The sequence below is a fragment of the Arvicanthis niloticus genome, chromosome 12 (genome assembly GCF_011762505.2).
Source record: "Arvicanthis niloticus isolate mArvNil1 chromosome 12, mArvNil1.pat.X, whole genome shotgun sequence".
NCBI lineage: Eukaryota > Metazoa > Chordata > Mammalia > Rodentia > Muridae > Arvicanthis > Arvicanthis niloticus.
In genome coordinates, this window is record NC_047669.1 from 59,601,222 (window position 1) to 59,745,400 (window position 144,179).

The 144,179-nt window shown below is 38.0% G+C and overlaps 1 protein-coding gene across 2 annotated transcripts; it reads left to right on the forward strand.

Annotated features, from left to right (window-relative positions):
• Positions 1-4,859: 4,859 nt before the first annotated feature.
• Usp25 (ubiquitin specific peptidase 25) lies at positions 4,860-111,765 on the forward strand. 2 transcript variants are annotated; one of them, XM_034515113.2, is made up of 26 exons: positions 4,860-5,037; positions 29,255-29,332; positions 33,821-33,965; positions 45,479-45,602; positions 47,493-47,655; positions 52,924-53,010; positions 57,274-57,411; positions 60,129-60,205; positions 66,436-66,509; positions 69,067-69,215; positions 72,446-72,573; positions 72,880-72,975; positions 74,008-74,169; positions 74,726-74,952; positions 78,094-78,164; positions 79,654-79,882; positions 81,949-82,149; positions 90,343-90,482; positions 94,271-94,384; positions 96,356-96,451; positions 104,156-104,334; positions 105,489-105,567; positions 107,356-107,435; positions 108,819-108,942; positions 109,883-110,078; positions 110,388-110,685. In XM_034515113.2, exons 1-26 carry the CDS (start codon positions 4,993-4,995, stop codon positions 110,558-110,560), a joined length of 3,375 nt encoding a protein of 1,124 aa, XP_034371004.1. In that variant the 5' UTR covers positions 4,860-4,992; the 3' UTR covers positions 110,561-110,685. The 2 variants fall into 2 exon arrangements, with proteins under 2 accessions (XP_034371004.1, XP_034371003.1); XM_034515112.2 differs by lacking the exons at positions 94,271-94,384; positions 96,356-96,451 and having other exon boundaries at positions 4,861-5,037; positions 110,388-111,765.
• The last annotated feature ends 32,414 nt before the right edge of the window (positions 111,766-144,179 follow it).

Consider the following 144,179-nt stretch of genomic DNA (forward strand, 5'->3'; position numbering starts at 1 on the left):
GAAAACCCAACATAAGGAAGTGAGTCTGATGAGACCACTCAACAAGTACAGTCTAAGGGGTGCCACACTGTGAAGCTGGAGGTGAAGGAAGAGTAGCTGAACCTTTCCATGTCTCCCACACTTCAGTGTGCCATCCACTCTCAAATTAGCCAAGGACATGCTGAAGTCACATGACTTGAGGGCTTGTACATTTTGGTGTATACTGTCCACAAGTTAAGTGAAACAAAGGCCCAAGAATCTGAAAGGAGCCGGAGTAGTATAGATGATTTACAGAGCTGGGCCGAGATGGTAGAGCTAAATGTCTCTATACAAGATTTTTCTTTTTCTCATACACACACACCACACACACACACACACACACACACACACAGACACACACACACACACACAATGTACTCAGAAAGTGGAGAAATAAAACCTTTAAAATGAAATTACTTTCTTATGTAGTTTCTTTTGCTCATATATATCATAGGTTAATTTTAGAAAATTTATGCCTGCCATTTTTTATACATCTGGAAGAAAGGTAATGAGAGAGGGTCTGAGACTGTAACCCATCTTCAGTGTGAGAGAACCATTTGGGTCTTATTCAAGGTGAGATAAAACAAATATGACAGAATCATCTATTTCTATACTGTCAATCAATCAGATGCTTGCTGCCTTTTTTTTCTGTACAGACCACGTGTTCAGAGAATGCTTCAAAACTAATAGTTTATATTGTTATATGAACTAGGAGAAGTTGTGTATTTATTGATGCGTGCAGGTATGTAGGGATGGAGCCAGAAAACAACTTGTATGTGCTTGGTTCTCTTTCTTTGTCCACTTTCTTTATCCTTTGGATCCTGGAGATCGAACTTAAGTCAAATGACTTGTAGACAGGTATCTATATCCACTGAATGATGAAAACAGTCTAAGTTAAATATAAATATAAATAAATATAAATATAAGTATAAATATAAATATATTTTTAGTTAAAAGAACATTTTCTCCAGCAAAACTATTCTAATGGAAATGTCAAGAGTGGTAGAACATGTGTAGTGTTATTACCCTTTTATGTTGCAAAGCAACTTTTACCAATCTATGAGGTTATGGGTTAGACAGACAATATTTGAAGGCACAAGGGTATGGTTTGTAGGGATAAGGAAAGTATATTGCACATGGTTGGGCTAGACTGGAGTAAATATCCAGAAGATTTACACACTGAAATTCTAGATCTTCATACTTCAGGATTGAATTCTATAAAGAAGTTCGAATGTGTGGCTGCTCTTCAGGGATCACCTAATATCGCCAATATTCTTCAGAGAAGATAGAGATATGGTAGGCTTATGTGTACAGAGGGACAAAGAAAGTGGCCATCTGCAAGCTAAGGAGAGAAACAACAAGACAAACCTACACCTAGTCTCATCTCTGCTCTTAGATTTCTATCCCCAGAACAATAAAGGCATCCATTTCTGTTAAGAATCCCAGTCTGTGGTCATTTCTTATGCAAAATCTAGTCTAGTAACCTAGTACCAAGAGAGAGGCTATTAGAGAGCTAGAGATATTAATAGGGACGTGATTTGTCATATAGACCGATATGGCTAGGACCACAGAACTATCCATAAGAAAGCTTCCTAGCGGCTCATCTGATTTAACAAGCAGGTGCACCTGTGTTAGCTGGCCTCTGTGATGGCTCCTCCTCCATGAGAATTCTATTGCCTAACAGTACCATTGTGACATTATAGACTCTCATTTTTGCACAGCTGCTTATTGTTTTCTTTAGGGGGTGATAAAATTATTCTAGATTATCACCTCATGTAAAGGAGAAAAATAATTCTGGTACTTTTAAGGTAGATTTGAGGCTTTCATTTTCAAAATCTCAAATTTACATCATGAACTGAGCTCTTCTTTCTTATAAATGTCTAACAAATATCTTTGGGAATGTACTGGGCTCTCAGTGTCCAGAGATAGATCTCAAGCCTTTTCTAAACGAAGAGAAATGTATAGTTAAGACAGAAGAGGAATTTCTTGGTCCACATGTGTGCATACAAACGATAAAAGTGAATATTAGAAATACTGTTCTTTTCTCAATAGAAAAAGTAAATTTTGTGTTTGTCCTTAGTTTATTTTATGCCCACATAGCAGAGTACCTAAAACTGGTGTTAATTATATACCAAACAAATCTGATTTACAGCCTAATCCCAGTGTGTAAGTAGTCTAGGGTGGAGGGCATCTACCAAGGACCTTAGTAATGCACCATCCCATGACAGAAAGTGTGTGTATGTCTGTCTGTCTGTGTGTGTGTTTCTATGTGTATGTTTCTGTGTGTGTGTGTGCACGCATGCAGGCACACAAGCACCCGTGCGCATGCACCTGCGATGTGAGAAAAAGAGGAGGGATATTGGTTTTTTCATAATACTCTTGTAATAATTCTCTCATTATTAATTAATTCTCAATGGTAGAATCTTTATACCTTCTTCACCGTTCCTGAGGCTCTAGTTCCCAATACTGTCAATGTGGACCTTAAGTCGGTATGCCTTTTCCGAGAGAAACTCAAATTATAGCATGATTAAATGCCATATTTTTATTTCACATGATGTTTACCATATCATTTCCCCAAATATCAACAGTGTAGAGTAATGAAGTAGGGTAGGAATTCTTATATAATATCTAACTCCACACTTCCAGCCAACATGCCTACTAAAGCAGATACGTGAAGAACGAAACTGATAGTTATGCAAAGTTTGAAGATGAGTCAGTTCTCAAAATGGGATTTTGTACTAATTTATGCTAATTCTCAAATTTCTGTTCTCCCATTATTCCAGTTGCAATCTTTCTAAAAGGAAACACATATACGTTAACCTAAAAATAAGCTATCTCAAAATTATATACTTGGACAACTGACAGTGTGCTAAAAATCATTGAATGAGTAAAAAACCTTCAGAAATGAACTGGAAACTAAATCTCGAGGTGGGCCATCAAACTTTTATTTTATCTACTAGGTAGGCACTAGAGACTTTAAAACTAAGACTCAGGAATGGAACTCTGAGGGTCATTATACTACTAAATTCCTGAAATTAAAATGTAATGTCCAGCAATAGATTTTTGTTTAAAAAACCATTGTAATAGTTCTTTAACATTAATTTTAACTTTTTAAGAGTAGTGGTCTGAAGATCTAATATATATTTGTGTGCATCTATGCGTGCTACTACTGAGATGTTTCTCAAATCTCAGGCAACGTTCGTAATTTCGAATGGAAGAAATTGGAGAATCACGAGCTACCTGGTGAATAAGAAGTTACAGACCTGTGGTCTCTATCTCTGGGAAAGCAGCTCTGAAGTCCATTTTCGGACACATGCTGTCTGGGTCTGTGTTCTCATAAAGAATGTGCGTTCTCGAATTCTCGAACTAACCCTAAAATTCCTCGCATCGAATCATGTCCCAACTTTTGTATTCTAGCAAGGATTTAGAACCATTAATGAAGTAAAAAAAAAAAAAAAGTAATTTGTCAAACTAACATGGCAAATACGAGGAGAGAAGGGGGAAAATTTACAAAAGATGGTTGGAGACATCCAAAGGGAAGATTAAACGTGGTTATAAAGTTCAAATGAATTTTTACAAGGCTCTTTTCGAGTAACTACGATTATGCAAACCTTGGTATTTCTTGAATTCTTTACCAAGCTTGCTTTCCTTGCCATGGATTAAATTACACCCTAATTTGTATGTGCATTGTATTATTGTATTTGTAATCCTGTGCTCATTCATCTACCCTTCCCTGGGCTGCTCCCTTACTCTGCCCCTAGTTTAGTTGGTGCAATTGAAGATATTTATTTCCAGATTTCTTTCTCACTGTGAGACTTGCCCTACAATCCCGTTTACAGTACACTATTCCACATGCGGTAGTTAATCGTTTGTTTAATTTGGCAACAGGGATATTAGAATTATGCATCATCTAGTCAGCGATTCTTTCATAATGTTGTTTGCCTTATGTCTATTCATTTATATTCTCTTCAGTAAATAAACCTTAAATCCCCAGTCTAGCAGTGACTGGCACACAATTCCAGTGAATGAAATAAACACAGAATGTCAACCCTGATATCGGAAACGAATAACTGAGAAAAGTACAATCCAGAAGGACTTTTAACAGCGCTCTGCTTCTTTGACGTGTTTTTTTTTTTTTTTGTCTTCCAGCAGGTTCATGGCTTGTGAAATTCCTAGAAAGGCGTCGGTGACATAAGAAGTAGCTGGAGTTCTGGGCCAGCCCAGGTTTTGCGACTTTACAGGTACGGAAAGACGTTGATTGTTTTGGAGACGTTGGACAAGAGGGTGAACTGGTATACCATCCTATGGCTCTAGCCTCAGACTGGGGATCAGAGTTTTAGCCAGAGCCCTAAACCGGCACACTGTAACCTGCAGGATGGGCATGGGCGGTTCCGGTTGTCCAGCCCGCGCGACGGGCGGGGCTCAGACGGCGGGCGGGGCACACCAGGGGGCGGGGCAGCAGCAGAGCCCCTCCCGGAACCCACGCGGGTCACAATGTAGGGTTAGGACGGGTGGGGCGGGGCCGAGCGGGGGCGGGGCCGGAGGGCGGGGCGGGGGCGGTGACGGCAGCGGGGGAGGGGCTGGAGGTGGAGTCGCGGCGGCAGGAGGACAGCGCCATTCCGGGTGGCCGCTCCCTCCATCCGCTTGCCACCGGCCCGCAGTGGTCCCCCCCGGAGCGGTCAGGCGAAGCTGAGTGGCGAACGCGTGACGCGGCCCGGCTTGCTCGTGCTTTCCCTCGCCTGCGCCCATGAGCCGGGCCGCCGCGGACCAGCGGCTCTGAGAAGCGGGGCGCAGAGGATCTGAGGCGGCCGCGGTGGCGCTCTCCGGCAGCGTCTCGCCGCTTGCCCGCGGGGCCCGCGATCGCCCGCCGCCATCGCCTTCGCGCCCGGCTGGCGGGGGCGCCGTCCTCCCGGGCCGTCCGCGTCGCTGCCCCGGGCCCGGTAGAGCGCGACAGGCGGGGCCGCCGCGGGGGCCATGACCGTGGAGCAGAATGTGCTGCAGCAGAGCGCGGCGCAGAAGGTGAGGCACCGGCTGGTCGCCGCTCCTCGACGGGCCGCGTGGCCTCCCGCCTGGCCGGGCCACCCTGGGGCGTCGCGCTCGGTTCCGCGGGGCTGCGTGCAGAGCGGGGTGTGTAGTAAGTGAGAGGCTTTGCGTCCACTCCCTTCCGCAGATTGCTCTCCCAGAACCGACGACGCCGCGTCCCCAGAGTGACCCCAGCATTCCTCCAGTACTCTGCTGGGCTTTGTAATTAAACTTTTTTTTCTCCTTCGCTTCCTTTTCCAATCCCCTTTCTTCTGCAACAATGTCACTTGTCACCCCTTTTGGACAGTTTCTCTTTCGGAGGTCTCATTATAACAGGCCTGCTGTTCTGCAAAAATAAAAAAAATAACCTCCCCAAACGAATTACCTGTCTTCCAGGGCAGGTACATATCATCGACCCAGGGTGGAATCTATACAAGTAGAGGGTTTGCTTGGTTATTCTTTCTTTTCTTTTTCTTTCTCTCTCTTTTTTTCTCTCTTGAATATAGAAACTATCACTCGTGTGTAAGGAGACCTTTATGGCTGTTATTCAAATCTTTTGTCCCCTAAGTTTGACCTTGCTGAGTTTCTTGTTCGTTCATTTTTTTACTCTAGAACCAGTCACACACAGAATTAGAGGGACCATTCCTTTTTGCTTTTAGAACAGCATCTTGCTAATTCTAGGTTTTACTTTAAGAATGTTAAATGCTCCGGCATTGCTTGCTCCACGTCCTGAAGAGTAGATGGCTATTACTTGTTTTCCCGCCCCCCCCCCCCCCCCACGCACCTTATTGGTGTGAAATGCATTTTGAGCACAAGGGAAATGTTGGCTTAGTTGAATTCTCATTGTAGGAGCGATTAGATTTACAATGAACAGCCAGAGCCTTGTTTGGCTTGTCGGTGTGAGTAATGGATGCCACACCCTGCTGTAGTTTTGCCACCCAGTACTTGCAGACTACCTGTGCTTGTCTTTAAAGTGAGGCCTGTTGTACTAAAATAGTCCAATACCTTCAAGCAGCCTTCCCACCCCCCCCCCCCCCATTAGAATAGTTTTAGAATTTTATATTCCTTGAGATAACCAAAGATGTCAGAGGATTTTGGAAAGTAGGGATCGTTATTTTAGGCACTTTTGTTAAAGTTGTTTCTGGAGCCTATTTTAGTCTATGCTTCTTTGAACACTGAGAAGATTATGGCAAACTGTAATGTATTTGTGGCAAAAGAATTCAGGACTGAATTACAATAACGAAGAAAACAGTGGGCTTCCTAATTCTGTATCTAGAACACTATACTCTTTAGATTTTGATGTTTAAGATGTGCTGGAGTTTGGGTTGGAAGGTCATGTGATCTTAAGACTACGCAGCAATTGGCTCAGTAGCATTTTGTTTATATTTATTTTGCATTTAAAAACTTTTATTTTACAGTGGGAAATGTTGCTGGTTTTTTTTTGTTTTTTTTTTTTTGCTTCTCTTAAACTTTAAAATTGCAAGGACTGTATTAAGTTTATGGGTTTTGTCGTTTATTTTGACTAAACCACTTCTTTGCATAGTCAGATAACTACCTTGAAAGCTCAGAACTCTGTACATAAAACTGTAGAATCAAGAATCAAGTTACTGAAAGTGATTTTGTTATCTAGTCCAATATTCCTGTTTAATGAGCCTTGTCTCCCCAAAGAGAATAATCTCTAGTTCAAAATATTAACGTCATTGATGTTGTTTTTAGCATGTGTTAAGTATGTTAGATCATTTCATTGATAATTAGTGAATCCTTTAGAGCAACATCATATATTTTTATACATCCACAATATTTACTTTTAATGATTTTGGGAACTGAATATAGAGCCTCATACATGCTAGCCAGGAAATCTACCAACTGAACTGTAGCTGGCTTCTTAAATGTGTTTCTTTCTCTTGTTAATACACCGTTACTTTGTTACCAGTATCCGAACAGGGTCAAACAGTATTGTTATAAATTCTTTTGCAACAATGTAACTCAAAGTTGAAGTTTTAAAATTATGCTAGAAACTAGGGCTAGTACTACCCCTAAGAAGTAGGAAGTGAACTCCACACAGAAGAAGAAACAAAAGTGAAACTGATTTCACTTAGAGGCTTCAAAGATTGTCAGGAAAAGGAGGGGCTATCTGGAGCTGGCTGCTGTGTAGATAGGATTTTAACTGCTCCCCCCCCCCCCCCTTCTTTAAAGTGTGCAGATCTGTTGACAAATTTCAAGTAAATGTTGTTGGAATGATTTTCTGTTTTCAAGATTTTTCTTCCCTTTTATTGTAAAGAGCTGTAAGATTAGTATCCCTTTAAAGCAACAGTACATAAAACTTCAAGTGCTTCTTTTTTTCTTTTTGTATCTTTTTGTTGTTGTTGTTAATTTGCTACGTAACTTGTAACAATGTAATATGAAGGGGCTGTGTTTTCCATTCCTGTAGCCTCTGCTTAATTGCTAAAGTTTGCCCAAGCCAGGAGTTAGGAAATGTTGGAAAACTGCAGAGAGAGCAGATTTTCAGAGGTTTCAGATGTTACAGGAGAGGATTTGGCAGTACATGGAGTAGAGGTAAACCTGCCATTATTTTGTTCTTGGACAGTTCTCTTCATCCTTTGTGCTTACTATTTACCTAGGTGTAGGATCTTTATATCTTAGAGGAAACTAGATACATAAATTCACATTACAAATATCAATTCATTAGGGATGGATTGGTAACTTCCTCTCAGGAATCAAGGTGACTTATAGTTGAGCCTTCACCAGGAAAGCATCTTGGTGAATGAGTTACCTGATTTGCTGCACAAATAGGACTTAGAATTGTTCTTGCCCCATAGCAGGACTCCGTAAATATTTAATATGAATATTTGTAAGTGAATGGTTTTTAGAAGGAAAGCAAATGGAGTGACTACTTAGGTACCTAAGTAAGAATTGACACTTTGGTTACTGAGAAACAATGAGGGCTGGACAAGCAACCAAGCCAGAAAAGTAAGTGGTAGAAGAGACAGGATGTGGATTAGATCGAAATCCCTGCTCTGTGACCTTGGGCAACTCACAAAATACCTCTAAGTCTTCTTGGAAAGCTTTACACTTTGTAGACAGGAGACACTTCTTCAGATCTGAGTGTTTAAGGGATCTAAGCGGCCATTTATTAGTTTTTAAATGTACTATGAGGATATGTAGAGGCATAAATATCCCCTTCAATTGAAAAGAGTCAAGACAACAGATGATTCAAAAAGTGCTATCATTGTTTGCTCTGTGCATAAATACAAAATCAGTAGTCAGAAAAAAAGTCCTATTAATTTTGCCATAATTATCCAGGTATGCCCACCACTGAGAAGGCTGGGGCAGAAAGGTTCTCATTTCAAGGCCAGCTGGCTACATAGTAGCCAGTTAAACCATAGTGGTCTTGAGGTGGAGAGGGGGGAGGGAGAAACGTGAGGGAAAAAGAAAATAAAAAGATACTTATAAGTTTCTATAATGGTTACCAATCATGTTTCCTAAACACACCAATTCAAAACCAATAAAGCAGTTCCCCCCAAAATACTGTCTTGGGTGCTTGAGAGCTAGGTCAGTTACTGAAATGCTCTTTGCCCAAATATGAGAACCTGTGTTCGGTCTCTAGCACCCATGCAAAGAGCTGACATAGCAGCACCCATTTGTAATCCAGCACTGGGAAGAGAGAAAGATGGATCCCTGTAGCTCACAGGTTGCCATCATACCAGAATCAATGAGCATCAGGTCCAGCGAGAGTCTCTAAGTCTGTGGTAGAAAGTGATTAAGGAACCATCCAGCACTGACCACTGGATTATTACCTGAGCGTGTGTGCACTTGATACACGTGTTTGAATGCAGGCAAACTTGTTCCAGCAAATATCTGAAGATCAGAGGACAACTTTGTAGTCACCTCTCTCCTTTCACCTTTTCAAGGGGTTCTGGAAATTAAAGCCCCTGGCTTGAAAGACAAGTGTTGTTATCTGTTCAACTACCGGGCTGGCTCTTGCTTGTTTGATCAGTTCCAACAGTCCTTAGGGCTTACTGCAGACGAGATATGCATTCAGCAAAAACCGGATTTTGAGTTCTTTTTCCAGGCTAGGATTCTGGTGTGGGGATATGTCTGTCGTTTGATGTGGGACAGCAGCAGTGAACCGTGGCTCACAGTCTGTCACTGAAAAGGAAATGAGGTGGACTTTATCAAGTGCTTTTTGAATACCGATATTAAATTATGTGAGATATTCAGCACTGTATTGTAGAGTAATATTTAGACTGGGTGCTTTCTTTTTTTTCTGATTGATGAACAGATTTAAGTGTTTTGAGCATGGTTAAGCTATAATTTAGGGCTGGTTACTTTTGGCCAATCTTGGTTTTCACCTGGAACCATAGACTTTTTAAATATTTTATTTTTGTTTTGTTTTTGCTATTAAAATGTTTATGACTATCAAACATCTTTCATATTTCAGTTTGTTTCTGAATATCTCCATGGCTGTGGATACATGGAGACATTTGTATATTTCTGGTTCTTCCTAGTTTTTCATTAGGAACTTTTTGTATATATATGTATATATATATAAAACAAAAATACATCTCTCTTAAATATATACATATATTATAAAAATTCATATATATGTGTATATACATGTATATGAATATATATTCATATATTTATATATGTATATATGTATGTATATAATATATTATATATTCATATATTTATATATATATGAATATATATTTATATATATTAGTATATTTATATATATGAATATATTTATATATATTCATATATTTATATCTAATGTATATATAATCAAATTTTGTCAGCAAGTCTTTAAGTAGGCAGGCATATCTGTATTTGTCTTGGACAAATACATAGGAACAGAAATGTTAAAAAAACTCTGAAATTGTTACCCAGACTGTCACCCTTTCTTTCCGAGAAGTCCAGTTAGTTGACAGTTTCCTCGAGACTTGCTCTTGTTACTCTTTTATGCTCTATCCACTTTTATTGGAAACTCATATTAGTTTGTATTTCCTTATGACTAACGGATTTTGAGGTCTTCTTTTGGTGATTATGTTTTGAACAACTTTTAAATATTGCTTTTAATATAGTACTCAGTTTTCCATTGGCACAGTTAGGTAGTAGCAACGGCTTATTTTTCCCAATTGAAATGATAAAATTGTTAAAAATGTTGTTAAAGCTAAATACTAAGTATAAATGTGTTTGTAAAATGAAGTCGTGTAATCCATTTTATTTCTTGAAAGAGTTAGCTGATAAAAATCGGGTCATTGCTGAAGACTAAGAACCATTTTCTTTGTCACACCTCAAGTCAAATATCCAATTTATCTCTTTAATAATTGATTGTAGTACACTCTAGAAATCTTCCTAATGCATATTTTATTACCAGTGTATAAAATATTTTCATAGTGGATGTATTGTCATATGTGTGCAGTCTCAGGACCAGTCTAGGTTACATAGTGAGATCCTTTTTTTTAAACTACCACTGTCAAAAACAATCAAAAAACTACTTTATATATATAGTTTAGTTTTTATATAATATAAAAACTACTTTATATAATTATAATAAATTATATAATATAATTTATTATAATTAATTATAATTTATATAATTTACTTTATATAATTTAGTCTAGGTTACATAGTGAGATCCTTTTTTTTAAACTACCACTGTCAAAAACAATCAAAAAACTACTTTATATAATTTATATAATTTATATATTTAATATAGTAAATATATGTATTTAAATACACACACACATACACACACACACACACACACACACACACATACACACGGCAAAACTGTTTGTTATAGTTTTTGCTTCATCTGAGGACAAGGAAGAAGATGGTTGTCTTGAACTGTAAACCCCAGACTACATCTGTTGGTATTTTATTGTTGCTTTTCAGTGGAAAAGGATTGGATACCTGAAGGGCTTTAGGCATCAGGGAGGAGTTATCTGCAGAATTGAGAGCTGAATTCCCACTGAAGCAGGAAAGATATGTATAGAGGAATGTGTAGAGTGACCAGGAAAGACTCGATGCTCTGCTAACACCAATGGGGGCAGTGATTACACAGCCGTGTATGTAAAACACAGTGCTTAATTTCATGACAGTGTACATGTAGAATCAAATACCTTAGACCCCTAAGGTAGTGCTGTAAAAGTCAGCCTGGGCTGGAGCTCTGAGACTTCTGTATCCTCCTCTGATGCCTCTGAGCTGGGTCTGGAGATTTCAGTTCAAAGTCCTTCAAGTCTGTTCCTGAAGCCTTAAGAGGCAAAGGGGAGGGTCCTGGGGTGGGGAGCTAGTGGAGCAGGGAGGGCTGTGAAGGAGAACAATATTTGAAATGTAAATAAATGAAATAATTAATAAAAAAAATAAAAAGTGGAACAGTGCAGTACTGAGAAAGAGGATGAAAAGTAAGCTAGAAACAGCTTTAATGATTGTCTTTGGAAGGAAGCTGCAGCTCAGCCTAGTTTGCCTGGAGTCAGCAGACATTGTGCACCAAGCAGATTCTCTGAACTAACAGTCCGGTTTCCTACCTAGTGATAGCACTGCAGAACTAGAACTGCCTCTGTGCCTTAGGGGGATGACAACAGTGAACCTGAGCTCCTGGAGAGCTGTTGCTGGGCAGGTAAAATCAGTTTACTTAGTGGCCAACTTCAGCTTGGGACTGGCTGCCTGTGTTGTGAGACAGGGACAGGACTCTGGGGATATCCACCAAGAGGCGTTCTCTGCTCACAGGGTCCTCTCCCATGTGATGTGGCTCTAGGGTAGCTGGTTAGATCTTACCATTAGCTTATGTTGGGCTTCCTTGGTGCTGGCTTGGGCAAACCTCATGATCTTCAGATCTGGAGGATGGAGGAGGTGGTAGGATTTGTAGGTGTTGTGTCTTGTATTTCTTCCTTGACCAGGGAAACAAAGAGGTCTGTAAGCTTGATAGTCAAAGACAGGACTCTTCCACTTCTTTCTCTTCCTTTCCTCTCTACTTCCTAGGTACTTTCTAGTTGCCTATTACTTTTTACATGTATCTTAATTTAATTCTCTCTCTCTCTCTCTCTCTCTCTCTCTCTCTCTCTCTCTCTCTCTCTCTCTCTCTCTCTCTGTGTGTGTGTGTGTGTGTGTGAGTGTGTAGGTAGGTATATATGTCGTGCATGCATGAGGAGGCCAGAGGACAATTTGCAGGAGTGGTCCCCTTTTCTCGTCAGAATTCTGGGGATAGAACTTAGGTTACCAGGCTTAGGGACAAGCATCTGTACCTGCTGAGCCATCTCATCCAGTCTGCCAAATTGTTAACTCAGTTATTTATTTATTTATTTATTTATTTATTTATTTATTTATTTATTTATGGTGTTTTTTTGAGACAGGGTTTCTCGGTGTATCCCTGGATGTCCTGGAACTCACTCTGTAGACCAGGCTAGTCTCGACCTTGAACTCATAAATCTGCCTGCCTCTGCCTCCCAAGTGCTGGGATTTAATTTCTTAATTTTGGGATTTAAGAATCCTTGGCCTGTTTTCTGTATTTTCTTGGATGTCACTGATCTTTTAATATCCTTACCCATTTCTTTGAATTAAAAATATTTAACTGTTGATGTTCTATATTTTATTTCATTTCCTTTGGATTAGTCCTTTTTTTTTTTTTTTTTTTTTTTTTTTTTGAGACAGGGTTTCTCTATGTAGTCCTGGCTGTCCTGGAACCTCTGTAGACCAGGCTGGCCTCGAACTCAGAAATCCACCTGCCTCTGCCTCCCAAGTGCTGGGATTAAAGGCGTGCGCCACCACCGCCCAGCTTGGATTAGTCATTTTAACTGCATTTATTTTTTCCAGTTTTATTTTCCAAATTTTACTTTAGCTCTGATGTTTACCCATAATCCATTTGAAATTGTTTGTGTGCTCTGAGGTATAAGAAGGTTCATGTATGTATTCAAATATATTAAAATTTATATAGCTAATATATGCTACAAACAGATTTTCAAGATTCACTTCATATGCATATGTAAGTGTTCCAGCATCTTTATGTGAAGGGTTAACTGTTGATATTTGAGTTAAGGTGATTTCTTTCTGAAGAAATTACCTAATTGACCATCCACGAGTAGCTTCACTCTTTTCCTTTTCCTTCATTCTATTCTCATCCTATATAATGTCACACGCACTGTGTTTTAAAAAGGCATTTTGAAATAGGTAGGGGAAGTTCTTCACCATTCTTTTTTGTTTAAAGAGTGTTTTGTCTGTTCTTGGTGTTTTTTTTTTTTTTTTTTTCATTTCCATGAGAAATTCTAACATTCTTTGTACAGTTGAGCCAAAATGAAGGTCAGAGTTTTGAATAGGATTGTGTTGATTCTAGAGATCAATTCTGAGTGCTTAGACTCCTTTACTCTAACAATGTTCTACAGTTGCCCATTAATTTAAATTTTTTATTTTCTAATAGCATATCATTTCCAGATCTTGGTGTATCATTTATTAGTGTTGACATTTTGATACTATTCTAAAGGGAATTTTTTTTCTTGTTATTTAGGTTTATGTTTTAATTGTTTTTTGGCAGATAGATGATAATTGATTTTTTTGCATAACCTGTGTCCAGTGACATAGCTAAATGATTGTGCCAGTTCTAATAGTTTGTACTTTATAACCTTCCTGTATCTCCTGCCCCCACATCTGTGTGTATGTCTTCTGATTTTTCTTTTCTTTCTTGCTGTTGTTTTATAGTACTCTCTGGACTCTCCTGAAAACATTGACTTGGAATTCTTGCATTGCTCCTCATTATATCCCAGGAATGCTTTGTCTAAAAGTATAATCTTTGCCACAGTTCTTTTGAAAGATATATTTCATAAGGTTGAAAATGTTTCCTTCAGTTCTGAGGTTGTGAATATTTTGGTGAAACTGTGGTCATCCTTTTGTGTTTCTGGACGTACCGAAGCTTAGTGATCTATTTGTTTAACTTTCCCAGTGCTTGTTGAGTTTCTGATTCTTGCTTGTGAAATTTCTGATTTTTGTTTCTGTTTCTTCTTTCTCCTTCTCCTCCTCCTCTTCCTCCTCCTCATCTTCTTCCTCCTCTTCTTCCTCTTCTTCCTCCTCTTCTTCCTCTTCTTCCTCCTCTTCCTCGTCTTCCTCCTCTCCTCCTCTTCTTCTGCTCCTCCTCTTCTTCCTCTTCTTCCTCCTCTTCCTCCTCTTCCTCCTCTCCTCCTCTTCTTCTGCTCCTCCTCTTCCTCCTCTTCTTCCTCCTCCTCCTCTTCTTCCTCTTCTTCCTCCTCTCCTCCTCCTCCTCTCCTCCTCTTCCTCCTCTCCTCCTCCTCTTCTTCTTCTCCTCCTCTTCTTCTCCTCTTTCTTTTCCTCCTCCTCTTCCTCTTCTCCTCCTTCCTCTTCTTCCTCTTCCTCCTCCTTCTCCTTCCTCTTCTTCCTCTTCCTCCTCTTTCTCCCCGCTCTCTCTCCTATTTTTCTCCTTGTAGTCCAGCTTTCACTTGTGCTTATTTTCGCTTGTTTTCTTTTGCTATAACAAAATAATACCAAGCAAATGAAAAGAAGGACAGGTTTGTCTTGCCCCTATATGTAGTTCATGGTTGGTTGGCCCTATTGCTTTTGGGCTTGTGCACATCATGGTGGAGTGCCTGTCCAAGGCAGCTACTCAGATTATGGTGGCGAGAAAAGAAGAGACAGTGGAAGAAGTTAGCTCCTTTTCCAGGGCTTCGCTTCGCTTCCCTTCCCTTCCCTTCCCTTCCCTTCCCTTCCCTTCCCTTCCCTTCCCTCCCCTCCCCTCCCCTCCCCTCCCCTCCCCTCCCCTCCCCTCCCCTCCCCTCCCCTCCCCTCCCCTCCCCTCCCCTCCCCTCCCCTCCCCTCCCCTCCCCTCCCCTCCCCTCCCTTCTCCTCCCCTCCCCTCCCCTCCCCTCCCCTCCCCCTCCCCTCCCCTCCCCCTCCCCTCCTCTCTCCCTCTTTATCTTTCTTTCTCGTTTTTCTTTGTATCTTTCCTTCCTTCCTTCTTTCTTTTCCTTCCTTCCTTCCTTCCTTCCTTCCTTCCTTCCTTCCTTCCTTCCTTCCTTCCTTCCATATTCTGAGACAAGATCTTTCTACATAGTGATAGCTGTCCTGGAATTCACTATGTAGACCATGTTGGCTGGCTAGGAACCCTCAAAGATCTGCCTGCTTCTGCCTCCTGAGTGCTGGGATTATAGATGTGCTACCACGCCATGGCACTGCCCCTTTTCGTTAGCATCCTGAGCCTTTTTGTTCTCTTTATAGTGAAAGTTCAGGAATTAAAATTTCTAGGTGATTGCTGTTTTCCTCAATATGAATTAGTGAGGGAGCAAGCAGGAAAAAAAAAAGGGTTCTTAGCTCTTGGATAGGAATTTAGTGACCCTATAAAGTGTGTGTGTGTGTGTGTGTGTGTGTGTATGCTTGTGCATGTATTTCTTTCTGTTTATTACATCCCTAAAACTTAATCTTTCTGCTTCCTACTTTGCGGTTTCCATCTTAGAGACATTTTGTATTTCACAGTTTCGACCCAGTGCTTCCAAGTTTGTATATTCAAAATGAACTTAATGCTGTATCCTCACCTCAGCTCTGGATTCCAGCTGGTTGCCTGCTTTGTGCATTCATATACAATCACCAGTCAGTATGCTGACTGTCTTTTCATTTCTTCCTCCTCTGTTTTACACAGATCGAGAAGAAACACACAACACGCTTGTAGTCTGTGGTGGTCTGAGTCGAAGTGAGAAGCTAGGTGCTAAGGGTAGGGGGGAGACAACATACAGGGGTTGGAGCTCTGTTACAAATACACAGAGAGACTTCAGTTATTAAAGAGAAGATTTTTCATTTTAAAAGAGCAAGGGCAAAGAAACCTGAAATGATGCCATGTTATCTGTTAAGTACAAATAGCCTGACTAGACTTGTGGCAGAATAACTAACAAACAAACGTTTGCTCTTTTTCCTTGCTTTCTGGAACAGAGTCTGAAAACTCTTGAAATTGACTTTTTCTTTCTAACCTTAGGAAGATGACTCAGGGTGCTTGATTGAGAGTCTGGATCGCTTCAGGATGGGAACTGCCTCACAGAAAAACTAACCGGTGTCACTAGAGGGTTGGGACACTTGATATATCACCGCAACCTCCAGGGAAGGGACAGGAGGATGCAGTTTGAGTTCAGTCACTAGTGGCAATGATTCCATTACCTGTTCCTTAATAAAACTCAATTTTAATGAAATGCCTAGTAATACTGTAGGAGACTATTTAACCTACATGGCTAAATTTCACCTTCTTAGATTGTTTATCCTAGGAATTTATTCTCTTAAGGTTAAATCTTCCATTCCTAATTCTTTTGAGATTTACTTTCTTTAAAAATATAACAATATGTTGGTATAATAATAATAATAAAGAAAAGAACATTTTTCTAGTTAAGGTCCAGCCAAGACAAAAAGGGAACACAAAAAATAAGAATGATTTCATATAATTCACCAAGAATAGATGTTGGATCAAGAGTTAGTAAAGGAGTGGGTAGGGCGCATGGGATGGACCCTATAAGAGCAGCTAGGCAGGAGATGAGGCCAGGAGCAGGACACCTGTCTGGCTACAGATTCCTTTGAAGATCAGCATGGGCAACTTAGAGAGACCCTCTCACACACTGAAAAAGAGATGCTACAGCGAAGACACACTGATTAAGAGTACTGAGTGCTCTCCAGAGGACCTGATGGCTTCAGTTAAGAGCACCTCTATGGCAGTTTATAATTTCAGTCCCAGGGGATCCAGGACTCTCTTCTCTAGGCTGCAAAATGTTAATGCAAATTTATGTGTTGCAGCTCTTCTCTTAACCCGGCTAGCTTCCAAATAATAAACAGGACTCTTAGATTCATGTATCAGGTTTAAGGGCACAACAACTGATCAATTTATTACAATCTATTTTAACCCTCCAAACTAATCTGGGTACCTCCCAGGCCAAATCCTCGAGATACTCAAGATACTCACATTTTAGTACTGATCTGGCTCTCCCTGCTCTAGGTGAATTCTCATGGTGTCCCCTGGTCCTTCTCCTCTCGGAGAATCCCCACTTCTTCTCTCTCCCTCCCCCTTCTCTGGCTGGAAAAAAAGTCAAGCCATATTCTTTTCTCTGCTCAGACATTAGCTGACCAGCTTCTCTATTGACCAATCAGGAAATAATTAGGAGCAATGTTTACACAACATAGAGACAAGAGATTCTCAGAATAAGGATTGCGTCTAGATGGGGCAGGGGTCATGGAAATCAGCATTCGGCTAATACAAGGATAATCTTTACACAGTGCACAGTAACATTATGCCTATACGTAAGTTAGCCATTATGTAATTAGTAGGGAAAAATTGGATTTGCTTTAAAGAATTGTTTTGCGACATTAAACTGTAAGGAATCATGAGACACTTTAATTTAAAAGTTCTACTTTGAAAGTTGTTTTGGTTAGTTTTGATTTCAACTTGACATAATCTGTAATCACCTGTAATGAGGGTCTCACTTCAGGTTGACCTGTTGGGCATGTCTTTACTTCTTTGAGATGAGAAAGACCCACACATTATGAGTCACAGCATTCTCTGTGTTTGGGCCTTGGACTGTGTACAAGAGGAGAAAGTGAGCCAGGTGCGATGCAATATATATATATATATATGCATGCATTCATTTTCTCGCTCACTCCTTCTGACTGTGGATCTGACAACCTACATGCTTCAAATACCTACTGTCTTGACTTGTCCACTATGATGGAATATAATAACCTGGAGTTGTGAGCTAAGATAAGCCCCTTTCCCCTTAAGTTGCTTTTGACAGGATGTTTTCTCTTAGCAACAGGAAACAAAACTAGGACAAGGATGTTTGATTAACACATTCATTCTTCACTTTGTGTGTCCATGTGTGTGAGAGCTAGAAGATTATTGTTGAGCTCTCTTCCTCTGTTTCTACTTAATTTTCGGGGTCAGTCTCCTATTTGAACCTGGAGTTCACTGATTACTTTTTGCTGGCTCGATGGCCACCCCGGGGATTCTCCTGGCTCCTCCTCCTCCTAAGTGCTAGTTCCCGGTCACTACATCAGTCTTTTTGGGTGGGTTCGTGACCACCAAGCTTGGGTCTTCATGCTTGGGTGGCAAGTTTTAGGCTTTGAGCCATCTCCCAGTGCTCAAAATGTGTTTATTTCACTAATATAGGAGACTTTATTTTTGCACTGAAAATTATTTATGAAAATATAATACAGAAATTAGAGATGCAAGCCTGGAAGTGGCGGTACATAGCTTTAACCCCAGCCCTGAAGAGGCAGAGGTAGGCAGATCTCTGAGTTCAGGTCATCTTGGTCTATTGAACAAGTTCTAGTACAGCCAGGGCTACAGAGAGAAACCTGCCTCAAAAAGCCCACAAAACAAACAAACAAACAAATACCCAACAAGCAACCAAACACAGAAAGAAATTAGAAGTATATACATAACCGGAGAACTATATTTGCATCAAAAACAAGCTGAATGCTTATTTTATTTAAGAAGGTAAAATATACGACTTGATTCTCCAAATTTTGTTTACCTACATGTTTTCTAGAATGTAAGTACTCTAATTTAAAATCAGAATGTGTACTAAAAGTCTTTGCCAGTTTAGTTTTGGGAACTGAATATGTATGATGTTCCCATAGAAACCATGTTTGTTCCTGTAAGGTTCTCATTTGGCCTTAAAATGTACTTACATTTTGGTAGGAGTTTTGGTTCTAGTGCTGTGTAATAACATTCACTGGGAGACTTGTACTGACAGTTCCTACTTCTGATTGTTGTATCTGCTGTTTAGTAGGGGTGGAGAATTCATGAAATGCTGTGGGATGTTGCAGATAGGACTGAAGAACTGGGTGACAGGTGCGGATAAGAAGTCTCGGGTGAGAAGGATGGAAACATACATTTATCTAGGACTAGCTGTGTTCCTTACTTGTTGCTGGTAATTTCCCATAGATCAACTCATCTATTTTCTTAGTTATTTTTTTCCCTAGTTCCACAACTACTTTCTTAACATTATGTCCTCTCCCCACTATCATTAATTTTTTTTTTTAAGCAAGAGACTTAGAGTTAAACCTAGAACAGCTGGCATTTCTAAGACCAAGTAGAGATGGTTAAGAACAACACAGCATACTGTCAGATTTCTGTGCGGAGGCATGGCTGAAGTGCTACAAACCCGCAAACAGAGAAAAGCTTCACTTGAAGGCTTCGGGAAATACAGCATTGCCTGAAGAACTCTGAGGATCATTGTGGGGATTATTATTTTTTTTTTTTAGTAAATAAAAATGGCCAGAGAACCACAGTCAAAACCAGTTTAGGTCAGAAATTACCCAAGCATTGCTTGGTTTGCAAGACTTTGGGGGAAAAAAAACTTTCCTTGCAATTGGCCATATTAATGAAAACCTGATTTTAAGCTCTCTCAGAAGCAGCTGATAAACTTATATTACTAGGGGCTTTCACCACAGGAGAGAACAAATATGTAAGGCTGACCCCACATTTCCTTGTTTTACCTCAGTGGTCTCCATCACCTCTGCTTTTGAATGGGGTAATTTATGAATTGTTTTGCTTAGTATTTCATTAGTCCCTCTTTCCTTGGACTTGAATTCTTCTTTGCAAACCTGCTATGTTAATCTTAGTTGATATTCTTATTTAATTTAAATAAATATTATAAATTAAAATAAATTTAATCAATATTAATGTGTGTTAATATTAGCTGTGCTGTATTTACATTAATTAACATTGAGCCTCTGTGTGCTAAGCACTGTACTACGTACCAGGTGTACAGGGATAATCAAAATAATCCTTCTCTTTCATGAACTCATTGTCTGGTGACTAACCTTTCTATATTATATTAGAGTTTATGTAAATCTGAAGAAAAATTGTAACTTTCCTAGGTGACAAATGTACAAAAATCTTTGCATTAGAAAAGAGAATGGTGTTCTGTAGATTCCCAGTGACAGTAGTGGGAAGGGAGAACAGAAAGTCTAGGATACGGTCAGAGATACAGGCAGAGGCCTCAGAATTTCATCTTTATGAACAATGAATAGTTTAAAGAGAGCTGAACATTGTGGAAAGGACTTATACACAAGTCCCGTGTAGAAGTCATAAAACAGTCTATTGGAATGAACCCTTCAAATAAGGGAAATCAAGGTTAGAATGATACATAATTATAAAGTCTCAGGAAATGAAGATTTTTCTTTTCCTCTGTGTTTCCTGTGTCCAGTGAGAGGAATGTTTGGACAGGAAGGTTTGGCATTCAGAAAGTAGCATGCCAGTGGCTGCGTTCTGATAGAGTCCAGGCCCCTCTGACTTAGCCTTCCTTTGGGTTTTAGCAAATTCACCTGAGTCCACACTGCTCTTAGCTTTTAGACTTCTGCCCTTCTCTTACTTCCTCCCCCTGCCTCTCTTCCTTCCCTACTTTCTTTTTCTTCTCCTCTTCTTCCCCTCCCTCCTCCTCTTCCTCCTCCCCCTCTTCATCCTCCTCTTCCAGTTCTTCCTCCTCCTTCTCTTTCTCTTCCTCCTCTTCCTCCTCCTCATTTTTCAGGGACTAAACAGAAGTCTTTATAGGCCAGGGATAATTGAGGTGAGTGAGCAGGAGAATTGGGTGGCAGCCATTGCAGGCTGGTGTTGCGTGGCTTTTAGGTGAGGAACAATTCGCCCAGGGAGTAGTGGCCTGTCATCTCTGACTTCTTTTTCACCTGGCTGTAGGTCTTGCCATTGTACACACCCACCATGTTCCCTACCACATCTGGCAGGCTGATAATGTCCTTCAGTGGACTCTTCACCACCTGAGGGTTTAGATGGGCGGCCTCTCCTCCTTGGCCTTTCTCAGGCTCATAAGTGAGTGCTGCTTCGGTTGAATGCCACGTTTCAGATGCTGCCTCTGGCTGTGGCTGTACATCTGCATCAGCTGCTCACAGGACAGGTCCAGCAGCTGGTCCAAGTCCATGCTGTAGTAGTCGGATTTGTGAGTGGTCCATTTCTTCTGCTTCAGTCATGGCCTGCTGCTGGGAAAAGAAAGCACAGGTTCTCCATAATCTTGATGTAGCCCCTGCTGGCCCTTGAAATCCTACATTGGGCTTTCTAGTGCCAGGACCACGGACCTGTGCCACCATGCCTAACCATCTTCAGACCCTTAGTGAATCTTCCTTAAGCAGAGAAGACTGAAGTCTGAAATCTGTACACACACCCGGGAAGACTTTTTTTTTTGTCTTTTGATACCTTTTTTTAGTCTCTCACAGAAACGTTTACATTCCATTGTTTTCTTGAAGCCACCTTTGACAGTATTAAATAATCACTGGAGGGTTCTGGAGAAATCTCCCTTGCCCTCACAGAGACCATGTTATGCATTTGAAATTCTTTCAGTGAATTATTAGTTATTGTCAGAATTTCATTACAGAAGTTTGCTGTGATCAGTAGATGCAGAATGCATTTGAAGAGGCAATACACCCATGCTCCTTACCCTAAAGTAGTAGAGTTGAGGGGTCCTTATAGTAGAAGCTAGAGGCCTGCCTCTCAGTGCCTGGCCCATAAGTCTGAGGTCTGAGTGTTTATTCTTAGAAAATCTGAAGACTTCATTTTAAAATTTGCTGGCCGCAGCTACCTTTGAGGGGAGAGACCTTTGAGTTCCTTGAATTGAACTTGAATTTTATTTATTTTTGAAACTGAGTCAAAGGACCCAGTGGCCAATTTTTTTCCTGTTTTGTTGTCTGTATTGCTTTTAAAAAATTTTTATAATCACTGAGTATTTCATGTAGACTGGAGTTTAAACACAGAGTTTTCTTTTTTCACATCATTGCAAAGGCCTGAGTTGAGAAAATCTGGAAAAGACAGTAGCTATCAGATTTCAAAGACCTGTTTTTATTCCTGTCTCAGCATGTGCTAATCTCTTGAAGAGACTTCAGGGAGCTTCATTGGGAATAACTTCTTGGGGAAGAGAGCACACGCTAAGATTATGAACTGGAGGCATTTAGAAACCTGTATTTTGTTATTCAAGGGCGCAATGAACAATTTACCCCCCCCCCCTGCTGCTAGCCATTCCCTCTTTCGAGTTCTCGGCAGTTATTCTGAGGTTAACTAAGGTGTCTTTAAGTTACTAGGGAGCTGACTGGAGTTATCCTGCTCTGTCTGTCTAGATGTGAGCAGTGAAGAGACTTCTCTAATGTTAATTGTCCGTAGCCCTTGAGTACCCAAGACCTGGCATATATATATATATAGTCTATACCGGGAGGCTATTAACCCTGAGAGCTATGGCTTATGGAACTAGGCTTTAAAACTAGTGGCTTTTTTTTTTTTTTTTTTAATTTTAAATATGGGGGTTGGAGGCTTGCAGTTCTGGTTTAACCAGGAGTGGCTCCAACATTTGACAGCTGCTGTAATCCTTCGATTTCAGCTGCAGTGAGTGGAAAGAGCAGACACCAAAAGGCAGTGCCTGTTAGTGTGATAACTCCTGGGTGGGCTGTGTGTGGTGGGCCCTCAGGGCCTGAGGAGGCTAGTGTTACAGCACGCAGACTTGGGACCTTTGGATCTTGGCTGCAGGTAGTATTACAGCCCTCGGGCTTCGGGTGTTGGGATTCTTGGCTCCTAAGGCTTCCATCTCCTTGGAATCTCTCCAGTGAGCAGAGCCTGCACTGCGGTTTGTCTTGGCCTCTCCTGCTCACTTAGTTTCTCTCCCTGGCTGCTCTCTGGAACTCTGCAGCTGACCTTCCGGCGCTGCTGCCACCTTGTGTTAGCGGTTTGATGAGAAAGACTGCTCTGAGGACTCCAGCCCTGTTAAGTGCTCTCAAGCCACACCAGCTGGTAGTACCAGAGAAGGACTCAGTCACAAAGTGACCCAAGAAGCCTAGTTATTATCCACCGGCACCCTGTATCAAGGTGTTTGCCTCACTCAAGATACCGTGCTTCTTGCAAGTGAAAGTTGACATTTGTGTTGATCAAGCTGTCTGCTTATGATCTCTTTCTGGTTTGAATGAAAATGGCTTTGGGGTCAGCTTGAGTCAACCGAGGCTGGTTTTGCTGAGAGAGTGGCTTTCTGAGGCTGGTGCAGAGTAGGGTGCTCATAACTGGAGCAGGTCTGCAGCCATGGTGGGATTGGTCACTGCAGCTGGTGTAGTGTTCTCAGAGTAATGGTAAAAGGTCCAGAAAAGCTGGGCTGTTGTGAGCAAAGGCTTCTTGGCTCATGGCTCTTAAGGCTGATAACCATAACCGAGGCTCCTGCCTTTCTGGTCTGGTCTCTCTGTACTTTTACTCATCCAAAGAGTGTTAAATGGATATTTACAGTGTACATGTAACTAAGTAGTGCTCAACACAGAACTGCCAGTTCTACCAGCATGTACCAATCAATAGTAAGTAATATTAACCACTGTCTATTACTTTTTCCCTCCCACTCCTGTATACCGTGGTAGCTCCACTTTTTTTCTGAAACATTAAAAGCCCAGCATCCCATAGTCTACTGAGGAAGTAAAGGGTTTGTGCTGAAACTGACCTTGCTTTCTTATCCTTAAAGTGCTATATTTGCAGTTGGAGAAAAGAAGGAAGTCATTGTGCAGTGGAAAGAGAAAGGCAAAGCTTGAAGGTCTGTGTGCATTTTGGCGTCTTCGCTTATTGATTTTTGTGGCGTCCACAAACCACCAAATCTGTCGAATTCTGTTTTGCTCTTTGGCCCAGCAGTGGGAACAAATAGAAGCTGCCATGGTCTGCTCTGTAGCACCTGAGAAATCCATACAGAGGAGGCCAGTGCGACTCAATAATGGGCTCCAGAAATAAGAGATGGGAGGGAGTCCACCTTGCATCTGAACTTGCTAGAGAAGCCGAGGTCCCTATGCAGTATGCTTGTAGTGAGGATAAGAGTATATCAAACCACAAATTTGGTAACTGTGAAGTGTCTTAGTGACCTGGCTTGTTGGGTTTCTTTTGGCTCACAGCATTCAGAGATTCAGTCCATCATGGCAGAAGAGGTCTGGTGACAGGAGCAGGAGTTGATTGGACACATTGTGTCCACAGTCGGACAGCAGAGAAGACATTATGCCCAACTTCCCTCTCTCTTTTTTAAATTCAGTCTAGAAGACCCTAGCCCATGGAATGGTGCCCACTGCCCATTTAGGTTGAGTCTTTCCAATTCAATTAAGTTAATCTGGAAAATCTTTCCCAGGCATCCCAGATTTAGTTTCCATGGTGGTTCTAAAGCCAGTAAGGCTGCCTAAAAAGATCAACTGTCACACAAAGGTCCAAGCCTTACCAGACAAAACAGGATCATAATCACAGCAGAAGTATCAGCATTATGGACAGCTACAGGAGATGAGAGAACAGCTTTTGGGGTAATGACAAAGAGGACAGCTTTGCAGCCAGCTGACTTCTCCTGCAGTTTTCTCTGTTACCCCCTTGCCCCCCAATATCTCTTCTTTTTTTTCTTGTCAGTTTAGCTAAGAAACTTGTCTGTAGCTTTTCTCTCGCCTCCTCACTCTTTCCAGTGTCCCACCCTCTTGTCTTCTCTTTTGTTCACTCCCAGTCAAGATTAGTGAAACGATGAGTCACAGCAGAACAGGGCTCTTTTGGTAATGTATCAGACTGACTGCTCATAAAAAAGCAAACACTGAACATTTATGATATATAGCAAAACTCCAAAGGCTCTGCATGATTTCTTTGCACATCTTAGTGAACTCTGTTGGCCACCTAGTACCATAGCAATCACCTTAGTGTTCATTGGCATACCAAGATGTTGCTATCAGCAGCACTTATTTGCAGACAGGCTGAGTGGCCCTCTTCCACTTCTGCCCATTTGGCGAGGGGGTGGGTGGCAGGTGGGCAGCAGGTGGGCTTACGTGGGCTGCCCAGGTTTCCCAGTAAGGCATCTGAGGAACTGTAAGGCAGCTCTAACCCTCCAAATACATCCCACTTCTGCTTGTGTGTTACCCTTGACTGTGCTGCTGATGAGTGAGTATCTTCTTTGCCACAGGGAAGTATGTCTTCAAGAAAGGAAATAAAAAGTCCCATCAATGTGTTTATGTATTATTTGGTATGCTCCCTTTCTAGCATCATTATATTTGATAGGCATGCATTTGTTATTAAAATAAAAGGGTATTTGCCTTGTTCATACTGCATCTAGGTTTATTTGCATAACATCTTTTGAGGCACATTGTTCCTGGAATCAGTCTCAGGTGGGATGTTGGTCTTAATATTGTTTCATGCACCTTTGGTCATCTTGTTAACATTCATGTTTGACAACTGCTTTCTTGGTTCAAGGATATTTGGATTCTTTCCCTTACTCCAGGATTGTGAAGAATAGCCATGAACATTTTTACAAAACAACTAAATTTCCTTGGGATATTCCATAATTTTTCTAAGATGCATGATTAAATAATTTGCCATTGACAAAAATAATGTAAAGAAAACGTAGAGGTTGTAGGCACTGTACATTGCAAATAGGCCTGTGGCATTTTATTAACACGTTATAGTGACTAAACTAAGCGTTACATTCTAGAAAAAAATTCCCGTATTTTTTAAATATATTCTTAATTTCTAATCTTGGATATTGATTCCATTGTCAGTTTTACTGAAGTTTGTTGCAATACCAATCAATAGGAGAGGTTTAAGAGAATATAATTTTCTTATTGTAACCTGTAGATCGTCAGTTTGATGCTTCCATTGAGCCGCTGGATACTTCCTGGCCCTCTACATACTTTTCCTTGGTATCTTAACATTTATTGTATTATTAGGTGCTTGTTGGTTCCTTAATAAGACTCTTATGGAAGTGAAGTTCTTAGATGACACAGGCGATCCAACATGGCCTAACAGTATCTGTGTAGTGCTTCTTCTCTTTGTTGCCATGTCTCTTTTCTTTAAAAGAATTAATACATCTCTGATTTCTGAACTCTGAAGGCGTGAGTGGCTTGACACTTTAGTCTGCAGAAGAAGTCTTAAAGGAGTCTTTAAGGAAGGCAAGTCCCTTTGTCCATGGTTGGATTTTCTAGAACTTTTATGGGATATCAGATTTGGAGATATTAATGCAAAGCACTTCCATGGTTTTTTTGTTTTTGTTTCTTTTAACTGAAGCATCTGAGAATCCCTTGTGGGTATCGTCCACTCTGACCACTCTGTCACTTAAGCATTGCAAGGGTATTTTCTAAGGAAACAGACGTTCCCCTACTATAATCCAGTTCAGGAACGTGACACTAACACGTTGTCCACTGAGCAGTTTCCGTTGTTTCTCCAGTGTCCACTGACACTGTTCAGGGCACACAGTAGTGTCAGCTAGTCTCTTCTGGTGCACTGTGGGGCACTACTTCTGGATTTCCCTTCTGGCAGAGACTCACTCTTTGTCTTTGGTGGTCTAGACAGCTTAAGGATGACTGAACGACGACTGCTCTGGATTGCTTGTATGAAGTTGTCTGGTCAGTCTTCAAGATTAGATTCAGGTTTTGTACTTTTGTCAAACTGTCACAGGCTGCAGTGTGTCAGCAGGTGCATGCTGCCATTTTGTCTTGTCACCAGTAATATTAACTGGGATTTCCTGCTTAATAAGGAGGCTAGCTAGCTTCCCAGTGCAGAGCAACTTTTTCTCATTATTTGTAGATCGAAACTTTGCAAATACTCCTTTTTTCAGCATACTTTGCCAGTAGGTTAAGAATACCCACAGGTTTCCATCAAAACTGGTACGGAGTAAAGGATAAACCATTTTGAAGTAGTAATTCAGGAGGCCTACATTAGTCCAGCAATGAGGCTTGTTTTCTATCTTATTTTTTTTAATTAATTTTTTATTAGATATTTTATTTACATTTCAGACGTTATCTCCTTTCCCTGTTTCCCCTCCACCCAGGAACCTCCATCCCATCCCACCTCCTCCTGCTTCCATGATGATATGCCCCCACCCACCCACCCACTCCCACCACCCTGCCCACAAATTCCCCCACACTGGGGCATCCAGCTTTCATGGGACCAAGGATTTCCTCTCCCACCTATGCCCAACAAGGCCATCCTCCCCTACATATACAGCTGGAGCCATGAGTCCCTCCCTATGTGCTCCTAGGTTGGTGGTTTAGATCCTGGGAGCTCTGGTTGGTTGGTATTATTGCTCTCCCCAAGGGGCCACAAACCCCGTCAGCTCCTTCAGTCTTCTCTCTAACTTCTCCACTGGGAACCCCATGATCACTTCAATGGTTAGCTGTGAGCATCTGCCTCTGTATATGTCAGACTCTGGCAGACCTCTAAGGAGACAGCTGTATCAGGCTCCTTTCAGCATGCATTTCCTGGCATCCACATCAGCTTCTGCCATTAGTGACTGCACATAGGATGGACACCCAGGTGGAGCAGTCTGCGGACCACCCCTCCTTCAGTTTCTGTCCCACACTTTTTCTCCATATTTGCTCCCATGAGTATTTTGTTACTCCTTCTAAGAAGGACCGAAACACCCATACTTTGGTCTTCCGTCTTCATGTGGTCTGTAAATTTTATCTTGGATATTGCAAGCTTTTGGGCTAATTTCTCCTTATCAGTGAGTGCATGCCATGTGTGTTCTTTTGTGATTAGGTTACCTCACTCAGGATGATGTTTTCAATTCCATCCATTTGCCTAAGAATTTCATAAATTCGTTGTTTTTAATAGCTGAGTAGTACTCCATTGTGTAAATGTACCACAATTTCTGTATCTATTCCTCTGTTGAAGGACATCTGGGTTATTTCTAGCTTCTGGCCATTATACATAAGGCTGCTATAAACATAGTGGATCATGTGTCCTTGTTATATGTTGGAGCATCTTTTGGGTATATGACCAGGAGTGGTATAGTTGGATCCTCAGGTAATGCTATGTCCAAGTTTTTGAGGAACAGCCAGACTGACTTCCAGAGTGGTTGTATCAGCTTGCAATCTCACCAACAATGGAGGAGTGTTAGATAAAGGACCTTCACATAAAACCAGATACACTGAAACTAATAGAAAAGAAGGTGGGGAAGAACCTCGAATACTGGGGCACAAGGGGAAAGTTCCTGAACAGAACACCAATGGCTTATGCTCTAAGATCAAGCCATTGTTCTTATTGGAACACATAGGACCTCATAAAATTGCAAATCTTCTGTAAGGCAAAGGACACTGTCAATAGGACAAAACGGCAACCAACAGATTACGAAAAGATCTTCACCAATCCTACATCCGATAGAGGGCTAATATCCAATATATACAAAGAACTCAAGAAATTATCCTTTAGACAACCTAATAACCCTATTAAAAATGGGGTACAGAGCTAAACAAAGAATTCTCAACTGAGGAAACTCAAATGGTCAAAAAGCACCTAAAGAAATGTTGAACATCCTTAGTCATCAGGGAAATGCAAATCAAAACAGCCCTGAGATTCCACCTCACATCATTCAGAATGGCTAAGATCAAAAACTCAGATGACAGTGGATGCTGGCGAGGATGTGAAGAAAAAGGAATAATCCTCCATTGTTGATGGGTTTTCTATCTTATTTTTTCTGTACTTTATTTCATAGTGCTGTTCTACAGTTTGAGAGAATCTTGTTTTAAGAAATAAAATAAAATAAAAGGACCTGTAGTGGGGATTGTTGATAGATCTTTGCAAGCATTGGTAGTAAAGTCTTGTTGTGCTGTTTAGGTTATGAAATTCCCTAGACTCACAGACTGTGGAGGGAAGTGACAGAAGTACACCAGATCACAATTCAACTGAGGCTGTTTTATGGCAGTTAGATTGGAGGATCAGGTGGTGGTCTTGTCATTGACTGGATCCTTGGACCCTGAGATGCATTTACTGGTTTACTATGCAGCCTGTGACAACCACATCTCCTAATCATCTCCTCAACCATGTTGAGGTGTGCCCAGCTACAAACAGTTTCAGATTCTTCCTGAGGCATCCTCTGAGAAGATGGAGACAGGATGAAAACTGCTAGCTTAGTGAAGCTGCTTGGGAAACAGTGTAGAAGCTGAGGATGAAGAACAAGAGTACAGGTGTGGTGACACTCACCTTTAATCCCAGGTGGAGTTCAAGGCCAGCCTGGTCTACATGAGTTCCAGATCAGGCAAGACTACATAGTCTTAAAGAAAAAGGATGTGAAGAAATGTGTGAGTAGTGGCAGTTCTCCCTGATGCGTGGTGTCTTTCCTTGTTCAAGAGAGTGGCATTTTATTCTGTGTCTTCCAAGGTTTACCTCTTCTCTCCTCTTTCTTTTTTAAAATAAAATGTCTTTAAAAACTATTTTCATTGTTCCTACTGTAATAATTTTGATTTCTTTTCTTCCCTCTAGCACCAGCAGACATTTTTGAATCAGCTGAGAGAAATTACTGGGATTAATGATGCCCAGATACTCCAACAAGCCCTGAAGGTATGGCCTTTAGTTATAGCTTAAATTTGTGGTGTATTTTTGTCCCTCTTGCATACTGTATTAGTATGATATGATATTAGTAAAGATATAAATATCATATAGTAAAACCATATGATATTAGTAGAGCCAGAGGAAAGCAATCTTGTATAAAGCGAGAGCCTCATTTTGTGTGTTGTAATTGTAAAGAATAAATTTCATACTGCCTTGGAGTGATGTGTAATCCCTCTATATCAGATACTTTTCTTGCAGAATAGTAGGGCACAATTTCAGTGTTAATGAATAATGCTGTTCAACCATGTTTTAGTATATGAATTGGGCTCAGTGTGTGGGTTAGAATCCAACGAGAAGAAGGAACACAGATCGAAGAATCGGCAGAGTCCAAAGCTTACATCTTTTTTTCTTCTGAGACTGAGAAATATATATTGCTTTCAGCTATCATGTTACTCATGATAATTTCATTTAGGCAGTTAGAGCATAAGGATAGTCCACCTCAAATCTCAGTAGCATGTGCAAAAACGCCAATGTGTCATTTTGATTGTATCCTAGATACACTCTCATTTCCTTATGGAGCTGCTGAGATGAGTCAAATCCCATGACTGGTACACTGGGAGAAGGATCAAGCCAATGAAGTATATTCTTGAAATAGAACTGTATTTTGAGCTCATTTGTATGGAACATTTTTATCACCGTAGTCACATGCAGAGAGCCGAGCCTTTGTAACTTATCCATGAGAAAAATGTTAAAATGGTCCCTGATTCTGAGCTATAGGGCTTTAATTTCCAGAGATAATTTACTTTTTAAAAAGTTTTTGATGGTTATAACAAATATCATCAATGAAAGCAATAACGAGCATTTCAGTTCTTCTTGTGGGTTTGTTCATTTATTCTTATATTTACAAGAGATAAATACTGCTATTCCCTACTTTGAAGATGAGGAAACCAAAATGTTAAGTAACCCACCCAAATCACACATTGGTGTATGGAAGAGCTGGAATGGAAGCTGCAGCAACCATCGGCAGGTGCCTGAATAAGAAGGCTGTGTCTGCCGCTTTGCTGGGAGCGTTGGTTTGTCCTGTTTGCCAGAAAGATGCTCATGAGCCGGGGTTGCTGAAGGTGTTGATGCAGAGCTGTGCTTGCTGTCGTTAGGGGAAGCAGAGTGCATATTTCTGATAAATATGTGACTAACCCATTCCAAGTCTATTTTCAGAAAATGTCTTTCCCAGGAGATCACAGAAGATGAGGGTGTAGCCCATCACTTTGCTATTGTACATTTGGAGGAAACCCCCTCCCTGTTTTAAATTTGAGAAATATAGATCAATTAAGTCTTGTCCACATTCCTTTAGTATAAGTGGATTTTCTTCACAAACTTTCATTTCAAGTTTGGTGGTGGAGTAAATAGGACACTTAAACCCTAACTGATGGCCTTTCTGATTTCTCAAGGGGTTTAGTAATGTGTTGATTCTTCGATCAACATACAAAGAAGTCCCATGTGTTGGGAACCACAGTTTCTGACTTCATCATCATAATTGAAAATGCCATTAGCTACTTTCTTTAACCCCATGGCCAAATATTTGACAAAAGTAACTTTGGATAGCTGGAGAGGTGGCTCGTGGGAAGAGCACTGGCTGCCCTTGTACAGGACTACATTTTGGGTCTGAACACAGCTTTGGCTTACTCTAGCTCTGTTGGATCACATCCTCTCTTCTGGCCTCTGTAGGTACCGCACTCCTGTGCACATAAACACACATACATAGACACACACACACAGGGACTGCACTCCTGTGCACATAAACACACATACATAGACACACACACACACAGGGACAGCACTCCTGTGCACATAAACACACATACATAGACACACACACAGGGACTACACTCCTGTGCACATAAACACACATACATAGACACACACACACAGGGACTGCACTCCTGTGCACATAAACACACATACATAGACACACACACACAGGGACTGCACTCCTGTGCACATAAACACACATACATAGACACACACACACAGGGACTGCACTCCTGTGCACATAAACAGACATACATAGACACACACACACAGGGACTGCACTCCTGTGCACATAAACACACATACATAGACACACACACACAGGGACTGCACTCCTGTGCACATAAACACACATACATAGACACACACACACAGGGACTGCACTCCTGTGCACATAAACACACATACATAGACACACACACACAGGGACTGCACTCCTGTGCACATAAACACACATACATAGACACACACACACACACACAGGGACAGCACTCCTGTGCACATAAACACACATACATAGACACACACACAGGGACTACACTCCTGTGCACATAAACACACATACATAGACACACACACACAGGGACTGCACTCCTGTGCACATAAACACACATACATAGACACACACACACAGGGACTGCACTCCTGTGCACATAAACACACATACATAGACACACACACAGGGACTACACTCCTGTGCACATAAACACTCATACATAGACACACACACAGGGACTGCACTTCTGTGCACATAAACACACATACATAGACACACACACACAGGGACTGCACTCCTGTGCACATAAACACACATACATAGACACCCACACAGGGACTACACTCCTGTGCACATAAACACACATACATAGACACACACACACAGGGACTGCTCTCCTGTACACATAAACACACATACATAGATATACACACACATACACATAGCTTTCAAAAAGTCACAGAATAAAGGAAAGATTTGTTTTGGCTCACAGTTTAAGAGTACTATCTCATGGATGGGGAGTCACAGTGGCAGGAGCTTGAGGGTGCCTGCTCACATTTTAGCAAGGAGAGATAAGAGACCCTCACCGTCCACACTTCACTGTGCTCACACAGCCTCACTCTTGAGAAAGTCACACAGCCTTGCCAATGTTACCATCAGCTGGGTACCAATTTTCAAACCCAGGAGCCTGTGAATTACATTTTAGATCCAAACCATAACAAAAATCTATACAGGCTAAATAGGCACCAGGTTGTGAAATTCCTGCTGTGTTTGGGGTTTCATTTATATGAAGGAGGGCACTCAGCAGATTTCTTGACACACAGTAAATGCTTCAGCAGTGTTAGCTGCCATCACTGCACTTCCTTATATGAGTAGTGCACTTACCTAACAGTGGCCTATTGTAAACGTGGATCTTGGATGAGTGAGTCACTTAGGAGTCTCATAATGCACATGAAGGAGTCACACTTCAAAGCCACTGTTGCCTTCTCACCACCCTCTTCTCAACTTCCTGCTAGCATGAGTCTGGGGAAGGAGTTCTGTCTTGATCCCAGAATCATGTCTTATCTTTAACAGGTTAGAAATGATTTATCAGACTTTGCTCCTATAGTTTTCTTTCTTTCTTTCTTTTTTTTTTTTTTTTGGTTTTTTGAGACAGGGTTTCTCTGTGTAGCCCGGGCTGTCCTGGAACTCACTCTGTAGACCAGGCTGGCCTCGAACTCAGAAATCCGCCTGCCTCTGCCTCCCAAGTGCTGGGATTAAAGGCGTGCGCCACCACTGCCCGGCTAGTTTTCTTTATTAATACATAGCCAGCACAAGCTTTTTAACGTGGACATCTTGTCCAAAGTGCTCTACTGACTTTTTTTTCTCAAACTCTGAGGTCTTCTACTTTCTGGCTTCTGATACGGAGATGGCTTGATTCGTATCTGAGTTCATTGTGCTGTCTCAGGTAGCTGTCTTGAGATAGTATTACATTTTACCTATCATTAGTCCCTTAGAGAATCTAAAGATAAGACTGAGCCACCCTCCTCTCATTGCTGTTTCGAAATCTAAATGAACTTTTGCGTATCATGGTTAGATGCGCTTTTGGTGAGCACTGGTATGAGTGTGTGTGCTCCTGTGCTTGTGTGCACATGTGCATAGTTACTGTCTTGATGGCAGTGAGTATTTTTGCCTAGAGGTTCTCCCTGCCTCTCCATACTGTCAAGTTCTAATACATCTCATGACCTAAGAATCCTTGGCATTTTGCTTCAGTTGTTTTCCTAGCTGTGCATCCAGGATCCGTGTTAAAGAAGCTGTATTTTAACTAGTCACTTTTCACTCTTACGGAACCCTCCCTTTGGGGGTGCAGAATCTAGATTACTCATTTGTTTCAGATTGGATGCTCATGATAGGATTTTTCTAAATGGATAAGAAAGTAATAAAAAAGAAAGAAAATTGGCAATTGATTATATCACTGTATTAGAAGTCTTAATAATGAATGTCAAATAATGAATATTATTTTAAGAAATGTATTATAGTTTATGGGTAGTGAATTTTTACTGTTTAGTTAGAGTTGTATTAAAATATTTTCAGATCAAAGTGAATTTTTGCTACAAAAAATCACGTGAATTTATGGATAAGATTATGTAATTTTGTGTGATTATATACCATTACTCCAAATTCATTGCATGTTTCTTTCTTGATATTTGAAGGATAGTAATGGAAACTTGGAATTAGCAGTAGCCTTCCTCACTGCAAAGAATGCCAAGACACCGCCGCAGGAGGAGACTGGCTATTACCAGACAGCACTTCCAGGCAACGACAGGTACATCAGTGTTGGGAGCCAAGCAGATGCAAGTAAGTTTTTCTTCTTAATGTTTTATAGACATGAGCTAAACTTTTCTTTGTTGATTATGTGTTAGTTTTACTCATTAAGTTAGGTGAAGCACAACTATAACAATAAATGAATATAAGTTTTTATTAGTGTCAATTTTTTCTAGGTTAAAGACTAATAATTTTATTTAAGTTACATATTGTTTTATGAGTATCTCATGCAGTGAAATATAAAAGAACTGTGTGAATCATATTCACAAGAAGTATAGAATTTTAAAAGGGCAGTTATTTGTGTTTGTCAATTTTCAGTAGAAGCTGAGTATTGCGTTGAGAGTATAAGTTTATACGTGTAGTGTATTATATATAAAGCATTCCTCCTGCACTACATATTGAAAATAAAGATTTGAAGAAGCGGACGGGCGGTGGCGCAGCGGGCACGGGGCCCTCTGCGCTCTCTCTCTACCCGCGCTCTACCCGCGCGTTCGAATCCCGCTCTGTCCTATTTGTCTCCTCCCACGTCTCATGGGAAAAAAAAAAGTTTTAGCTGGGTGGTGGTGGCGCACGCCTTTAATCCCAGCACTTGGGAGGCAGAGGCAGGCGGATTTCTGAGTTCGAGGCCAGCCTGGTCTACAGAGTGAGTTCCAGGACAGCCAGGGCTACACAGAGAAACCCAAACCCTGTCTCGAAAAACCAAAAAAAAAAAAAAAGATTTGAAGAGAAGCTTATTATTATGTAATCAAAATCCTCCACTATTCAAAATGAAAAGACACAGTCAAATCTTGAGAGAGTTGTTGGGAGACACCATCCTCTCTCATGTGCACCTTCAGTGCAGAACATGAAAGATTCACCCTTTCACTTACACACTTAAGATACACGAGAGACTCTGCCCAAGGCTCTAGATTCTTCTCATCATGTGAATATTGTCGTGTAGCACCCAGAGTTTCCAGTATAGACTCATATCCCACATGCCTTGGTGTTGTTCAATAACTGTAGTACAGGTGCTATTGTGAAAGTATGTGCTTGGCCATGGATTTATTCTTAAACTCTCTAAAGTCCAAAGCTGGTGTATATAAAATGTAGGCATTTAATTTTATGTGTTCTAGATTTGAGACATGAGATCACTACCATGTCTGAGGAGCATTTCTGGTTTCCCTCTGGGGCTGTAATAATTAGGAACGCAGCTGGGGAGCCCATTTCCCATTTCCTTTCCATGCAGCTAACAAGTGATAGGAGGCATGCTGCTTGCACGAGGGAGCCCCTCTTGGTTAGTCAAGTTCAGAACAGACTGAGGCTTTGCCCCAACTTCGTCTCTGGCCTCCGCTTCTCTCTGTTTCTTCCCCTTCCTTTACACTCTGACAATAATACAACCGGAGTTGAAGTTCCCACCACCCACACCCAGTGCTACTTTCTCTCTTAGTGTGCTCTTGCTCTTCTTCCACTCAGGAAGCATCTTCAACCTTTCTCTATATACGTTATTTCCATCTTAAGAGTTCAGCTGCTCGAGAAAGTTTTCCCTGTCCTCTTGCTTGGAGCAAGTGTGTTTCCTGCATCCTGTGTGCTCTAAGCACTGCCACTTGGAAATCATTTGGATGAACAGTGGTGCTACTAAAGTTTAGATAGAAAAATCTCAAGACTAAGAAAAAAGAATAAACTTAAGAAACTTATCACTGTTAGATGAGACGGAGAGGAGGAGAGAAGGTAGGGTTCTACGTACAGGAAGGCTGTGTGTTTGTGACTAACATCCAGTTCTATGGGGCCAAAAGGAGCTAATTACTTTTGTTTTTTTTTTTTTTTTTTTTTTTTTTTTTTTTTTTTAACTGAAACCAATAGTTAGAGATGCAAACTGGCAAATAGTCCAGTTTTGTGCTGTAATTGGGGAGGTAAGATTTTTAGAAGGACACTTGTGTGTTCTTGCTGTTAATGAGACATCTATGAAACGAAGATCAGTGGACAAAGGGGCAAAACTGGAATTGTGAGGCTGCCATGATGGAAGGCTTGCTTGCTGTGCAAAAGGAGAAAATACCATGGAAGCCAAGTGTAATACCCTTTCAAGCCTTTTGGCAAGAGCCAGCGAGAGTTCTGTGGGACACCAATGGTGACTTGCATTCACTCCCTTAGAGAGAGCACAGCACACATCCAGAAGGCTGATGTCTGCTGATAACCACCCCCTCCACGTCTTATTTATAGCCCTAGAAAAATATTCCGTGACTTTACTTATGACTTGGACTAAAAGGTAGGTGATTGAAGTTTCTGGTTGCACCTCAGCTGGTTGTCATTTTGAATGCCTGGTTTGCACTGTGGTTTCATTCTGAAATGCACCGTGTTAAGCTGCCAGTTCACTGGGTAGTGTGTCCATTGCATAGACTTGTGATCACTGAGACACAGACCTGTTGAAATTTAATGGCATGCTTGCAAAATGACCCTGTTGGTCACACTTTAATGTCATTACTTTTAATAGTAATAATTGTTTGTATTCTGTTTTGTAAACTTATTGGAAGCATAGCTCGTCTTAGAAAATAGTCTTGATTCAGTGAATTTAGTGAGATTGTGAACTAAGTAAAGAGATACAAAGGTTTGACTGTGAAGTTATTGCTGAGAAATGGTGCGTGTGTGTGCGTGTGTGTGTGTGTGCGTGCATGCATGTGTGTGTGTGTGTGTGTGTGCCTGCTTTCAGTTTTTATGGATTGGAAGCTTATGCATGGAAGGAAAAATGCAAGACTGGAAATTGTTTCAAATGAGGGCCTAAGCACAGACTTCTCTGAGCGAGGAATTTCCCAGGCATTGATGTGGACCGAACGCCCTCACTCTTCAGCATGTTCCTAATTTTATTTGCAGTACATCGCCATTTGAAACCCTCCCGTGGTTTGTTTCAAATATGGCAGTTTTATTTTCAGTAAATCACTACTTTCTCCCTTCTCTTTAGCCAAAGCTTGAGGGTAAATGAAGTCGTTTTTCCAGCCTACTGGCCTCAGTACTGACAAAAAATTTCTTTTCTCTGTATTGAAGACTCATATGTTCAATGTATATGCTACTGTCTTGATGTCAGTGCAAATATAACTGTTTGTGCCTGAGTGTCTCTTTTAGAGAAAAAGAAGCCATAATGCTTTCTAGCAATCCACTTGGAGCTACTATTACATTTTTAGTTATGCGTCTTTTGACAGTCAAAGGCAATTAGAAGTTATGTTACTTGATATTAAGAACATTTATATTTGAGCCTGTTTCTGTAATATTGAAGAATTACTTACCTTTTTAATGCTTTCAATAGTGGACCCATCTCATATTTTTAGTTTTTTCCTTTTATTTCTGAGAGAAAAAGTTACAATTGCAAGGAAACTTGTACTCTGAAAGTCAGAGTTGCTGAACTGGCTACCCTTTGGTAGCATTTGCTATTGTAATCTAAAACTGTGGTGTATTCTAGGAAAAAGGCTCAGATTATTTGCAGTATAATTAGCAAAACCTCTAGACTTTTTCATAACTTGTTTAATCCTGATCCACGTTAGCGTGCACATTTTCAAAGGAATGGCTCCTGCTTCTAGCTTATATTGGGAATGAAAGTCAATGAGAGCATGACAGTGTCATCTACTGCTGCAGAGTATACTGCACAAGTATGGGGGTTTGAATTTGAAATCCCCAAATCCACATGCAAAGCTTGTATAATTCCAGTGCCACTGAAGGGAGAGACAGGAGGATCACTGGTCCTTGTTGGCTTCTAGCCTAGATCAAAGTTTAATGATAGACCCTGTCTCAGGGACTACGCTGGGATGTAGTTGGGGAGTATGCCTGACACGTGCCTCTGAACCTCTGCACACACATCAACCCCTACCATATATACAACTAAGTTAGACTAAATTGCAATGCATGGTATTGGCTATTGTAATTGTATTTAAGAGTCAAAAGAGTAACTGTGCTGGTTTTGGGTCTTGGTACACACACTGTCTTAGCCATGACTTATACAAAGGGTTTTGCCCAGTTTGAAATTGAATAGTAATACTTTCATACCACAACTATTAAATTGTTTTAAGCTTTTTAAAAACAGGACCAAACAGTATATGTCTATCAGAGCAAGATGCACCACAGTTGAGCAAACAAAATACGGATCGAAAGATAAGAGGGATGTGGGTAGGAAATCAGTAGTAGAAAGGAATAAAGCTTTACTTACCTTTAGAGAAACTGACATAATGCATTGACTCAGGTTCTGATTATGTACTAGACTCTTCAAACATCTGAATTGCTGTAGCTGTCCTCCCTCTTTGTATTCAGAATGAAAAAGACCCGGAGGTCCCACCCGAGGACTCAGTAACTGTTGCCTGCTTGGTCAAGGCTGTTTATAGCCTGGATGATGGAGGGAGCAGAGTTTCTGTTCTCACTTCCAGGGATACTTATCTTTTCCCATTCCTAAACAAGAAATCAATTCAGTGGAAGTTACAACTCTGTCTAGAAATTTCAATTGCCTGAAACTATGTTGGCTATTCACCAACAGCCAAAGTTAGAGATAGATTAGGATGATATGAAGATGTGTAGCTGATTAGATCCACGAGGGTGCTTACAGCCGGTTAGGTATATTCTAGCACATTTGGACTGGCGTGGCCTGGGTAACTTTCTAAATTCCATGCATTCTCTTTCAAGTGCAGCTTCTGCTTTCTATGCTGGCACTGTACTCAAGCGCCAAGTCTGCTTCTGCTCTGAAATTCTCCTTAGTCATAGGAAACGGCGGCAGCCATGGCTCTCACTGTCTTGTAATTGTTGACTGACAGGGAATATTAACTTCAGGTTCTTCACCATCCAAATTGAGAGACATGGAAAATTGATGAGATATTTTTTCATTAATTTGTTTATTTACTTTACACCCCAACGGCAGCCCCTTCCTCCTGACCCCCCTTGCACAGCTCCTTCCCCATTCCCCTTTTGACTCCCCAAATCATTTAATTTCTTTTCTTTACAGATGCTACCATTATGCATTTAACTTTTTAAAAGTCAGACATGTGTTTGGAACAGCTAAGGCTGTTCAGTATAGTTTCCAGGAGTGAAAATTAAGTTTAAATAATGTAGAAATTTAGAATGTCTCATAATATTGTGAAAAGTCCTGTTCACACAGTACAGTTTTAGAGACCGTGTGTTCAGCAGTCAGAATAGTAGGGCTGTTATGTGAAAGTTAATAAATCAAAGTAGGGAAGAACTGGAGAGTGTATACCTTTTTAAATGGAAGTATTTTATAAATGTATTACCTTGCTGCCCTTCTTGTAGAAAATGGGAATGTTATTGTCACTGCACATAGCCCACTTTTTAAATTCTGTTTTATTTTTGGGTTTTAAATTTCATGTGGTTTTGGTACATACATACTGTTATCCAGTACTTTTAGAGACCTTTGTAAGCCATAGAAATATACAGTGTCTGCTTATGGAGGGTAGTGAAGAAGAATAATGCCAGCTCTCAGAAGTTCACAAAGAACAGAATTGCTGGGCCAGGATGGCGACATGGGTGTGGCTGCGCTTGGGACCAGGAATTGCTATTTTAGGTTCTGTCCTTAGAGAAGGCTTCTTGGGTGAAGTGACATTTGAACAGAGACCTGAGGGAGGTGAGGAAGGGAGTCACAGGGCTGTGTGAGGAAAATGAATCCCAGCTCAGCCTGGGACAAGATTGTGTTTGGCTCATGGAATGAACAGTGACAATAGGCTGCTGAAACTGGACTTGGGAGGATCAGAGGTGCCCTGACTTCTCTCATCTGTGTTCTTACACACCTTTCTTTCTTAGAGTGTTCCTGTGCAATGCACAGTTCTGGTTTTCATTCCAACTTGTTACTTCAACTCCCCTAAATCCATTGCTCCTTCTTCCCTCTCAGTACTGGGGACTAAACCCCGGGGTCTTAGCACATGTGAGGCAGCCTTCTAACACCCTTTGTATCACTCAGGTCTCTAGTTCCTGTTCAGCGTCTTCTCTCTCAACTCTCTACATGGAGGCTAAGAGTCTTTATTGGTGACAATTATAAAATTCATTTATCAAACAAAATACAACATTCCCCTGGACTTAACTTCATGTAGATAAAGAAATAATGAAAACGTTCATTTTATCTTTTCAAACTTAAATCTTTACGTTGTCACCCAACTAGATTTTGGCTTAAATGATGTTCTTGTAAACAAATTCATGGTGAAGTGAATTATTAATCCATGTGTGGACTGAAAGCGTGTGTAAAATTCAATAGGATACATGTATTTGGGACACACAGAAGCGTGTGTGTTTGTGTGTGTGTGTGTTGTGTGTGTAATGTTTATCAAATTCATGGTAATTTCTTACAGAGCAAACATTTATATAGATGAGTATCATGTGCTGTATTTCTGACTTATGAAATTGTTTTAATTTAGACAATCTTAAAAATGTGGGTACCTGCCCCGATGATCATGTAGTCTACTGAAGTGGTATCCAGCTAATAGTACAGGTATCACCCTGTACTATTGTACAGGGTGAGTAGATAGCTAAGGAGTTTGCAGTGTTTTTCTGAAATCTTACCATGGCACACATATAAGCACATAATGCACTGGTAGTTGGATGAATTTTTTTTTTTTTTTTTTTTTTTTTAACCAAGGCTATTAATTTTAAACTTAATTCTGCCTATTACTAATTGTTTATAGCCAAATTAATTCTGAGCTCTTTTTTTCTAAACATATGGAAAATGCTAGTTTTCATTGAACAACTGCTAGCTCTAGCATTTAATGTACGTGTTCTACTAATTCCTGAAAAGGAAATTCAGTGAAGTACAAGACTGAATTTCTCAGCTGGTCTTTAGTATATGCCAGAGTTCAAAAGAAGTAGGCTTTAATGCCAGTGAAGGAGTAGGCATGGTTGCAAGAGCAAGAAGGCGAAAAGCATAGGCTTCCTTCACCCATGTCCTTTCTATAGGCCACAGTAGAAGGTGCAGCCCAGATTAAAGATGACTCTTCCTATCTCAAAGATTATAAGTCGATCTTCCAACATTAAATGATTTAATTAAGGAAAAAAATCCTCACAGGTGTCCCCAGCCACTTTGGTTTTAATTCATTCTAGATATAGTCGTTGGTAACCCAAAATAGCCAACACAAAAGGAAAATTAACAATTCATGAATTATAGGGAAAAAGTTATATTTTACTTACTAATTTCTTATTAAATAAAATGATACTTAAAATATAAATAATTTGGCATGTGCTTAGGTCATAAAATTCTTTTATTATGACCACATTGTTTGGAAATCCTGGGAGAAGACAAGCAGCTTTATGGAGAGTAATGGGAACACCATGAAGAATATTGTAATTACAGTGGCTTTACAAATGAGAACTTTTCCTTTGCTGGAAGAAAATGTTTCGGTCAGGGACTGATAGTATCTGATCTCAGCTAACCCTTTCCATCATTAAAATGTTCTGTTGCCTAATACCAGGAGAGGCAGGCTCCAGTTCCCGTCTGGTTTACAGTTGTTCCTATTTGTCCAACTCCTGTGGGACTAGAGATGTGGAGAGAGAGAAGGGTAGCAGAAACCATTGAGCATGGTTCTGGTCTCTCAGGCAGCTTTAGCCTTTGACACCAGTGGAAGGAACAAATGTCTTTTGTTTGTGATGTGGTCAGGGCAAGGAAGAAATGTGCATGTGTGCAGACAAGAATGAGAAAGCAGGGCACACTGGGCTGGGCCACAGTGTGGAGGCAAGGGTGTCCATCCATGTCCTGGCCTCGTCACAGAGGTGACTGTCACACAGGGCACTGCACTACATCTTCAGACTGCACTTGTTCTTTTCTCAACTCAGTTGTAAAAGCCAGATTACAAAAGCCGCTATCCTATCCAGCCAAAAATATTAGAGGACATGTTTGTATTTAATAAGGAGGCACATTTTTGATCTCAGGACTCCTATAAACTCATAAATTTATGATGCACTTCGAAGTGCTTTTGTTGATATAGAATTTTTCTGAGTTAGAACTTAAAATTCAGAGAAGCTTAGAAAATTAATTTTTACGAAAATAGCAACCTATTGTGTTTATATAAACACTTTGTGTAAAGTATATTTCTGAAACAAATTAGCAAAAGGGTACATGCTTTCCTCTGCTGCAAGTGTCTTGCATGTATGGTGTTGGAGAAGAGCTGGGATCTCAGACCTGTGTTTGAGGGACTGCATTCTGCTGGAGGAAGCTGACTTGGTTCTTTATGTAAAGAAAGTGTGGCTTTATACAGATGTTCATTTGTAAAAAGAAAGAGGAGGGTTTTAGCTGATTATTTAAATAGTAACATATTCTGTTACTACCCCAAAACTTGGTGATTCTTAATTTCTGAAGGGTGAGTTGTGGTATGAATCCAGTCACACTGGTGTCTGTGCTAATCATTAATTGCTTTTCCTATGGTACTGTTCTATATTAAAATCTACCACTGCGTTCTTATTTGAATGGATCTCTTACCCATACATGATTCTGAAAGACTGCATTGATAATTGCAGGTCTGTCAATATTATGAAAGAATACTACATTAAAATACCAAGTTGTTAGCAGGTTATGAACTGGCCTTTGCAGAAAAGCCTTTAGATTCTGAGACACTCTCAGGATCATACTAATTGAAACATATTTTTGTTTCAACATTCTGAGCCTGGATGAAAGTTTCTTCTCAGTCATTAACAACAGTTACTCTGCAGTGACTGGTGAAATTGAAGTTTGGGCATTCATACTTTGTAGTATATTATTTGTTCTTTCAACTAAAAAATGGTATGAAGAATACTAAGTTTGCAACTCCAGTCTTGGACAGGCATTCATAGCAGGCTTTGCCATACGTACTTTGTGCATTTTTAGTCATCAACAATTTGAGAACCCTGAAAATTAGGATTCAATGTTTATTAAAATTACCTGTTATAAATCGTAACAGAAACTGATTTTTTAAAAGAATTGTGTTTGTTTATAAGTAATAAAGGGATTCCACATTGGTACTCATGCCTTGATTTGTGCTAAGATGCAATCCTTTGATCCTATTGCTTTTCGTCAGCATTGCAAATATCAACAGCAGCAGATGGATTACGTATCCATATACTGTGATCTCCGTCTTTACCCTCAGGACTCCTCATCTCTTCTTGAAGGTGTCCGTTAGGATGAGTAGATCACACTTGAAGACATGATTGTGGGGAAAGTGGGATGTAAGAAACAAAAGACTTAGACTTGGAGCCCGTGTACCATTCTTACCCTTACAGTCACGGGATCCTCAAACTGTGCCGTCCTTTCTTACGGTTCGCTTTTGTGTTTATTGAACTCCAATTCATAGATCATGAAAGAGTACAAGAATTACTTAGTACTCTTTCTAAGTAGTTTTCTAGTCAGTTAGGTAATTTTATAGAAGGAATTTAATCCAAATGGTCTAAGAACATCTTGCATGCAGTTGAGGGAGGGGTCTTGAGCTCAGTCTTCTGCAGTGACTACAGATCATTGCAGGGCTGACCCTCACAGTGCTTCTAATTCCTCTGCCACACCAAGAAAACAGCCTGTAGGGTGGCTCAGATCAAGGGCATACTTCTTACTTTGGTTTAGTGGATAGAAAGCTAGATGCTTAACCTCCACTTGGCTCCTCCTGGATATTGGAATGCTAAGAGGGTACCAGTTTCACTCTCTGAGTGAGGTTCTTGCAGGTAGACATTGGCTACTGGCGTGCTACTGTAGAATAACGTCTACACGTTCATTAAAGACACTGGACAAACCAGCAGCAATAGGATCATGGCCACCCTGTCACTTCTGCCTTCATAGTCTCCTGTTAGGAATGGTATTGATGTGACTCAAATTTTACTCATAATCTTCTTTGCAAGTGAATATGGGAGGTAGGTTTGTTTGTTTTGTGAGGGAAACACAACAGAAGTGTGAGGGACTAGAATCAATGCACTAACAGATCATGTTCCTAGAGCTTAACTTTCTACTTTTCTGGTTTTTTTCATATTTATTTTCTCTCTGTCATTCTCTGGGTTCTCGCCGTTCTAATCACTGGGATGGCTCTTGTTTTGTGATGCATTTCATACCACCTACATCCACCCCCTTCTTCATTTCTGAGTCTGGACTTTGAAGCTCGAACTTCTTACAGCTCTGTCCTCTTACAGCTCTGCCCTCTTACAGCTCCACCCTTATAGTTCCCCTGTCCATACAGTGCTGCCCTCTTTACAGCCACACTCTCCTTAGCTGTGTCCTGAAGACCGTGTGCTCAGTCCCGTGAAACCTTGTACCTGATGGCATGTGAGATGTCCCTCCATTCCAACTACTGTACCCTGTGACTCTGTACTATAGGTTTGACCTATTTTTCCAGTTGTGATTAAATACTTTGTAGCACTACTTACTGTATTTTATGAGGCTTTATTGTATTATGAGGTTGTTTAAGGAAACTTTTCTATAGCAACTATTTCTAATATTTTAAAAGTTCTCGTGTGCTCCTCTTGGAGAAAAAGTTGTAGGTAACAATAAAACGATTTTTGTAATTGTCAGACTGCAATGATAAAAATTAAGGCAGCCGTCTCCACTTTTTCCGTCTTCTTTTTTCTCATGCAGTATTTTAAACACATTTAAAGTTTAAGGAACATGAATATAAATTGTATCCAAAACATGAAGCCAATTCCGATGACCCCTTCTTTTTCTCATTGGACTAATTCATTTCATTGCTTAAGTTTTAATGACAGCATTCATTATCAGCATTTTCACTGTCAAGGCAATTGACCAGCGCTGCTCACAGAACTGCAGTGAGCATATTTTACTGAAGTTAATAAAAGAAGCAGGTTTTATTCATTGGGTATAGAAGTAGACCTTGTACTGTTCAAGTTCTCTGTTAAGAAATGGGGGAAGTATGTTCATTTACATAAGTCTGTGTAAGTTAAATTCTTGTTTTCAATGAAAAGAACATATGTCCTAAAGTAAGCACATGGTACTGAAGTGTAAAAAACAAAAAGTGACAGCTCCTCACATCTTCCTTCCTTACATCCTTCATTAGAGATAACGACTTTTGACAGGATGGCTTATTCTGACAGACTGTAGAACAAACACATGCACGCACTCGCGCACACTCATACAGACACGCACAGACACACAGACACACACACACACACACACACACACACACACACACACACACTCACACACCCGCACATTCACATGCACATATACTCACTCCTATGCTATTGTTAGTCAGTATAATAAACGCATAAGTCAGAGAGCACCAACCTAAATGTTTGGTAGGTGCTTACTCTGATTTTTATTGATAAGCCATACTCCCAGCAGTCTTTCTGCTTACTTGCTTTTAATAAAGAGATTGCATAGTAAATCAACAAATACCAAGACTTTTCTTTTTTTCACTATTTTTCTAAATTTTACAGAAGAGATTATGAACTTACTGAGAGTACTTAATGTTAGCTGTGTTTGAATTGTTAGAGATATATTCATTCTTACAAAAATAGAGAATTAACTTGTTTCTGGCTTTTAGCCTGCCACGGTTTATTAGGCATAAAAATCTCTGTGATAGGAATTCATTTTTATTTGTTTGGCTGAATTTTGAGAACGATAATTTGCTTTTCAGATGTAATTGATCTCACTGGAGATGACAAAGATGATCTTCAGAGAGCAATTGCTTTGAGTTTGGCAGAGTCAAACAGGGCATTCAGGGAGACTGGCATAACCGATGAAGAGCAAGCCATCAGTAGGTAAGGACGGTTTGTACAAAGCCTATGTGTGTGTTTGAATACTTGTATATTTCAGAAAACAAGATAGATTTTAACTTTAAGATCAATAAGATATACTTTATTCTGAATAAATCATTAACATATGCCTGCATTTCTATGCTTTATGCAATAAAACATCATTTAGTTCTGAAACTTTAATTTATTTTGTGATTGTGAAGCACATAATTTTGTCACAATTTTATTTTTTAAATTTTTTTGTTTTCTTCTGTAATCAGTTGAATCTACTGTCCAGTTCACTTTTAGAAATTTATTATAAGAAATTTATTACAGGAATTGAGTTTTTTTTTTTAATGAGCCAATGGTAAGTGTTTGGACATATGGTATAAAATTATCTTGGGTAGTGATACTTTTAATGCCTTTGTAGGTACATAAGCATGTTCATATGTGCATGTGTGTGGAGACTAAAGACCAGCTCTGAGTGTGTTTTTTTTTTTTTTTTTTTTTTTTAGAAGCTGTCTTTTTGTTTTGAGACAGTCTCTCACTGGGACCTTGGGTTCACCAATGTGATGTGGAAGAGATGTGATAAAAGTTATACTTGCTGAAAATGTAATTAAAAGTGCACATAGACTTTTGTTTATATCAATTTATATTAGCATATGAATATGCAACTATCTAGAATTTTATATCTCAGATTAGCATCGGTAATTCTGTGTTATGTGTTTTCTTGATGTTTTGGTTGTGAGCTGAGATTTTGTCCTGAAAATGACTGACTGCTTATTGGGTTTATGTTTACATTGCCTCTTTACAGATGCATACTGCAAGGGTGTGAGTCTTCTCTCCACTTGTAATCCCTGCTACTTGTTTACATGTTTGTTTCCTTGAAAATTTTGAGACAGGGTCTTATTGTGTATCCAGTGACTTGATATTCTTCTACCTCTACTTATAAATGTGTATATCTGAGTGACAGTGTCTGTCTGTCTGTCTATCTTCTATCTATTTATTGCAGAACTAAGGATGAAAACCATGTCATCAGTCTTGTTAGTGCTTCCTCTTACTAACAAAGCTAAGTTTGCAGCCCATGTCAGTGTTTTCTAACTAAAACAATATAAACTTAAGTGACAAACTGGTTGACTTTGGGATAGTTCTAAGAAAGAGATGAACAGGCAATTTCATCAGAATGTGCTTACAGAAACCTGGATGTCACACATCTTAGATTGACAGCTCCATGTGATCCCTTGATGTAGTCAAGAGACAAACATGGGACATGTGAGTCTTCTGGCAGACTACCATGGCATTCATCTTTATAGCCTGCTGTGTAATAGGGTATGAATACTATAAAATAATGGCATATACTAGCATATTGAAAGTATAAACGTGGCGTTGGAGTTGCTGAGTTCTGTGAGCACAGCTGCTCCAGCTCTGTATAAATGCAGGTTTGTCTATGCTGCATCATCACCAAACATGCCCAGTGTTAGGCTGTAACACAGTGGCTGTAAGGCCACTAGGGCAAAAAAAATTTCATCTTCATTGTACTTTCCTAGCACCACAGTAGCATTTGTAGACTAATCTTCACCACATGTGCATGTGTGCATGTGTGCATGTGTGTGTGTGTGTGTGTGTGTGTTTGTGTGTGTAGCTAAGAATTGTAATTATATTGCTAATCTGATTGAAACTTTGTATTTGAATTTTCTTAGGAACTATACTTCAGTTGACCCATTGGTTAGTGCCACTGTCATGATCTTAATAACGTCCAACTGCTACTTGAGTAGTGTCAGCATCACCTATCATGTCCCTTGAACACATTAGAGTTGTGTAACCAATCCTTAGAGTTCTCCCATTGTATGGTGTTGTTGGTTAGAGGGTTCTTTAATAGTGTAAATCTTTTTGAACACCGTATTTTCATTTCTTAAGAGTTCTTGAAGCCAGCATAGCAGAAAATAAAGCCTGTTTGAAGAGAACACCTATAGAGGTTTGGAGGGATTCTCGAAACCCTTATGACAGAAAAAGACAAGATAAAGCTCCAGTTGGTCTGAAGAACGTCGGCAACACCTGCTGGTTTAGTGCAGTTATTCAGGTAAGAGTGGAGAGATTCAGCTCACAGTCGGTGGGCAGGAGGAGCAATGGGGGTGGGCCGTGATGGTTCTTGTTACATTTTAAGTAGAAACTCAGGTAGGATTTTCATATATGTGGCATAAAGTAGCTTGATTTCAGCATCTCCTAGACCACCTTATCTTTGAAATTCCTGGTGTACCTTTTGTTGTTCTTTGTTTCTTGTTTGTTTTTGTTGTTGTTATTTCCTTTTCTTTGTTTTAGACTGGTTCTTATTATATAGCCCAGACTAGACTAGAATTTATGACCTGCTACCTCAGTTTTTGAGTGCTGGGGTTATAGGTATGAGATATCAATCACACTTGGCTAAATAAAAATTTCATTGTTTTAAAAAAGTTGTTTTTTTTTTTTTTTAATTTAATTTTTAAACAAGATCTTCAGGTATAGCCCAGGCTGGCTTCAGTACTGAGTTTACAGACATATAGCACAATACCTGATATGAAGCTTTCAATAGAATATAAGTTATTTCCTTCCAGTTATGTAAGATTAATTTCTCCTGGTTTCTTGCTGTTAGGAATTGGTGCAGTTTTATTGATTCCCGAAGAGGTAGAAAGAAGATAATTTTGTGGGTATTTCTCTGAAAGTATAGAGAATAATTATAACCAAGGTAGGAAATTAGAGTTACCTTTTTGTGACTCAGATCAGACTTATTCATATATATACTGGAAATAGTCATATTTTTACATGGCTACATGTAATAATGTACATAATTACAAATTGATCCTTTAAAGAGACATTTTGTTTGAGGCTGGTGTTGATGTGTAAATATATCACAGTACATATGTGAGAATGCTAAAAAGAATAAATATTGATAAATCAAGATTAACACATTTTATTTTTGCTTTAGACAATTCTTGTGATATGTTTTGTTAGCTTCTCCAAAATAGGAGATGTTTGTAAATACAGATACCCATTATCTTCTCAACAAGGAATAATTTTTTTGTAATATATTTAGTGTGATCTCTGATTTTTAGTTTTTTATCTAATAATGATAATTGCCCTAATTCTTTAGTTCTATGTGGGTATGAATAATCCAATTTCAAATTTAAATGCATATTCTCTAAATATTTTGTTTAGTTTCATACGTTTCATAGGATAATTAAAATGTTGTTTACTATTCCTAATAAGAACTTAAAAATCATTGGGCATAAGTACCACTTGTTTTTATGCTCAAAAAGACTATTTTGTAGCTTCTTGAGTCTATGTTTTTTATGATTACTTCAGCTTGCACACAGTGTCAGAAGTATTTCACACTGTTCATTTTCTGCTAGCTGGTTTGTGATCTTAACATTTTTTTTTTCTACCAAGTGTAATATAGGTTTCAAGCCCCACCCCCTTCGCTTCTGGCTCATGTGCAGTTTAAGTAGATTTTCTTTGGTTTTCTGGACTTAAGCCTCATTCTCATTATGTTATAACAAATACTGATAAAAAGATAACTCATTACTTTTTTTCTAATACATTAATAGTCTAGGAAACATCTGCTTTGCTACAAATGGGTAGCAATTCTTTGACAGTAGGCTTCATTCTGAATTTTTCATTAATGTACATATCCAAAGCAATAGTTAACATTTACTTGCTACTTTGGAGTCCTGTAGACATTATGAGTTGTTTAGGATAGTCTTTATAGATGGTTCCTCTTCTCTTGTATAGAGTGGTATAGTTTAGAAATTTTGACCAATGAAGAGCAGATGTAAAGCTGTGATCTAACTGCTCCTGAAAGTGTTGGCCTGCTGTCTACACAGCACTGTGTTCCCTAACGCTTCTCCATGGTCAGGCGTTTGTCACTGAGATCTTCAAGAAGAGGAAGTCCTACAAGCAGTATTTATTAGCTAGATAAATGCTGTTCACTTCTGACAATATTCACAGGAAATTCCCATTTGTAGTAATAAATTAACAGAGATAAGGGAACTCCAACTTATATTAATAAGTTCTTTTTCTATTTCAGTTCTTTTTCTATTTAACGTAACAGAGAAACCATCCACCTACCCTAAGTTCACTAGGTGACAAAGCTTGTGTGTGTGTGTGTGTGTATGAAAAAAACATATTGGAAAAAATGTGACTTATTTTTCCTTAATAGAAACTAGTAATTTTATTAATTTTAATTTTTTATTTGAGTCTACTAGTGACTACATCTAATATAGCAAATTTAGCTACTGAAAAAGATTTGATTTGTCTAGAAGAAGCGTAAACACCCCATACAGATAATTTTCCACCTTTAGAAGGCTAGGTTGTCACCAGCTAATAAAAGTGACATTTAGAGAAAACAAATCTTCACACGGTGGCAATTTGTATAGGTAGCAAATGTCACAGGTTCACTCAAAGTTGTATTTTTAACTGTATCTTCAGTGTTCACCATTATTTTAAGGAGCATTTTGTTTTTATGTTTAGTAATTATAATCTTTATTTTTTCTTTTTCTGACACCGGCTTTCTTCTCAGGTGTGAGCTGAGCTGTGAGTACTTACTTACAAATGTAACTTTTCAGTTACAATTGCCTCCACTAGCATTCAAACCTTTTATTGGAATTTACAAAGTTGGCTGGAACTCCTTCTTACTGACATAAATGCTCTGCAAAGTTTCAGTTCCAAAACATCTCAGGGGCAGAGCTCACTCAGCTTGCAGAGTTCTGTGAGACAAGATGAAGGGGAATGTGTCCCCTCTGCAGATTAGCACACAGCAGGGTTCTCAGGGGACAGGCCCTTTAATGTGCTAGGAAAATGAACTTGCCATCTATAAAATATAAATATCTATAAAATGGGAAAAAAAAACCAATTTCTTATATACCCACTCCAAAGGAAGTTCAAAGCACGGTAGTGGGGTTCTCATTGTTCTTTGCAGTGTTCTATCAATTCCTCAAGAGTCGTTCACACTTCTACCTTAAGCTTTATTCATTTCTACAATTCTTGCCCCAAGCATTCTTCCTCTACTCGATTTCTCAAGGCCGCCATCTTGTTATCCCCTTCTTAGAGCATGATATCCCTGAGAATTTTAGTCCTTGCTCTGCACCAGTCTTCCGCTGTGTGTGGAGGGGTCTGTGATGCTTGCTCATGTCTCTTTGATGTTTCACACATCTGGAAGCTCTGTATCCCATATTCCCCTTCCCTGTTTCATTGCCTTACTCTTGCTCAAAAGTAAGGGCTCAAATCCTTTTTATCTGTTCAAACTCTGACTTTAGACATCTTCCTTTCTGCTTAGGTTCTGACCTGAGGCTCTTTTCCTTTCCTCTCTGATTCATACTTCTCTGTCACCCATTTAATCCACAATTGCATGGTGATCCACCTCACCTAAGATGAGGTGCCCTTTCTTCTTTGTCCACTAGCATGCATCAAGCCATGTGTATTCCATAAGTACTTATAAATGTATGAACAAATGAGATAGGCACAATGCTGTGCTCCTGGGGTCCCTTCTTTTCAAGTGTCGCACTCAGAGGAATCATTAGAGTTTCGTAGATAGAGCCATCCTGAGTGGCGTGAAAGATCCCTTCTCAAGGGAACAAAAATAACAAGAATAAAAAATGAATTATTTTATATGTTCATCATATTTAATTAAAAAATCATCACTGGAGGCTGTGGGATGGTGGCTCACATCCTTAATTCTAGCACTCGGGAGGCAGAGGCAGGCAGATCTGTTGTGTTCAAGGCCACTCTCATCTATAATTTCAGTTCAAGGATGGCCAGGGCTCTACAGAGAAAAAAAATCAAAACCAAAGCAAAACAGAAGAACAACAAAACAACAAAAACTATACACAACAACAACACAACTTACCTGGGCATCAGTTGCACAGGGCTTTATCTCAGTACTCAGGAGGTAGAAGCATGTGTATGGATCTCTCTGAATTCAAATCCAGCCTGTCTCAGACCAGCCAGGGCTATACAATAGAACCCACCACAAAACAAAACAAAACAAAACAAAACAAAACAAAACAAACCCAACCAAACAAACAAGGGACAAAAAAAAAAAAAAAAAAAAAAAGAGGAGAGAGGTTTACGTTATCATAGATTCTATTTCGTGTCATAGTTTTTGTTAGAAAGTGATTTTTGCCATTCATCTTCAGCTTTGCAGTTTTTCTATTTGTCTAGCTCCTGGTTTTTTCATTTGTTTTGGTGTTACTGTTCTGTTTTGTTTTTGTTTATGTGTTTTTTAGACAAGTGATGAGCCATGTTTACCAAAATTTATCTACTGAAAAAAATAATTTGTTATCATTGATTTGTGATGCTACTTTTATGCTCTATTAAGTAATCCAATTTATATTTCGTACAAGATAATACATTGTTGCTGCTCCTGTAATTTTATATACTGTATCAAATGTGACTCAGAGGGAAGTATAGTTATACTGTAAAACTTGTCGCATACCTACATGTATATAAAGTATTCGTAAGGAGAATCTTGAGATGTTTGGATGAATTTGTATTTATTAAGTATGTGTTCTAGTATGTACTAAACATTTTTTTTTCATTTTGAACAAATGTTATGATGATGGTGCAGATTGCAAAGTACCTTTTAGTAAACACTTCTGCTGTGGTAGAGAAAGTCCATGGCCCTGGTTCAATTTCTAGCAACTAAAACACCGATAAACACCCCATGCTAGCAGGCCTTTAATGAGTGTCTGTCCTATTAAGTACTTTTGCATTATTTTCTTTTTATGGTTATATATTTGTCTCCTAGGCTGTGTTTTCTTGGCTATCAAGAGAAATGTAACATTTTGTGTCTCTATCATAGAGTATCTGAGGAATAAGTTGATTTGTACTCAATTTTTCTAAGTACATAATCTGAAATAGAACATGTGTAGAAATCTCCCACTGCATTTTATTCATTTTATTTAAAAAAAAAAACTTCATGTTCATGACATAGTAGCATAAACAGCTTTCAATAAGTAAGACATTGTATGATTTTCAAAGTTTTCCTTGTATAATTTTGTATTTTGCATGTAGGATAAATGTTCGTTAGCCACAGTAATACATTGGAACTAAATGTAACATAGTGGTTAGGACAGTTGCCTTGAATGCAAAAGGCCTTGGGATTAATTCCCTGAAACCCTAATTCAAAATTATTTTTAAAATGAGAACACTATTTTAGAATATGTAAAAGGACTTTTCACACGAAAAAGGCATTTTTGTGCTAATTCCAACAGTTCTTTAAGTAGTAGAATTGTCAAGAATGGGCCTTGATAAAAGTGCTATTCACAATTACATTAATAGAATTTTCTCTTAGGTATCTTAAATTGTTCTTTTTCAGTCATTATTCAATCTTTTGGAATTTAGAAGATTAGTTCTGAATTACAAGCCTCCATCAAATGCTCAAGATTTACCCCGAAACCAAAAGGTAAAATTATAAAAGATTTTAAAAACCAAGTATTATGGTCCTTATGTTCTTTTCTACGTATTTTGAAAGCTCGTCTTTATTAAATCTGAAACTGTTCAAATTTTAATGTTCTGCATTTATCTCTATTACAGTAACTGCCTATCCCTTTTTCTGTATTATAAATGGGAAGTGTCTTCTTCTGGGCGTCACAGTAGTATAGAAGTTCCACGTGCTCAGGTTAGGACCCCTCCCCTTTCAGCCCGCCAGGTGAGAATATGTCCATAGATGATGTGCTCTGAATTAGGTCTTCCCTTAACTGACTCCTCAAAACCCTTGTCAGCATCAACGATTCTCTTCACCTAAGCATCCAGAGCAATCCTTTAAAAGTGGTTGTGTGCTCTTTGCCAGGGCAAACTTATCCCTCCTGTATTGGAAGTTAGTGTTGGGCAGTTGAGGTTGACGTAAGAGAGCACCCTCTAGGGTCTGATTGCTTGGGTTTTAGTTACGGTCCAGCAAGTCTTTCTGGGATTGCCTTCTCTGTAGTGTAGACAGTGACAGTAATAGAGGTGCTGAGCAGATGAAAGAATAAGCATGCAGAGCACTTAAAAGTGTCTATTACACAGTTTTGTCATCTTGTTAAAGAAAGTTTTAATTTTTATACATTTTATAAATTTAATTTTAATAAAAATTGGACTGGTTTGCATGCATACATTTCTACTTGAGTAAAAACTTTGTGTAGTGGGTTGTTGCAGTTTTGTGCAGATATCAAGTACCTTCCAGTAAAGAGCCAGTGGCCTTAAAGACATGGGTTGTAGAGACAAAGGAGATGAAGTTTTAGGTTTCAGTGATGTACTGAACTTTGTGTGACCCATTGTTACAGTGATAAATTATTTAGTTACATTTTCCTTTTAGTGTTTAATTTTTAAATCATTTTTTCTGCAAATACATGAAATATTTATAATGCACACCAGAGGAAATAAAGCCTGAAGTAAAGCCAACTTTTAAGCTGTAAGTTCTGGATCAGGTCAGTCTAAAGAATAAATATGTTTTAAAGGGAATCAGGGTGATTTGTCAACTCTATACTGCTAGAGAAATGAAGTAAAGCTCTCCTTTTTTTATTGGATATTTTATTTATTTGCATTTCAGATGTTATCCCCTTTACCCATTCCCCCGACCTCCAGAAGCCCCCTATCTCATTCCCCCTCCTCCTTTCTGCTTTTATACCATTTTAATTACATGCAAGTATTAGGGTCAGCTCTAGGTTGAGGGGCTAGCAATACAATAGATGCAGATAGTCAAAGAACAAGCAAGACAATAAACACAAATAGTCAAAGAACAAGCAAGGCAATAAACCAAGGCCTGTGATCACCGTGATCACTGTTTCTAAGGGCAGAGCTCAAGTGTAACAGTTTTGAAGGGAAGGTTTGGACTGCTGCCTGTCCACATCACGTTGGTATCGGTTCTCCCTTCTCAAGTCCTGGTAGAAGGCGTGCATAATTTATATGCCATTAGTTAGAATTACTTGCAACTGTAGATGTGTGTGTTGTGTTTACCTTTTATTTCTTTCATTTTACTATGATATAGAACTCCAGTTTCTTATTTTTCACAATTTGAATAGAACCAAGTGCATTGTGTAACTTTAATTAAAACTCGTCATTCTCAGTGTTTCCATATCAGAGCTACTTGTGAGGTCTTTTGGGGTACACTGAAGGAACACCCTGTAAGGAGAGTAACCTTGAGGTTTGTGTCATGAGCACACACCACAGGAGTGCAAATGAGCCCATTTTAGAGAAATTTATTTCTCACAGTGGAGGACAGTTACTGCTTCCATTCTTTGAAAGACAGAAGAAAATTTGCAGAAGAAAATTTTCATAAGGCTTGATAATATGGCATGGTAACAGCAGAGACCACCATAGCTTGATACCTGTAAAACCAATGTCACAATTATGGTGAACTGTCCATCAGAGATTTATGTGAAATTAATTTGAGATAATGAAAGATATTTTTTGTTTTAAAGGTTTTCATATAACATTAGCCATTTTCTTTAAATAGCGAATTTGCATTGAATTCATGACATGCTGATATTACATTGAACTTAAAGACCAATTTGTTAAAATACAGAGTATACCTGGGATTGATTTAATCTTATTACAGAAATGCCATTTGCATCCACTGGAAAAATGATCTTTTTAAGAAAATAAAGCTTCCCACAAATTTTGCATACATTTTAAATAAGAGGTAGGATGCATTAAGTCAGTTCATATTTTAGATAAAGGATAGTATAGAATTTTATACTGTTATTTTAACTGTTGATACATTTTGTGTATTGAATACTTGGTATCTGAAAACTGGTGGATCATTGGGTCTCACATAAAGAAATTCTTTGAGCTGACAATATTTCAAGGCCCCCAGAGTTTTATAAAAGAAGGAAAGTGTGTGTCTTCACAAGAATTTTTACATTATTTTAAACAGCAGCTGAAGAGCATCTTGGATAAAATTGTTGTATTTAAACTACAATGCAATACCACAGGCTTGTGCCACATAGCTCATGCACAATACAAGCCTGTTTACAAAAGTAAATAAAAATAGTGTTGACATTTTGTTGTGTAAAGTTATGTCTTGATAGTCAGGTTTTTCTAGCTGCAGGTATGGGCTGAGACAAATGTTTCATAAGCTTTTACTTTCCAAATAATCTTGGCAGAATGTCTTTTGATTAAAAAATATTGCTTACATCCGTATACTTGATATGGAGTGCCTTGATTTGTCATGGGCGGAATGATAATAAAAAATGATAATAGAAACAGGGTATTTTGGGAAATTACTGTGTAGATTAAATTCTATAGTATTTATACTTTTAAAAGTTAACTTATATAGTGCAGTTGTTGAAAGAGTTAAAAGTAATACAGGAAAATGGATTACGTTTTTATGTACATGTTTTGTCTTTTATCTTAGTACTGCTGATAGAGCATATTATATTTATGTAAGTGTTATTTGAAGTTCTTTATGGCTGAGAAATTCTCATAATTTTAGAATTAGATTATGTGAGAATGCTTCAGTGGTGGACATCGTTTGGAGATTAAGTAAATCTTTGAATTACTACTTGTTTCTCAGGACTACCATTTAGTGCACTGAGAAAACAATGGTTTCTATGTAGGCTTCATTACTCTGAATGTCAGTTATATAAAATTATCTACATTGATATTGCTAAAGAAATACCAATTATGCAAATTAAAAACTTCTCATATTTAGTAGTATTTTTAAGATATGTGCTCAAATTGCTGTTGCAAAGACTATTATTATGAAAACTGAATTTCTGCCGTAAAGCATTACTAAAATCATTTCAAATTTTTTTGTTTTGCTTTAAAATAAGTACTAAAAGCTTTTTTTCCCAGAAGGTTTGTTATAATCAACCAGTAAGAATTGAATATCAGCTTTCTGTGGCAGAAAAAAAAAGAAGAGAAGATATGATATATTGTGATCATTGAGAAGTGTGTAATCTTAGAATAAAATTAAGATTTCATGTTTATGCGTGATCTGAATAATGCTTTTGTTAACATATTTACTAAACAATTAAATTGGAAAATTTTAGTAACTATAGTAAGTTTATACTAAGCCTTATAATTTCTAAAATAAATGTCTGAGATAATTATATTAATAAGTATAAAGTAGTATATATCATTGGGTATTATTGTTTATTATGACATTAAGTAAGGATTAGACAGAGCCTTGATATTAATTTAATAATCAGGACCACTGTATGATAAGTGGCAGTTGGTGGTCCTAATTCAAAGCACTAGTTCCAGTAGATGTGGAGTTTGGGGCTCTGTTGCCCTGGAGGGGTCTGGAGAGCTCTGGATGAGCAGGGTCCTTTTGTTTAAATGGGATTACTGGAGTAGAGCATCAGATGGTGCCTGGTGTGCTAAGCTCTCACTGAACATTGACCCTTCTTGTTGCCCTTGTCAGTAGCAGCTGCACCCTGATGAATGGAAGATTATAATGAACAGACCTAAATGAGGTGGATATTCTTGGCTGAGTAGTGACATAATTTGCTATGAATATGTGGCGTTTATGCAGAAATTGTAAGGCTAGCTTGAGGTCCTCTGTCATAGCTCTTGCCTCCTTTGAGTCTGGTCTCTGATGCTGGTTTTAATGCAGCAGCGTGCCAGATTCATTTTAATAGATGCCCCTTGCTTTCTGGCTCCTGTTGAAATATCTGTTAGTCAGTGAAGTTTGCTGATTTTATTGGGTTACTTTTTTTTTTTTTCTTTTTTCTTCCTTCTGCAGGAACATCGAAATTTGCCTTTTATGCGGGAATTGAGGTATCTGTTTGCACTTCTTGTCGGTACCAAGAGGAAATATGTTGATCCATCTAGAGCAGTTGAGATTCTGAAGGATGCCTTCAAATCAAATGACTCACAGCAGGTAGCTTTCTTTCTCTTAACCTTCTGTTTTTAACTTAACCTTAGAAATCTTCAGCCTTTTTTCCAGGGGTGTCTGTTGATTTAGGATGGCATTACTAAACTTTAACTTGAAGCCATTGAATCATTATTTTACTATTTGGGAAAAAATTACGCAAAGAGTGAACAAATTGCAGGTAATAAGATAAATGCATAAGCTGGTAAGTAAAAACAACAAAATTAATAATATTCATATAGCCGGGCAGTGGTGGCACGCGCCTTTAATCCCAGCACTTGGGAGGCAGAGGCAGGCGGATTTCTGAGTTCGAGGACAGCCTGGTCTACAAAGGGAGTTCCAGGACAGCCAGGACTACACAGAGAAACCCTGTCTCAGAAAAAAGAAAAAAAAAGAAAATTCATATAAAATTAGTTAAAGTGTTACGTGTATGGGAAGTTGTATTGCATGTATTCGGTGTCTGGTGTGCCTGGAGACTAGAGGAAGACATTGGATCTCCTGGAGCATTACATATGCTTTACAGCCATGATGTAGATGTTGGGAATTGAATCTGGGTCCTCTGCAAGAGTAGTCAGTTCGCTTAACTTCTGAGTCATCTCTCTAACCCCATAAGTAACAATTTAAACAAACTTGTGATAATCCAAATGCCAATATAATATATGTGATTTTCTTGACACTGCTTTAGCTGATAGAGTGTAGTTTTCTTTAAATACCTATAAGATTATTTTTTAAAATACTGTTTTAGTTATTTTTCTTGCTTTTAATGGTATAATCATAGTCCCCTTTTGGTATACCATTTGGTATAAACAACGTTTGAGATGATTTCTTCTAAAAGCAAACAGTGTTTGTAAACCAGCATTGCTAATTGAAAAGTCAGGGGGACCAAGAATGCAAGCAGGAGCACACATGGCTGTAGAAAAAAAATATTAAAAAAAGAAGGCGGCACTCAAGTGCTGTCACAGGTACACATGGAAGAGGCTCCTGAGTCCCGCCTGTGGGTAGTGAGGCTCCAGAGCCCCACTCTCTGTAAAAATTAATTTTGCACAAGCTTACTTCCATTCTCTGACACGTTTTCTTCTGTATGCTTGCCACATTCTCTTTTTTTCCTGCTTTCTACAAATGCCATTGATTGTTTTGCATGTTACCATTTAAAGGTGGAGCAGATGTGGGGCTTCTCCCTTAGAGTGCAATTTCTCATGGATATATATGGCTTGGGCTTTGCACCTCTGTGCTTGTGAACGCTTTAGTGTGAATGTCTTTCCTTTGAGTGTGTAGAATAGTTGCATGATTGTTGCTTTTTTTTTTTTTCCAAGAGGTCTTTAAAAGTAGATGCATATCAGTTACTTTGGTACAGGTGTGATTTTTCTGACACACACATTAGTGAGTTAGTGTATTGTGATTAGTTTTTAAATATCTTTTACTTGTGTTTTACATTCTTCCAGAATATAGCATGTCTGTAATTGTGACACAGTCTTAAGGGTGCAAGACTGTGATGACTTGCAAGACTTGTGATGGTTATTTTTAGCTACAATCTTCAAGATTGAAATTGTTTAAGAATGTGAACACTTACAAATTAATTTAAATTTTGTGGCTTGGGAACAATGGGAAATTATTTGTAGACCCAGAGGCCAAGGATTTGGAATTAAAATGCTGGCAGGGCCATGCTCTCTCACAGACGGAGCATCCTCCCTGTCTCTTGTCATGTTCTGGTATTCTTGGCTTTAAGAGGTGAGTTTTGATCCCTGAATTCCCGTGGGCTTCCTTGTTTTTCCTGTTCTATGTCCCACATAGATGGCCATTCTTGGGTTAGGGATCACTTTTATCTAAGTTGAATTCACCATGAGGTATTTTTGCAAAGATCCATAATCAGTCAAAAAACCTCACTTTTTAAGGTTCTAGCTGAGCAATTTTTTTTTCTGCTGATATTTTTCCCAAGTGGGTACAACTAGATTTTTCTACTGATATTAGTCCTGTTTGACTATGTGACACTAGAGTTACATATTTTTCCTAGACCTTAACAGAAACACTTTTTAGGTAAATTAGTTGATCTAAGCACTAGGTGGAAAAATACATATTTACTCTGTTCTTGAGGCTGCTTTGGTAAATGAAACCAAGTTACCTATGTGGGTTCCTCTATCTAGTCTTGATATCATGAACTGGGTTCTTTTTTTTTTTTTTTTTAAACTCATTATTTCAAGCCACATTGTATAAGTTGTGATAGTTATGTGGGCTACCACTTACTTCTATTTTCTTTTTTCTTTCTTTTTTTTTTTTTTTTTGGTTAGGGGAATCAGTGTCCAAGTAAAGGGATAGTAGTAGGTGATGTTTGTTTGTTTCTGAATGTAGAATGAATTTGAGGTTTAAAGAATTGTAGATTCAATAATTCGGCTTTCTAGCCGCCAATGTTAAATAGCTTGGTAAAAGTAGGAATGGATTAAAAAGCATGTATGAGTGAAAGAAATATTTGTCAAAAAGCACTGGTCTTTTTTTTTTTTTCTAATCTCATTTGTTACATTTGAGTGTCTATGTTTCCTAAAACAAAGCCTTGTGATTATAATATTTTTTCTAAAAGTCTTTATGTCCTGGTTAAATTATGAAAGTGCATTGCATTTTATGAGACGTGACACTTTTCTGAGTAGTGACTACCTGCAAGTTTTTCCTTGCAGCATCTAGTATCTGTACTAGTCGGATCAAGTACCAATTAGTCTTTTTTTTTTTTTCCACAGCAAGATGTGAGTGAGTTTACACACAAGTTATTGGATTGGTTGGAAGATGCCTTCCAAATGAAAGCTGAAGAGGAAACGTAAGTCACTATGATGTGTAATGACAGGGAAGTCAGTGAGTGACAGTCATTTTGTTCTCGGGTGCAGTACAAACATGCATCTAAGAGAGACTGTTGGGAGTCCTAGTCTTATCTCTATTATTAAAATAGATGCTGCAGTCACAAGTGTCAGGTAGCTGTAAGTTTCTACTGTCAGATTTGATAGAGGATCTAAAACTCAATTCCTGAAAAGTATTAATCTTGCAGCTACGTGTTTTTCCTGTGTTCACTTTTTCTTGAGGAAGAAGGGGTTAGTTGGCAATAAATTTAAAAATACTTTCCTTCATATTAAGTCTTCCTCTGAGAACCTAATGGTAGGGTGTACGATTCCACCTCCAGATTCCTGTTGCTCATTCTCTGTCTAACCACAAAGCCTTGACTGTTTTGTGTGTGTGTTTGTGGTGGGGGGGGGGGACTGGGACAGTCAACCTGTGGTGTTGGTTGTCAGGTGCCGTCCCCTTACTTTCTAAAAGGAGCATTTCTCATTGACATGGAGTTTGCTGAGCCTCCTGAGACCACACTCCTGACTATTTGATCCTTTATGGGTTTTTTTCTGTGTTTTTTTTAATTTTTAAGATTTATTATTATGCTTGTTTGATGAGTTCTTTGCCTGCATGTGTGTATGTGGACCACATATGTGTGCATTGCCTGTAGAAGGTATCAGATTCCCTGGAATTAGAGTCCGAGGTCTTTTTTAGTAACCACATGCATTCTAGGAACTAAATCCAGGTTCTCTGTAAGAGCAGCAAGCACTGCTAACTGCTATGCCATCTCTTCAGTGCTGTCTTTATGTATTTTCTTGAGACAACAATTCAGACTGCTACTAAAAGACTCTCATGAAATCTGCAGCATGCTTTAAACAATTTAAATAACTCATTTAGATTATTTTGCCTTGGGTGTACAAATCAATTAATAATAATAAAAACAAGATTCCAGCCCTTCAGTGTCTATGGGTTCCACAGTAACTTCACCCCACCTGTGTGTGTGTGCACTGTCACTTAAATACCTATAGTTCTCTAGCGGTGCTGATGCTGACCCGAGGATGCTTTGTTTTAGATTTCAGAAGTTTGTTAGGACACATCCACAGTGAGCACCAGCACAGAACCTTCAACATTTGACCCCTCACTGTCAATCGCACAATTTGATGCAATTCTGACTTAAATTGTTTTCAGAATAATGGCAGAACTTTGGGGTGAAGCATAAGCTGAAAAAAATTCTAATGGTTTTAGTTCTGAAGAGTGCCAGCAAGTAATAGTGAACTGCTTGTAGACCACTGTCTGTGAACTGAGAGCAAGCTCAGAGAAACTCACTCAGAGTTTAGTTATAGTACGTGCCCAAGTTTAATCAGAGAAGCTTCTTCTGCAGTAGGTTGTGATTAACTGGACAGTGTGTTAAGACTTAAAGATAACGGAGTGCTCATCACTAAGCGGGAGAGCCATACCACTCTTCAAAGGATCGGTTCACAGAACAGAAGAAGGGGATCACAGAGTGAAAGATCCAGAGAGTGAGAGATACGCAGCCCAAAAGGCACTTTTTTACACTGCAGAGCCTCTGCATGCAAGAACTCAATGTAGCTGCTTATCTGCACAAGGATGGGCCCATCAACATTTCATTGCGGATTTGATGTGGGAATTGAGGGACTTTGGGCACTTAACAGTTGTTAGGAACAGGGCATCATTTTCTCACTGTAGCATCTGATAATTTGCTCTTTCTTCAATAAATAACCTCTTAGTCATGCTCTGGCAGGAAACTGTAGTTATCCTCAGGGGTCACACACAGAAAGATGCCTTGAACGTAGGAAGTGACTTCTTAGGAAAAAGCACTTCAGTGAGTGAGAAGTGAAAAAGTAAAATTTGTTATATAAGTACATAAAATTATAAAAATTTGAAATTTAAAAAAAATCAATATTTGTGTCCCTAATAAAAACATACAACCGATTAAAACAAAAAAGTAAAAATAATTTAGAATTTAATTTAATTCTGTAGTATTGACAGAAAAAAAATTAAACATTTTGCAAACTGTTTCAGTCATAGGCATTTGAAAGCTGCTTTTTTTTTTTTTTTGATTTGCATAGAAGTTTAAGACATTGGCTACCCTGTCATCAGGTGCCTTTCTGTCCATCCAAACTCTTAGTGTGCAGTTTTCTTCTGAGATCCTTTGATGCTGAGGTCATAAGCATGCAGATGAACAGATTATAACAGCCCCTTTCTGACTGAGAATGTCTCAAGGAATGTGTTTTGCTATGTAACTGCTAAGGCCTGTGAACCCTGTTCCCAAGCCTGGTTTCTGTTTTAGCTTCATCTTAGCTACGTACTCAAAACTTCCAATGAAAGTTCAGCACTAAATCTGCTTTTGATGTTTCTGAGACCTAAGACCCAGCATCCAGTGAAGATAATGCCTTTGCAGTAAAATTCTGGACTTACTTTGGAGTGCCACAAGTCTTGAATATATTTCTTGATGCTGTATCTTTTTCTTCTAAGTGACTTGTTATGTATATGAATGTTTTAACTGAATGTATGTGTACCATGTAAGGGCCTGATGCCTGTGTGGGCCAAATGTAAACAGGCACATAGGAGTGATAGGGTCTGACTGTAGATACTATAGGAGCAGTTATCTGAGGCTCTTGCCTTGGTCACTGCCCAGGAATGATGGGCTGTTACTCTGGATTATAAGCCAAATAAACCTTTTCTCTCCATGAGCTACTTTTTGGTCTAGGTATTTTATTGCAGCAACAGAAATGATGAAATTAGAACAGAAGGCTTGAGTTAAATTGTAGTGTTTTGATATTGTCTTTGTACTCTTTTGCCTTTTATATTTGCTGCTTTCGAGTGTCTTCTCTCTGGTGATACCTTGATTGTTTCCTCTCAGTGAAGATTAGTTTAAGCTGAGTTGGGGTCTCCACATTGTTCCTCACTCTTGTTTCGTTTCCTGTCCACTCACATCTTGGTGGACTGGTCCATCAGACCATAGCATCTTAAGTGTGAGATCAGTCTGAGTTTGTTTCTTTCTTAGGAAAGCCCATGTTTCTTGCCCTGTATAAGCTAGCCTTCCAATGCCCCCAAGTATTTGAATATAAAATGAATGGAGTTGAGCTGTCATTTCATCTTATTGTTAACCATTGCTCTTGGAGGCTCTCTGTACTGTGATGCTTACCCTGAAATTTCTCGTTTTTCCTCTTAGGTAACCATTGTAGAGTGTGTCTGAAAGCACACTGCTCAATCGCCTTTCATCTATTACACCCTTCCATCTTCTACTCTCCAGTTTGTTTAACCATTCTTTTGCCTACTGACTTTTCCCTTACATCACTAAAGTTGTTTCTAAACTAGTGCCTACGTTTGTCTTTTTTCTAAAATGTTCATAAAAGTTTTTTCCTTTCCAGGTTTCTGGTTTACATCTTAAGTTTTATGGAAATATATCCTCATTTACTTTTGAGTAGTTTTAAATTCTTTCTGGTTGTGCTGTTACACTGATTTGAGACACCTTGCTGTGCCCATCCTGAGGGACACTCTCTGTTTTGCCAGTAAAGCCAGAGTACAAGTATATAAAGGGAGTGATTCTGTTTCTCCTTTGATGAGAAACCAGCCTATTTCCCCAAAGTTCTACATCTTTGAGGCAGAGGCCCTAAACACCTAAGGAAACACTCACCAACACTTTCTCAATGATTGATTCACCTGCTATAGACCATGGTGTTCTTCTGTTATAAGTTGACTGTTATAACCTCATTCATACTCCCAACATTTTTCTTCTTCTTCTTCTTTCTTTCTTTCTTTCTTTCTTTCTTTCTTTCTTTCTTTCTTTCTTTCTTTCTTTCTTTTTTTGAAAAAGATTTATTTATTTCATTTATATGAGTACACTGTAGTGTCTTCAGACACACCGGAAGAGGGCATCAGATCCTATTACACATGGTTGTGAGCCACAATGTGGTGGCTGGGAATTGAACTCAGGACCTCTAGAAAAGCAGTTCGTGTTCTTAACCACTGCGCTATCCCTTGAGCCCCCAAAGTTATTCTTCAAGTTTTCTTCAGTAAAGTTTCTTTTGCCTTTGACTTTGGTAGTAAACTTTATTTCCTATACCTTCCAACTTTTATTTCTTCTTGATTTCTTTTCAGTTGTTTCTCCTGTTTCTACTGATGTAAGCACAATGTATTTCTGAGGTCCATTATCTGAGACTTAGAGAAAAGAGCATCTGGGAGGATTCAAAGAAGACCATGGTAGACAGTTGCTGAAATCCCATACCAGGGAAAGCCATGGTATCTTTCAGTGCAGAGCATGGCAGAATTCACACACAGGGTTTAGAAGTAATAAGCACTCAGAATCACTATAGCCATTCACCTCTAGTTGCTTTTGCAAAGTTGTGAAGTCGAAGGTCATTACTCTTTCTAAGAGTTAATTCATGTGATTAGAGAGTGGCCTAGATTGTTGATTTTCTACACAGAAGTGTCGATTCATATTAGTAATTATATCCAAAGAATCAGAGCTTTCAATTTTTGGATGTTTTCCTCTATATCAAATCAATCTCCAGAAACTTTTAAACTTTGATTGCCAGTGTTTAAAAAAATATTATAAAGATGTCTAGGGATTAAGTTGTGGTGAGTAAACACCTTGAGTTTATAGTCAGAGATGAGAGCTACTGGGGCTATATTATTGTGTGGTTGACAACCCCCAAACTAATAACTTCTACTATTTCCTTTCATGCCCCCAGTGTGTAAGTAAAAGTCCATACTCTCTACTTACTCAGGGCTGCAGAGCAAGAAACACTTCTGCTAGACATAAACTCACACTCAGCACACAGGTGATAATCTGGCAGTGAAAATGAACACTAACTCTTGAGATTTCTGCCCAGCCAAGTCCCATCCCACTGTTGGTTTCACTGTACTGGTGAAAGCACGTTATATAACATGCCTTGTTGTAGAGTGAGTCGGACCACGTCTCACCCTTACAGTGGCTGAAATAAATGATACCAAGCAATGTGAAGTCAGGGCCTCTGTGCAAGGTTGATAGAAGAAATCACATAGCAGGCAAAAACCATCCTGTAGTAGTTTTCTGAAAGATTAAACGTACAGTCTTTACATCTGCATCTTAGCATGTGGGCATGTGTACTAGTGAGTGGAAAACATTGTGAAGAAGTATTTATGAACCCATGCTACAAAAGTTGTAAACCCAGTGGCCAGATCTCCACTGATAAAGAGTGAACAACGAGGTGTAATATCTAGCTTCCAGTAAACGGGGATCCCGGTGCTTCACAGATGAACCTTGAAGTCACGTTAAGTGAAGTTAAATTAATCATAGAACAGACAAATACTAGGTCATTTACAGGTATCAAATTGTCACACTCAGACACAGAAGCACATAAAGGCTTGGTTTGGGGTAAGGCCTGAGGGAGCCTTACATACGTCTAAGGATCTTGTGATGACCCATGTCACACATTGAGCAAGAACCTGATGTTTGTTTCTCTCATTGAAAATAAAACTTCACAAGCCAGTTTTAATTTACACACAAAATGAAAAAAATTCATATAGTTGTGAATACAGCAACATTTTGTGTAGACCAGGAAATAGTCTTTTAAAAGTGCTTAATATAAGTCCTAAAAAGATAATGTAAAGACTCTGGTCTTCCTTGTCTCTTTCAAACGAAAATGGAACTATTTTGCTGAGAAGCTTGGGGCAGCTGTTTGACTGTAGGAAAGGACACCCACACCGTGGGCCTCTGCTTCAGGGCCAGGGCATTAGGTGCCTCACTGGTGACAGTTGCTGCTGTAGTTTCTATGACTTTTCTATGTAAATGTGGGAGACATTTAGCTTCATTTTCAGAAACCTATTTGGATTCAACCCACTCTTCTCTTCCCAATAAGGCCAGTGTAATAGAGGCCTGAGCGTCTGAGATGGAAATGGACAGCAATAACAGGGAGATCAGTGACCTTGTGAGCGGGGCTGGCTTCTCTTCTGTGGCATCCCTAACTCATTCAGCCCTCATACAGCTCCTGCGAGCTCAATCACCGTAATTATCCTTAGCTGACAGGTGAAGAAATTGAAGAATCAATTTAAGTGCTGTGCCCAGGGTGACAATAAATAACAGAGCTGTGTGGGTGATAGCCATGCACATGGTATCAACTCGCCGCATATTCGTCCACGGAATGGTTACTTTTATGTTTTCTCAATTGTCTAGAGACCTGAAAGTTATAAGCATATTTATATCTTTTAAACACGCTTTAGGGATGAAGAGAAGCCAAAGAACCCTATGGTAGAGTTGTTCTACGGAAGATTCCTAGCCATGGGAGTGCTTGAAGGTAAGTCACATGTTTGCTTTTATTATAAGTCAGGATGTTTTCTTTCTTTCTTTCTTTCTTTTTTTTTTTCGTTTTTTGTTTTGTTTTGTTTTTTTTTTAGTCAGGATGTTTTCTATTGGCACTTTTCTCTGACTGTGTTTGCTGATGCTCTTTATAACTGGGTCTACTCTTCTAGTAGCTGCTGTTTGATTAATGTCCCTGCAAAGCATCCTCAGCATTGGGAGAACATCCATCCCAGTGACCTAATTTATGCTCCTCCCAGGCCTTTTCTGTTCGCACTCCCCTTACCTCCTGGTGCCCATCAGGATCCTTCCTTCCTTCCTTCCTTCCTTCCTTCCTTCCTTCCTTCCTTCCTTCCTTTCTTCCTTCCTTCCTCCCTCTTTCTCTCTCCCTCCCTTCCTCCCTCCCTCTTTCCCTTCCTCCCTCTGTCTGTCCCTCTCTCCCTCCCTTCCTCTCTTTCTCCTTCCTTCCTTCCTTCCTCCCTCCCTCCCTCTTCCTTCCTCCCTCCCTTTTTCTTCCTCCCTTCCTTCCTTCCTTCCTTCCTTCCTTCCTTCCTTCCTTCCTTCCTTCCTTCCATCTTTTTCTTTATTTCTTTGTCTTCTCATTCTTCTCATTCTCGGAGAAATATCTTTCCAATTTTCATTTATTTTGAAGCCTGCAACGTCTACCCAACACTCTGAATTTAACTCCAACACCCTAATTTCTTTTTAGAAGAAATTCATTCTCTCTGTATGAGAGATTCAGATTTCATTAGCTCTACCTATTCACATCTTCACCACATCTTTTCCATCTTTCTCTTTAGAAACTAAGAATATGGCTGCAGCTTCCCTTCTCTTAGCATCTGGGTCTCATGCTCTTAGGTAGCTTTATTTCATCCACTCCCCTTTCAGAATCCTTAACTTCTTCTTCTCCCTTGTAGTTCACATATTTCTATGGGTTCTGCTACTTCATATCACAGAAATTAAAAAGATATACACTAATTCCTACTCAAAAGTTTGCCCCTGTAGTGAGGAAGCAGTTTCACCTGATTACTCCATTTTTTTGTTTGTTTGTTTTTTTAACACCTTGCTTTAGTTGCTAGCTCCACAATTCTGAAAAAGGTAGACCTTAAGAAATTGTTGATTTTCTACCTATGAGCAAATCCACAAAATCCAGTTTAAGGATTGACTTTTCCTTTTATTTACCTTTTTTTTCCTTAGAAACATTTTTCTGGCCTTTGGGGTACTACATTCACTTTAGAAGGTCTCTCACTCTCTCTCTCTCTCTCTCTCTCTCTCTCTCTCTCTCTCTCTCTGTGTGTGTGTGTGTGTGGCTGTGCATGTTTTTTGTTGTATGTGAAGGTAGGTTCTGCAGGGCTTGGTATAATCTCTCTTCCTTTTCTTCCAGTTCCCTAGGCAGTCATATTCACCCCCATGATATTGCACTATTAGAAAGCAAGGAGTTAGGAGATCATAATACCTAACTTTTGAAGGAAAAGTCTCCTGGTAAATCTGTATCAGTGACTTTTACTGCTGCAGAACAGAGAGGGAAAGAGTCCTAGACTTCTGCATTTAGTCCCTGGAAACATATATTGTCCATGGGAGGAACACGGGACTCTCTAATCCTCCATTTCCTGTTGTACTGTCTGTATCCTGTCTACAACCCACCACTTAGCTCTGTTCATGCTCCATTTCATATATTAAGCGTGTGTGTGTGTGTGTGTGTGTGTGTGTGTTTCCACCAAAGCAAGCCCCAGGGCTTCTGATTCTATACCTTCATGGATATGACTGTTCTGTGTTTTTATTTTACTGAATACAGTTCTAGAAAATTATAAGCAGGACTGGAATGTGTTATAAATCTTAACCCCCACCTAAGTATATTACATCCGCAAGATGTTCTTATCTTTCTTTGGTTCCTTAAACATGCCGAGCTTTGGAGCCTTAAGATTATGACTTCACTCTTCCTTAGCCAAGGATACTCTTCAGTCCAACAATCTGGCCTAGTTACCTTCTCCTCACTCTTCAAGTTCAAATCTCAGGTGAAATGTCAGTTTCCTGCCTTCACTGTCCTCCTTGTCCATTCCTAACACTAGGTGAGCTCTGTTCTACTCCTTTCTCTCTAACTGTCCTACTCAATCATTAGTTGGCTTATGACAAATGGGTGTCTGTGATGTCTTCCAATGTAGCTGAGTTACATTTACACACACATACACACACACACACACACACACACACGTTTGTGTGCATATGTACACACATTCAGTGTTAGCACAATGTCTTAACTTTAGAGCTCATATACATATTAGTTATAATTATTCTGGCTACGTGTGAATGTATGCACATGCATATTATGTATATGTCAATGGAAAGCTCTCCTAATCAATTATCACGCGTGTGTGTGTGTGTGTGTGTGTGTGTGTGTGTGTGTGAAAGTTCTATTCACCCATTTTTCTCTGGAGCACAGTCACTGGTACCCTTTCAGGTTTGGGAAAGAATCCATACATACCATATATATTATCTTTTTATAGCTGAAAAGCCAAATTGAAGAATATTAATTACCTTCTCCAACCATCCTATAGGAAAAAAATTTGAAAACACTGAAATGTTTGGTCAGTATCCACTTCAAGTCAATGGGTTCAAAGACCTGCATGAGTGTCTGGAGGCTGCAATGATTGAAGGGGAGATCGAATCCTTACACTCAGACAATTCAGGAAAATCAGGCCAGGAGGTGAGTCCGCCATGTCTATTATCCTCTTCCTTCCTGTTCTCTTTTAAATGGCCTAATGCATGGTTAAGGTTCTGATCACACAGCTGGGAATGATGGACAAAGCACTCAAAAATATATTTGCATTTAATTATGGTAACCTAAGACATATTTGTGAAACTTGTCCAGAATATCCGATATGTCATTTATGTCAGAGTCTAATCTCATAAGTTTTATCTCTCTTTACTTTTTGCCTTCTTGTCTTGAGGATGACATTGTTTCATGTTTTATGATTTCTCCTTAAGGTAGTGGTCATCAGCAGCATGGTAGTCAACTTAAAAATAAAAAAACTCGTGTCCGTTTTTACCTAAGCTAATGTTCACTCATAAACACGTGTTCCTGGGATTGGTCTGGTTCTGTATAGCAGCCACCGTTCCTACAAAGCAGACATGTCTGTTCTTATAACATTGCTATTTGATTGCATAAGGTAAAATGGAAGATGCTACATATTTGTGAAAGAACTGACTTTAATATGCCCCAAACGTGCTTATCTCCATTGCTGATTTAATTTCCAAAGTCAACTGTTTTTTTCTCTCTTTGGTACCATCGATGTATTCATCACTTGTATTCACCTGCTGCACCTGTTGGAGAAGGTGCACACTACTGTAGAGACCTGCACAAATCATGGTCTTACAAATCAGCCACTGTGAAGTGATTGCTGATTGATTTCTGGACATATGCTCCATGTAAGAGGATATATAGATTATTTCCTGTTACATTTTCAGTGGAAAAGACAGTGACAATTGCAAATTAAATAACATAATTTATATAAAATTTTATAGTTACTGAGCACCTGCTTCAGACGTACAGAGCAATGCTGAGCTATTGGTGCATGCTTTTAGTCCCAGTATTGCAAAGGCAATTGCAGGAAGAATCACTAGTTCAAGGCTAGCCTGAGGTCCATATAGGATTCAAGACAGCCTGACCTTTGAGACCCTTTGACCACTTTTCCTTCCCATACCCAACACAAAAGAAGCATTACATCATAATGTTAATTTATAGTTAATAAGAAATGGGTACTTGGTTTTTTGGGGAATAAATTAATATATTGTGCTGTATAAAATTTTATTTATATGCTACTATACTTAAAACACTAGTAGTTCAGGGCTAGGCACACAACTAATGATTTCTTAAAGTGAACGTAAGAAACTTTTTTTTATCCTGTCCTCATGAGCTGTAGACCGAGATAATGCAATCTTTTCACCTTATAATAGAATAGAAGTGGCTGTTGCTGATGCAGAAAATGTGTTCCCAGTACAGGCATGCTACCTAATGTTCTGTGAGTGTCTTTTCGTGACTTACAGAAGCTGTGCAGAAGACTATCACAGTTTGGGTCACCTTATTTTTTTCAGCCACTGAAGGTTCTCATCAGTTAAAAGGTGTCTCAAGTTAGTTGTAAAGATGATATTTAAAACATTGAGCTAAAATAAGGAAGTAACGCTTCTAAAACTATACTTGCCTGTTTGAGTGTCACAAAATGGTGTGTGGAAGATTATCCTAAGGAATCAATCAGAAGTTTGTTTATGAAATATCAGAGACAATGTTTTAATTTTTATCTAACTTTAGATATGGTAAAGAAGTAAAGGGTAAAGGCTGGAGAGATGTCTTAAAAGTTAGGAGCATGCGATGCTCTTCCAGTTCTGAGTTCAGTTCCAAGCTCCCATGTCAGGAGACTTGCCCACATTTGTAACTCTGTCTCAAAAAATCAAACCAGTGTTTTCTGATGGACTATAGGCCCCATGTCAGACACAGACATGAGCAAAGACATGGACAGGGTCAAAGACTCAGACACATGCACATAAATAAAAATGAACATAAATCTTAAAAAAGAACTATACCAGCCGGGCAGTGGTGGTGCATACCTTTAATTCCAGCACTTGGGAGGCAGAGGCAGGCAGATTTCTGAGTTTGAGGCCAGCCTGGTCTACAGAGTGAGTTCTAGGACAGCCAGGGCTATACAGAGAAACCCTGTCTCAAAAAACAAAAACAAAAACATAACAAAACAACAACAAAAGAATTACACCACATGCTATCATGTGACTTTTCTCTTACATCTTTCAATGCTTATTATGTTAGGTTTTGTTGACTCTTATAAATCATGTTTTTTACTATTTTAACTTGGAAAACCTTACTCATCTTCAGTTCAACCTCTGTTTAGCTGGTGATGATTAGTGTTTGGAGAGGAAGAAAGAGCCACACATAAGTATTTACTTTTAGTAGCTTTATTTGGAGACAAGTGTCACCATCAAGATTCTAGTCCATCCAGTTTCCTCAGCCTACCATGTTTATTCCTGCATTTGGTTCAGATTAAGTTGCTATGCACTCACTGAGGAATGTGTGGTACCATTTTTTGTCACTGGAAGCTATTATACCTGTAATGTGGGTGCCAGTACCTTTAATAGTCTCTTGTTGCACAGCTTATAAATATAAATACTTAAAAATATTTATTATTTTACTACTCTGTATTCGTTAGTTTGCAAATGTAAATATTCATCTCAAAACAAATAGTATCCTTTTGTAAAACTTAAAATTGTTACATGAAAACAAGCTTTTTGAAAATGTTAAATTTCATGGCTCACTAAACAGCTGCCATTTTTTTTTGTGTTAAGGGGTGAATGGGTAGGATACACTTAGAGCAATAAGAAATTTAACTCATTAATCACTAGTTTGTATTTGAAAGTTTTTTACAAGTATAAAACTTTGTTTGCTTATGAGAAATCTTTATCATAAATTAGTATAATGTGTAGTTGTAAGATTCAAGGTAAAAATAGGAAGAAAAAAGAGAGAATATAGGAAGATAATGGTTTTTTTTTTCCAATTTTAGGATGAGAACAGTGAGCATTTGTTCCAGACAAGTATGTTTTCCCTTTCAGTCAAGTCATGGACTTGACAATCTTTTTGGTTCCGGTAAATGTCATTCAGCATGCCACAGAAGACTAGTGTCTAGAGCATTTTCCTCCGAGTTAGAATTTGAAATGTTACAACTGTGGAAGAAGAGCAGAGTGTAGATAAGGTTTCCCTCTGTCCTCTGTTGTGGACAAAGGCTATGGGCACCTCAGATAGAAATTCAGCCGTACGGAAGCCGACATAGTCCATCTGTGTTCTGTCAGCTCCAGGATCATACCCCGACCTTAAAACTGTGATGGAGTCACCTGACCGAGGCTGACCAAGTGTCTGTTGTCATTTTCTTTCAGCATTGGTTCACTGAATTGCCACCTGTATTAACATTTGAACTCTCAAGATTTGAATTTAATCAGGCATTGGGAAGACCAGAAAAAATTCACAATAAACTAGAATTTCCCCAAGTTTTATATCTGGACAGGTACGGTTTGTACAACATGTGGTAGGTTTGCAACTGTTCAGCGAGCGAGGGAAGGGTAACTGTATAATAAAATTGTTATTTTCTTCAAGCTAAGGTTTACTGATATGTGTCTTATTATTTGTTAAGGGAATATGTTTATTTTTTCTTATAAATACATGGCTTTAAATGTAAATATATAAATTGTTCAAATATTTTTGTGTTTTATATCTGATATCTTATAAAATTTGTAGTGATAATTGATTTAACATCACACTGGTTTCCAAGCTATTGGAAACACTAATGATGGATAATTCTTTTCCTCCATAGGTATATGCACAGAAACAGAGAAATAACAAGAATTAAACGTGAAGAGATCAAGAGACTTAAAGATTACCTCACAGTGTTACAACAAAGATTAGAGAGGTATTTCAACCTTCATGACATTATGGCAAGAAAGCATGTACTTGGTGACTACCTAGATTACTAATTTTCAACATGCTTTGAGTAACTTAGAATGTATATGATGTATAAAATCATTATGGATTGAATTTTGATGAATTATTTTAGAAATTAGATGGCATCCTTAGCAGGCTGTAGATGATTATTTTAAAAATTGAAATTAAAGATGTGATTATCACCAGCTTTTTCCCCAGCTGCTGTAAGAGGAAGTAAGGAAGTTAGTGCAGAGCCCGGGGTTACCTGGATTGACAGGAGTGGCAGCTGAGTGATGGGATTCGAACTCTTCCCGCCCTAGCCTCCCAAGCTTCACACAGTATATCATTCAGGAAGAAGCTGGGCAGCGAAGGGAGGGTGTGCAGCTCATAGAAGTGTCCTCAGAGTGAGTGGGTGGTGTCACTTACCCTACAGGAGGGGCTGTGTGTGCATATGTTCTTCCAAGTCACAGCTCCATCCCATGTGGAATGTGGGTGCCGTGCAGGCAGGCAAGGCTACAGGCTGAAATGCAGTGTGCCTAACCCCAGTTGGTGACCTACAACTTTCTAAGTTACATTTAACTTGCCCATTAATGACATGTAGAATGTGAACGTATATTTCCAGTGGGTTTTAGTCTTAGTAAGTACAGTACGTGTGCAGAGAGTGTTCACAGGGTAAAAGATGGTAACCGGGACTGCCTTGACCCTGAGGCTAGTGCAGGGCTCAGAGATGAGGATGTCTGCAGGTGGTCTTGACTTTGTTTTCCCACTGGGGCACAGTTTAGAACTGCATTTTAGGTGCGGCCACACATATGTCGTGCGAGTTTGACCAGCTTTCCTGTCGTCCTTCTGAGAATATTTAGTCCATTTCTTGAATGTATATTTTAGTTTCACCTTCTTTATGAGAAAAACAAGCGAGTTTCATTGCTGTCTTATTTATTGATGTGGTCTTATTTTATAAGACTTAAAGCCACAAATTATACTGACAATATAGGTAAAACATTTGTGTATTTTCTTTTAATAGATATTTAAGCTATGGTTCCGGTCCCAAGAGATTCCCATTGGTAGATGTTCTACAGTATGCATTGGAGTTTGCCTCCAGTAAACCTGTTTGCACCTCTCCTGTTGATGATATTGATGCTAGTTCCTCAACGAGTGGCTCCATACCCTCACAGTCATTACCAAGGTAACGATTCCCCACACAGCAGACTGCTCTGTTGCCTGTATCCTCTAATGCATTCAAACTTGGTTTTATAAAGTTATATGCTGTTGTGATTAACTTGAAGAAACTCCTTTAAACAGTGTGTCAACTTACCAACTTATTCCTTATCATTTCAGTAGTTCTGTGTTTATCTGTTGGAGTCTTTATATATTTTTTCTGGTCAGAATTATGCTTTGCAATGTTTTGGTTTGTAGTTTTGGAATGTCTTAAAATATGTCAATAATGCTTTTAGAGTAGAATTTGTTTCTGGTAACGCAAGTTGGTATTAGGGACAGGTGTTTAGTTAGGATATGCATTAGATTTTCCACTTAAAAATAAGAAGGCATTCTTACTTTTAAGCCACAATTTGATCCTCATAAGATTTTATTCTTCCTGTACTAAATGTCTCATCAGGATATTTGATCAGTTAATGTATTTCTTAAAATCATTTCCTCTTGAAATTATGAGGGACTTGGATGCTGTCTGTATATTTGGCTTCAGTTTGGAAGTTTAACCAGCAGCATATGCTTTGAAACCACAGCACAACAGAACCGCAGGGAGCCCCCGCTTCAGACCTGCCCAGCTCATCACCTGCATCAGGTGCTGCCCTGTCCTTGAGGTCAGTGATCCACAAACCCTTCACTCAGTCTCGGATACCTCCAGACTTGCCCATGCATCCAGCACCGAGGCACATCACAGAGGAAGAACTGTCTGTGCTGGAGAGCTGTTTACATCGCTGGAGGACGGAAATAGAAAATGACACACGAGGTAAGAAGCTCGCAGAGCGTGGCTGCTGTCGCTTCAGATGATGTTGTATACTAATAGGAAAAAAATCACTCGGATTTCATTTTAAACACTTGTTTATTTTTTTATTTTTTTTTCTGAAAAGATTTTATGTAAGAGACATTGATCTGACTCTCTATATTTTTTTTTGCTGTTAATGTCAGATTCACAGGGACCAAAAGGGTTTCCCCAGATTACTTAGCTGATTAATGATGTAACAGATGGTCTGATTTGCCAGTTTAGTGTTCTAAATTTATATCAAACTGGTATTCACAGCTACTCCATTGGGGAAATGTCATGGAGCCTCAGAATTTGTACTTATCAGTTCTGAACTCCATCTGATGCTTGAATAATGAAGAGGGGGAACTGTTTTCCTTTAGGTATAACCATTTAAAAGTCATTTTTTATTTATTTATCGTTTTTGTACCTAGAGGTTTAATCATGCTAGAGCTGCCGAGCCCCGTCTCCAACCTCATTATTTAATCTGGTCTAAGAGATTTACAGATACGATCCATGGACCCAATACCAGTATATATAAGATTTTCAGGAAGTACACAGCAAAATAAGGATTTGGTGTATAGGAGTGTAGATGGATGAACACACGTATTGCTAAGCTGCCATTCTTTCTTTAAAGATTTGAATTCATTTTGTTAACTGTTAAAAAAAATACTTCATGGTTGATTATATTATAGTTCTTTTTACGTGTCAAAATACACCTTACTAACTCAAACCTTCAGCTACCAGGAATATAAAAATTGTAACCTTATATTGAAAGCATGAAGTTTCATTCAACAGCACTAGCTGTCTTAAAGATAGCCAAAATGACTCTTTATGGATAAGTATGAATAAAGACCAGTCCGGTTCGATAGAGTAAATGCTTGCATTGTTAGCCTTAGTAACTGGAGAGTTTGTTTTAATATTGTGCATATATAAAATAACTTTTAGTATTAAAACTGGCTTGCATTAATTAAACATAGTTTAATTATGTAATAATTAATAATAGTTTATTGACTGCTGTGTTGAGTGTTGAATAATTCCCTTCTGGACATGGCAGACTGTATTCATAATTTTATATTCAGAAGGGTAGGCGCTGATAACCTTTTAACAGTCAGGTACTGCACAAAGGGAGAAAACAAATGAAAATGTTTGAAATAATATTAAAAGAAAACAGACACATGGAGGTTAATGACCAGAGGCATGGGAGAGGAATCAAGTTCCTCTTGGTTACTTAATTCACCATAGCATGAATAACTAAATAAAATGTACTTTCAAACAGACAAACTTGTGGGTCCTTACCTGGAAGAGGAAGGGAGCATGATGAGGCCTCTATCAGTCATTTGTGATGGAGGAACCTGAGGAACATTCATGTCTTAAGATTCTGTGCATATCGTACTGTGGAGCAGGAATGACTTACTTAGGATCCTTGTTTTCTGTGTTTAATTCTTATCCATACAACACACTAGCATTGATACATACTGGCATTGATTTTTTTACACTATTGTGTAGTATTCCAATGCAGGAATAACAAATTTAATATTAATGTGTTGGCCTATTACATATATGTGTATATATATTACATATATACATATATACATATATACATATATACATATATGTATATAATATTCTTGAATAAGAGTAACATTTCTCAGCTAAAGTATATAGGTTTTACAATTTTGAATGTTTTAAAATAGTTTTGTGCGAGAGAGAATACTCTCAGGACACTCCTAAACGCTGAGTGTGTTTTACTTCCTCTGGAGTAGTCGGGTAAGCAATAGATGACACTTCAGGGTCTTGATTTTCCTTCATTATGAGTACATTGATTGTAGTTTTAAATGTCTTATTTATCTTGTTTTCCTCTTTTGTAAACATTTTTGGATAGTTTAATATGTACCAAAACCAAATATATATTGCTCATTCCCTATAGCAACTTGTAAAGCAGGTCATTAGCCAATTTTTTATAGTAAGCAAATTTTCTAATTTTTATTTCTTAAAAGAAAACGTGCTCAGTTACACATTAGTCTTTTTGCCTAAAGTGCATGCTATAAACATTACTTCTCTAGTTTGTCATTTGGCCTTTATGATGGATTTTATTTACTTTTGTTATTTTTTTTTTAAATTTTTAATTTTCTGTGTGGGTGATTTGCTTCCATGTATGTTGGTACATCATTGTGTGCAGTGCCTATGGAGGCCAGAAGTGGGCATCAGACCCTTCCCCAAGATTACATTTAGGGAGCCACCATGTGGATGCTGGGAATTGAACCCAGGTCCTCTGAAAGAGCAACCAGTGTTCTTAACTACTAACCCATCCCTGTAGCACCTTGTTTTGTCTTTATGATGTTAATTAAAGTTTTAGATGTTTGTAGCTCTTACATTTATCCTTTGTAGTTTCTTAATTTTCTATCAGCCTAAAATAGGTCTGCCCAGAGTTTGAAGTTACTTTTTATAGTCACCTCTTCTGGCTTCTTCCTGACTCTCTTCAACTGATTAGCAGTATGTTATGATTCTATGATATTTTAATGTATTGATATCATTATTCAGATTTAAAAGTTATGAACTAATATAGCTGAGAACTCCCAGTCTTTGAAGACTTTTAGAGAATTCTTTTCTACTATAAGTAGAAATACGGGAAATAGAAGATCCATAGTCTATTCTATTTCCCTTGCCTATTTTAGTGTTCTAGTCACAGATACACACACACACACACACACACACACACACACACACACACACAGAGTCAATTTTTTTCTATAAATTCTCTACTACACTCTCTACATGTACAGGGTGTTAAGCGTTAACGTTCCTTGAAACCTTTCTGTAGAAACTTTAATGCAGTTTGATTTTCTTGGCTCTGCATATTTTCTAGCTGAGTTGTTTCATTTTCTTATATTTTTAACTTTCTTTGTTCTGAGCAACATCTCATTTCACACAGACTACAATAATAGCACCTTAAAGAAAACTTTTCTTCCTCGCTTCTGTGATTATATTTAAAAAAAAAAAAAAAAAAAAAAAAAAAAAAACTAAAAAAAAAAAAAAAAAAAAAACCACCCTTGGTCCCTCTCTTATTAGTCTCAGTAGAAATCCAGGTGACCTTATCATCCATTAAGTGCCATCTTATATCCGTAGATCTGCAGGAAAGCATATCCAGAATCCATCGAACAATTGAACTTATGTACTCTGACAAATCCATGATCCAAGTAAGTGAAAGCTGAGCTGCCGACCCTTGTCACACTGTTGCCACACTCCAGTTCACCTGTGCACTATTTGTAAGGATTATTTTTAATTCTGTGTATGTTTGTGTGTGTGTTGGTGCCCTGGGAGGCCAAAGGTGTAGGATGACTGTAGAGCCAGAGTTACAGGCAGTTGTGGACCACTGGACATGTCTGCTGTGAACAAATTCCAGCCCTCTGCAAGAGCAGCAAGTGCTCTTGACTGTTGGGTTATCCTCCCATCCTCACCTTCATCCTATTTATCTCACACTAATTCTTGGCACATGTTTTGTTATATATCTTGGATACATTTTATTATAACAAACAATATTCTTGGTATCACAGTATAAACTAATGAGAAAAAAATTTCTGATGAAATTTTATAATAGATTTCCTTCATGATGTTCCTAGGTTACTAGGTTAGATTTTTTAAAAAAATCTACAATAAAATTTACAAGCAATTTTCCAAACATATTAATTAAGAAAAAAATACGTCCATGGGGAAAAATATATGACCATTTAAAGGTAAATAATTTGGGGAGAAACTCTGAAGCCCAGTTAAACTTTTACCTTCTTTCTGGGTGTAGTAGCCTTTAAACCCAGCACTCTGGATGTTGAGGCAGGTAGATACATGTGGGAGGCAGGCCAAGGAGGGTTGCGTAGTAACAAACTGTGTCCAGAGAGCAACAAACATGAAGCTTACTTTGGATATACCTTGATTATGTAGACTGGTTTTTAGCTACCAGAACTGTGAAGACAGAGAAACTGAATAAATGTTCACTGTAACTCCTTTGTTCAGTGGAAAGCAGTAGTGGGCTAGCCACCAACATGCATAATTTATTTTCAGGTTTGAAAACTACTTTTTCTTACATGTTTTGTAAATATTTTAGTTTATTTGAATTCCATAGATTTTTCTCCCTGAATAATTTTTTGCATGTTTTGTTTGTTTGTTCTGTTGTTTTCCTCAAAAACTTTTTTAAATTGTATTTTTTAATTGGATATTTTATTTATTTACATTTCAGATGCTATCAAGCCCCCATCCAATCCCCCCTCCTCTTTTTTGCTTTATACCATTTTAATTACATGCAAGTATTAAGGTCAGTTCTAGGTTGAGGAACCAGCAACACAATAGATGCAAATAGTCAAGGAACAAGCAAGACATTGGCCAAGGACAAGGAAGTGGGCTTAAGGCAGGAAGCTGACATTAGGCTAGAGCAAAGAAGTAATTTCAGGCAGGAATCTAAATCTTAGGCTAGAACACGGAAGTAGGCTTCAGACATGAAAATGACTTTGGGCTAGGACAGGGAAGTTGGCTCAGATATTTTGGTCATCCTCAAAAACTTTAATCCCGGCGACTTTTATCTTATTTAAGAAATGTGTCCCAGCTTTCCTCATATAGGTAGCTTTCAGGTGTCCTTGGGAAATGGTTTACTAGAATGTATAATTCAATTCAACATTGTTTTTCTTTCCACAACAGGTCCCTTACCGCCTCCATGCTGTCTTAGTTCATGAAGGCCAGGCTAATGCTGGCCACTACTGGGCATATATCTTTGACCATCATGAGAGCCGGTGGATGAAGTACAATGATATTGCTGTGACCAAGTCATCATGGGAAGAACTAGTGAGAGACTCTTTTGGTGGTTATAGAAATGCCAGTGCATACTGCTTAATGTACATAAATGATAAAGCACAATTCTTAATACAAGGTAAGAAGATGCCCCGTCAGTCATTCTTGGTATTTAGAGATTACTTTTTGTTTTGCTTGTAAGAGTATTTTTCCTGAATCTATGCAAATGCACTGTGCAAGAGCCTGGTGCCTGGCCCCCAGAAGATAGGAGTGGATCCAGAGTCAGAGATGGTTGTTGTGAGTCACCATATGGGTATTCAAGAGCAGCAAATGGTCTAATTACTGAGCTCTGTCCAGCCCCACAGTGTGGCATTTTTGAGTAAGGACTATTCTGTGATGATTTGGCTGTGTGATGAATTCATGGAGGGTGGAGAATTCCATTAAGAATTACTCATGAGAAACTGGAAGGATGAGGTAATGCAACCTAAGCTAGACTCCAGTAATGGGACCTGCATGGGGCAATAACATTATAAGTACTCACAGTTAATAACAAACAGAAATCTGAATGTGTTGCTTCATACTTAGAGCTCCTTAGTTACTTCAGCTACAGCATTGCCTGACTTTTGACACCTGAGCCTAGCACAGAGGGAATTGGTTTTCTGGCCTCTAACATTTGCTTCAGTCTCATGACCTTTGTCTATTTTGAACTTTGTATACATTACTAACATTTGAGCTTCATGCCATCTCCTCTTGCACATTTTTTTTTTTTTTGTATACATTCCAAACATCAGTTCAGGTGTTCTCAAAGCATATTTTGGGGCAGGAGAGATGGCTCAGTGGTTAAGAGCACTGACTGCTCTTCCAGAGGTCCTGAATTCAATTCCCAGCAACTACATGGTGACTGACAACCATCTGTAATGGGACCTGATGCCCTCTTCAGGTGTGTGTGAAGACAGCTACTGTGTACTCATATACATAAAATAAATCTTTTTATAAAAATAAACCTATTTCTTCCATCAGACAATTGTGTGTTTGGTTAGGCTTGAACACTAATCTCTGCCTCAGTGCCAAAATCCTTGTGACAATATACTGTAGTTCTTTTGTTCATGTTGTTCCAATGAGGACTTTGCGTAAAGAAAACACCTAGTACATTCCTTCTGTATGTAGCTATACAACAAGCCTGATTAGGCTGTCCATTTATAACTGAAGTGTAATGTTACAATAAATATTTAATCTCAGTTGGAGGTTTCTACCCCTGCCTTCGATCATTCAGTTCCCAGATACAAGGCACAACACTTACATTTGCAATAAGCAGATGCACTACAGCTTAGCAAATACCTACTTCTAATCTATTAAAATCTGCCTCTCCATCAGTAACCTCGAGTTATAACTTGCCACGTTCCACATGGGTAGCTCTCATGGCCTTGTTCATGACTCAGTTGTGTCATGGAGTTTTCTCCTCTCTCCCCCTCATTCTGCCCCCTTTCCCATGCTCAACCATGTAACTGAAAATCCCTGCCTACCTCTAATCCCTCAGGTAATTGGCTGTAACCATTTTTATTTAACCAGTGGTTTTAAATTAAGGAGCAAGGTTTGCATAACAAAAGCTGGTAAGTGTGAGAAATCACTCATAGGCCTAGACCTTTGCATACAGAATGTAGCATAGCAAAAGGACCAGACCACCACAGTGTAAGCTGACTCATTAAGTACTAGTTACATATTGCCCTAGAACTATAAGCTCTACAGTTTATGTGATTTTATGTTGTTTTTCACCCCTTAACATGAAAAACAGTTTTAGTTCTATTTTGAGCTTAACAAAGTTAGGGGTTACTTCTTACTTTGGTGAAAAGGTTGCTTCGTGCGTATTCAGAGGTTGGATGTTGTCTTACAATAGCAAAAGTGAGGTGATGTCCATTTGAGAATCACAAGATACTTTAATTAATTTCATATTGTATCTCCTTGCTATTCTTGAGACTCTAGGAACTTTTCAGAAACCTTAGAGTCATTTTCAAGTAATTATGACTTTGTTTGTCTGAGCACCTTATGACTTTTTAAGAGAATGTAGGTAATACTGTTTGATATGATAACTGTATATAATAACTAATAGTGTATATTTTATATTCCACTTGAAATGAATTCCTTTTTGAAGTTTGCATTTTTCCTGTAATTCTTAATTTTATACTATTTTTGAAATGTGAATTTCAGAGGAGTTTAATAAAGAGACTGGACAGGCCCTCGTTGGAATGGAAACATTGCCTCCAGACTTGAGAGATTTTGTTGAGGAGGACAACCAGCGCTTCGAGAAGGAGCTGGCAGACTGGGACACACAGCTCGCTCAGCGGGCGCTTCAAGAAAAGCTCCTAGCTGCTCAGAAACTGAGGGAAGCGGAGAACTCTGCGGCCACAGGTTTGTCCATTTATTAAGTTATGTTTTATTATCTAGTAATTGCATTTATTTTTATTGTGTCTTATTATAAAATTTAATCACTCTTATGTACAGTGGTAGGACCTTTGTTCTACATCCAATTTTTTAAAAAAGCAGAATGATGTTAGTCAAAGTAAACATCTAAAACTCTTCCAAGCTAAAAATGGTGTATAGGCCATGAACGCTGGCACACATAAGAATTTAAAGCATGAGGTTTAGCTACAGTCACGTATGTAGAAGCAGTAGAAGTTAGCAGATGTCTAACTATCATGATGACCACAGGCCACAGCTTTCTTGTTCACTGTAGATAGCTAAGATTCCTCTCTCTGCTTTGAGTCATCCAGTCTCCTTTTTGCTAGAAGCAGTAATAACTGTGATTAGGAAAGACACAAATGGGGCTTTCTAAGGCTATTAGGAAATGATTCAACAGACATTACTAATATACTCATAGTTATTGTGTAATACTGGAATAGCAATTCAGTTAGGTTTTTTAAAAAACTGAGATTACAAAACAGGGTTGGGAATATAGCTCAGTAGTTAGGTCCATGTGACCAATACCCAGTTTTTAAAATGATAGAATAATTTTAGTCAAAAATAAACATTTAAAACTATCTTCCAAGCTAAAAATTGTATATAGACCAATAAAAGTGGCAAATGTATGAAAAGTATAAATACTAGAAACTGTAATTCTTAAGTATCACCTGATAAAACCATTAAAATATTCACTATAAATAATAAATTCAACACAGTGAGATTTTAGGAAAATTGAAGGTAAAATGTCTTTTAACTATTTTTCTAAAAATTAATTACAGATTTATCTTAGGATCATTTAATCATTGCTTTGAAAGTTCTATTTCTTCCGAACTGGGTAGGGAAATGAGAAAATAAAAAGTATACCCAGATAAATCCTGCAAATCAGGGGGAAAAAGAGGGCTCCTCATGTCTGTCTGTCTGTCTGTCTCCACTCCAACTGCACCTTTATCCCTAACTCATGCCCCTTTCCCAGGGTCTGTGTGTTCTCTTCTTAGTTTTCAAGGAATCATCGGGAAGGGGTGGCTTGCTTCATTTCATCTTTACAGAGATATTTCAATGTAGCATTACCTGTGTGGGCTTTAGCTTTCTAATTCAGAATATTAAACAGAATTACTTTTCTGTTTAATATTCAGAATATGTACTACCCAGCATTGTGACCAATGCAGGCATGCACAGGTCTGTACAGATTTGTAACTTCATTTGAAATACATTGAACAGTTAATGTGTTCATACTGAAGAAGCATGTGATCTAGAGGCTCTAAAAGACCAAGATAAAATGTTATACTAACAAAAAGTCCAGCGTTTTGGTGTGTAAGTATCGTAAGCTCTGTCTGACCACATAGTGCCGTTAGTGGCAAGTGAACTTTCCCCTTGGTGCAGGACAGTCCATCATGGCTTCCGTGGAGAGCACGAGAGCACTGTAGATTCACAACATTAGAGCTTCAGAAGCTGTCAGGGGCTTTCTTGGCTCCAATTAGTTCTTTTTCTTCCTGTCTATTTTTAAAATTTTTTCCTTGGTCTTTTGTATAAATCATTCTGATCACTTCCTAGAACTTGGCCAAGGTGATATTTGCACACTCCATTCACATGTGGATTTTTTTTCTTACTGGTAGGAGGCAAGGGCTGCATAATTGACCCAAGTGATAGAATCTAAGTGTGCCGGCAAAGTGATTCTCCATTTATTGACCTTCAAGACATCATTCTTGAACCTACATCAATGATATTCTTGATTAACCTACATTTTGTGATACCAAACATAAAATTTCCGACATTGTTTGCCTCTGTATCTTGTCTTTTTAAAATAAGACTCTTAAATTTAAGGCTAGCATTTTATTTCTATGTCAAGCTAATACACATTCTCTGTTAATCTTCCAGCCCATGTTACCTTGTACATTGTCATCTTATTTTCCTCCATGACAAAGGTCATGTCTCCGTGACCCATGCCCTGTCTTTGTGATCTTTCTTTCCTACCAAGAACTTTTGTGTGTTTTGAAATTTTAAAAATTCAGTGTGAATTCTTGAATACATATTTTCATGTTTTTTTTAATGTGTAAAATAAACTTGACAATAATAGAGATAGATATTTTTGTGGGGAGCCAAATTACAAATATATAAGGAATATAAATCTATAGATCACATATATCTTCTCTTTACATGATTGTGCTAAGGTTTAAGAGCAGCTATACTGTAATAACAAGCTTTGTGTTCTCTTTAGGAAGTGTGCATTTTGTCTAAGTAGAAGCAGAATGTGCTGCATTTACAAACATGAAGAACAAAATTGAGAAGCTTTTACACACATGCACACACACACATACACACACACACACACACGTGCGCGTTGCTATTTCTTCTTTTCTTTTCTTTTCTTTTCTTTTCTTTTCTTTTCCTTTCTTTTCTTTTTTGATAAGAGGATTTCCTTTAGTCCAGGCTCATCTGGAACTCACTGCAATCAATCACTTATCTTCATCTTCTCAGGGTTGGGATTAAGGTGTTAAGCAAATCTAGGAGGACATTATTTTAATACTGCATATGCTTACTCTTTGCTGAAGAGGAGTGCACATATCATAACTCAATAAGGCTAATATTTTATGGCAACTGTTTAATCTCATCCTTAGTACAGAAAATTTAACACTTTTGCCACTTTTTTCTCTTTATAGTTTTCAATGTAAGTAATTTGTTCTCTGTGATTCCCAGAATTTTAAAGAGACCTGATGCATTAGTCTCTTCTGTGTGCCCTAGGATTGTGTGTGACTGGGAGGAGTAATGTAGGAACGCTGTCTGAATAATCCAACAGGGTGATTTTCCCTTTTCTCCTTGTGAGCTCTTCTAAATAAAGATTCAAAAAATCACCCAATTAAAGACCCATATCTATTTAGTGATATTAGGATATACAACATTGATCATATTACTGTTTGTTGTTTTCTAAATTGAGTGGTGTTATTTTTCCACTAATATTCATTGCCCCCAGAAGGGAATATGATTGAGAAGCAATGAAAAAGTGTTACTTCATGCATTTCCAGTTCCCCCATAATCCTGCCACTGCAAAGACAAGCCAATCCAAATACTATGCTTTTGACTCCTGGCTAAAAGTTCCTTAAATCTCAAAGGAATTTCAGGAAGGATCTGGAGTATGCATTTTAAACATCTTCAGGTAACTCTGAGAAGCTCTCTTAAGCATCATAGCTACATGCTGTTGTTATCTGTCCCAGGATTCTAAAGCAGAGAAGTAGAGTTCCTGAATTCATATTCACTTGTTTTAATTCTTATCCAGAAAAGCATTTCATACCTTACAACATGGCTAATTCCTAAGTTAATATTTCACTTGTTGTAATTCTTATCCAGAAAAGTATTTGATTCCTTACAACATGGGCAATACACTCCACTTGAAAACAAAACAGAAAAGGAAACAAAATTACAGGTAGAAAATGATGCAAAAGTGTGTCAGAAATGTATCCCAGAGGTTCATAAATGTATGTAAATGTAACGGGTATACCCCTCTTTGGGTCATTTCCATAAACTCAGACTTACAGGTTCAAAGTAGTGGAAGCAAAATAAAGCTTGTTAGAAAACAAATGTCCCCAGTATTGTCCTGTTCCAATATAGCAGGGTCTTGGTGTTATCCTTTTTATATCTGCCTCAACAGTTTAATGAACTCTATATAGTAGATGGCCTTTGAATCCTTTCTAAATTGTATTTTCCTCATGGGAATTTCAATAATGTCATTCCTAGTGTTCATCCGTAGTGAACGCTATTTAACAAACTAAAAATTACTCTTTCATAATTTCCTACATGAATGTAATGTATGTAGATCATATCCAACCTATTCCTTGACTCCTCATTCTCCCAACACTATGTTTTCTGGTTTTCATAACCTACTGTGTTTAATTAGTACTATTCATAGATACATGCGCATTGAACTCCATCCTCCAGAGAAAGGGCAGAATACCAAGGGCTGCCAAATGGTAAACTATAACCTTGGAGAAGTAAGTTTTAAAGTATGCCAGGGAATGGAGAGATTGTTCAGCAGTTAAGAGCACTAACTGTTCTTCCAGAGGTCCTGAGTATAATTCCCAGCAACCACATGTTGGCTCATAACCATTTGTAACAGGATATTTACTGGAACAAATTATCTAAGAGGAAGCATCTTAAGGGAGAAAAGATTTGATTTCCTGGCTCCCTTCCTTGTGTGCCTGGGGCTTGCTAGAACATAGCTGTGCAGAGTGCACAGGGAGAACACGCTACTTATTTTCTGCTGATCAGAAAGAGAAGAACAGGTAAAGGGACTCCTCACAGTAGCCTTTAGTGGTGTGTCCAGGTAACCTACTTGCTATAAGTGGACCACTTACTGGACTACCTTCCAAAAGCACCATCATCTCGTGAACACATCTCCAACACATGAGCTGTTGGGAAACCTAACAACTAAACAATGATAGAAATCAAGAAAGACGTCCAGAAATAAAGGAAGCAAAAGCAGTCACTCCTGGTCCTCCAATTCAGATCCCGAGGGATGCATTAGTTTTGCCCATTAGATTCTTTCTATTTATAAGTACCTGCAGTAGTGTGAGGCTTATGTAGTTGCGTGGTTACTGTCATCATTTTGGAGCACAGTATGTTATAAAGTCAAATTTTCATCCTCCTGATGATGTGACCTGATACAGAAATTGTCCATATGTGTGGCAACATGTGGATTTCTTGAAACTTTCATTCTAACAACTTAATAAAATAAAGGCCACTGAAAATGTTTCTTTCTTAATAATGTGTATAAAACCATTCTTTTTATTAAAACAAAATTATTAGATTAGTTATGTCTTGAAGTAGAAAATGCCAAAAGGGAAAAAAAATCTTAATAGTGCTTACCTTTGGGTATTAGAAAACACATTTCTCTCTGTCTCTATCTTTCTGTCTCTCTGACTCTCTCTCTGTCTCTCAGTACCTTGTGTATTGACTGAGTCTCTGGTTTCTCTTCTAGGACTATAAGGGACTGATGAGCTAGCCCCTTCCCCTACTGTAACCCTACTCCTCATAGCACTCACCTGGAGGGGACTTTCCCACAACAGTGACATTGCTGAAGGGACTTATGACTTTGAATCTTTTAAGATCCTTTAAATATCGCAAACTCTTTATGAATCCTTTCGAGATCACTTTCATCTATTTTCACTATACCAAGTTTTTAATTACCCTTTCTCGGTTGTACTTAATTTTGACTGGCTTATTAATGTGATTTATGTCAGGATTTTTTTATTAGCCTTTTATTGATCCTTAAAATGGTTTCTATAAACCATTTCTTTTACCTGAATGCCCCTCATTTCCAGACCAATCATGCCTACAAGTCTTTCAAGACACAAATTATCTGCCATAGCTTTAAAAAATCTTTAATAGTCATTACCATCCCAAGTGTGTACATTGAGTCCATAGTTCATTCATAGAAAGTTATGAATATCACTACATTTAATATATTTTAAAAATGGGCTGTAGATTCATCTTAATTTATAAGAAATTAAAATAGTTGGAATATATAAATATTTACATAAGGTAATTTTTTTATAGCTAGAGAAAGTAGTTCTGGGGATGCTTAGTCAAAATCATTTTAATGTTACCCATAAAGATTTTGGAATCACATTTCTATGTAGAAAAACATCTTGGCCCTCATGAAGAATAGTGGATTTGACTGTGTTAATCTAAAAGTTATTCTCACTCTTAGGCAACTTACTATTCCTAAGTCTTGGACTGATAGTTAGACCAATGTCTGACCAGATTATTTTCTTTGCTCATATTATGTTAAGCTTATTATTCTGTCAGCCATTATTATTGCCACATAGTGAAAAGAAACTGTGCAAACATAGGAAAATACTTTCCTAAGCCTTAAGCATAAAGCTTAAGGTTCTTGTAGGAAGCCATCCTGAAAGAAATGCGTCTCTAGTATCCTCCACTGCCTACACCCTCTCCTCAGTAGGGACATTGAACATATCAGTGCCAAGCAGGAAACAATTATCCATGTAGGGAATTAACTTCTTTTAACTTCTCTCTTTCCTTAATACACATACTTGAAGCAGTCTTCACTTCTGGTTTTTCTTATAGTAAAAATCACCCCCATCTCCACAATTGTCCCTGAAGAAACTTAAAATTACCTTTGTGTTCAAGTTTTGATTCCTAATGTGGAAATTACAAAATACTCTTTGTATCTCATCGCTTGTGCGTGCGTTTGATGCTGCCTGTGACTGAGAGTGTAATCATCTCATTTAGTATTGCTCAAGTAACTTACAGTACTTGACCTCAGTTCCACTTTCTTTAATCCATTATTCAAAAGGCAACAGTATAATTTCTGTATGTGCTAGAGGTAGAACTGAGTAACTTTTTTGCATACCTACCATGCTTTGCATAGCCCCTAATTTTTACCTGACAAACTTACAATGTTGCTATTTTGTTAGAACCTTTTCAACCTCTTGGTCAACTCAAAACATTTATAGCATTTAAGATTGTTAGCACTTTGCCCACCACCGTCTTCTGTTAGTAACTTTGCTGTTTTCTGTGCTGTGTGTGATCAAACATTCAAACCTATGAATTTATGGAGGGTCTCATCCAAACTATCCTTTGTTACAATTTTTACAAATCCTTTCATTTTAATTAGTGACTTTGTCTACAATTTATTTTAAGAGACAACATTACTGTTTATTTTGCTACTCTTGGAGACCTAGTACCTAGCCTTGTACCTGGCACACAGAAGTTTAATTAAAATTTGTTGGTGAAATGAATGTCTATTCATGTATATTGAAATTATAGTACTGCATTTTGAATGGAAAACATTTTAATGATAAAGGTAAAATGTTAAGTGGGGGCTGCCTGTAGCTCTGTTTTGTTTCATGGTGTAGTTATTCAGTGACTCACTATTTCCAGTAGCAGTTTAAAGAATTTACCATGTCGTTTCTCATATTCATTCTTTAACAGAATTACTAATTCCTTTGTTGTATCAAATATATTCCTATTTGTGCTGGGCCTTGGAGAATTAGGAATGCGAAAGGGAAAGAGCATGCGTGCTCATGAGATTTTTTACAGGGGGTAGGGGGATATAAGCTTTAAATAAAGTAATCATTAAGCTTTAATTGAGGTAAAGTTGTCTTTAAAAGCAAGTCTGTGTGACTGTAGAATTGGTGTTCTCCTCTGTTAGTGATTTTCTCTTTGAGGAAGAGTCATTTGCCTCTATGCAGCTTCTGCATTGTCATATTTTGGGAAGGGACAAAGGGGTTTTGTTAAGGAAGGATACGATGTGTTCACAAGGTATCCCCACCCCCACCCCCAACACACACTATAGACTTGTTAAAACCAACATGTAAATGATGGTGGGGCCTAGGAACTATGCTCTATAACTGATTCTTGAGAGAATAAGCAAGTTTCCAGAAAGTGGTAGAGCATACGGAAAGAGCATGCAAATCTAGGGCAAGCTTCTCTTTTCGTGTATGCAGAAGTAGTCGTGTGGGGGCCTTTTTGAGTACAGGACACAGGATGACATAGGAGGAAAAGACTGAAGCCCAGTAACATAAAGCTTTGTTTGGATATCCGGAGTAGTATTAAAAAAGTTATGTGGAGCTCAAAAGATAGGTGGAATTGGAAGTACACTTTGAATTTTTTTTCCTGAATGGTCTTTGAAGTCACAAATTCATATTGACGTCAGTGTATCATTTTCATTCAGAGAGCTTACAAAGGGGCGGGATCCAAGTGGAGATGGTACGATTCACTCAGGGTTAGGATTTGCTAGATGGAAAAACAAGCAACCAACCAACCAACCTGTACTGGTTGTGAAACCCTATACCGAAACTGCAGTGGCAATCCAGTTCTCCTTTTAGGCAAAAGCTGGATAACTTTTCAAAAAGAGACTGGGACTTTTCATGTAGAGATGTTTCCTTACATAAAACATAGTGTGTGTGTGTTCTTTAGTAGTTGAGTCCTCTTGGTTTTACTTTTCCTTTTTTGGATACTTTTTGTTGGTAAGTTCTTGGATACATGCAGTCCACTGAAGGATGCATTTTTACAGCACAGCACTTAACTTGGTTATGGTATAACTTCAGAATTAGAAATAAGCACCTCATCTTTGTGTAGTACCTTGTGGTTTATGTTAGATACACAATTGATTCTTTTCTCCTGAAGCACAAGCAGGTGGACCAGACTATCTAGAGCAGCCATCACGAAGTGACTTGTCAAAGCAGTGGAAAGAAGAAACCCTCCGAGTGATTGCCAAGGCATCACATGATCATGAAGATAAAGGGCCAGAGACAGTTTTGCAGTCGGTAAGAACTTTTCTTCTGGCTCTCAGACCATAGCCATGTCCTACAATGTAATGGAGAAGCACCCTGCTGGGGAGTCAGGGGACACTGTGCTTTTGCATGATCTGGGAGTGTGGGCTATCACTTCCTCAGCAAATGATTTTAAATAAAATCCTCTCTTAAGTTTCCTGTCAGAGGACTAAAAAGACCCAGACTACAGGCTAATTGTTTCACTTGGAATTAAAAGAGCCATGTAAAGTTCAACTCTATTTTTCCCTTGGTCCGTGATATGTCAATACTGGAGTAACTGAGAAATTAATAAACAGTTGTCAATGTTCCATGTAAAATATTTAACAATAAGTGAGAATATTACTAGAAAATAAATATGATGTGCAGTTGGTGTGTGTCCTGGATGGAAACCGTCATTATCATTTTACTGTAAGTGTAACTTTACAGTTTGTTTTACGAGAGCAAATGGACCAGGGATGTAGGGTTGAGTCAATGAGCATGTAAGAATTTAGTACTGCAACTTCCCACCCTCATCTTAGTAGTTAATATAAACAGCCCCACACAGGCCTACTGGAGTTCCTTTAGGATGTGAAGATTCTCTTCCTTGAGAAGTGAAGATAACTGGATAGTTTAGAAATGTACATGACAAAAGTTACACTTTGCAAGTGACTTTGTTCTCAGAAATAGCTTGCTACCTTAAAACACCCATTAATCAAATTTTCTAGTAAACAAGGCATTCTACAAGTTATATTGTAATGAACTAAATAATAAGCAGAAATTCTTTTACTTCTACCTTGAAAAAATATTATTACAGTCTTCTTGATGTGAGAATTAATTTAAATATATTTTATGGCTATAAATTCGACAAATGTCTTAGATTCTATAAATAAATTTAAGAACATCTGCTAATTCTAAAACTTTTCATGGTAGATACTTTGCTTCATGAGTCTGAAAACTCTGCTCTTGGGGCCTTGGGAACAGAAAAGTCTGGGAAACAAGGACAGACAATTGGCATGGGGAGAGTACTTTTACCAATATAAAATTTTAACTGTGAGTCTTCATAAATTGGCATCTTGAGTCATTAAAGCCTAAGATATATCATGCTTTTAGCTGGGCTCAGAAAACCAAAATCATAATTTATAATATAAAATTGTTTCATCTTAGTTCAGCTAATTATTTATATTTTAACTTACACAGCCGTCCCATAAATTTGCATGACCCAGATTCATTGGTATGGGTATCATCTTATAAATTAGCTTAGGTAAAAGAGAGAAGAGGCTATGATAGGAAGGCTCTTTTCCACATTCCTTGTCTCCTGAAATAACACATCTGTTGCCTGTGAAGTCTGGACATGTGGAAGAGTTGTGCGCTTCTACCCGCTGGTTTGTGGCTTTTGGTCTCAGGACCATTGCTTAGGACTCTGAAAACCACTTCCTGTTACCTTTTTCCAGTTATACTTAGTGTATGTCAGAAAGTACAGTGAGAGGCTTCAGATACCATTTCTGTGATTTTGTGTATGGATTTCATTTCTTAGTAGACATGCAATCTTGATGAAACTTTTTACTTGCGTTTCAGTTTTCTTCTTTGTTTTGCAAAATTGAAGTGACTCAGGTTAATGCTGAGGATTTTGTGTGGTTTTGTTTTGTTTTGATAGCAGGTGTTGGTGTGTGGGTTCCTTCCCCTCAGCCCTGGGTATCTCACAGATACACAGATTCCAGCTGTAGAGTAGGCATGACTCCTGTAAAACTTACAATCACAGAAGACATCAGCAGTCTTCAAATGTTCAGGCAGCTTGCTTTCCTAGAGAGTGGCCTTAATTTCTAACGGAACATTTTAGGATATTTGAGAGTATTGAAAGCAGACGGCAAGAAGGAAACATTGTGCCTGCTTCAGTGGCTGGCAGTGGACAGGCAGTCAACTCAGCCTACCCATTTCACATGTTTCCTTAGAATAGAAATCCCTGTATTTAGTTATTAAACGGTGCCATAGAAGTGCCCCACTGACATGAAAGTGACATCTGATGTCTAAATAAAACAAAATACATACTCATTAACTCTACAGTCACTTCAGTTTTACTGAAACAAACAGTTTACTCTGGATTGAATTTCTAGTCAGAGATAAGTTCTATAGTCCTGTGACTCATATTCTCAATCCCTTCTCTGAGAACATTTTTACAAAATCACACAGCCAGTGAATTTCAGGCTATTTTAATTTTTTTTCTATCATGCTAACTGAGACCTTCCTAATTTTGTAGCCTTTGTTTAGTTTTTGTTAATTTGTTCACTATATTTGAAATAATAAACGATTAAAAATAAGCATTTACTTTAGTATACCTTCAACTAGTTTATATGAAAAATATTCTGAAAGAGTTTGAGTTCTGTTGTGCTGATAGAACCTCTTTCCTTCCAGGATTATAAGAACCAACATTATGCTTTTGCAACTTAACAGTAGCAAAAAGGGCCTATTGTTGCTACCTCAAGTTCTCCTACCCCTAGACAGTTCTTTTTACAGGGTTCCTGAAACTATTTTCTTGAAGGTTTTTCTTTCATTTCACTTTTAATTATATGTATGTTAATCTTTGCACACAGGTTTGTGCACATGTGAGTGCAAGTGCCTACAGAATCCAGAAAAGGACGTTGGCTCCTTTGAGTTGGAGTTAGAAGTTAGTGTGAGATGCTGGTGTGGGTGCTGGAAATTGAACTCAGTTTCTCTGCAAGAGCAAGATGTGCTCTTTATCAGAGAGCCATGTCTCCAGGCCCCCTTTTCTGTCTTTAAAATAATAGATTGGGTGCTAGTAAGTCATTACTAAAGCCCCAACATGAATTGTAATTTACTAGCTTACATTTCACTTTTGTTAATGGAGACCTTGCCCAATGTCTCAAATGCTAGAAGTATTCACAATTACAACAAATTCATCTCCATAAAATGTGTGTGATAGTAAGATTGGTTTCAAATAACTGCAGTATAAATTATTTAATGATTTGGCAATACCTACCATTTTTTAACAGCTGTTAAACACAAGATACTTAAATACTAACTCATGATCACAACAGGAGTGCAGAGTGGGTGTTTCCTTTGCAGATGATGAAAATTCAGATAAGTAGAGCACCTGAAATGTGTTAGAAAATAACACTTGTGTTTTCATTGTTAAAGTCTATTTGAATATGTATTTCTAGAATGGAAGATGTATACAACCTTAAAATTTACTTACATTTCAAATAGGAATAAAACTTGAACATGTTTTTATTCATATTTCGTATTTGAACTCATGTCTATTTTTGATGAAGAAAGTTCTGGTACACATTGCAATGACTGAAGCAAGCTGCCCAGATACTCCCTGGGTTTTTGCCATCTGCTGACTGAGAAATGGAGGGCGTTCAAGTCCTAAGCCTGTTGGTTAAACAAGACTGTGTGAAAGCCTCACCTTTGCAAACTACTGGGATTAGAGGAGGCCATAATCTTCTCTTCATAGAATTGCGACACAGGTTTTCTGGAGTAACTAGGATTGTTTGTTTGCCTCAAATACTACCATTCAATGCCACTCTGGTCTTTATCATTTTCAAACACTTTAAGTATAAAATGCTTGGCGAAAAGCTACCTGAAGTATCTGGAGTGCAAAGAAAAAGGCTACGGTTTTGTATTGCAATTTGATTAATAAACCTGCCTCTAAGGTTCCCTTTTAAGTGGTTTCACTTTATATGTCGTGTATATAGTCTAGAAAGAGATTACCAGCCTCTGCATGGAAAGATCCTGCTTCCATTGTTGTCTTTTCTAATCTGCTTACCAATGATTTTCTTCTGCAGAAACCTGAAAACACCACAAGCGAACCACCTTCTAGCCAGCAAGCTGTAGAGGTGGAGATTCCTCACGTAGGGAAATTTGTGATTGAGTCAAAAGAGGGAGGGTATGATGACGAGGTACCTTGGTTGCGGTGATCTGCACGATTTGCTCTCACTTTTTGCCAATGTGTGCAAGCACCGCAGGCATGCCTGTACCCACACGCTTAATGTCTGTTGCTGCATAACATACAGCTTTACCTCCTATGGTGGGAAGCCTTGCCAGTTACTAACAGAACCTTAAATATAAGATGAAAGCGGTAAGCTTAGAGAATAGATGAAAAGAATGATTTTTTTCTAAACACCAGATTGCTCTCAGGCTGATAGAGTAAGATTTGCTAAATTATATAATGCCCATTTTGCCTTTAAAAATAACTGACATTTTCCTACCATACTACTAAATTACTTGTATAATTTACTTTATACTTGGCCCATCATTCCCTACCACTTGAAAGCCCTACAGAATGACTGCAAGATGGGTAACTGATAGTCTCGCTTCTGTAGACTCATGCTGTAACAACACACAGGATGCCTGGTCGGCATCACTGAAGGCCTCAAGTGCCTTCTTTTCCATGGGCATCCCATCTTCCTCCTTCTCTTCTGATTGTCTTGGCTACCCAGTTGTTCTGCCAGCCTACAACATTTTTCTTTATCATGTAAAAGTTCTTTTGTTTTTCAGTCCAGTTGAAACTGAGATGTTTTGCTCCACCAGATTATTATCATTCTTTTTTATGTATTTTCCCCTTGAAATTCTCTAAGTGGCTCTTTTCCGTGTTTGGGAAAGAACAGACAGATTAGCAGTTTTTGAATATGGGCAGTAGAAGATGGGAAGGCTAGGATGATTTATGGTCAAAGAGATACCACAGCATTTTAGTGTTTGTATCTTCAGATAAGAGCTGAATGTGTATGAGATATGTTTTCCAAATATATTTTATTTTTGCAAAATTTATTCTTGGGTTTTAATTATGATTATGTAAAAAATTAATCATCTAATTTGTAAGTGTTATAATGACAATAGTTACCACTGGGCCAATTTGAGAAAGCATGTCTACTGAAAGACTAGATTTGAGAGAGAGGGACTGATCAGAGGATTTTCATAAGCAGACAAAGAATAGTGGACACGTGCAACCCTCCATGTATGATCCAGAGTAAAGTATGAGTAATAGTTTCAGGGAATACGCGAGTGACTACACTCAACTGCAGTGACACAGCGTCGTGGTACGTATTTCTAAGACATATGAAAGACAAGCAGCCAATAATGAACTATTTTGAAAATAGGGCTTAAGTAGTGTATATAGTATGGGTGGTACCACATTACATTGTTTCATGTTTGCTCTTATACAAACTGATCCAATTTAATAAAAGTGCTCACTTATTACGAAGCACCAAATAGCTTGTGTCCAGTGTGAGCTGGTTTGGGCATTTGTGTGAGGCTTGTGATTATTCACTCAATACTACCTTTGGTGGGAAAGTTTCTGCTCCTGGTCTAGACCTGTATGTTTTCATGTACTCTGTTGGCGTCCTTGCCTAACAATGCATGTGTCTTGAGACTCTTGGTTTGCTTACAAATACACAGTTGTACGAAGGTCCCTAGCCTGGGAGCAGTAGTGGGATCCAACTGACGTTTTCAGAGGCTCAGCAGTACTTGAGCAAATGTACAAGCTATTTCTTTATTTACTAAGTGTTGGTGCCCTTTTGAAATGGTTCTCTTGGAGTATTCATTCTCTGCTTTGTCCAGAAGAGGGTGCCTTCTTACAACTCTGCACTTTAGAGAGAATGCTTGCTGTGCTTTGTACAGACAGGGACCTCCTGTGAGCCAGCTGGGCCTCTGCACAGATGATTGAATTGAATGGTGCTTTCACTTGTACATCAGAAAACATTTGCTCTTTTATAAACGTACCAGGTGATTCCTAAGCTGTAGAGAACAAAAGGCTTTTAAGTTGCATGTAAATAGCTTGTTTCGTTTTGTCAAAGGTTTTATTGCTTTTGTTTCTGCCGGTTTTGTTTTCCCGTTAACCATTCGGAAATGCTTGCTTTCCATCTCTGTGACAGATCATGATGACACCCAGTATGCAAGGTATTATCATGGCGATAGGTAAATCCAGGAGTGTTTATGACAGGTGTGGTCCCGAAGCAGGGTTCTTTAAGGTACTATTAACATTTTCTTTTTTAAAAATGCAATGTCTTACAGCACCTTATCTCTTTAAATAAATTTCTGCTTTCCTACCTGAATTACGGCAGTCTGGTGTTCTGGGAGCTACTTGTGTGTAAGAATCCAACATTCATTTTCTTTTTAAATTCAAATAGTTTTTAAAAATTCAGAGCATTTCACCTGAGTTACTGCATGCAGTAGTGGTTCTCTCATTCATTGCCAGTAATGTAATCAAGGGATTAAGGGTAACAGTAACAGGAACTGTAGAATTGCCTCTGGTCCTGGTTTATTTTTTTCACAGAGGTCAGACTGCAGGTCAGTATTGCAATATGCTCCCTTTAATTTTTCTATTAATACTAAACCAATTCTCTGATACTGAAAATTATTTATTTGGTTCTTATGTTTTGCCTTATTTTCCTTGTTTTTCATCTATTCTGAGTTTTGAATATTCTCCTCAACTCTAGAAATGGGAGACCATCCAGTTGATTCTTTTCACCATCTCACACATTCCCTTTTAAGTGTGTGCACTCTCCAGAGACTTATTGTGTGTCCTTTTTATTTGAAAGATGAAAGCACCATTTACGAGGCATTTCTTTTTGAGATTTACCAAAAGACCTCATGTGTGCATGTACACATGCATACACTTGTACACCAGTACTCTAAAACTTTCTCTTCATTTTCTATACATTGTCATCACCTACTCCCCAGAAGCCAGACCCTCCAAACAGTGTATAGAACAGAAGCAGTGTACTAACTTGCCTTCTTAATAAGTCCTTATGAATTTGTTAGAATTCATCAATTTTACTGATATTCCCTGGACTTCTTGAATATCCAACTTGAAGTGTTAAGTTGCACCTTTCAATATGGTTAAAGGACCAGCCTTTTAAGATCTAATGCAAAAATTAAAACAAAAAAATCTCTTCTATAAAAAAAACAGAAAGATGACAAGGCCACCAGAAAAAGTAGAGAAAGGAGATTCGAGGAGATCCTGCATGTGTTACTATGTTCTTTATGGGTGGCTGAAGCTCTAGATGGTATTATTTCCTTCCCTCCATTCAGCCTTTCATTTCTCTCTACTTGCCCCCTTCCCATATGCACTTAATTTTTTTTCTTTCTTGGTGTAGTTTTCTGTATTTGACATTAGTTCCTCCTTCTACCAGTTGCTTGAGTCTTCTCCTACTTTCTTTTTACCAATTTTAAATGTTTTTTAATTTTTATTTTCTATCACTAGATGTTTTGCCTGCATTTCTGTTACATTGCATTGCTTCCATTACAGTTTTCATTGAGTTCCCATGGAGGCCAGAGAAGGACATCAGATTATTTTGGAACAGGAGTTACAGATGGCTGTGACCCACCGTGTGGATGCTGGGATTGAACCCAGGTCCTCTAGAGGAACAGCCAGTGCTTTTAACCATGGAGTCCTCTCCAGCCTGCTGTTACAATTTTGTATTCTCAGAACAATATAAACCCAGGTTAACTTTAGCCATGCACAGCTCTTTGATTTGAAACCTGTTGTTGTTGTTACCTTAGGTGTTCACTGGATGCATTTTCTATATTCCATCTGTTCCTCACCTCCTCAAGTAGCAGGTGCTGATGGACAGTGAAAGGAACAGCTTATAAGGAGAAGGAGAAGTGAGCTTGTCAAGCAGGGATTGGTTAGAAACATTACTAGATATGCTCTACCTTTTAAAATACAATAAATGTGCCTTTTAAAATATTGTAAACACCATGCTTAATAATCATCGATGAATCCCTGATTAGTAAGAATTTTCAAGATTCATTAAGAAAATGGGCGGTTTGAAGAAGAATTTTCAAGATTCATTAAGAAAATTGACAGTTTGAAGACTCACTTGTGGTTATTAACATGTGAGCCTGTGATCTTTATTTCACTGAAAATTCCTCCTGGTGTCTCTTTCTCGTAATTCCACCTCTCCTGAGTCCCCTGGGACTTTTCCTCAGCTCTGTGTGCACAGGTCACTTGTAAGGATGAGCTGGTACAGGCCAGAGTGAAAACTTAGTATTGCATATGATGGCTTCTCCTGCTTAACTGTGTCCTTGAATTATATACAGTACGTTTTACTCTTTTCAGTGCTGAATATGTACTAACTTGACAGAAATGCTGTTTTTCTCTGTGTCTTAACATTATCAGGAAAACCCCAAATTGACTTTACAGAGCTTTTTGATTGTGAGAAATTAAGTACTTTCAACTATACTCATTAATGAGCAATTATTAGACCAATTCTTATGTTATTTACTGTTAGAATGTCTGTGCTTGGCAGGGATGCACACACTATGACTCACATGTAGAGGTCAGAAGTCACCTTGATGGAGTCTGTTCTCTCTTTCTACCTTTATGTGGGCTCTGTGGATGGGATTGAGGATGCCAGGCCTGCAACACATGTCTTTATCTGGTGAGACATCTCACCACACACAGTTTTTAGGTGATATATTTTTTGGCAGTGATTACCTTATGAATTACCATAGGAAATTATTCTGTGGGAATGTCATCTTACAAGAAATAGAAGTAAAAAATGCAGGTTAGGCTTGAGTAAGTGAACTGGTGTGGTTTAACCTTGACTTAGAAAGAATCACACAGAGGCCTTCCCACAAAGGAGTCTACTGTATGTAGTATGAAAGAGTTAGTAGGCAGGCAGAGGGGGCTAAAGCACTCTACCAATTCCTTTCTCAAGTTGTCTTCTTTTGATAAGACTGGTTTCCATTTTAAGTATAAAATCTTTAAGTGAATTATTTAAAGAGATTCCCCCAAAAGGCAAATTAAAATTACTCCAATGAGAAAAAATAAAATAAAAAAGAAAGATAAAAGTCAAAAAGACAGCCGGGCGGTGGTGGCGCACGCCTTTAATCCCAGCACTTGGAAGGCAGAGGCAGGCGGATTTCTGAGTTCGAGGCCAGCCTGGTCTACAGAGTGAGTTTCAGGACAGCCAGGACTATACAGAGAAACCCTGTCTCAAAAAAACAAAACAAAACAAAACAAAACAAAACAAACAAACAAAAAAAAACCAAAAACAACAACAACAAAAAAACAAAGAAACAAACAAAAAGAAATGAAAATCACAAGCCAGTTGTAAAGAACTGGTTGTTATTAAGTATTTGTACATGCTGGAGGCAAAGAGCACATGGTACTTATTATTTAAGTGTAGCTTTTCATTTTCTTTGAAAAACATAAAGCATTCTGTTTTACACACACACACACACACACACACACACACACATACATACACACACACACATATAAATTGAAACTGTTGTCTGTAGCTCTTACAGTATCATCCTTAAGGGTTTGTGAGATAAGTGAGCTTCTGTATTATGAAATAATGTTCTTGTTACGGTATCATTGCCTCACAGTAATTATTCCAAGTTGATAGCATGTGGTCACTTCCTTTTACACCTTAGTATGTATTACCACTGCTGTACTTTTTTTTAAAACCTCTGATATAGGAAGCAAACTTACTTTAATTTATAAAAGGACTTAAAAGTACAGTGGAAGTGGGTTACAGCCCAATAGATTTTCACAGAAGAGACAGCTGCCCATGTAACTACTGATCAGGCCATGAAGTGGAACTCCTGAGGTGCTTCTGAGTCACTCACCTGTCTCCTCCCTGTAATCTCCTTGGCAAATTGCAGTCATGCCTTTCTGTTGCTAGTGTTCCTGTTGGTGTGACACTGTTCCTTATATACATAGAACACTTTATTCCTCAGTCTTTTCAGTGTGCCTGTCTTATTGACGTGTTTAGAATTCTGTATCATTGAATGTACTTGTAGTTTGTAATATACCATGTGGAAACAATGGTATTCAATTGTAAGGCGCTTGATTGATATAAAGGTACATAAGGCATGGTCCTAAACCCAGTAGATACTGTTGGTGTAGTTTTGGATTGGATTTCTTTCAGAAAGAATCTTGATTTCTAGTGGGGAAGGGAACATTTATTATATGGCAATCAATATGATGAAGAAAAAAGGAAATAAGGAGGGATTACATAAGAATAAAGACAGAGCTGATATCTAGAAGTCTTCTTAAAGAAAGTGATATTTAAACAACTAATACATGCATGAAAATATAGACACTGAATGGTTTTCTCTGACAGCTGTTTTCTCTGTCTCCTTCTGGGGATAGGTATATTTACTTAAACTTACCCATATATTTGTATATTTTTTCTATTCCTAAACTTATTCACTATATTAATAACTTAAAGAAGGGTTATTCTTTCTGTTTTCTCACTTTGTGTCTTTCTGTAGTTATTTTTCCATAGTGTGGTGAACAGTTTACCTAAGCTATAGTTGATACATTTACCACATTATTTTCCCTTTGTTTTTCACTGGGCTTTACAAATTGAACTTAAATATTCTCTTAGAGGACACCATACCTGGAAATGATGTGGCCTGGCCACTTGTGACACACTGAGGATCCCATGGGGCCAGAATCTTAGCATTCCTACAATTCATTCCTGCTCTAGGTTAAGAAGTTGGTGTAAGGTTCTTGGGATGATGTGCCTAGTTTTAAATCCAAGCTTTCTCACTTAATTCTGCAACTGTGCACAATATGTTAAATTATCAGATACAGTACTTTCATTGAGACATGGTAAAATTAAGTACATAATCTATTTAGGAGAAACTCATTGGACAGTATCTGTCACAAACAATTCAATTAAAATTGTTGGTTGTGATATGTGATTGACAGTATTGTTGCTGGATATCTGAGTCACTTCCAGTTATGAACATTATTCTATCACTAAATACTTAACACAAGTATAGGAGACAGGAATCATGAAGCCAAAATGCTTGCTAATTTTAAGTGCTGTTAAATGACTGTCATATTTCTTCACTTTATTGGTTTTTAGCTTATTGTCAGTTCTATTTGGTCTGTGTTGAGCATCAGTATCTTTGCAGAAATATTTTGCCTGCTGGTATTTACCATACCTGTCTTTATTCATTTTACATGGTGAAAATTTTTATTTATTTATGTTAAGTGAGATATGATAATTCAGCAATAGATTTTTAGTTGTATTTTGTGATTTATAATCTGTATTTTATACTTCTTTGTGGTATGAAATTTAATAAGTACCTTTTTTATAAATATAAGAAGTCTTTATGACTGCTTCTAAAACTACTGAAATAATTTATTCCTATGACTTCATGCTTTCAACCATGATTTCTTCAAATGGAAAAATATCTAACACTTCCAAAGAATTTTGTCTAATCCGTCTTTTATTTTATACTTATTTAAAATCCCATCTTTATTATATAATAATTCTTCATTGGCAACTGGGATTGTTTGTGTCTCTGTATTCTACTGGTGTATTTTTCTAAGCAATGAACATATTACCTCATGCATCATTAGTATACTTGACATTTTATACAATAGACACATGCTAATTTTTACTTTTTATAAATGAAATACTTTGTGAAATTTTTTCAGTTTTTATGATTTTTAGAATTGTTACTTTTTCCCTGAACTCTTACTGAATTTGAGTTCATGTTTTAATTTAAGATGAAGGTAGAAATAATGTTTTAATAATTGGATTAATTTTAAAATGACAGTGGAAATGGCTTTTCAATCTGTCATCCTTTGCTATGTCTTTTCATAAGGTTTTATTATTTTTCTAGATAATTAGCTTATATTTTACATTGTTCTTAGATGCATAAATGTTTTATTACAAAATGGTACATGCAAGTTTGGATGAACAAAGATAATATATTTTAGAGTATTATCTTATTATAATTGTATGCTTGTATCAAATTTTAGTCTCTTGATTATGTCATTAAACTGTTCTGTCAAAAATATCTCATCACTTTTATAATAGCTTATTAATATGATATAAAAATATCTGGTTTTATCATGTTGACTATAGACATTAGTACATATTCTCAATGTTAGAGTAATGGTAAGAAACTCATGTGTTTAGTAACACCTTATCAAGTTCATAGTCAAAGGCTTTATTTTATTATAATTAGTAGTGGAATGTAGACATTGGGTCTTTTAGAGTCAACCAGGTTTATTGATTACTATAATATTTCACAATGTAAGTATGTTATATTCTTGCAATATCTTCAATAATTATCTTAAAATATTTCTCAATACAAAAAGCCAAAATAATGAAAAATATAATTAGAAACATGATAGAGACTCATTTGAGGCAGTTTATCATGTTAGCTTTAATCCAGTGGCAGTTGTATACAACTCTGCTAGAAGAAACAGCTCAGAAATCTGTCCATTTCTGTTACTAGTTGAGAAAGTATAAATGGAAAGTGTTGTGACTATATTTGCTTTGGAAAATTAGGAGACTCACTGAGTAAAACTAGGAGATAAGCACATAAAATACAGGGTATATCATTTTTTTTTAATGTTTAGGATACATTGGTTTTTAAAAGTACATGTAACTCTCCTCACCAAAAATTCAAAAATAAGATTTTTAAAAGAAATCATTGTGAAACTTTAGATGTGCTATTTAAAAATTCAGTAACCCTGATAATCTTAAATGTCAAAATACATTTTATTTTTATTGTGATATTTAAGCACAGCAATAAGACTTGACAGTTTTTCTGGAAGGAGAAAGTCATTTTTCCCCATGGGGAAAGTATTTTTGAAAATTTTATTGCTATAAAAAATTATCTTCTATTTATTTTCTAAAAACATCATCTTCTATTTGTAATGCTTTGCTTTACAAAATGGGCTGACTAACCTTAATTATTATTTACCATAAATAAAATATTTCAATACATGGTTTAGTTATTTTTCTTCTAAAATATAGCAACATAGCTTATACTATTACTTGAAGTTATACACAAAAAGAAAGTGAAGGGAAGAAATGAATAAACCTTTTTAATTGAATGAATTTTTGTAATGTGTATTGCATGCAACATAATGTATTTTATAATTAGCAGAGCTATAACTTAGATACAAAAATAAAGGAAAATTTTCAGGTGTTATTTGTAATCATGTGGGCTTCATGTGATTAATTCAGTAGTATTTGATATGTAGGTCTACACATATTCATAGTTATATATCATCTAGATTGTGCTCATATGTGGAAATACATATTAATATTTTGTGTTAAGTTGATTAGTTCCCAATTTTGAAGCATTTTATGGTTAAAGAAACAAGTGATATTATAGCAAGTATCATCACTATTACTATAGTCATAAAATCCAAATACTGTAATCACTTGAGGTGACTAGGACCCAAACACCTTACTGTGATGGCTGGTGAAATAGTTGTGTTAGTGTAACTGCCCTCAAGAGCCTCGCTTTCATGTACAGGTCTGGGTGCTCTAGGAATGTTCAACTCCTATGGAACTCTGGTATGTAATCTAGTGCTGCAAATGCACATAGGTGGAGAGCAGCAAAACACCTCTAGTGATGTCCCAAAACAGACTTTGACAAAACTCTGACACAAAAGCCTGCATTTCACAAAGTGATCTGCACCATATAGAGACACACTGTGTCATCAATTTTGTGTGTAGAAATATAAGGACATTTGTAAGATGATGGGATAATGAAGGTCCTATGTAGTTGATCATTCAAAAAATTATTTTAAAGTATGGAATGTGGGGGCACTTAAATGAACCAGCTTACTTACACATTAAAAGGTAAAAATGAACATTTAAATAATTACCATTAAAATAGTAAAGAACTTTTAAGTTATAATTAATTAAAATCTTTGCTCTTGTTTTGTTTTCTAGGCAATTAAATTAGAGTATTCAAGGCTGGTTAAGTTGGCCCAAGAAGATACCCCACCAGAAACAGATTATCGTTTACATCATGTCCTGGTCTACTTTATCCAGAACCAGGCGCCAAAGAAAATCATTGAGAAAACATTACTCGAACAATTTGGAGATAGAAATTTGAGTTTTGATGAAAGGTAATATAAAAACACAAAGCATATACTTCATGTGTTCATACTTTTCTTATTGTTCTGGTTTGGTTTGGTTTGGTTTGGTTTGGTTTGGTTTGGTTTGGTTTGGTTTGGTTTGGCTAATCTAAAGTGTAAGCCTTTGGTGTGTACAAATACTATAACAAATATAGCACACACCTATCTCTCATTAATTTCAGTGTTTGCTTTTCCATTTCTCTAAAATTTCTAGCTATGCCCTTTTAAAGTTTTACCAAGAAGTAATTTGAATAATTCAAATTATGAGTAAAGAAATCACTCCTCTATGGAAGAAAATGTGATTTTTCAGCATCTATACTGTGAGGATTTTAGGCTGGGTAATTTTATTGTCATGCTTCCATGTGGCTTATCAGATACAGCAACATCTCTAACCAATACTGAGAGCAGCCAGGCCCTTGGATTAGAAAGGCTTAAGCATCTACCTTATATTCCCAGTAGCCACTGGAAGCTGGAAGGTGAGCTTGTGTCTCTGTGACAACCCATAAAGAAAGTCTAGCCATGTATATAGAAAATAGGTATTGATAATTATTTGATATAAAAGATGACATAAAATAGTTAATTTTTTTCACCTGCAACCTTGTTTTGTCAGAATATGTTATAAAACTCCTAATGTTAATTTTTTTCTCGTTAGTCTGAATTTTATTTAAAAAAGTCTTCAGGTATAGAGTTTCAAGATACTAAATGTTACTTTTTTTTTCTGAGACACTTTATAATTATGATTGTCTTTTGGAACTCATTGTATAGACCAGGATGGCCTCAAACTCAACAGACATCTTAAATTTGATTTCTGAGTGCTGGAATTAAATTCATACACCTCTGTATCCAGCTCCTTCTTAATTCTTTAGAAAAATTATTTGTGTTTGTATACATTGTTAGGGTTTGGGGTCATGAAGGAGGTGAGACATGCCTCCCATGGTATATGTGTGAAGGTCAGAGGACTAGTCTAGGCACTTGTGAGGTCTGCTGATTGACTCTGACCAGGCTATCAAACCTTTGCTCCATCCCACTGTCACTTGTGAAGATTTTGTTTTTATGTGTTTGGTAATTCAGTTTTATGCAATATGCTTTTTATAGTTTTTATGGATTTTGTTTTTGATTTAGAAATGCCTTTCTTATATTTAAAGGTGTCACAACATAATGAAAGTTGCCCAAGCCAAATTGGAAATGATCAAACCTGAAGAAGTGAACTTGGAGGAATATGAGGTAGTGTGCTTTTGGGAAGTACTGACCTCTAGTTGGCACATTCCATATGTCATAAAGAAGCATAGGACTAAATGTTTTTTAAAAAACTCTGGTTTTTATGTTTATAAGTACTCTTGTATTTCATAAACTGGTTTTCAGGTACTTCTATAGATAGTTTTTTTTAGCTTAAAAAGTACAATTTATTGCATTAATGTTGAAATTGCAAAGACTTATCAAGAGCTTACTGAACATTCTTCTAAGCAATGCAGGTGTATTGACTAATTTAATCCAGATATTAGCCTCTAATCCCATGGAACAATGGCACAAAGTGGTCTTCATACCTCCACACAATTACCCTGTTCAGCATGTCTCTCTCTTCCCCGTAGCCAACACACACACACACACACACACACACACACACACACACACACACACACATACACGCACACACACACTTTTAAGAGAATGTTTAAAAAACAGCCAGATGTGATAGTACATGCTTTTTATTTATTAGTTATTTTATTATTACTGGTCTGTACATGAGCACAGGGGACACAGGAAGGGGAAATGAAATGGCTGAAGGTTTCACAGGTAGGAGTTTACAGCTCTAGGACAACAGAACAGACTTACAAGTTTAGCTGCCATTCTATCTACACTGATTATTTGCTATGTTTTCTACTTTCCTGTTGTTCCATCATACGTGTTAAAGAGATGTTAGACAATCATTGTAGCCATCACATGCCGCCTGAAATTGTGATTCTCAGACAGTGCTGTCTATGAGTATGCACATGCACACTTGTATTGTGGCTTATCAGATTTGTCTCAGTGCGTACACAAAATCCTTTATTAACATTGGTTTGAATATATAGATTTTAACTGACCAAATTCAAAATGTAGTATCTATTTATGCTTTTAAAATTACGTTTGAAAATTTACTTTTGTGTGTCTTTCATTAATCTTTGGTTTTATTTACAAACTTTTAATTTGCTGCTTAGAGTTTCTAAGGCAACTCCACAATAGGTAACATGGTCTTTGTGAAGATAAATTAATAGTAAAAATTATGACTTGAAAGAATTAAATTTCTGTGTACAGTGAAGGCCATGTAGAGAACATCCTTCTCCTCTTCATTTGATCATCGGGATGGAGCCAGAACAAGTTTACAAGTTTTGCTGGAACTTTTTAAAAATAAATCCTATATTGAATTTTTATTTTTTGGATATTTATTAAACATTCTTTTAAAAATAGGGGGTGTTGTTGCTGCTGCTCTTTGTTTGCCTTGAGTATTCCTGCCTACTATTGTTTGTGGGATAAGGAGGCTTACTTTTCACATATGTCAACAGAGTACTTGGCAACACATTTAAAATTCCCCCATATTTAATAATAATAACTAAGTGAACTATGACATTTTTTTTTTTATTTCCTTAAAATTCTGTATCTAGCAACAACTTTGAATTCTGGACAGAACTGTATCAATAGAATGCTCTTCTCTGTACTATTGTAATATTAGTAAATTTTATATTGAAGAATGTTTTATGGGAAGAAAAAAAATAACCATCTGATCACCCTGCCATTTTATTATTTTATATCTTATATTCTTAACCTTCTGGTAATATTAATTTCTCAACCATGACTAAATGCCTGATAAATATTATTATTATCACTATAATTATTATTATACTAAAAAGTAGTGTGCTAAGTTATTTAAATTTTACACTTATTTCTTTTCATTTGCATAACTATCAGAACAGTACATTGTTTTATATTCTCATCATAGTTTTACTCTTTTCACTTTCATATTTTTATATATAGGAGTGGCATGCAGAGTATAAGAAATTCAGAGAAACAACTATGTATCTCATAATTGGATTAGAAAACTTTCAGAGAGAAAGGTAAGACAGAGAAAACAAATACGGAAAAAAAATTTGTTTTTATCATTAATTCTATTCAGTAATTGACATCTGATGCAAAATATGTACAATACATTTTAATAAAAGTTTTAGTCCAAAATAATTTTAAATTAATAGAATATTGCGAATTTAATACAATATTAAATACTCTCACGATAAAATATATTTTGTTTTTACTCTAAATTCAAAATGTTGGCATTTGTGTTTTTATTATTCATAGTTTCTTTTTGAATTTAGTTCAAATTTGTTCTGCAGTAGTTTCACACATGTATGCATTGCTTGTTCATGATCATATTGACCCCACCCTCTCCCATCTCATTCCCTGACCTCTGCAACTCCTCCCCACCAAGTTCTCTCAAGCATTCATATCTATTCTTCTCTGGTTGTTTTCCTTGCCCACTGAATTGACCAGGACTGAGTTTAAACATTGTTTATTATGACCATGAGTTTGGCTATGTGTGTAAGAGCCTAGTGGAATATAATTGAAAGTTTTATATGAAACCCATTCATAAAATATGGGCAACAAAGGGGCCTAGCATATATAACTAGTTATATTTCACAATGAACCTGGGACATTAGTGGTTATTCTATTCCTATATGAGTTTGACTTACATCAGAGGCCAGTCTTGTGTCTTCATCTGAATCCCCAGGTACCATAAAGAGGGCATTTGTGATAGAAAGGTATTCAGTGATAGTGTCTTTGCCTACTATACACAAGGCCAAAGGTTTAATCCCATTGCACACTCACAAAAAAAAAAAAAAAAACTGTTTTTTTAAAACTTCCAAATAATACATACATTTTAAATTGAAGAGAATTTTAAAATTTCAATGTATTTAACTATAAAATTCTTATTTTAACTTTCTTTTTTAAGTTGAAAATAGATTTTTAAAATAATTTAATTATCAGTTCCCCTCCCCATACCCTTCACACTTTCCCACCCACTCACACCCCTTCTTCCTTTTGTTATAATACAGAGTCATCTAAAAATAATAAAATAAAAAAGTATTTTAAATCTTATTACAAAACATTTTAATGTACTTTTCATTTCTGTTATTTGCTAGTTTATATTCATTTCTCCATATATTACATAAATGTTGGTCCTAAGTCAAAGTATCAAACGCCAGTACACAAAGACACAAAAGGACCATTGACTATTGCAGCTGGGGCCATTCTCCCATGTTCTTTTACTTCTTTTGTTTTACTTGCCTACCTTCAGGATTTGCTCTTGTTACAAAGGTGTATTTGTTCACTTGATGGACTTATTCTGTTATAGGAAACAGACATTGACGTATCTACCTAGATTGTTTTGTAACTGGAGATTGCTTTATAATACTGAAATACTAATATTGTGTGTTTATTTTAAGTTATATAGACTCCTTGCTGTTCCTTATCTGTGCTTACCAGAATAACAAAGAGCTCTTGTCCAAGGGTCCATACCGAGGGCACGACGGGGAGCTGATATCACATTACAGAAGAGAGTGTTTACTGGTGAGTATAAACTGCGTGGGTTTGCACGTTCCTTCTGTTAGACACATTCCACAGGTTTGCACATAGGTAATTGATTGTAAATGCTGTCAGATAAAAATCATAATGATGTCTGCATAAAGTGGTTTTTAAGGAAAAAAAATACTGCTTTTCTTGTATTTCCAGATTTTATCATTCTATTTCCACTCGCCTTTTCCTGTAAAAGGAGGACTCGGTCATGAAGAAAGATACTCTATACAGCAAACAATTAGTTTCCTGAGAGTAGTAAATCATACTTAGCTTGCAAAATTTCACTGAACACATTACCTTCTATTTAGTCTCTCTAAAATATTATTATTATTATTGATGATATTAAACTGACTTTGAAAACATTTTTATCTACATCACCTAACTTTACATCTGTAGAGACTTTGATAATGCACACTAAATCAGCTAGCTCTCCCATATGAAATTACAGATTCCCCTAAAATTTATTTGATTACATTTAACTCACTATTTGCTGCCAGTATTACCCCCATCTATAGTGTAAACCTCTAAGTGATATGAAAAAAAAAAAAAAAAAAAAAAACACCTCTCTAGTTCTGTTATATGCATTAAATGTAAGAATTTTTAAGTGAATCTTTTGATGAAATTTTTTTTTTGGAAATTAGAACTATTCTGTTTACATCAGTTTTAGTGTGAAGTGTTGTCTTTACAGGTTTCAATGAGACAATTGAAAGATAATAATTTTATTTTCTTTTTCTATTGTCTTTGTTATCTACAAAGCTTTTTCAGAGAGGTGTGTGTTTGTTGTATATATTGGTTTCATTGTACCCAATTGCTATTTGTTCTGATACTGTCTGAACATATTGATCATGTTGCCTCCAGTATGATCGTGTTCAGGTACTCCATTCTTCACTGTAAGATGAAGCAAAATGTGTTCTTTTTCTCTCATTCCATTAAGAAATTAAATGAGCAAGCGGCAGAGCTGTTCGAGTCTGGAGAGGACCGAGAAGTGAGCAACGGCTTAATTATTATGAATGAGTTCATCGTTCCCTTTCTGCCCTTGTTGCTGGTGGATGAAATGGAAGAGAAGGACATCCTTGCCGTGGAGGACATGAGGAATCGCTGGTGTTCGTACCTGGGGCAAGAAATGGAATGTAAGTTTGAGCAATGCTGTTAGGCCCGTGGGATGGGCACAGCAGCAGAGGAGGCCCTTTGTCATCTTTGGCCTCCTTTGATATCCTGAAGCTCTTCCTCCTTCACACTGTGGCCCCTTCCCTCCTTTACAAGCTAGGATGTGCACGTTTCTGTTGCCATGTACCTTAAAAAGCAAACGACAAAAGCAAAACTCAGATCCCCAAAATGGACGTAATTTCATGTGCTTGAAAGAGATTCCTCTCCTCTAAGAAGCCTACAGAGGCGCTCCTCTCCCTTCTCTGTTGAGATAAATCTATTTGTATTTGCAGCGAACCTCCAAGAAAAGCTGACGGATTTTCTGCCAAAACTGCTGGATTGTTCTACAGAGATTAAAGGTTTCCACGAGCCACCAAAGTTACCTTCCTATTCTGCGCATGAACTCTGTGAGCGATTCGCCCGAATCATGCTGTCCCTCAGTCGTACCCCTGCTGATGGAAGATAAACTGCCCGGACATCCCGCGGTCACCATAGAAACTCTGTTCTCTCACCCCGGCTTCCTGCCGCGGGGATTGCTTGCTGCTGCTAGAGTTTTTAACTTTTTATTTTAATAACTGCAAAAGACAAAACGACTATGCCGACCTTAGCCAAGACTGCAAACAATAAACCTGAGACTCGCATGGCATTCACCTTCTTTTATCCGAAACCGATGTATAATTACAAATGAATTGATTTCTTGTGGCAAAACTATGCTTTTGCTGCCTTCTACTGCAGTATTGCCTCTCAGTTTTCTTTACGAACAGCTTTCCATTTAGTCTGGAACTTCCACGACTAAGCCATTAAGTGTCCAGCACTGTGTATGATACATAATATTTGGTAGCTTGTAAATGAAATCAAAGAATAAAGTTTTATTTATGGCTACCTATGTGTTTGTAAGCAGGTATATTGTATAATGGTGTGTATTTTAGTTATATACATGAGTTTAGTCATGGGGTTGGCACTGGGTGATGCATACAATAATAGCCCTTTTGTGTTAGTATAATAATGGAAACCATATTGAAAATGTACTAAGTATTTAGCACTTCAGTGTGTCTATATCAACTGAGTTCTTGGACCTAAACATGTTATGTTCAGTCAGATTTCACTAAAGTGAGTGACTGGGTTTTAAGTCAAGCTGCAGTGAAACTTTTAACCTTTACTTAGATTAAACGTTTGTTCTTTTATGTATGTGTAAATAATACAAGGTGATCATTTCAAGAGAAACCTGAAAAAGTACTTGAATAAGGGCTATTGTGAAATTTAAAAAGAAAAAAAATGTGCACATATACACACATACATGCACATACATGTATTCTTCATAATGGAGGGCAATGTTTTTCATTATATAATTATTCTATTTTTGTAAATTATATACTTCTTTAAATGAGAAATGTCCTCTACTAATCAATGCTGTGAAATGAAATTGATACTGTTCACCTAGAAATTATAAGAATCTTAACTTTTTATTTGCCTCTTTTTTTTTCCAAAAAAGGTAAAAGACGTAGACTATTTTATGAATGGAACTACTGTTTTAAGATCAATGAAGTGATGTTGTGAATGAAAAATCTAGATTCATGCTTTAAAGGTAATCATGTTACCACCAATCTATTTTTGAATTTATAAAAATTCTTTATAACTGATACTTTGTTAGCATAGTAAAATATATCCTTATGCCGTGTGTCTATTGTTTGTTGTAGCGTCACCAAACATACACTCTACACGTGCAGCAGCACAGCCAGGGCTTCTCAACCTTCCAAATGGCTCTGACCCTTTAACACAGTTCCTGATGTTGTGGTGACCCTCAGCCATAAAATTGTCTTGTTGCTACTTCATAACTAGATTTTTGCTACTGCTGTGAACTGTAATATCTGATATGAAGGATATCGTAGGTATGAAGGTAAGGGGGTCGTGACCCACAGGTTGACAGCCGCTGCACGAGAGGAAGCTAACGCAATCACTTCTGTGATAATTTTGCAAAGGGAGTGTTGTGCAGTGAGGCAGCCAGGAGGAATCATGTAGGACTTGGCCTGTGTAAAATGAGGTGTTGCGTATTGTGGGTTATCAAAGTGTGTTTGTCTTTAGAGTCTTTATCCTTTTAAAAGTCTAGAAACTTCTCACTGTTGTTGCCACTTTGCTAGTTATCAGACATGTTATGATATCCTATCAAAATGGCGAACTGCTTTATATTAATGCATGCAATTGCCTGCCAGGGTACAAAGGAGTCCAATACTAGGTGGAAGACATTATTCTGTCAAGAAGCACATCCAGCGAATTATATGGTTCTTATGCCTAAGGTAAGTGATAGTATATTTAGTTTATAAGAAACTAGCTCATGAGCCTGTGGGACAGCTCAGTGGGTAAAGGAATTTGCCATCAAGCCTCGTGATCTGAGTTTGGTATGGAGACCCACAGAGTGTCTAGAGAGCACTGACTCCCACCGGTTATGGGACACACACACAGATGTGCCTGCACTAAACAATAATAAAACATAATTTTACAAGCAAGTTCATTGATTTCTAGGATTGAATCTGAAATAACTTAGTTATATATGAACATTATCTATACCTGGGCATTCAACATGTTTTCTTGGGGCCATTTACTCGGTTTTCAAGGTTTAGGTCATTGAAATTTCTTTTATGTTGTTTGTTGAGTTTTAAGTATAACTTGTAGCTTTGATTTAAGAGATGGAGCCTCAGAGAACCGTTGCCTATGGTAGGGTTAACATTCAAACATTGTCACTTTGGTTGCTGTGAGGATTCCTACTCCCCTCTTACATTTTGAAATATTCAGGGTAGAAGTCAGTTAAGGAAGAACCTACGACTTAAATATACATGGCTTAAGGGGACCAGAAACCATGAATGAACCTAAGATATTCTGGCAGTATCTCATTCCTTAAATTCCATGTTAGCATGTATTTAAAGGGTACTAGTTTTAAAGAAGATTGCGCCAAAGCACTGTTTAACCCGTCTGGTATCATGTTAGGACTAAAATTTCTTGAGCTCCATCTCATAACTATGATTCAAAACCACCCAGGGCTGTGGTAGAGTTTTGATATGTGGAGAAGTTGATGAGCTGTCCAATGTTGTAACCTGTCAGCAGCATTTCCTGGATCTTACTATTCTGTTGCTTTCACTCTCTTCTGATTCTGTATTCTCTCTTCCTAGCTTCTTCACTAGTAGTTTCAAAGAAGTGATCCTTTTTTGTTTCATTTTAAATATTACTGAAAATAATATGAATTTCCTCTACACTTGATTCTTCAGGAGTTCAGTGTCTTTGCTTTTGTATTAAACTTACTGACTTGCCTCTAGGTTCTACACTTATCCCCCAAAATAAAAAAAAAAAATAGACTGCTTTAGGGTGATGCATTATTCTTCTTATATTTTGTTTTTCATTTTTATTTATATTGTTAGGTAAATTAAATGTTCTTTGCTATGGCCATGATCCAACTTTCCCCAGAGCATGTATATCGACTTTCTGGGGCCATGAAACAAAGCATGGCAAAGCTATTTACTCTCATAGGGTTGGAAGCTTCAAGTTCAAGATTAAGAGGTTGCTTAGTTGGTTTTTTGGGGGGGTGGGGTGGGGATACTGTGTCCTCTGTACCAGTGTTCTCTGCCCCAGCATGGCCTTTTCTTTGTACACACACATCTCAGGTTTCCCTACATCAAGGACTGTACTCATGCTGGCTCTCTTTGTTTTACCCATAGTAGTCTCAAATCTTTGAGTTCGCCTTTAAAAAAGGTTTTTACTCTATTTATTTATTCTCCAGCAGTATTAACTTATGCATCAGGAATAATATATAAGGAACTATTTTTAATTATTTAAGTGCTGTTGTTATATTATTTTGAGACAGGCTCTCCTACTAACAAGCTCTAGCACTCTGTATAGCCCAGGATGTCGCTCTATTCATGAACCCTCTTCTCCAGCTCCTTATCTTTGTATTATTAAAATACTTCTTAGGTGACAACTGGCTCAATACACAACATTAGATAGCTGTTCCACAAATTTTTTTATTGTTGTTTGATTGATTTTAATTCTACATTGACAGACTGGGTAATTAAGAAATGTGGATCAGTTAGATTTTTGCATTATTGCCTTTCAGTGGGACAACAGAGCCTGAAAATTTCTTATTTTCCCTAGACAGAAAGCAGACCTATTTTGCTGTTTCACTTGAAGCTGACACTGCATATAGAGGGTCCCCAGCACTTAATTTATTGTCCCCCACCGATTTTTTTTCAGTTTGTTGGTGTTAGTTACTGTTGCCCTGCTTCTCAAGGTCTGTGATGTCCTAAAACATTTCTTCAATTGACTCCCTCCCTACCTATATTCTTTATAACTCATAAGTTAATGATTTCTGACTAAAAACAACTCTTGGTGTTAGACTGGTCTACTGCTATTGTGTGTCTTAAGATATCTGGATATTTCAGACAAGATAGGCATGTTCATGGCGGTAAAGCTGTAGATATCTCTGGATATTTCAAAGGCACATTAATCATGCACATCCAAATTAAACTCCTCATTGTTCCATAGATCTCATGCTCTTATATGCCTCAGTGAAGAATATAAATATAGAAATCCAGAACTTTTTTTAAAAAATATTCTATCAGTCTTCACTAATGCCAGATGTCGTCAAGGGAGTTTTTGAATCTCATGGCTATAGCCCATTGGACCTTCCAGCTCTGCCGTCGGACTATTGGATTTATTGAAGAGTAGCCTCCTGTCCTGGCTTTTGCCCCTACAATCCACCTTTCACACTGCCGACTCGGTGACCTTCCTATGGAGCTGCATTCATGTGTGTGTTTTCTGTGGTAGGACTGGACTGCTCTAGAGAGAGATGATGATTTTTTATACCTCAAGTACCTGCTAAAATATCTTCTTCACTTTTGTATCTTTCTAACTCTCAAGTCATTGAATCAATAATGTGTTTGCCTTTAGTTACTTTAAAAGACTATCACTTAGTCACTCTGACCGTATTTCAAATACGCAGTAATCTCAGATGATTCATTGCTACTATATAATTTTTTACTATGTTCTCATTTGAATGATGCTGAGTCAGCTCCCTAGTATTGCTGGACTGTCTCTGACCCACCTGTCTCAATAATAACCCAGAGACTTACTATTATTTATTATAGCTTAGCCATTAGCTGGCTACCCCCTAGCTAGCTCTAACCTGACTTATCCCAGTTCTTGTCTGCCACATGGCCTGTTGCCTCTCATTTAGCCCTGGTTTCTATTCTTTCATCTCTGTGTCTCAATGGCAAAATCCCCCATGTCTAATTCTTCCCCAGAGTTCCTATCTCAGCCCAGAAGACTTGCCTTTCCTCTTTGCCCAGCTGTTATCTATCAGATCATTATTAAGCCAATCAGAAGTTGATAGAGGTGTTAAATTTACAAAATATTCAGGCAGGCAATTAGCCAAAAAAAAAAAATAACAATACCAATCCAGCCAGCATTCAGTTTTCTGCCTGTATGGAAATCAACATTTGAATAATACAAAGACAACCTTTACAAGGTGCAGAAAAAGATTATCCCAACACCTTACTTATATGGACATTTCATTTTTAAAACAATATTTCTTTGTCAAGCATATTTAGAGATCTCAATCAGAACACATTAGGTTTCAATATTGATTTCTATTTTGGTTCTGGCATAAACTAGTTTACTGTCTGATCTTTAGGTACCAACTCTAGCCACATGGGTGATGAAGGAATGTCAGACTAGCTGTGAATCAACTGTAAGTACCTTGACTTGAGAATGTAATCAGAAATCCAAATGCAGGGTACATTTCATCGTCTTAAGAGCAGGGAGGCACAAACGTCAGAACAACAGAGCATCAACAAGTCAGCTTGACACTGATGTTCAGTTCTGCTAGGAAACTCACAACTGGACTGTTTGGATACATCATTTGGATAGTTCCAGAAGTCCTGTAAGTTGTTCAAAACTACAATGAAAACTATGTTTTTAGTTCAACATTGATAGAATCAGCAACGAAGTAAAGAAAATAGTCTTGGTTTTCCTACCTTCCAACTTGCCTCTAGCACTAATTGGCAAAACCTGAAATGAAATGAAGGGAGCATTGAAATAAGTTGGGTTGAGGACGGGAGCTTAGAGGTCCAGCCTCGGCATCCAGAGCCGAGAGCAGATGGGCACAGTTATAGCTCAGATAAAATAGTAAAGAACTATACACTGGTTCCCTTTAAAGATCTTTTTAATACAGATATTGACTTCTAAACCTGTATGTAGGGACTTGTGTATTATCTCTGGGTCTTAAAGTGTACTTGTGATTGAAACCTTTTTCTGTATAAGTCTCTGTGTTTCTGTCTGTCTGTCTCTCTCTGTCTCTCTCTCTCTGTGTGTGTGTGTGTTTGTGTGTGTGTGTGTGTGTTTTATTGCATTTGTATGTGTATAGTTTTTGTCTGAAACCACAGTGGAACATTATGTGCATACTCAGGAATGTAAGACCATACATACATAATACATACATACATACATACATACATACATACATACATACAGATACACATACACACGGAGAGCCAACATGTTCAACACTTAAGATTAGTGATGTCTACATCATTGTCCCAGGCTAAGAACAAAGCAGAAACCAGAAAGAGGTTAATAAGTAAGCAATCAATAAAAGAAAGAAAATAAAATAGATTGTGGCAGGTCAGACTGGCTGGTGGAGCTGGACAAGAACATGGAGCCGGCTGCTGTGTGTTAGGCTGCTTGTGCCTCTGATAGACTTTTACATGAGAACTGCTTTCTGTCCAGAATGATTTATGCCTTGGGCAACAAAGATGACTGACTCTGTCTTTAAGACCAACCAGAGGGAGACTTAACCACGTTTTATTATTGTTGGCTTTAACTTTGTCATCAGTTAAGTCTGTTCTGAAACCTCAAACTCAGGGAGGTTGCTTTACACGGGAAAAATATTTACATTTGTTATTGTCAGTTTACCCTTGAGCTTTGGGTCAACTATAATCTGGAAGGATTTAGCAGCCTGAGCAGAATTTTAAAAAAACAAACAAAACAAACACCAGACCAAAGCCCAAATCTGCTTTATTGTTTGATTTTTATTGAAATGATAGCAGTATCAAACACTTCAAGGACTATTCACTGAGAGGTTAGGGCTCAAAAAAACTAAGGTCCATCTGAGAATGTGGCCCCAGCAATTTGCAAAGTGCTTGCCTGCTCCACCATGATTCCATGAACGCTTCATAATAGATGGAGATATATTTCCAAGGAAATCCACATGTGATCTGTTTCTTACTGCTGAAATATATCTGGTATACAGAATACACTGCTGTATATATTATGGACATGTGATGGAGACTACTATGCGTGTCTGCTTTGGGTGCATTTGTCTTGTTCGTTTCGAAATGTGTGACTTGTGTCTGGATCACCACGTCTAGACTACAGCAGGTCTTCTGTTCCATTTGACACTGTTCCCCACAGCACCATGGTGACCATTTCTCTCTGACATTAAGTAACACACAATACTATTGTTATTTAATATTTTCCAATGATGGACGAGAAGTTTTGATGTCTAGTGGCATGATTTGACTACGTTAGTGCTTCACTACTCACTGTTTTCTTCTTTTTGCTGTTCATGCTTATTTGTAGAAGTACATTTTAGGAATCATTGATCCTTTATTTTACATTGCAAATAGTCTTTATAACAGCCCTTATAAACTTCTTTATTGTCCCTTTATATCTGCTTTCATTTCTATGCAATCAAATCTGTTGATCTCTTTTACATTTTCTGCCTTTGGAATAATGTTGAGAAGGACCTTTCCCTGGACAGAAATATAAAAGTACCAGTGTATCTTCTGATGTTCTCTAATTTCATTTTGTGTCTATTTTTAGTGCATTTGGCAATTAAATGACTTTAAGCCTTTCTGCCTATGATAATTTTCACAGTATAATTTCTAAAGTAAATTTTATATTTGATATTTATAAACACCTCAGCTCCATTCATCTTCTTGTCTGAACAGATATCATTTTTAACTGCATTACTATTGTTTTATGTTTTAACATTGATTTAAAATATTGTAATTATACATTTTTTTCATAGTTCAGACTTCACTATTTTTTTGTTTTGTTTTTTTGGGTTTGTTTTGTTTTGTTTTGTTTTGAGACAGGGTTTCTCTGTGTAGCCCTGGCTGTGCTGGAACTTACTCTGTAGACCAGGCTGGCCTTGACCTCAGAAATCCACCTGCTTCTGCCTCCCAAATGCTGGGATTAAAAGTGAGCGCCTCCACTGCCAGGCCAGAGTTCACTCTTAACACACACTCCTTTGATGCCCATTTTTCTTTGGGGTTTTCTGGGATACTTTGTAGGTAGCAGAGAACATTGACATAACTTAACCTTTCTTCAAATAAATGCCATGCCAGCACTGTGATGGTATTCATAGTCTGTGGCAACAGGACATGGGACACACATGTGCTTTTCTACTACCAGATCCTTTCGCTTTGTTTTCTGTTTGTGTCTTGTGTGCCCTGGCAGAGTCTCCAGGCGCTTTCACCGTCGTTTAGGCAAGACTTTCTACGTATGCTGTCTTGCTTGTGTGGTTTTTTCCAAAGAAGAATGGAGAAAGGGAGGGAGAGTGGGGAGAGGGAAGGAGGGAGGGTCAAAGAGAAAACAAAGGAAAAGATTTCTAACTGTTCTCACATAGATAAGTATCCACCTTTGTGGCCTCACATGTTTTCATACTCAAAAGTTATCACCTTTAGTTTTGCTGACATTCATCATCTTAGAAATAGAAGTATTTACTATTATGTTATATTAATTCATTATTATTTTAATTTAAATTAATATAACAATTTAAAACATGTCAGCATTTATGTTAGCACAGATAAGCCTATTTTAAGTGAGCTGTGGCTATTTGCTTGGCTATTCTTGGAAAGGTTGTTGTAGTTAAGTCAAAGGCTGAGATAGCATGAAAAAATGGTACTAACTACAATTGCCCCCATCCTTATAGTAACTCCCGAAAATCATTCTGTTCCTTCCTTGCCAGAAAACCACATAAAATTAACTGAAAAATTAGATGAGCAAGCACTAACTGGTTGAATATGTTAAAATTGATGGAAATTGCTTTTAATAGTCATATAATTTCCTGAAATTTTAGGTAATTTTTGACAAAATTTCCTAAGAGTAACATGTTGGAATCTTTGAATCCCTTTGACTAACCAGGTAAATTTTAGCTGGTAAGCCTTTACTGGGCCTATGGTTCTCCCACACCTGCCCTTACTTCTTACATTCTGTTCCTCTCAGCTCTCAAGTTTTGCAACATTGAACCATTCACTGTGTGAATGAGAAAAGAGTTGTTGTCTTATTCAGGGTTTCAATTTCTGCACAAAACATCATGACCAAGAAGCAAGTTGAGGAGGAAAAGGTTTATTCAGCTTACACTTCCACATTGCTGTTCATCACCAAAGGAAGTCAGGAACTCCAGCAGGTCAGGAAGCAGGAGCTGATGCAGAGGCCATGGAAGAATGTTACTGGCTGGATTCTCTTGGCTTGCTCAGCTTGCTTTCTTATAGGACCCAGGATTACCAGCCCAGGGATGGCATCACCCACAATGGGCCCACCCAACTTTGATCACTAATTGAGAAAATGCCTTACAGCTGGATCTCATGGAGGAAGTTCCTTTCTCTGTGATAACTCCAGCTTGTGTCAAGACGACACACAGAGCCAGCCAGTACAGTTGCCTGTGTATTTGCATCCAGTTCTATGGTTATATTTGTGGCAAGAAGGCTTCTTAGAAATCTCTTCCATGATGGCTAAATCATAGAAATCTTTTAGATGATAGTGTAGTAGTAAGATCTCAGAGTACAACGAATCTCTGCACATACAAAATCGATCCAGAAAGATATTCTTAAAAGATGCTGTTTTTGATTTGTGTATGTGTGCAAGTACATACATGTTCCAGAAGAGGGTGTCAGAGCCGCTGGAGCTGAAGTTGCAGGCAGTTGTCTGGCAAATGTGTGGCATCTGCAAGAACACCATGCAGTGTTAACTGCTGAAGCATCTCTCCGGGTGCAGATAAGATAATGAGTCCATAGAGCTCCGGGTGCGACTCAGAAGAAATGTATGCTTCTGTGAACAAAGCACTGGATACCATCCACAGTACTGCAGACCAGCAACAAAAAGACTCCCTGCAGATCAGGAATGTAGAAAAGTACGTACTCAATGAAGATATCTGCAAGGTATCACAGGCCTGTGTCCAGTTAACAAAGCTGTGAAAGGTAGAGTTGGGTGAGATCATTAGGCTACATTCCTTGGTTCCTTGAGATGTTTCCAAGTTGTGACTTAGGCAGCAGAGTTGATAGACTGATTATAGAAACACAGCGCTCAGTAAATCGAGAATGCTTTCTCATAAACTACAAAATACAAGGGATTGGTGCCAAATTACAAACAGCCATGGTATTTTTGAAAGACTTTTCTAAGTCATAGAAGACAAAGAGGTATCAAAGGAAATAAACTGCAAAGGAGAAAAATGCATATATGATTTGAAATACATTAAAATCTCTGAAAATACCTGACAATTAAAAATAAAATATATGCAATATACTTTATATATGTGTATGTATATGCATGTATATGTATATATGTATGTATATATGTATATATATATGTATGTACACACACACACACACACACACACACACACAGAAGTAGCATTTCACCAAAACAGAAATACTCAATTACTCAACTAATGATATCCCAGGAAGATAGCCAACTTCATCAGCAATCATAGTGCAGTTAGACCAAGGGAGAAACCATGAACACCCTAAGACTGACAGCATCAAGCTTTGTCTCTGCCAGATGCTTCAGAAGGAAGCAGTGTTGGGGAAGCTCACCTTATATAGGTGAATGTCTAAATTAGTGCGACCACTTTGTAAGCAAAATATTTAATGTTGATAGTACATCATTCAGCAGTCCTTATGGATTCTTCTATAATCAATATACTCAATATATCTTGGACACACACCTACCTCAGTTTATATGTACAAAAAAAAAAGTCTTAGAGATAATCTTCAAATCTGGACACAACCTACATCTGTTAGCAGTAAACTGACAAATTACCTCATATGCCTGCAGTGGACTATTATGCAGAAGTAAAAGCATGCAAACTGAAGCTACTTATATGAATGGGAGTAAATCATGAATGGATGAAGCCAGACAATTTTGTACCCAGTATAGTTTCATGTACTAAATGTTCCAACACGCAAGTTAAAGCCAAATTACAAGGCGGCACTCAACAGATGGTTAAACTAAATTAAAAATAGAAGAAGGTGGGTAAAGATGACCAGCTATTTCAGAATATGGTTCCATTTAAGGGTGATGTGTGACTGACTGAAAAGGGATAGCTAGAGTCCTTTGGGATTGTTTCCACTATGTAATTTCATTTTAAAAGTTTGGTTTACATGCTTTCAATGGGCACTGCCAATTTGGGGAGCAGATGAGAAGCCTCAGCTCTGAGATACACTAAGCATATTTGCTGTAACTTGATATGGTGATACAGAGAAGCAAAGGTCCAGAACTGAGGTTTGAGGGCATTCAAAAGCCTCAGCTCTCTACACAAGGCACTACAGCCAAACACAGAATGCTCAGGGTGAGAGAAACAGTCTCTCCCCAGAAGAGAACACACCAATCAGTTACCCAATACCAAATTGTAAGCCCTAAAAGCATATATACAAATAACATTATACAGACTGAGCAGGTTATAATTAGAAATATATATTATGTATATACATTCATGCATGTAATATTAATTAATGAAAAAAGAGACCACAGATTTGAAAACGGGCCAGGTTAGGGAGAGGAGATTATGGATAGGAAAGGAAAGAGAGAGATGACATGGTTCTATTAACCCAATTAAAAAAAAGAACAGGCCTGTGTTAAAGGGAAATCTACAAAATACAGAGTGTCAAATGAAGTAGGATCTGATGTTTTACTTCAAGAGATGAGTTTTTTTTTTCTTTTTTTCTTTTCAAGTGTAGGAAACGTCACCCTTGAGTAAGAGCACTGAGATAAAAGATACTGCTAACCTAGGTGGGGACAATGGAGACATGATGCAGTGGCTTCAACAGTTCAGGGGGTGTCAGAGAGTTAGTTACATCAGGATTGCTGAGCACACAGCAAGAAGGCAAGATGTCTCACGCACTACAGAAAAATGCCAAAACAGGGTCAACCCATCACTTTAGTGGAGTAAAAAGCAAACTATTCTCAATGTCAGAAGAAAAACCAGGCTGTGTTCTAATAAACAGCGCTGAAAGGGGAACTAAAATGCTCTCTTCTTTCCATAAAACAACAGACGAGAAAACCAAGATAAGGGGACAGCTACATGTGTGAGGGATGCAGTTAGTGGTGGTCATCTCTTGCTGTTAGTCGTCTTCCGCGGTTGTCATCATGTATGTTGGTCATTCCTTAAATTACTTTGTGATACCTGTGAAAAGGCTTCTAGTTTGAGAGCAAGGATAGTTATGTTTAGACGGCTGAGCTGTTTTCTTCTCAATTCCCAGTAGGTGGGGGTATAATACTGCATTTGAGAACCTAAAGAGTAAAATAAAATTAGAAGAGAATTCCCATCTCTGCTCAAATGTGTGCTTTTATTCTCAAAAATGGTCTTGATTTTATGTTGTGAAACGCATGAGCATTTTAATTTTATGTATATTTATTTAATTTATATTTTTATCAAAGTAATAGATCACACACACACACACACACACACACACATGTTGTTCCTTTATTCATTCTCAAGTGTTATAAAAATGACTCACTTAAATAGAACAAGATGATCAAAAGAGTTAGCAGAGAAAATTTTCTATGATCCTTTTGAACTCATGTCCCTTAGCTGTAGCTAAAAAGACACTGTGCCTGTCCTGGAAACAAAACAGCAGAGCCAGCCCTGCTGTTCTTACTAGCATAACCTCCATTTTGCTTGCAGAATGTTTTTCATTTGGGGTTTTATTGTTCAACTGTCTTCACTAAAAATGGTGGCCCATGCTGCAATTCCACTCTTTCTAGTTCAGTTGAACGTAGATGTAAAATCCAAAACTCAACACTGCAGAAGCCCATTTGGTTACATTTGGCAATCCACTGCTTGTGCTCACATAGTTGTTCTCACAACCTCTGTCCAAGGATGGCTCCCAATACTCCATGAGACGTTTCAGTGTTTTAGCATCTCCAAGACTGTATTATACAACCTTTCATGGTAAGATCAGTGCATCAATGTAGTTTTTGTGGCCAGCAGTAGGCTTGTTTACAGCTCAGCAAAAGTATATAGTAAATGTTGAATAAATGTTCTACAGTTTAAACAATTATCTTCTTATACTCTAAATATGAAGGAGATGTATTGGGAGAGCTATTGTTAGAAAATTTTGTGTTTGTGGGCAGTCAGGAGTCCAGAATCAGAAAGGGCATGCTCTCTGTTTATGCCTTGATCTTTAGCAGGATGCCGTATGCTCTTTTTGCAAAATTGTATTTACCTCATGAATAAAACTCAGTAGAGGAGTAAAGGTCTTTTTTCCTTTGTATTTTTCTATGATAACTAAAAATTAAGCTGAGGTAACAGTAAAAGTTGTTGTTTATCTTAAAATTGCTGAGGCATCTTACCGAATTTGAGCAGATGTTGAACATCACTGTCTTTGAGAAAGACAAAAGGTATGGCAGCCTGACAGAATGCAGGAAGACTACTGTTTCCTAGGAAAATTGTCAGTGCATAGAGTCACCAGTTTCTCAAGACACTCTGCATTTTACTCTAAACTCTCGTGGTCTCTGGTATATAAAAATACCAATGTTGCTTTAAAACTTCTTTCTTTTACTTATTGAGATTATCAAATTATACCACATCTCCATCCTTTTCCTCCATACAAACCCACCTATCCCTACTACTTCTCTATCAAATACATGGCCTTTTTAAAAAAATTAATTGCCGATATGTGCATACACACATGCATACACACACACACACATATGTATGTATACACACACATATGTGTTCCTAAACACATAAACACAAGCATCTCAGTCTGTATAATGTTACTTTATGTTTGTTTTGTGGGTTCTTCATTTGGTATTTTAAAAACAATTGGTGTGCCCTTCCCTGGGCTATTTCTCCTTCACTCAACATTCATTAGTGGTTGGTAGCATTTTGTGTAGTGCTGAAAGATCCTGGGCGTTCTCTGTGCGTGACAGCATGTCTTTTGCTACTCTTGTTATTACACCACAAAGTTAAATTCATTGTCCGTGATTAGTTGATTAACTGTACTACATCTAACTGATTTTGAAGACTTACCCTGAAGTACCTCAATAGATGGAAATAGAGGTACCTCAATAGATGGAAATAGAGGTACTGACTATGAAAGAAAAAAATCAGTTGTTTCAAGTCACCATGATTGTGATTATTTGCAAAAAGCTACAGAAAACCAGTGACCCAGACAGTGAGTTATCAAGTTTTTGAGTATATAAAGTGGTTAAAGGATAGAACCAGACAGCAGGACCTCCTCTTCTCTCATGCTGGAAAGGAGGGCGGTGCATTTTAGTAGAAGGTAGCAGATCTCTGTGCCTCATAGTTTTGGTATGATGGAATACTGGCTGGTTTTGTGTTTTAACTTGACACAAGCTGGAGTTATCACAGAGAAAGAAGCCTTCCTTGAGGAAATGCCTCCACGAGATCCAGCTGTAAGGCATTCTCTCAATTAGTGAACAAGGGTAGAAGGGCCCATCATGGGTGGTTTCGTCACCAGGCTGGTAGTCCTGGGTTCTATAAGAAAGCAAGCTGGACAAGGCAGGGAAAGCAATCTAGCAAGCAGCACTACTCCATGGCCTCTGCATCAGCTCCTGCCTCCAAGTTCCTCCCCAGTCTTGACTTCCTTTGGTAATGAACAGCAATGTGGAAGTGTAAGTTGAATAAACCCTTTCCTCCCCAACTTGCTTCTTGGTCATGATGTTTTGTGCAAGAATACAAACCCTAAGTAAGACAGATGGGACAGTGTTAATAGCAGTCTTTCATGAAAAACTAAGAGAAATATTACTCAAAATCTGTCTTCTTAGTCTTTGGGGAAGTTGTGCACTCTTTATTTTTAACATACATACCCAAAGTATACTGTCTATTTGCATCCTGTAGTCTACTTAGACACTTCATGGTATGTACCAAATGATAGTTTGATGCAAATGGTCTCAGTATTGGAAAAGCTTTTGATGTTGGGGAAAATTTTAGCTCTGCTTTAACAATACCTTGATACCCATTATATAAATTAGCTATTCCTTTTTATGTTATTCGATGAGACAGGGAATCCATGAATCTGTGCTCTCTGCTAAAGGATTGACTATATGATCTGAGCTAAAGAAACTGGGATAACCCTCTGAGGATAACGGATTTTGAGTGGAAGGAGGAAAGGATGGAGGAATGTTCCCAGAAGCCCATGCTTCCAGCAGCTCCTTAGCAGAGTAATCCTGGATTATTAGCAGAGCGCCTGCTTCCTAACCCTCCAGGGGGCTCTCTTGAGCCTCGTTCTCTGTGTCTTCTGCCAACTCCATAAGATCTGCATGCATTTTCATTTGTGCCTAGGTTGGAAATTCTATGTCTGTTGCTTTCAAGTAAGTAACCGTAAATCTCAGAAGTTATGAAAGTAAGCTCTGAAATTTTGAATGAGTTCTGTACCAGACAAGAGAAAGAACATACCTTTGTGTGGAGATGGTATGAAAGAGTTAACTTTAAATGTGTGAGTGTGGTCCTTAATAGCTTTACATACAATCAGGACTGTGTTGGGCTCTGTAGTTGAAATGACAGGGAGTAGCTTCCCACACTAGGAAGTTCAAAGGGGCCTTGACACACACACACACACACACACACACACACACACACACACACACACACACACACACGCTAACGTAGAGAAATGTACTTCATCAAGATACACAGTTATTTGACAGGTTAGGGATGTAGCCCAGTGGCAGAAAACCAGATGGCATGTGGGTCTAATTTTCCAACTGCAGAAGTTGATGTCCTTAACTTAGTATTTTTAATAATCTATATCTGTGTGGCCATTTTAGCAATTTTTTTCACTAAGTGAAATTGCTTTCAAAAATGAGACAAATTGATTCATTCACATGTATATATATATTTATTACATATATATAATATATATTACATAATAGACATTGAGTGGCACATTTGCATTATTAACTAAGCAGGTGCTTAAAAATAATGTCTGCCCAAAGTTGTGGGACAATATGTTTTTTTAAATTTGTTTTTATCAGATACTAAATTTTTTAAAAATGTGTTATATATTTACATATACACATACATCATTACACATTTATACTATGACACATGTATCCATTGTATGTTTTAACTTTTAAATCAGCATAAGTGTGCATTATCTCAAATCTCTATGGTAATAACTCTTTGTGCAAGATGGGGAAGCAGGATTAGAGGGAGCAGAGGGATTAAGGACACTACAAGAATTGATTAGGACTCAGGCTCACAGAGATCCGGGAGTTTGTAGGGGTCTGACCAAGGTCCTCTGCCTATAGAATATGGTTGTATAGCTTAGTGTTCTTGTGGAACTCCTAATAGTGAGAGCAGTGGCTGTCTCTGACTCTTTTGCTTGCCTCTGAGACTCCCTTTCTCCTGCTGGGTTGCTTCACCCAGCCTTGATGTAAGAACATGTGCCTGGTCTCATTGTAGATTGTTCTTCTGTATTTGGTTGATGCCCCTAGAAGGCTTGCTGTTTTCTGAGGGGAGGTAAAGGGGAGGGGCAGTTGGATTTGGAGTAAAGGGGATGTGGGGGGAAAGACTGGGGGAGAGAAAACTGCAGTAGTGATGTAATACATGAGAAGGATGAAAAAAAAAGGAAAAATATCAAAAATAGTTCTTATTTAAAAAATACAAAACCCTTCCTTTTTCTCTGTCCAGTTTTCTGGAGTACACTGCTCAGTGCAGCTGTGTATCAAACTGGTGCTTCCCATTCCTCTGTGACTAATTGTTCCTCTGTGACTCTATTTGCCAACCTTTGTCCATCCTTCCTTCCTCCGTATTTCCCCCAGCCTGGTTACCAAAACTCTAAATTCAACTTCCACGAGAAGAGACCACACATTTTCAAAGGAATGTTTTATGATTTGGACATTATTATAGTTTATTAGTAATGTTGGAAATGATAAGACTTGTACTTATTGAATTTATAGTGGTTTGAAAGCATGCATTATTCAAGAACCAAGCAATAGAAAGGGACCATTAACATAATTTAAAGGAGAGAGTTAAGTATATGCTGTTAAAGTATAATCTGTACATTCTACCCACCGATGGAGAAAAGAGTTCTAAATGATAATGAATCATGGATTAGTGAATAGCTCTTATCTCTAGGCCTAAGGCAGAGCTGCCAAGGATAGAATAATCTGATACTCCTTCCTGCTGTTGAAGTACCACAAGGCCTGTTAGGACCATAGTCTATTGGATGGAGGAGTTCACCAAGACACATTGCCAGGAGAAATTGCTAGGAGGCTACTATCTGTGGTGTCTAGGAATTGTTAAGGGGAAATGTTACTTTGTATAATTCTCTGGGAAGGTGGCTAAGGGGATGAAGTGCTGGGAAGATGGTTTCTAAAATGTCAGTGATGTTGCCCTTGAGAAACCCTGTCATGTGGCAGAAGTCATGGATGGGTTCTTCCTGTGCTCCAAGATCCTATGCACTGCAGCAGCAAGCAGAGCAAAACGCACAGGGGGAAAACCTCTTCTCCCTTGATTGACCTCTAGAGCGACCCGTTCACAACATTTAGCAATTGACCATTTGTCAAAAGAAAGCTGTTCACAAGGTTCACCTCCAGTGTCAAAAGCAGGGCAATGGAGGGTGGGGTGAGATCTGTTTAGGCAGCCAATTTACAATTGGCAAGGGCAAGTGAGATTACTTTTCCCTATAAAAGGAAAAGATTTGGCAAGACATGGAATCTACTGATTCATAAATCAAGTTGGTCGGCAGCCAATTTTACATATTGCTAGGTAAGTTCTTTAACGGTGAAAGGAAGAAATAGTTAATGTCTCATTTTTGCAACATGCATTTGAAATATTTAGGTTCCAGTCAGGAACAGTGTCGTAATTTTTCACGTTCAGCCTGTGAAAATGTTCTGCCGGAGCATAATTTTCTTACAAAATAAACCACCTAGCCACAAACAGTCCCTTCCCTGAAGGAAAAATCTGTGGTTTCTTAAAAATTGACTTCAGATTGCATATGCAGAGTCAGGGCCAAGATGACTCTCGTGTGGTGCTGAATCATCTAAGTCACAGAATTGTACTCACCCCGTCCGATTGCATAAGGGAAAGGCCACCAGTTCTGTTTGCGTGTGTAACGCACTGTAAAGTAACATATGAAAGTTATTCCGGAACGATTTCTGTTTTGCTCCACTTTTCCTAATGCCATTTAATTCCCATAAAATTTTCCCTTCTGCTGGTGAAGAGAATTCTCAAAAGCCCTTGAAGTGACTGAGCAAGGCCCTGTAAATATAGGTGACACAAATATAATTGGCTAGTCTCTGTGATTATAGAGATTTACATAAAACAATAGATTCTAGACGTCGGCTGGAGGGAAAGAACTGCTTCCTAAGTTGATCTTGATATTAGTAGAACCTCATACAGCTGTTAACTCTTAGGCATTTCTGCAGAAACCCAGTACTCTGGATAGGACCCTCATAATGTTCTGAATTCTTACTGTCACGGGTGTTTTACGGTAGCTACATAAGCAGAATTCACTGGAAGCAATACTTGCTCCCCCACCAAAGTATTACTCAAAAATCTAAGAACCATAAAAATAAAATGAGTATATTATGAGGGTAAATATATTGCTATACTAAGATTTCTATAGCTTACCTATGATTTCAGTCATATTGCATATTTTACTTTAAAAGGTTTAACAGTTTCTATATGTTTCGAAACCATGCATAACAAATGTGTAATTTAAGTGAAAGAGGAAAGGTAGTATCATCGAAGCTGAGGCATTAGGATGCCCTATTTTTCCTCTAAACTTCACAGGTAAACGTGTATGTGATCCTGACCCTACATTTAACCAGCAGACAAAGCAGTGTCTAGTTCTTTAAGTTTCTGTCATAGAGTTGTGTTCTGAATACTGTAGATATTTATTCTAAAATACAGTATCCGGTAACTAATATAAATGCTAGCTTCATATTGCTTATAAGTAATTTTCTGTTCTCTATATTTTGTGATTTACTAATTTTGAAATAATTATACTTTATGTTCGTTATCTCAATTCTATGGAGTCTAGCAAAAATAAAGTTTAATTTTCTATGATTTGGGTAATCTTTCTTAGTTCCATAGCAGAGGATTTTATTTGTTTTCTTAGATACAATTCTTCATGAACACAGTAGTATATCAGAACTGATAATTAAGAAAAAGCAGCTTCCTTCCTTTGTTTATAATAATAATAAAACTGAAACCTCCCTTATTCATAAGACCTATGTCCAAGGTCAATGCATCTTAAAACAAAGCCTATAGAAGGGGAAATTGGTAACTTTATATTATTTGCATTCAACCAAAGTTAATGCAAAGTTAATTTTCAAAATAATTAGTTGTTCAGACTCTTTTTCCACTTTAGAAAATAGCGACAGATGAAACACATCTAGAGTCATGTTCTAGAAGATCCAAACTGATTCAAGCCACACTGGGCTGAGCCCCTGCCTGATTTTTAAGAGTGGAAAGGTTTACAAGGTTCTTTATAGTCTCTTCTTGGGGGAAGGAAATTCCCTGTGTCGTGCTATTGTCCCAACAATAAAGACCCAATAAAAAATGACTTAAAAGGAGAGAGAAGAAAAAGATGTTTGTGATGAAACACTATTTTAGGACTGTCGAACTCAGTTAAATAATTCTGGTGTGTTTTTAAAGGAACTAGATGTTAAAGCAACCCAAGAGTCTTTGAATAAGCAAAGTAGTTCAGGCTAGACTGAAAAGTCCTTAAGTTTACATTTTGACTGACTACTTTTCCTCACTAGTTGGCTCCATAAATAATGGGAATAATTGTACTTGACAGCATTGGGTGATACTAGTTTGTAAGCATTTAGGGATACACTTTTAATAATTGCACTTACAATGATTATGGGGTACATGTGTACAAGTTAGAGGGGTGGTAAAGAAACATATGTGTTTGTGAGCAACGAACCCTATGTATAATTCAGTTGAAAACAATGCATGTAGATGGAGTGAAATGGATATTTTAGTGCCCACCTGTTTATCTTTCATTTTAGGCTGTTCTTAATTGCTCCCACTAACGTTTTTTTATGGTTGTTGATATGACTGTTTTATAAACATGTTTTATAGAAAATTAGTTTTAATTTATTAGATCTCATTTAATTGAGCAATCTTATCACAATGAGAAACCAATATTTACATTAAATATTCTAAATAAAAATCGTTAATTTTCTCAGCTATAATTCAGCATTTGCACTAGGTTAGTATTTGTCTACTGTTTCAGGCTCAGATGTTCCTAGTTCTTGTTAATGTAAGTTGTTATATCTTGAGCATTTCTGTGCCCTTTGTTCCAAGAGCAGATACTATATACTGAGCTATAGCTCCCTGGTTAGCAGGTAATCTCTGAACTTGCAGAGGACCTTGGAATCACCTCTTCCTTTGTGTGAGGTGAGAGTAGTAATCTGGGTTCTCTTTCCGTTAGGTGAAGGTAGTGTTTGGGAAGGAGACACTTCATCACTGAAAGGTATAGGTAGGATCTTAGATCATCCTGCTCCATCATTTCTAAAGCCTTCTGGCTTGAAGGCTTTCCTGTTACTTCCTCATAGTAAGCATTAAAATTGACTGGAAGAGAGGCACCGTTGACATTTCCAACCCTCTAGTAGGCCCTCTTCAGGTGAATAAGAAAGAACCTATGGGATTTCCTTCCTTCCTCCCTTCCTTCCTCCCTTCCTTCCTTCCTTCCTTCCTTCCTTCCTTCCTTCCTTCCTTCCTCCTTTTTTCCTTCCTCCCTTTCTTTTTTCCTTCCCATTCCTTTCTCCTTTCTTCCCTCTCTCCTTCCCTCCCTTTGTCACTTCTTTATGTTGGTTCTTGTTATCTTCAGGTAGTCATTGTATTAAATGATGAATTTCCCTGTAACATTGTTATGCCTATATATTATAAAGTTTTTGTCATATTTGTTTTTTACCATCATCTCTTATTCTTGTTTTCCTCTCCTGCTGTTCTTTTTCTTCATCCAGAGTAGTTTCTTGTTCCACTTTTCTCTCTTATTTATTGGTTTTATTACAACAGAACTTAAGTGGAAAGTCAGGATACAGTTGACATGGTACAACTGATTTGTGTGGTGGGCAGTACAGCTCGACGGAGATAGAGCTTCTAATTACCATTGATGTCCCTTGACCTTGTGCGGCAGAAGTTACTTATAAAGGACTTCCTCTTGGGAACTGAGCTATGTGAATTAGGATACCCATTTCCAGATCCTTTGAACAGGAAAAAAGCAGGCTTTGCTGAAGCATTGTCATACAGATGTGAGTAAGAAATCCACATTGCATCTTCAGTTTAAGTCTAGAGTACATGTGAAAAAGCAAAAGCAATAATCTCACAATGTCATTGCTTGTGCTTTTGGGTTCACTGTCCTTTTAAATCTCTTTCTACCCCTGATATTTCCTACCATATTTTGTACATGTGTGTTTAGAGTAACTACTGAACGTAATGGGAGAAAGGGAAGCTTCCTCTCCTTCATTTCTCCAAACTAAGAATGATGCTTTGGTAGATTAGGAGGAAACCATGACATTTGAAGGAAAATGCACTGAAGTGGAATTCATTGTGTTAACAGAAGCCAGACTCAGACAAAGGCTTCATGCTTCCTCTTGTACAGAATATGGATTAATATGCATATGTACACATGCATATAATTTATGAAACTAAAAGTGAGATCTCAGGTTCAGAGAGATATCTTAGTATGGATGGGCGAGGAGAACTGGAATATATGTGATGTGAAATGAGATGGAGGTTATTGAGTGTGAAGAGGGGGACCAGAGGAGGGGTGAGGGAATGGGGAAGAAAAATGGGGGAGAAGAATGAATTAGAACACAGAACAATGGCATAAGTGTAAGAGGCTGTCAAATATTACATGTATGGTGCCTCTGAACACTAATAATAATAGTAAAAGTGTGAAAAAAATCAAGTTTCAACTAAGTGGTAGTGAGACAGAAGAGAGTAACAAAAGAGATCGGCATAAAGAAGAAAGGGGAGGAAGAAAAGAAGAAAGAAATAAAGCTACTTCAAAACGTAATTCCTGAGGCCTTCTGGTAGAGAGACACCTGACTCAGTGAAACTTCATGTTAGCATTTATATCTATTATGTGTCCCCTAAAGCATTTAATAGTCTTAGCTACATTGTTCCTACATGTGCATTCTTCTACCTTCCTAAAGATGAAGGAACAGGAGTGCCCAACTATTTGGGTAGTAACTGAAGGAATCAGGAGAAGTGTCTCATTGAACTTTCCTACAGAATTTTTAGGTAGAACCAGCTCCAAAGTGCATCCCTGTGTGGACTGTGGTTATGTGCTAAGCAAGCACTGCTAACTGGTTTATCTTCTCTTTACTCATGTTGCCAAGTTGACATTGTTTTATTACATTGAACGTGAGAAACTCAAAGTTTTGTGCTACCAGAAATTCCGTTTACATTAGAACTTCATGATTTTGCCAGGATTGTGAGCTCTGAGATTTCATTTTACACAACTGCTCGTAACTTCAGTATATCCTGATCCATGTAAATCAAGTTGCATTACAAAGAAGAAATTCTAGGGAAATATTAAAATTCTCAATATTTCAGCTCTTCCAAGACCTAGCATCGAAACTGCAAGGCCCATCATTATGGTATATGGATGTGGCTTTCATTTTCTCATTTTTTTTCAGCTTTCTTAGCTCAGTGAGACATGAAGTAGTACAGATATTTTCAGCCAGGATAAAGTTATGACCAGCAAAGAGTTCTCTCAGAAAACTTCTGGCTCCCACCTACAACCTGGGATCAGTGTTGAAATGTACTCGGCATGTCTAATCAGAAAACTTTCTTCAATCCATCACTGAGTCTACTATTTGACTATGTGCTCATTTGTTTCAGTTTAAGGAGGGAGGCATGCCCTGGAAAATGTCCAAGCAGTCAGCATTTTCCTGAAAGTTCTACATTTGGAAAGCTTGTGAATATTCTCCCCAGAGGGTATTTTAAATCATGACCACACTTGAAAGGCTCAGAGTACCAATAACTTTCCAACAGTTTTGTAGGGAATTCACACTCCTCTTTGCACACATCAGCCGGCCGTTCATGAGAACATTTGTGGAGAGTGATGGAAACTTGCAATGTGACTGTCCTCCTTGACCAACTCTGGGCTATGTTTGAAGATGAGAGCTTGTCTCCACAAACTATTTATATTTGGAGAAAAATATAGATATTATTTGACTTTCATTACAGCTTGGAATATCTCATCATATTTATATTTGGAGAAAAATATAGATATTATTTGACTTTTATTATAACTTGGACTATCTCATCTAGAGTTAGGTAAGCATTCAATTAACATGTGTGTACTGACTAAATTCTTTGATATCTCAAGGAAATAATTTCTTTTAGTGGGCATAGTCTCCATAGTGTGGGTGGAACTTGAGTGTGTCACAGAACCCTGACAGGTAAAGCAGTTCTTGGACCTGTGTTCCATTTGGCAGTGATCTGCAAAAGTCATGGGGTAATGTAGCAGAAAAGGTTGGGCCATCCCTATGTAAATGCCTGGGGCAGGGCACAAGTCGCAAAAGCATCTCCTGCAGAACAACACAATTGAGGACTGCTTGAGAGACCAGGGATTGCTGGTGCAGACAATTCCAGCCAATCAGGAACTGCTGTTTAGAAGAGATGCTTTCTTGGTACCAATGGGCGTGGGGGGAGAGTATTAAAGGAGCTTGCAGAAGTGTTCAAAGAGCTTTTTGGGCATTTCTCACCTGCTCTCAGAGTCTGTGTCATTGACCACCTGACCTCCAACCCCCAAGGGGAGGTAGGGTCGGGCAGCGAGCAGTGCAAGGCACAGGCAACAGTGTCCTAATTTCTAACTTGAATTTCTACATGAAATTCCTCTATTTTTTCTTTTTTCTTCGTTAGTATTCTTTGCTACCTTTTCAGTAATCATTATTAATTTATTTCCAAAACATCCTATTAGGAATGTTTTAGTCTCTTCAACACTGATTTGTTTAGAAGGTGTATTTCATGAGGAACTCACAACTTTTTGCTTGTGTAATGATAATAGGAGTTTCTCAATCTGTGAACAGGAAGAGTATGATGACAATACAATGAGAAAGCATCTAATGGGAGTCCCTGGGAAACAGAAAGCAGCCTTCTCCTGAATGATATCTAAGGGGACATTAATGTGAAAGGGTTGTATGCCAGGTGTTTTCCATGCAGCTGTCAGCTATTCAGAATAGAAGCCAATAGTTAATACATCAGATCATATAAATCTGGGTCTGCATTAGGATACATCAGTCTCTGGTAATAAACAGAATTAGTATTCACTAGACATAGGTTTATTTTTTGATTCATACCATCCATAGTGAATGTCTCATTGGAGCCTTTCCACTTTATCATTCAGGGAGGAAGGTCCTTTCCAGCTTCTATAGTTGTCACTATGATCTGTAGGGTTTTCTTTGTCTCTCAGCATAATAGCAGAAGGGTAACTAATATTAATGCTGCAAATGCAGTATGAATTATTTCTGCTCAGATCACTGGCTAAAACTCACATGTATGTCTTCACATTAAAATTATGGTGGAAGGAATATTAATTTAATCAAAAGACAGTGTGGGTTTAAGTAAATAAGCATCTCTGAGCATCTTATGATAGTGTATATCATTCATCTCCTAAGGTTAGCACCTGATGAATACTCAGACATACATAAACACATACAAACATGCACATACACACACACACTCACATCAAAAAGAGAGATAAGTTGAAAGTGTCTATATACTATTTCCAAGATATTTATCAGATATGTTCTTTATTACCACTGACCTTAAATATTCTATGTTGGAACTGGCCACACATGTAAGAATGTGTATTTTCATTTGGTTTGGAAATTTGCTGAATAAATATTAGATATTTAGTCTTGGGTTTGAAAATGACTAGGGAAATAATTTAATACTATCTAATAGATATTTCAGAATTAAGGTTAACTGTGACATTTTCATAAATAGAATCTTGGAAAAGGTCTTTTAACATCCCACTATGAGAGTTAATACATGTGCCAGAAACAGAGTATGACATAATTCTCTATGTGTGTTTCTTGACCCTCCTCTTATCTGTGTAAACCAGTGACAGAATCTAACCACTAGCTCCTGATTTCTCTTACAGTATCATGACTTTGCTCTTCAAGGTCATTTGATCTCTAGGAACTAATATCATATAAGTTGGTCTTTTATTTGCTGGTTGATCATTTTTATTGAGGCAAAACACTTTGAACTAAAGAAAACATGGCTGAAATTAAGAACCAATTTGATCCTTATTAAAACTTAGAGAAAGTAAGTCCTTATTTTATTATTTTGTAATTATAATAATACATTAAGTTAGTAAACTCTTATTTTTATTATAATTTTGGAAACATTTGAAAAACAAAATTGGTATATTTCCATCCTTATGGTCATTATAAGACTTTTTGATTTAAAAAGATTATGGAAAAACAATAAAAGGTTTATGTTAAAAAGAATAAAATAACTATGAAATGAAAAGGCAAAAAACTTTGATGAGAAAATGAGGGTGTAGTTTAGACTTGTTTGCTGTCAAATGGTTTCTCTTATGTCTCTCTTGTGGAAAACAAGGTCCGTCTGTTTTGTCGTTGTTGTTTGTTTGTCTTTTTTCCCATCTAATGTCACTCCATAAAACTACATTGCAAAGTCAACCCACACTTGTGTTGTCTCATGGTTTCCTTTTCACAAAGGCACAGTCTCTGTGATTTTGCAGCTTAGGAGAGTGGATAGAAGGGGTCATGACATCACCATAAGAGTGACCTCCTGGTGCCTGCCTCACCTGCCTGCTGCCTGTCCTCACCCTGTAGTCTTTCAAGAAACTCTCCCTAACGGTAGTGCTTAACATTGGCAAGGATTGTGTTTGGTGAACTTTGAAGGTCGGCAGCTTCACAGCACCAAGTTGTGATGAGTGTCAGGAAAAAAGCATGTACTAGTTGGTGTTTCATGCCATTTCTATATGGAACAGACAATGAAAACAACCACAGTGAATTAATATCATTGGTGCCCATGAGTGCTATCAAAGCAGTAGTCACTTAACTTCTGATGCCTCTAGTGTTGAGTAGAGTGGTTTCTTTATGATAGGGTAAAAAAATTCACTCACATTCCTTCCTTCAGCCTTTAGAAAAATATAGCCTTAATAAAAATACTAATGGAGCTTATGAACAGAGTTTACCGATCTGCAAACCCTGAAAGACAATACACATTGTCCTGAAATGAAAGCTCAACAAAATGTAAATTGTAAATCAAACTTCCCACAACCTCGACTGCCAAGTTCTTGGACGGAAAGTTCTCTCCCAGGTAAGTAGTGATTTAGATAGCAGTTTACTGTTCTCAAGAGAGTTCTTTTCTAGAAAAACCAGTAAAACAATACACATAGTAAAACCCTCGATGAAACTCCAACATGTCAGATAATCATATTGCTTCATAAAATTATGTTTTATATACCTACTGGAAAATATCCATAACCAGACTTATATGTAATCCCTTGCAACTGGAATCATAGCTTTGAATTTATTAACACTCAATCACAAAACATTAATAAATATTTCTACAAATGAAGAAAGTAAAAGACTAAATAAGCTGTCAGCAGTTGCTTCTTTCTCCATTTGTAGTTATTTTAATTTTTAATAAAAATGACTTTTGATTGCTTAAGAATTTCATACATACATATAGCTGTTTTGATAAATTCCACTCATAGTCCCTACCCTCCACTCCTACCCCAATCTTCCCATTACCATTCCTCCCAATTTCATATATACTTTAAAAAATCCACTGTGTCCTGTATGTTCATGGGTGTATGGGATGTACTAGGACATACGTGGATGCTTAAGAGCCATCAGCCCGAAGAAAACAGACTCTCTACCTCTTAACATCCACCTTGCCAAAGGTCCTCCTCTAAAGAGGGACTTTGTGACCCTCTCTCTCATCCATACTGAAGTTTTGATCTTGGTCAAATTGTACCAAAGTATGTAAGAAAATACTGTGTTTGTTCCATGTCTGGCTTGGATCTTAACTGTCCCCTCAAACTGATTTGTTAAAGACTTGACGTCTAGCTGATGGTGTTTGGATGAAGGGATGAAAGCTTTAGGAAGTGTAGCAAACTATAGTAAGGAAGTCATTGGCAGCAGGTCCTGGACAGTCTTACTGGGACGCTGGCATCTTTCTTCCTCTAAGCCTTTGCTTTCTGGTTGCCAAAAGGTGAGCAGCTGTGCTTTCCTACACAAGTTTCACCATGGTTGTATGCTCTGCTACAAGCCCAAGGCTGAAAAGACAAAAAAATCACTGATTGATGCCTTTCAAACTAGTATACAAAATTGAAGCTTTCTCTTGGTAAGTCGATTGTTTCAGATAAACTACCACAGTAATGCAAAGTTATAATTACTACCAGGAATGGAAAAGTTATTGGTACTCTTTGTTTAGAAGCTTTAGCACTGATTCATGGAAGGGAATTTGGAAAAATATGGGAGACTTGGGGAAGAAAAATATTAGATTTTTATGAGTATTGATTAATGATCAATTCTGATGAGGGGATGGAGAAGACCAGAATATATGTAGTATTATAAACAGTGAAGACTGTGCTAATGATAAAAGTAATAGAATTACTGGAAATTAGATTACCCGCTATTTGTTATACAGTTTAATGAAAACACTTGTTGGTAATTTTTCAATGCTGTCAGATTTTGAGGGAGGCTGAGTTTAGATGTAGTGGGCTAGTTTGATAACTTTGAAAGCACTGGTAAAGGAGACAAGTTCCTGAACAGAACACCAATGGCTCACACTCTAAGACCAACAATTGATAAATAGGACCTCATAAAACTGCAGAGCTTCTGTAAGGCAAAGGACACTGTCAATAGGATAAATCGGCAGCCCACAGATTGGAAAAGGATGTTCATCAACGATACGTCTAGCAGAGGGCTAATATCCAAAATTTACAAAGAACTCAAGAAGTTAGACACAAAGAACACTTATAACCCAATTTTAAAAGTGGGGTGAAGAGTTAAATAGAGAATTCTCAACAGAGGAATCTCAAATGACCAAGAACCACTTAAAGAAATGTTCAAAGTTATTAGTCATTAGGGAAATGCAAATCAAAACAATGCTGAGATTTCATCTTATACTTGACTCAAGTGATAGCACATGCTAACGAAGATGTGGAGCAAAGGGGAACACTTCTTCATTGCTGGTGAGAATGTAAACTTGTACAGCCACTTTGGAAATCAATTTGGTGTTTTCTCAGAAAATTGAGAATAGTTCTACCTCAAGACCCAGCTATACTGCTCCTGGGCATATATATAAAAGATGTTCCATCATCCCACAAAGACACTTGCTCAACTATGTTCATAGAAACTTTATTCAAAATAGCCAGAAACTGGAAACAACCTATATGTCCCTCAACTGAAGAATGATTAAAGATGATATGGTACATTTACACAATGGAATACCACTCAGCCAATAAAAACAAGAACATCCTGAGTTTTGCAGGCAAATGGATAGAACTAGTAAACATCATCCTGAGTGAGGAAAAACAGATCTAAAAGGACATGCATGCTTATGTATTCACTTTTAAGTGGCTATTAGTCAAAAAATCCAGGGACCTTGTTACACTCTACAGAACCAAAGAAGCTAAAAAGAACCAAGGCCCAAGGGAGGAAGCTCGAATCTTACTTAGAAAGAAGAATAAAATAGTCATAAAAGACAGATGGAGGGAGGAAACTTGGAGGGAGGGGATGAGGAGAGGAATGTGAGGTTCAGGATCAAGTGCGGGGAAGGACAGGAGAGATGGCTAGATGGCCATGAAAATAAATGGAAATCTGTAAGTGACAGGGGTGAAGAGGTGGCAGGAATCTTCAGGATGAGACAGTGACCTGGTATAAAGGAGGCACCCAAGAATCAATGGATGGTGCTTGGTGACTCTTATGGAAGAATAGGATGGATTGTGGGCCTGAAGAGGATAGGAACTTCATAGGAAGACAGAATCAACTAAACTGGACCCTCGGGTCTCTCAGGGTCTGATCTACCAAGTCCCCCCAAAAATACAGGAGCAGGGCCTAGGCCTCCCCCACTCATATGTAGCAGATATGCAATTTGACATGCAACTTGGCCTTCGTGTGGTCCCAAACAACTGGAATGGGAGTGATCCCAAAGGCTGCTGCCTGTATGTGAGATATGTTCTACTAGCTGGGCTGCCTTCTCTGGCCTCAGTGGTAGAGGAAGCACCTAGCCTAGCAGAGACTTGAAATGCCAACTTGAGGGGCTATGCCCAGGGGCCCCCACAGCTCAGAGGAGAAGGGAAAGAAGTATGGAGGAAGGATTGTAGGAGGAGGTGACTGGGAAGGTGTCAGTGAAAGGGATGTAAAGTGAATAAATAAAGAAGTAAATATTTTATTGGATATTTTATTTATTTACATTTCAGATGTTATCCCCTTTCCCCATTTTTCCATCCCCAGAAACCCCCAATCCTATCCCCTCTCCTCCTGCTTCTATGAGGGTATGTGGTTTAGCCCCTGGAAGCTCTGGTTGGTTGGTATTGTTGCTCTCCCCATGAGGCTGCAAACCCCTTCAGCTCATTCAGTCTTCTCTCTAATTTCTCCATCGGGAACCCCTTGATCAGTTCAATGGTTAGCTGTGAACATCTGCCTCTGTATATGTCAGGCTCTGACAGAGCCTCTCAGGAGACAGCTATATCAGGCTCCTGTCAGCATGCACTTCCTGGAATCCACATCAGCATCTACCTTTAGTGACTGCACATGGGATGGATACCCAGGTGGAGCAGTCTCTGGATGGCCCCTCCTTCAGTCACTGCTCCACTCCTTGTCTAGATATTTGTTCCTGTGAGTATTTTGTTTACTCCTTCTAAGAAGGACAGAAACACCCACGCTTTGGTCTTTCTTCTTCGTGAGCTTCATGTGGTCTGTGAGTTGTATCTTGGGTATTGTGAGCTTTTGGGCTAATATCCACTTATGAGTGAGTGTATACCACGTGTGTTCTTTTGTGACTGGGTTACCTGACTCATGATAATATTTTCTAGTTCCATCCATTTCCCTAGAATTTCATGAAGTCATTGTTTTTAATAGCTGAGTACTATACTTCATTGTGTAAATATACCACATTTTCTATATTCATTCCTCTGTTGAAGGACATCTGGGTTCTTTCCAGCTTCTGGCTATTATACATAAGGCTGGTATGAACATGGTGGAGCATGTGTCCTTGTTATATGTTGGAGCATCTTTTGGATATATGCCCAGGAGTGTTATAGCTGGGTCCTTAGGTAATGCTATGTCCAATTTTCTGAGGAACTACTATACTGATGTCCAGAGTGGTAGTACCAGCTTACAACCCCACCAGATACACTGAAACTAATAGAAGAGAAAGTGGGGAAGAGCCTCGAATACTTGGGCACAGGGTAAAAGTTCCTGAACAGGTAAGCCATTGGTGAACAGAACACCAATGGCTTATGCTCTAAGATCAAGAATTATCAAATGGGTCCTCATAAAATTGCAAAGCTTCTGTAAGGCAAAGGACACTGTCAATAGAACAAAATGGCAACCAACAGATTGGGAAAAGACCTTTACTAATCCTACATGTGAGAGAGGGCTAATATCCAGTATACACAAAGAACTGAAGAAATTAGACCCCAGACAACCAAATAACCCTATTAAAAATGGGGTACAGAGCTAAACAAAGAATTCTCAACTGAGGAAACTCGAATGGCCAAGAAGCACCTTAAGAAATGCTCAACATCCTTAGTCATCAGGGAAATGCAAATCAGAACAACCCTGAGATACCACCTCACACCAGTCAGAATGGCTAAGATAAAAAAAACTCAGGTGACAGCAGATGCTGGTGAGGATGTGCAGTAAAATTTTTAAAAAGTAAGTTGATTAATAATTTATGTAAGTGATTAACTGTTTTGAAATCATGTGAAAAGGAAATACTTAATAAACATGTAATTAAAAAATTTCAAGGAGCCACAGAATTCAGGCAGTTGCTAGCTGATATGAGCCCGATTTATAGTGAGATTCTAGACCAAAAGTCAATCCAGAAAGATTTGAAAACCTTGTGGTTTCCCAGAAAAGTAATTACATTTTAAGTTGTAGCATTATGCTAGTTTGAGTGAGAAAAGTCCCATGGGCTCATATATTTGATGATTAGTGGGCATGGTCTGGTTGGAAAATGTGGTGTAAGATTTGATATTGTAAAATCTCATGACATTTCCAGTTTGCTCTCTCTGCCTCTGTCTCTGTCTATGTCTCCGTCTCTGTCTCTGTGTGTCTCTGTGTTTCTTTGTCTCTGTCTGTCTGTCTGTCTGTCTGTCTGCCTGTCTCTCTCTCTCTCTCCCTCTCCCTCTCTCTCTCTCTCTCTCTCTCTCTCTCTCTCTCTCTCTCTCTCTCTCTCTCTCTCTCTCTCTCTGTGTGTGTGTATGTGTGGCACATATGCACCAGGTGTAGTGGATCAGATGTAAATTCTCAGAACCATGCCTATCTGCCTGTTGCCATGCTCCCCGACCATAATGGTCATAGACTCACTCTTTGAAATTGTAACTGATTTTATAAGTTACTTTGGTCATGTTATTCCTTTAAAGCAATAGACAAGTAATTAAGACAAGCCCAAAAGGTGCCAGTTGCTAAATTGGCACCATTCAAAAGTAGAAAATCACTTTCACTGGAAGAATAGAAAGGATTCTTGCATCTCCAGCATCCGTATATTTTACCTGCAACAAGTATTTTGCCTGTAAGAAATAGCCTCTGTTCCAGAAAGCTATTCAGTCATTGGCAGCATGTACATTTGTCTCTGCCAGGATCCCTTGTACCACCTTGTTTTCTGGAGGTACTGTCTTCCTCCAAATAGCTGTAGAACATTGGTTACTTACTAGGATGCTTGTTGCCACTAATGTCATGGAGTCTTCCAGGGAAACATGCAAATGGTTCACCTTTGCTCTCTTTGAGTCGAGGTCAGTTATAGGAGCGCTTCAAGAACAGTGCAGTGTTCCAAGATGGATGTAGTGAGCAATTGGCTTGTTTGAGGCTACATTTTCGGTGATGAAACACCCATGATCAAAGTAAATTGGGTACAAAAGGGTGTAATTGGCTTATACTTCCATATAACTGCTCAGCCTTCAAGGTCAATACAAGGACTAAGCAAAGAAGGTAAGTGGAGGCAGGATGATACAGAGGCCATGCAAGAGTGCTACTAATTGCCTTGTTCCACATGTCTAGCTGAGTATAGTTTCTTACAGACACCAGAACTACAACCCCAATCACAATGGGCTGGGCCCTTCTACATTAATCACTAAGTAAGAATATGCTACGTATGATCTTATAGGAGCATTTTTTTGATTGAGGCCCCCTCCTCTCTAATGAATCTAGTCTGTGTTAAGTAGACATAAAACTAGAGAGCATGGCAATGTAGTCTCAAGTCATTGACTGCAATGTAGCTATCTAAATAGATGTTTATAAGGGATTGTTTTTATGTGGTATTACATAGCCAATTTGTGTGAGCATCTGAGCTTGTGAGGTTATAGATATTACTAGAAAGATGCTCTGGAATCCAGTTCACCATATGATATGAAATCCATAAATCACCATATGATATGAAAAATGACTCTAGGAGAAGATGCTAGCACAAGAACATTTAATTTAATTTAATTAATTTAACATTTAATGCCAATACAATTTTCCCGGTAAAATCAACACCCTTGTCTCCTGCACTTCAGCCTAGGAATCTATCCTGCTTAAAATTTTGTTTTTACTCAAATGGTACACTAGGTTGCTAATGACAAGATGTATTGAGATCTTATTCAATCACACATTTCCAGATATTTCTTCCATAGACTGGTATACAATAGGTTTAGGTGTACATTAGGTATCCTAGGAGATTGTAATTTTCAGGCAGTTTGGAGAACGTTCCTCACAATTTTTTAACCTTCCCTTTGATGGTAGGCTTCAGCTCATAGGGATAGACTTGGAAGTCTCCTGGGGCTTACTCCTAGAACTTCTGGTTTACTAAGTTTGAAGCAGGCATTTGTTATCACAGATAATCCTTATGCTCCAGTTCAAAACTACTCCCTGAGGAGACACACAACCACGTTTCCATGGACGAAGCAACTGTTGTCCTCTAAACACCCTTGGATTTTGCAGAGCACCATAGTTGAAAGTTGCTGGACAACAATGTGCTTTGCTTTAAAGGAATCTCTTTTCTTTTCCCTTTCACACGTTTGAAGTAAACTGCATCCTCCCTTGAGCCTAAACATGCTCCCTTTCAAGCTGTCTTTGTATATCTGTTGTGAGTCCAGTTTTATAGGAAAATTGATTGTTTCCTTTCTTTATTCTTAACGTGAAACTATGTGATTAGATCTGTTTTCAGATTTCAGGAAAGAAACCATGTCTGAAATGTTATTTAGGTTGCAATAGTAGGCAGCGCTTAAAACATCTGAAGCCTCGCTGAGGGGATTTGAGGACTGATTGCTTTTCCACTCGCTGTGGTTGGGTTTGAGTCAAAATTTGCCAGTCATTGACTGAGTTCTATGGATGTATTTGCTCTGGCAATGCTGGCTAGACTAAGTCTACCACATTGGGCAGGATGCTCACTGCGTTTATTCTTACTGGTTGACAGTTTTATTTGTGACTCCTATTTAAAGTAGAGCAATTGAGCCCAATCCTTAAACATTTGGTTTTGGGCAGTCTGTTTTGGACAAGATACAGAAGGCTAAAGGAGGAGAAGGTGAAATTTTTTCCTTCACAAACCTTTCCTTTGTGAGCTTGGCAAACGGTAACCTACTAAATGGTAGGCAGGTTTAAGCAAATTGTGCAATTTCAGGATG

Excerpts from the sequence above, each read along its gene's own strand:
- Usp25 (XM_034515113.2), top strand. The coding sequence starts at position 4,993 with ATGACCGTGGAGCAGAATGTGCTGCAGCAGAGCGCGGCGCAGAAG. Across the intron at positions 29,333-33,820 it reads TACTCCAACAAGCCCTGAAG|GATAGTAATGGAAACTTGGA; the intron begins GTATGGCCTTTA and ends TGATATTTGAAG. Across the intron at positions 110,079-110,387 it reads CCTGGGGCAAGAAATGGAAT|CGAACCTCCAAGAAAAGCTG; the intron begins GTAAGTTTGAGC and ends TTGTATTTGCAG.